Consider the following 101,052-nt stretch of genomic DNA (forward strand, 5'->3'; position numbering starts at 1 on the left):
AGCGGTTCATGGCTGGCTGCTGTAGCAAAGCCATTTTTCCTTCTAGGTCTCATCATGATAGCACTGCTCATATTAGTGTTGTGTGTGTTGCCAAATGATTTCACAGATGATAACAACTACAATGACTGCTTATGTTGCCGTGCCTGAAGAACAACAACATCCCGTTGCAATTCTGTTAGAGGACAACTTGTACTAGCTGCTAATAAATGACGTGGTGATTAAAAATGACTTGTCAAGTGATCATGCACTGATTAAAACATTAGTAGGTTATGCAAGTTTTCATGCTTTTATTTTTTTTGAAGTCTTCAGTTTTAAACATAAAGTTTCCATTTTAAATATGACGTTTTCATTATTTTACACATAAAGTTTTCAATTTAAGGTTTGCATCATTTTAAGTATACGGTTTCATGCTTGTATTTTTTGAAGTTTTCATTTTAAAATATAAGGTTTTCATCCTTGTATTTTTGGAAGTTTTCATTTTACATATTAGGTTTTCATCATTTTTAAATACAAAGTTTTCATTTTAGTTTTCATCCTTTTATTTTTTGTAGTTTTAGTTTTATTATTTTTTCTTGTTTATTCCACTTGTTATTTCATTTACTATGATTTTCATTTACTATGTTTTTCTTTGTATTATTTTCTTTTGTTTTATTCTTTAGACCAAATGACTTCCATTTCTGCTATGCTGACATTTTGAGAATTTAAAAATTGCTTAAGATACTTAATAAATAACCTTCACAGACAATTGTTGTATACATTTAAAATAAGTTAAAACAGGAGGGAATGTTACAGGAAAAATGTTTCTATGTTTCTTTACCTTCTTTTAAATGTGCAAGCATGCCCTTTTGTCTATGGTTAGATTAGTTTAGAATTATCTTTTTAGACTTTCTCAGCAAAGACATACTGTTTTGGGACATATTGTTTTAGATTGTTTTATCTCTCACAGCCTTCTCCCAGCTCTCTGCTGACGAGACTAGCGCCACATATGGAGTTGTTTATTTTATTTGTTTTGTATTTTCTTATCCTGTTCTCACTGTCTTTCCTATAAAAATTACCAAGCCACTGTGCATGGTGTGAGTTGTTCTTAGCAGCTCACCCGTGTACACGTTTGATAAAGAAAGTAACTTTGTCTCATTGTGTCTTTATTTCTCCTGGGTCTTTTACAGAGTTTTCCCCCAACACAAACTAACATAATTTAAAATCTAAGGATGTTTTTTGATACTTGGATACTTGAAAAAAGTCTTTTCCAGTCAATGACTGTCTGGAGTCTGCCAGACCTTTATGGAGCTGCGGTCAGTTGCGGCTGTTTGTGAGTCACTATGACGTCATTTTTGTTTTCAATAACTGAAAACATGCTCTGTTGGGTTGAGATCAGGTGACTGGCTGGCCTATTCAAAAGTAACCCAAGGGTTTCTTAAGGCAAAGAAATGGGAAAGTTTTTTAATAGGCCAGCCAGTCACCTGATCTCAACCCAACAGAGCATGTTTTCAGTTATTGAAAACAAAAATGACGCCATAGTGACTCACAAACAGCCGCAACTGACCGCAGCTCCATAAAGGTCTGGCAGACAGTATGCTTTGGGTCATTATCAATTTTCACTGTGAAGTGCTGTCTGATTTGATTTGGAGCATTTGGCTGAATCTGAGCAGAGAGTACAGCTCTGTACACTTCACAATTCATCCTGATGCTTCTATCAGCAATCACAGCATCGATAAACACCAGTGGCCCACTTCCACAGGAAGCCATACATGTCCATGCCATAAAACTGACTCCGGCATGATTGGCAGATAAGTATGAGCTGTTTCTTTTTCCCCATACTTTTCTCTTCTTACCATTTCCTAGAGTGTGTTCTTCACTTGGCTAGATGCAGTGAAGTTGTTTTTCTTAACCAGAGAAACAATTCTAGTATCATGCACTAGTTGTTTTGACATCCCTCTGGACTTGGCATTGATAGCATTGAGAGCTCCAGGAACAGCTACTAAAGGTAAGTTCACCACTTGGAATCTCCTCCAGATCTTTTATCTACTCAATTTATTCTGGAATAATGAGGTAACAAGCTTTGGCCAGCCAGGAAAATGCTTGTCAGTCAGTTGTCCAGTTACTTTTGAGTCTTTGAGGACTAAACATGAAAATGGGTGTAACTCCTAACCATTTAGGCAAAGCTTTTGTTAAACGCCTTGAAATAAAGCTAAAAGTTTGCACTCCCATTGCACATTTACCTCACTTTATGATTATATATGCATAATTATGCCAAGCTTCCCCTGCTTTACCAATTCTTTCTCAGCCCACTCTACTGTTCCCCTTTAAGTTTTATTGTTACATGTAGCGACACAGCACTCATCCACAGTGCTGAGGAAAGTACTTAAACTATAATGCAGGTCTCAAACAGAGAGAGTCCTATTGCAGCAGATCACAAGAGAAAAAAAAGTCAGTGGACATTAAAACCTCAGTGCCTGGTGTGCACTGGCCAGCAAGATGATAGTTGTAAAAAAACCTAAAAAAGAAACCTGTCTTTATAAGCCAAGCATCAACGCACACTAACACTCTTTCAGTAAGTTTTTATTACACTTACAGCAATGTCACAATTGATTGTCAAGTCGAGTTATATTCATTTTACCTGTCTCTTTTCTCCTACAGTCCACGTGTCTGCATCTGTTTTATTGTGACACATACTGAGTGGAGCAGAGAGTACACTGGGTACATCCACAAATATGACGCAAAATGCTGCTGACACTCTGGAAACATGTTTGCTTGCTGATTAGCTCTTATCAGTCAAAAAGACATTAGCCAAAACATTTAAGCTATAGATCCTATTTACCTGTTGTCCTTCTTTTATGGGTAATCTTTCCCCATCGCTATAGCTTCTTCTTTACATGAGGAGCGATGCTGCAGGTACTGCTCTAACATAACCCAGCTTAGCAGTTTTCTAAACAAAGAAAGAAAAACCTAACGGTTTCCATAAGCAACCAAACCTGTGGTTTCCTTTTAACCAAACAATGCGATCTGTTTACAGGTGTGCAAGCATGCATGGAAATTATTTTGAAAAAATCACTCATCTAGTGAGTTACATCTATTCTAATTTGGTTTCGTTTTAACCCTCTGAGGTCCACATGCCAATCCACTGCAATTGTTACACCCTTTTGCACTCGCCCAACAGTAAAATAACAAATGTTTCACAGGTTAGAGTTAAATGGCATATATATATATATTTCTCCTCTGTAATATTCTTGAGATTTATAATTAAGCAATTTGTATACATTACTGCTTTTTCTTACATTTGTAAACTTTGTAATATATTGTATTATTTAATTAGTTTAGTCTGTTACCGTTACTGTTTTGGAGCAACTGTAACCCACATAATTTCCTTAGGGATTATGAAAGTATTCTGGTTCTGATTCTGATGATTAATCCTAATCCTACTCCGCACTGTGGGGGACCTACACCAACCGTTGTCAGCAAATGGGGCTTTGCAATATCAAACTAAAATGAATACCTCAATCCTAAATATCTAGTGGCATGTTCTTTAATATGTACACACACAGAATGTGATTCTGAATATTTTTGCTTTTGTATAGATTATTTTATAGTTTAACAGTACCACCGTCACACAAAATATACATATATCAATGTCTATGCATATATCAATATGCATAGACATTGATATATTGTCATATGCTGTGGGAGTGTCTGGTTGGGCATGGTCCAGGTTCCTGTCATCCGTCCTTTGGGGTGGAGTTGGCCAGCTCATCACCTGTTTTCAATCTCCGGGGCTCCACCTAGAGGGTTTTTAAGCCAACACTGCCTGCCACTCCTCGCCAGTTCGTCCTGCTACCATCTGTGATTCATCACCCGTCGCACTCACCAGTAGTGCTGGTTCCGTCTCCATCCTGTTTTTCCGTCTGCTCGGAACCCAAGGACCACATACACAACTTCTTCTCAGCCTGCCCTTCAGTCCATACTCTCCACCTCCTTGGAATCTGGACCGGACTCTCCCCACTCTCGATCCTCTCTGGAATGCTCCCATGGCAGCCTTTTCCCCCGCTTAATAACCAGGGTCTCCAAGTAAGCCCAAGACTATCCACTGGCACTCCATACCTCTGTCCCTTACTCGTTTGTCACTCAGTAACACCTTTCTCCTGTGTTTACAGAAAGTTCCCGTTCGAGTTCTCCCTGTGCTCTACGCCTGTTTCCCCGCCCACGGATTTCCCTTAGTTTCTGCGAATGGTTTCTGTTAAACCCAGTTCTGTTCACGTTTTTGTTCCTTCTAATAAATTATACATAGTTCGAGCAATTGAGTCTGCTTTTGAGTCCACCGCATCCTTGTTTGTGACATATATAGTTTGAAGCCTACGCTTTCAACACGCTTGTCTTAAATCAGTGATGTGATTTGGATGCACTGGTGTGTTCGTTGAATCCAGAGGGTTAAAGCACCATTTAAATATTATTTCTAAATCATACTATAATGACTATAATATGTATATATATAGCTGCACATATGAAATGCACAGCTTTAAACAGTTCTCAAAATCAAATTTAGCAGTAATTTAGCGATGTAGGCTTATGATTTACAGCTAAATCAAGTTATAAATAACAGAAAGGATGTCTACAATGGTCAAGGTAAATCGCTGTACAACGGCTGATGGACTGTTACTGTTACATTTTACACTTTACACTTTACAAGTTAAAAATCCTACATTTTGAATGGTTCCAAATTATTAGCACTTACATGTTTTCTTTAGAATTCTCAACTGTAACGAATCTGATGCAAATCTGGCAAAAACTGCATGCAGGTCGAGCTTCCGCTAATAATAAAAATAATGGTATGACTTTATAATAATGTAACACTATTAAGAATTAGTGAGGTAGCGAGTGCTTAAATAATCCTTTATATATCATTAATCCTCCTTAGTAAGTCATTTATAAATACATATGGATTTATTCATCTATATACACCATGTACAGCTATCAATTCTGTATGTCACTGCTGGTAATAATCATATCATATCAATCACTTACACAGTCTCTTTGATATTTGATTTACTACTTTAATATGTCTAACCATCTTAGATCATTTTAAAATAGAGCGTCTTTGTAAAATAATAATTGTGCTTAAACTAAGTGGACTGATTGAAAAGACTGTGTCATAACTCATGTTACTCAGCAGAAACGTCCGTAATAGAATCCAGAATCTGGGATGAATGGCTGAAGTGATCCCCCCACTGTGCCTGTCACTTTGTGATTTAATATGAAGGGCAAAAGCTTGAAGACATTTTTCTTTCTGTTATGTTCAAGGACAGCATGGTCTACCCACCCCGCTTTATGCTACACGATCCATCATAACTCATGACTCTATTTTGTCAATTTCACATACGTATGTGATTCTGTCCCGCATGAGTCACGTGGGCTTTCTGAGCAGCGCTCAGTCTCAGCTCGATATCAGCGGTCTGGTAAGCTTAGAGCTAAGTTACAGCGTAAAATATTGAGATAATATGTAAATAACTTGTTTTTTTTGTTTTTTTTTACCGGTTTTCTTGCCTTGTTTTTAGCGGATCTCTCAGAGCTCTGTGCAACTGCACCAAGTGGAGCAAGGCATAAACTCAAATTCATCTGCTGACATGAAACAGCTGTTCATTTACTTACCTATTTTCTTCCCTCTTCAGTTTAACGTGCACATGAGAAGTGTTAAAGAAACAAATCGTTTGTGGGCGATTATTTCTACGGCAGCAGAACTCTGTCGCAAACACGGCTGACACAAAATGGATGAGCAATGAGGCATTATATGGCACAGCTCTTGCGTGACAGGATGGTTTTTTGGCCCGCTGGATGAAGCCGCACGTAACGTCGCTCTCTGCACAGAGGAATTTCTACAGGGCTTGCGCATCATTGCCTTTTACAGCGGGGGAGTCTCACTGTGGGCCTGCTGCTACAATGGCAATTCTCCTAATGCATTTGTCCATGGGGTTTAGCGCTGCCTGCCTTATCATGCATATGATGTGTTCCTACATATCCCAATGGGCTGTGGGTCACAGTAGTATCAGGAGGTTTTAGGTGTCGTACATCCAAAGAGGCCAACGAGAGCAAGAAATGGGGAAGATGACAATGATTTGATGTGACTTTATTTGTATCATACACTGTAAAAAAGGGCAGTGAAATTGACATAAAAACCATGTAAAACCCCTACAGAAATGTATAGTAAACCCCAAAACACAACTTTCCTGTTTCGATCACAGTGAATTATTGTAAACCTTTAAACAGAATGTTCCTGTTATATTTACAACATGAATGTGTGATTATAATCAAATTTATTGGTTAAAACTACAAATACTGTGAATAAAAACAGTGAAACACCGTAATACTCATAACCAAACAATCATGTTAATTTGACATGCAAATACTGTAAAAATCACAGTTTTAGTCAGTTTTTCTTAAAAACACATGACGTATATGTAAGTCACTTTACAACTGCATGGATGTACTGGGCCTACTTTTAACATGATTCATGAAATGATGCAAAGTCATGGATTGGACTAATAAAAATGTTTTCACAGAAGATGTCATTGTGAACCTGAGAGGTTGCCTCTCCATTTATAGGCTATATAAAAATATACAATTAAAATTGTTTACATCATGTTTTTTTCTTAAATCATTTGCAGCCTATTGTAGGGTAACCAATAAGAAATTATTATTTAACGACTAAGTAATGCTTCTGTCATAATGCTTGTATTCTTTATGTTTCTTTTAATTGCAATGTGATACTTAGACTAGAATACTTTTTTGGGTTAGGTCAGCAATGTCTCATTATTAAAGGCTAAACAAACTTACAGTGCCTCCCATAGGATCTCTATGGTGCCTCATCTCCACAGAGCTGTAAGCTACTTCAGGCCACTCACAGTTGCACTGAGCGCGCCTAATTTTGAATGTGCATCTGAAGCTCGTCTCTGATTGGATAATGACGTGAGGGCGGGAGGAGAAGAGCGCCTAGTTCACGACTATAGCTAACGAGCCAGCACGAGAGAGAAGACGGGAGAAGAAAACATCGAACTTTCAGCAACTACGTTGTTAGGACAAATTACAAACATACGATTTCAAGTGTTTTTTGAGGATCTGTGTTTGTTCGTCAGAAAGTCTGCACGGTAAGTTCAATATCTTGGCGACGTTTTTTCGAGATAAAAGCACCAGTTGATATTTAGACCAAGGCTCATAACCTAGCGCTAGCATGCTAGTTCAGCTGAAAAGCACAGGCAAACTTTAGAAATACTAAAAATGATCATCTGCGTCTTTTGTAAAAAGGTATTGGTCACATTAAGAGGCTATGTACTACATTGCAGAGTGCATAAGAATGAGCCTTGTTGTATTTTTAAATGTGTTGGCGCCAATTGCAGCCAAACATTCACCACGTACTCTGCTTTCAAGGGGCATTTTTATCGTGTGCACAATGCACCTGCACTTCAAGCTACTCCTAAAGCTCTTGTTGCAGATTTAAAATGTGCAGTTTCATTATGTGCCCGCCATTTTCAAACAGTGAAAGAGCTAGTGTCTCACTTAAATGATCATATTGCAGGGGGCAGGTCTGTGTCATGTCCAGTAAGTGGTTGTAAGCATATGTTTACAAAAAAGTCATCATTTACTTCTCACATGTGTAGGAAGCATAAAGCTTGTTCCCCAGATGGTATTGATGACATGTACAAGGAATCTCGTCCTCAGCCCCCAAATGACAGTACAGAATATTCAGAAAAAATACATGAAACTATGGCATCTGCTAGTTCAGCCAGTGATATGCCAGAGAAGGATAGTCATTCTTATCTCAGAAACATGTGTCTCTTTTACCTTAAACAGCTACTCAGCTACTTTGAAGAGAAGGAGGAGTCCATGCTTCTCTGTGTTGAAGATACATGTCTGGCAGATGAGGTACAACTGGAGCAAGTGCCTCTGACACCCACTATTATCATGTGTGGTAAGTCTGTTTCATAGCTCTCTCTCTCTCTTTTTTTTTTTTAAGTGCATTTTTTATAGAATGTCATGTGACTGCCGTGTTTATTGATATAACCTGTTAAATAATTTCTTCACAGGACAGTCCTGCTATTCCTCAAGAAGATACATGCTGAGTGTTGATCGGCACCTCGTCAGCACAAACATATCCTCCTTCATTTCTGCACTGTGCCTCATGTTCGGGAGCTACTACAATTTCAACATCCATTATCCATCTGAGCTGGCTTCCACTTTAGAGTTTCTTCAGAGGTGAACAAATATGGCTTTGTTATTTCTCATAACTGAGACTCTGGGATCTGGAGTCTGGCTTTGATGTGGTTCGAGTCCAGGTCTGGCTCTGAGTCTCGGTCGGCTTTGGAGCCGGTTTCAGTTGTTTTTTCTGTTTTTTGTTGTTGTTTTTTTTGTTTGTTTGTTTGGTTTTTTAAAATACATTAACAGTCTGAATCTGGGTCCAAGCCTGGCCGAGACTCAGGGCTAGACCAAGCGTCAACTGACGTCTGACTACCTATAACCTTTGCTTTGGATTTTAACAATGCTAAAGTGTGACATATCACTGCAGAAGACACTCGTGAAGGGTGCCAATACTTTTGACCATGCATTGTTCACTTCCCCACAGCATTTTGGTTATACTTTGTCTTGAACGTGGTCATGGCCATGACTGTATATATATGTATATACTTAATTTTTACTTACTTTGTATGTGTATTTTAACTGATCAATTATAAAAATGCTTAATAAACTTTTATATGATTGTTATTCTACAGGTGTTTCTTCTCCATAAACCCAGAAAAAGGAACCAAAGTAGAGAACAAAAACTCAAAGCGTCGTCTCAGTGTGAACCCTCGAGTCCTCACCCTGATTTAGGATCTCGCCGACCACGAGTGGCGCTAAGCCTAAATCTTGACTCTCTGTGGACTGTTAGTTTTACTTTGTTAATTTTGTTCCACAATGTGTACTGGAACCTTTTACTGGTCGAATGCATGAAGCCAATTCATGAAGATGTTCTTTCTTTGTAGGAATGTTCTTTATTTACATAAGAAAAGAAAAAAAACAACATGCTGCTACTGCAGTGTTTCTAGACCACATGTGTAGGTTTGTTTCACCACGTGGTTTTGCTGATGTTTTCTGACCAGGGCCATGGTTGTGGTGACAGCAGGGTGCGTGTTGCGTTGCACGGTGATTATGATCATTTTTGGCACAATATGTGTTTTTTGTTTTAAAGTCTTAACAGGTTATTTAACTTTTTCTGGTGGAGGGTCTAACAAATGCTTGTTTCATGAACATGGTTCTTGCTTTGCAGGAATGTTCCACAGCTTTTATAGCCTATATTTTGATTGAATTGTGTAGTTGCTGTGTGCCTTGCATATTGTGTTAGTTGGAAAAATGGATCCATTTGCTGTCATTTTGCTAATGTGGCTGCAAAATAAATTTCCCAAAAGTGATATTTTCCTCTCTTGTGTTTTCTCATGTGTATTTTTGCATGTTTGGGTGTAGGCGTAGCAGTAAGAAATTTGCTGGGTTATGGTTAAAATTTTACATTAAAACATATAATATTCAGCATAGATTTTATGTATAATTTACAGAGCAGCTCCATTTAATATGCACAGTTTCACCGTAGTTCTACCATTTTAAATTAGTTCTTTGTACGATATTTCCCTGTTAATTTTGCAGTTTATGGATCCACAAAAAGCATTTATTACTTGTAAAAGATACAGGAAATAGTGTATTTATATATCACATCTATGTGTGAAATTAACTTCTTTTTCCTGTAGATTTAACAGTTTTAATCTGAGATTCATTCACTGTAAATCAATTTACAAGTTGCATCTGTAAAGCGTTTTTACAGGAAGTCCCTGGTAACCCCAGCTGCCAGGGTTTTCCTGTAAAAACAGCACGTTTTTTTTTACAGTGTAGTCTACACTGGGGATTGGACTTAACTTAATTTAATTCAGTTATTTCTGGTTGAGAAAATGTTTCCATGCTCACTATTGACAGCAGGTCTATTGGACCATTGTGCCGAAAATATATGTAGCTCGTCATACTTAATATTTAATTAAATTACCAAAATTTAATACATTTTTAAAGTAGAAGATTACAACTTGATTGACATTTATGTCAATCATAAATGTCGTGTTTGGGAAGTACCCTACATGGTAAAAACTACTGAGCCACACCTTTTAATGACTGAATTCAATGACAGTAGTATATTGCTTTTTTGGGATTGACCTTAGTTCCGGTGAAAGGAAATCTTAATCCTTTGAGCTCTGTGGGAACAGTTTGGGAAAGGCCCTTTTCTTTCCAATCATGTGGTGACCAGATCCTAATAAAGTAAATGTGGTACAAACACAGCTTTTGACCAGGACAAAATCTTGGAACTTTTCCAACCATAATACAAAAAGGATAAAAGGAATGTTCTTATGGGCTTATGCAGTCTTTATATACTCCTTTATTTTCTGTTATTTAAGAGCTATTTTCTAGTTCAGTATTGATGCATCTATAGACTGGAATACCTTTTTCAACTACATCTGACAGCAGTGTTGGTCAAGTTACTTGAAAAAAGTAATCAGTAACTAATTACTGATTACTTCCCCAAAAAAGTAATCCCGTTACTTTACTGATTACTTATTTTCAAAAGTAATTAATTACTTAGTTACTTTTTAAAAACACAATTTACAACCTGAATAGGTGATAAACCGATAGATCTTTCAGCCCAATTCTACTTTTTCTGTATAATCCATCATACAAAATGTAATCAAATGGAAAAGTCTCTCTTTTTAAAACTTGTTTTATTAGTTTTAATCTTTTAACTTTATGCATCAAGCAAAAATATAATTATATGCAACATTCTCTGACTTGAAGAAATTTGCTTAACATTTAAACTTATTTTCTGCACATTCCAGCACATACAATTTTTTTTTGTGTGTTTCACTCAGTCTTTCAAATAGATGCAAGTAAAACACAGAAAATAAATAACATCAAAGACTAGCGGTCCTGTTGCTCTATTTTCACCTGTAAAGCAGGAGTAGCGTAGGCGGAGGTTTGCCCTGGTGTAGGTGTGCCGCGGCGGTCAGTTGAAGAATCCGCGAGTTTCTCAGCGCACTCGGTGCTTGCTTGGAAGTTTAGGGGTTTTTTTTCGCTGTAAAAAGAAGTTTTCTTCCCACGCACAACGGACACTAATGTTTTTGTCACTTTTTATGGAATTAAACTCAAAATAAGGTCAGTACTTCCACGCTTTAAACACTCTCTCCTGCATTCATATATGATCCACTGTTGATCTGCACACAGCTTTTGTCACGAACGTCGCACTTGCTTACGTCACTGTCATGAGACATTCTGGCAAAAAAATCACGGTTTTAGTAACGCAGTAACGCAGCGTTCCTACGGGAAAGTAACGGTAATCTAATTCCCGTTTTTGCAATAGTAATCCCTTACTTGACTCGTTACCTGAAAAAAGTAATCAGATTACAGTAACGCCCATCTCTGTCTGACAGTTTCACCAACTTTTAGCCAGTTATAACACTGACATACTGTTGACTCCCATGCAAAATTAAAACAAAAAAAGAGAATAGAGAAATAAAAACTGATTTCTCAGGGTTTTTTTGGCCACTTCACTTTTTTTTGGTAATTTTCATCATATTCAAAGCTTGTGACTTTTTGGTACCTTGTAGCTTTTGCTGATGGGAATTACGGTGTGTTCACACCGAACGCGATGGACGCGAATAGAGCGTCAGGTTTACATGTAAAGTCAATGGAAAGGCACGATGACTGCGGGTCCCGCGAAAATTCGGAAGCAGATTTGCGTCGCGAAAACTAGCGCGTCTGGCGCGTTTGACTCGCGAATAAAACCACGCGCGTGAGTTTTTGTGTTGCATTTTGTGCATACGCGCGTTTCGCGTCTACCGCTCGAGTTGGAAAAATCTGAACTCCAGCGTCAAATCGCGCCGCGACAACCAATCAGGAGCCTGGTGACGTGGCTGTTACCTAGGTCAAAGGGGCAGATCCAGCCAAAGCCTTTCATACTTCAATGGAGGGGAAGGCTAATCAATGCGGTAGCAAACAACTCGGAGCTGTACAACACCAGCTGCTTTCAGTACCGAGACAGGAATAAAAAGGACCGAGCTTGGAGGAAGATATGTGAAGAGATCGGGCAACCTGGTAAGTTCATTCATTTCTCTTTTGAAAGTTTTCACTGACCCGGGGAAGCCGCACAAAAGCTAGCAAGCCATCGCTATTTTCCCACTGACGTACAAATACCGTTCTGCTTTTATGCATGTTGTCATTTAGGAATATATTTTATTGTTTATTAATAAACAGCACACAGTGGTCCCGCTGTTCATCCGTCACTGCTTTGCTTTTTCGCTGATTTTTTATTGCACAGTACAGCATTGCATTCTGCAGCCTGATTGACAAATCTCCTGCGCTTGCCAAATTTATCACGTTTGGTTTTGATAACCATCGCGTCCAATAGAAAAAACAGCACAAAAACACCCATAACTATGAGCCTCATTCGGAAATAGACACCTGCACCGTGAGGGAAAAAGGCGCACGAAAGTGGCGGGCAGATGAAGACAAACCGCGGCATAATAATACTTTTACGTTTTGCAATCTACAAAGGTTTGCACTTTGAGAATCAATTGTGAGAACTGTGACCAGGGGCTAGTTATTCTGAGAACCCCTGCAATAAATGAGGGACCACTGTCTACTCTACGATTATTATATCCAACCTGTTAACATTTAATACTGTATTGATAGAACCAACTGATTCTGCAGCAGAGCATCCCCAGTCCCTGAGCTCCTGCTGCTGCACCCACAGATATGTACAGCAAGCACTGACTGATACCTTTTTAGTCGGTGGGATTCCCTTGTGATCACCTTTACTAAATATCTACAACCAATCTGATTATATCCTGTTATTGTTTTTTGGTTTTTTTCAATATTGAAATTAAAATCTAGTAGCAGCCTTCTCATTTCTTTGTGTTTTGTGCTGTTTTACAGGCCCACAGAGGAGGACGGCTCCGAGGCAGATGAGGGACGGGTCCCAGGACGGTCCATCGGCGGTGGAGCTGGCCATCCTGGAGTCCCTGAAGAGGCCACACCAGTCTCCAATGGAGCATTTCCTCCTCAGCCTTGTTCCTGCTCTGGAGAGCAGCTGGTCCTTTTTATTCCTGTCTCTCTGTAAATTCTTATATTTTATATATTTATGTTTAATGTTTTTCTGTTTGAGACTTTTAATATTATTTCAAATAAATGTTTATAATGACTAATGTCTCAGTTCTACTACACAGCAAATGTTGGCACATGACTTGACACATGTAGAATTTATTTCATATTATACTAATGACAAAATATACTGATACAGTGGGATGCAGAAGTTTGGGCAACCTTGTTAATAGACATTATTTTCCTGTATAAATCGTTGGTTGTTACAATAAAAAATGTCAGTTAAATATCATACAGGAGACACACACAGTGATATTTGAGAAGTGAAAAGAAGTTTACTGGATTTACAGAAAGTGTGCAATAATTGTTTAAACAAAATCAAGCAGGTGCATCAATTTGGGCACCACAAAAAAGAAATGAAATGAATATTTAGTGTATATCAATGTGTGTGTCTCCTATATGATATATGGGGTGCCTTTGTCTGGACGTGCTTCCCATCCAGAGCTGCACAGCACAGAGGAAAGTTCCAGCGCTCCTGGAATCCCTCTGTGATGGACCGCCAGTCTCCAGGTGAAGGCACAGCCATGAAGTCGTCCACTAGACAGTCCCAGATGGACGTCGCTGCCTGGGGGGTGATCTGGCTCACCGTGGACACACCGACTCTGAAACTGAACGCGATGGTCCTGAAGGAGTCCCCGGTGACAAGGAACCTGGACAAAATTGTTCAAAATCAGTATTATGTGTACTGCAGTTACAAAATACATTATTCAAATTCCAAAATACTTTTGTGATGTCAGATATAAATCACAAAACTTAAATCTTACATAAAACATTTTGTAATTATAAGGATAATTACAAAATGTATATTAGATAATATCTAAAACAGTTGTGTTTTGTTTTAACTTTAACATATCATAATTTGATTGGTAGCAACTTTCACAACTACAGTGAGCCAATCACTCATAATTCCTAAACATGTCAATCAGGTAGGAATGAAGTGAGACATTAATAGAAATAAAGAGTTGTGTGTTGACATGTAGCCCTTTCCTTGCTTAAATCATTAATATTTTTGAAAAATTAATCTGTGATAAGACAGCTTATCAAGATAGAACCATGTAACTAGAGATGAACCAAACTGTTCACAGTTTTATCTAACTCTGTTTTAATAAAGGCTGTGACCCCTGCTATAGAGTCTGACAGCTGCAGGGATTATATACAAATATTCAACTATCCCAGAATTAAACCAGGTCTAAATAAAAAGGAGTGAGTATCACTACAAAGGTTAACTCAGTGGTCCTAATGCTACAGTTTGATATCAGCAAACACCGAGCGCATACATTGATGTGACACCACAGCCATGCTATCATGCAAACACTGATAACAGCATAAATCGAATTAAATCGGGACTTGATGAAACCTTCTGAGTATCACTAGAAATATTATAAAGAGTCGTCTCTGTACCACAGTTTGCTTTCAGTAAACACCGACAGCATTCACTGTTAGCATAGCACATCCATGTTAGCAGTGTATAACTGGATGGATTAGCATATTAGCACAGATATCAATAAAGGACTACCGTATTAAATAGTTTTACTAACCTCAGGCAGACGCTGCTGCTCTGCTCTCCACAGTACATAGAGAAGGGAGTCTCCCGCTGCTGCTCTGCTCTCCACAGTACATAGAGAAGGGAGTCTCCCTTCTCTATGTACTGTGGAGAGCAGAGCAGCAGCGTAAAAGACGTCCTCGCCGTACCTGGGTCCATCAGGTCCTCCAGAGGCATGAGCAGTTTGGTGAGTTTCACCACTTGCTCCAGGAGCTGCGCCTGGATGACAGCGCTATCACCGTCGGCCAGTTTGAGGACCTGCTTTCCCTCGTCGGTCCCAGCATCGCCCGCCTAGACACCAACTACAGACGCTCAATCCCACCTGCAGAGCGCCTGTCCGTCTGCCTGAGGTTAGTAAAACTATTTAATACGGTAGTCCTTTATTGTGTGGATGCCCTCAATGGGCATCCACACTATTGAGTTCCTGTTTCTCTTTATTCTTTATTATTCCGGGTGTTTCCGTACACTTTTCGCCGTGGATCTACTTCCACAATTTTTGTGCTATTTTCACCGTTCAAACTCTATACTGTTCTGCTCTTTCTGCTAATGCTGGCTATGACTTTTGGTGTTTATTACTATTATACTTTTTAAAATATTACACTTTTTTCCTTTAATTTGTCCCATTGAAATGAATGGGAAACTTCCACAATTCTGCTAAAACTTTCTTGTCTTTGAAACTTAACTACTGCCTCATACTTTCACCTAGAAACTCCATTCAAACTTTAAAATGTTCTCAAATGATTTGGCTATTCCTGTATGATTCAGCTTTTTCAGATCTTCTACCGTTTTAATCTTATCCCTCTTTGAGTTTTCAGTTGCAAAATTGTGATTTTTCAGAAAATACATGCGTTGCTATGGTTGCTATGCAATTAACTCAGAGGGGACAGTGAAACTGTTTGAATTTTCTCTTCATGTCCAAACAACTTCTTGCTACTCGCTCAATTTCCACTCAAGCCCCACAAATTATACATCAAAACGCAGGTATTTTTGCTGGCTTTCAGAAAATGTCCCTATCATTGTTGTGGGACTCATAGATATTTTGCAAATCTCCTCAGAGTAACACAAAGTCAGAAAACTCTCCATATAAACTCAATGGAGAGTTTGTTCAAAATCACCGCTGGATTTCTCTAATGAGAGGCATTTTCAAATTGTCATATCTCCTTAACGAAGCAAAGTTAAGACATGAGGCTTGTCCCCGTATATGTTCAGACACTCCTGACGCTCACAATTCAAGAATTTCTTTCTCACCTATTACCGTTCTGAAATGAGTTGGACTTGTTTGAGGGTAGGAAATTTGTCCCTCGCTCAGATTTCATCAGATTTCAAACACTGGAAATGAGGCACTTTTTTCTCTCGTCATATCTTTTTGATGGATTTCCACAGAGCCCTGAAAATTTCCATAACTGTTCACCAAAGCCTGCTGTTTCTTACGGTGAAAGAATGATTTTGATGCTCCATATAGATTTAGAGTTTGAGCGCAAGTCAAGGCAGTTTTTGCTTCGCCTCTACTCAGTTACAGTGTATTACAAGTCATATATCTTTAATAATTTATGTTTTATCTCTGAATTATGAAGACCTGAAGATTCCCCCATCTCTTCTGAATAAAACGATGCCTGAATGACCGTTCTAGCCTCTACGGTTAGGAAATTATGGCCATTTGTTCGAGTGGAATCCTGAATGTCAGAAATACACTGAAGAAAACTCACACCTCTCTCTGTGTCTGTGTGTGTAAGGGCTGACTACAGCAGGTGCAGCTAATTTAACTGACCTACATATACCAAGCCCAGACTCTCCACAGCTCCTGTTCCCTTTACTGTCTGTGTATGTGTGTCTGTGTATCAATATTTCTCCTATGTTTAAGTATTACTCCTCAATCATAGTATTTCTGCTAAAACAAAGTACTTCTGCTACATCTCAGTACTTCTGCTAAATCATAGTATTTTTGCTAAATCATAGTATTTTTGCAGAATCATGGTATTTGTGCAAAATCATGGTTTTGAGGCCAAATCATAATATTTCTGTTATTTTATAATATATGTGCTGAATATATTATATGTGCCAAATCATAGTATTTATACCAAATCATAGTATTTATCCCAAATTATAGTATTTATGCCAAATTACAGTATTTCTGCTAAAAAGCAGAAATAGTCCTTTTTAGCAGGAATTTCTGCCAAAAGACAGTATTTATGTTAAAACATAGTATTTCTGCTAAATCAGAGTATTCCTGCCAAATCATAGTATTTGTACTGAAACATAGTACTTCTGCCCAATCATAGTATTTGTACTGAATGATAGTACTTGTGCCAAATCATAGTATTTGTTCCAAAGCATTGTATTTGTATGGAGTCATAGTATTCCTTCTAAAACATAGTATGTCTGCAAAACCATAGTATATCTCTTATGTTATAGTATTACTACTAAGGCATAGTATTTCTGCCAAATCATAGTATTTGTACTAAATCATAGTACTTGTGCCAAATCATAGTATTTGTTGCACATCATAGTATTGGAACCAAAACATAGTATTTCTCCCAAAGCATCGTATTTGTATGGAGTAATAGTATTTCTTCTAAATCATAGTATTTCAATCAAATCTCAGTAGTTGTGTTAAAATGCAGTATTATTGCCAAATCATAGTATTTGTACCCAATCATAGTATTTTTGCCAAATTGTGGTATTTGTGCCCAATTAATAATTCTGTTATGTTATAGTATTACTACTAAGTCGTAGAATATCTGTTATGTTATAGTGTATCTGCGGAATATAGTATGTGTGCCAAATCGTAGTATTTATACCAAATCACAGTATTTATGCTAAAACATAGTATTTCTGCCATATTGTGGTATTTGTGCAAGAACATTGAACTGTTATGTTATAGTATTACTACTAAGTCATAGTATTGCTGCCAAATCATAGTATTTGTGTGAATTTGTATACTGTAATATCACTGTAGTATGTAGTGGCTAAGTAGGGGGTGTTTACAGTGTAAATAGGTCATCTCTTGTGTTGGAGTGCCCTCTTGTGGCGCATTTTGGGTAGTGCCTTAGTAAACGTGAACCCTGTAAGAAGTGGTATCAGACTGATTTGTAGTGGAGGAATTTGTTGCCAGTTTTCTTAATCATAGAAACCACACCATATCACCTCTCCACATCCTCCTACTGTATGCCATGCCTCCCTGTACCATCCATCTGACCGCCAATAAACTCCACCTGTGGTAATCTAATCCCTGGATGTCAGCCTCTCCTTCTGACCGAGGATAGTTACTATTGCAGCACCACCCAGCATTAAACTGACGTACACCATTCTGTACAATAGTATTTGTGCTAAAAAGTAGTATTTCTGCCAAATCATAGTATTACTGCTATTTCATACTATTTAAGCGAAATTACAGTGTTTCTGCAAAAACATGTTTGAGGGGTGGAAATCTGTCCTCCTCTCATTTTTCAAACTCCGAAAATTAAGCCATTTCTTCTCTCGTCATGTCTCCGCCACGGAGATACAAAGAGCTATGTAAATCGCAGTCAAAGTACACCAAAGTCCGCTGATTCACCCAGTGCAAGAATTATGCTTCTATCCCACCTAGTTTTTGAGTACAAATTTATACACTATCACAGACCGGTAATTTATATTGATAATTTATTACAATTCTGCAAAGTTTAATGATTTTAGCAGCTTTTCTAATATGGACCTCAGATTCTTGTTAACAGTCTATGGCAGAAACACATACAAGTACACAGCCTGATGAAGCAGACAGAAGCAGTACCTCTGATTCGTTCAGCATTTTCACCTCTTATCAGCACAAATCTCAGCCTCTTCTGCTGTTTTCATTAGAATTGTAAGCTTTTCCACCTTTTTTCAGTTACGTGAGAACCAGTTTGGTTCAATGAGTAGCTGAAAAATATCAGCCTCTTCTGCTGTTTTAGCAGGATTTCAGAGTTCAGCTTTTTCACTTGTTTTAAGCACAAATTTCAGTTTCTTTACCTCATTTCACAACAAAGTTCTTCCTCTTCACCTCTTTTCTGCTAATTTGAGCTTCTGCTCCACAGTGCACATTGTCCCTCTCATCATATCTTTGCTTGTGACCAGAACTCATTTGGCTCAGAGGGTAGGGCATCTGCCGTGAGACCCGGTGGCAGAGGCTTGAATCCTACCTGTGACAGTTGCTACACATGTTCCCTGCTTGCATGCGCTCTGCTTTCTTGTGTGTCACTGCTCTCCAGTGTGTCATTACACATACAGCCATCTTCAGCAAGCACTTCTGCTTCTACACCTCTTTTCAGCTCATCTTTTTGCTTCTTTGCCTCTTTTCAGCAGAAATTCTTCTGATTCACCTCTTTTCTGCCAAATGTTTAGCTTTTTCACCTCTTATCAGCACAATTCTAAGCAGCTTCTGCTAATTTCACCACAATTGTCACTCTCTCCACCTGTTCTTTGTGTGAATGAGTTTGGTGCAGTGAGGCGAATCGCTGCCTTTAGACCAGAAGGGCCAGGTTCAAATCCTGCTCAGGGCAATGTTTTTTGTTTTGTTTTTCAACTTTTTCAGCTTTTTTCAGCAGACATCTTCAGCGTTAAGGCATCCACACAGCATTTTTGCAGGAAATGCAAATTTTTCTAGTTGATATCTGTGCTAATATGCCAATCCATCCAGTTATACACTGCTAACATGGATGTGCTATGCTAACAGTGAATGCTGTCGGTGTTTACTGAAAGCAAACTGTGGTACAGAGACGACTCTTTATAATATTTCTAGTGATACTCAGAAGGTCTCATCAAGTCCCGATTTAATTCGATTTATGCTGTTATCAGTGTTTGCATGATAGCATGGCTGTGGTGTCACATCAATGTATGCGCTCGGTGTTTGCTGATATCAAACTGTAGCATTAGGACCACTGAGTTAACCTTTGTAGTGATACTCACTCCTTTTTATTTAGACCTGGTTTAATTCTGGGATAGTTGAATATTTGTATATAATCCCTGCAGCTGTCAGACTCTATAGCAGGGGTCACAGCCTTTATTAAAACAGAGTTAGATAAAACTGTGAACAGTTTGGTTCATCTCTAGTTACATGGTTCTATCTTGATAAGCTGTCTTATCACAGATTAATTTTTCAAAAATATTAATGATTTAAGCAAGGAAAGGGCTACATGTCAACATACAACTCTTTATTTCTATCAATGTCTCACTTCATTCCTACCTGATTGACATGTTTAGGAATTATGAGTGATTGGCTCACTGTAGTTGTGAAAGTTGCTACCAATCAAATTATGATATGTTAAAGTTAAAACAAAACACAACTGTTTTAGATATTATCTAATATACATTTTGTAATTATCCTTATAATTACAAAATGTTTTATGTAAGATTTAAGTTTTGTGATTTATATCTGACATCACAAAAGTATTTTGGAATTTGAATAATGTATTTTGTAACTGCAGTACACATAATACTGATTTTGAACAATTTTGTCCAGGTTCCTTGTCACCGGGGACTCCTTCAGGACCATCGCGTTCAGTTTCAGAGTCGGTGTGTCCACGGTGAGCCAGATCACCCCCCAGGCAGCGACGTCCATCTGGGACTGTCTAGTGGACGACTTCATGGCTGTGCCTTCACCTGGAGACTGGCGGTCCATCACAGAGGGATTCCAGGAGCGCTGGAACTTTCCTCTGTGCTGTGCAGCTCTGGATGGGAAGCACGTCCAGACAAAGGCACCCCATATATCATATAGGAGACACACACATTGATATACACTAAATATTCATTTCATTTCTTTTTTGTGGTGCCCAAATTGATGCACCTGCTTGATTTTGTTTAAACAATTATTGCACACTTTCTGTAAATCCAGTAAACTTCTTTTCACTTCTCAAATATCACTGTGTGTGTCTCCTGTATGATATTTAACTGACATTTTTTATTGTAACAACCAACGATTTATACAGGAAAATAATGTCTATTAACAAGGTTGCCCAAACTTCTGCATCCCACTGTATCAGTATATTTTGTCATTAGTATAATATGAAATAAATTCTACATGTGTCAAGTCGTGTGCCAACATTTGCTGTGTAGTAGAACTGAGACATTAGTCATTATAAACATTTATTTGAAATAATATTAAAAGTCTCAAACAGAAAAACATTAAACATAAATATATAAAATATAAGAATTTACAGAGAGACAGGAATAAAAAGGACCAGCTGCTCTCCAGAGCAGGAACAAGGCTGAGGAGGAAATGCTCCATTGGAGACTGGTGTGGCCTCTTCAGGGACTCCAGGATGGCCAGCTCCACCGCCGATGGACCGTCCTGGGACCCGTCCCTCATCTGCCTCGGAGCCGTCCTCCTCTGTGGGCCTGTAAAACAGCACAAAACACAAAGAAATGAGAAGGCTGCTACTAGATTTTAATTTCAATATTGAAAAAAAACAAAAAAACAATAACAGGATATAATCAGATTGGTTGTAGATATTTAGTAAAGGTGATCACAAGGGAATCCCACCGACTAAAAAGGTATCAGTCAGTGCTTGCTGTACATATCTGTGGGTGCAGCAGCAGGAGCTCAGGGACTGGGGATGCTCTGCTGCAGAATCAGTTGGTTCTATCAATACAGTATTAAATGTTAACAGGTTGGATATAATAATCGTAGAGTAGACAGTGGTCCCTCATTTATTGCAGGGGTTCTCAGAATAACTAGCCCCTGGTCACAGTTCTCACAATTGATTCTCAAAGTGCAAACCTTTGTAGATTGCAAAACGTAAAAGTATTATTATGCCGCGGTTTGTCTTCATCTGCCCGCCACTTTCGTGCGCCTTTTTCCCTCACGGTGCAGGTGTCTATTTCCGAATGAGGCTCATAGTTATGGGTGTTTTTGTGCTGTTTTTTCTATTGGACACGATGGTTATCAAAACCAAACGTGATAAATTTGGCAAGCGCAGCAGATTTGTCAATCAGGCTGCAGAATGCAATGCTGTACTGTGCAATAAAAAATCAGCGAAAAAGCAAAGCAGTGACGGATGAACAGCGGGACCACTGTGTGCTGTTTATTAATAAACAATAAAATATATTCCTAAATGACAACATGCATAAAAGCAGAACGGTATTTGTACGTCAGTGGGAAAATAGCGATGGCTTGCTAGCTTTTGTGCGGCTTCCCCGGGTCAGTGAAAACTTTCAAAAGAGAAATGAATGAACTTACCAGGTTGCCCGATCTCTTCACATATCTTCCTCCAAGCTCGGTCCTTTTTATTCCTGTCTCGGTACTGAAAGCAGCTGGTGTTGTACAGCTCCGAGTTGTTTGCTACCACATTGATTAGCCTTCCCCTCCATTGAAGTATGAAAGGCTTTGGCTGGATCTGCCCCTTTGACCTAGGTAACAGCCACGTCACCAGGCTCCTGATTGGTTGTCGCGGCGCGATTTGACGCTGGAGTTCAGATTTTTCCAACTCGAGCGGTAGACGCGAAACGCGCGTATGCACAAAATGCAACACAAAAACTCACGCGCGTGGTTTTATTCGCGAGTCAAACGCGCCAGACGCGCTACACTGACGCGCGTTTCACGCGTTTTGGCGTTTTCGCGACGCAAATCTGCTTCCGAATTTTCGCGGGACCCGCAATCGCGCGTCATCGCGCCTTTCCATTGACTTTACATGTAAACCTGACGCTCTATTCGCGTCCATCGCGTTCGGTGTGAACCTTCATCTGAGCCATCCCTTCAGATGCACTGGGTAAAAACTGAGACTTTAGACATCATTTAGACATCATCTGCAGACTCCATGTTTATGCATATGGTTGAGGGATTGGACACCATAAAAGGTCCTGCAGGTGTAATGTGTAGGTGACCCAATACTTTTGTCCATATAGAGCAGATCTATATAGAGCTGAGTCTGGGTGAAACTGTTCTAAAAGTCTTTGTTTACATTTTCCTTTGTTTTAAAAGAGCCTGATCATTTCCTTTAAAGGTTATCTGTTTGTTTTTTAAGTGGTTCCAAGCCAGAAAAAAGAAGCTACTATATTTAATAAAACACACTGTCATTTATTTTTTATGTAAAATATTCAGTTATAAAGTAACCAGGATTCCACTGTTTGGCACATCATGTGAAATAATAAGTGAAATAAATTCCTAGTGCTTGCTGACATGACTGTGTTCCAACAACAATCCTAAACCACATCAGGAGCTGCACAAAACAGGAAAGCTGTTTCATTCTTACTTGTTGTTGAGGAGACTGAGTAGCTTGGTCTAAACAACAGGTGTGGAATTTACGGGACCTCATGTTTGGCATTGACTGTCGGTGAGATGTGAACTCCAAATAGCCTGGGGAGTCCAGACACAGGGGTCCATGAGAAATACTTCCAGAAGGTCGGAGGTCAAGATTCATTTGAAGGGCAACCTTCAAATGAACTTCCAATTAAAGACGCCTACAGACCAAATCTACAGGCTTGCATTCCACTGAGAACACGAGTTTTGTCAGACTTCTATTTTAGAGCTGGTTGTTTTATTAAAATTCGTAATCCCACCATGACGGGGTGAACATGTGCGTCTAGTGACTGTACTGACTCCGTCTTGTGTGGTTTATGGTCTATTCCCAAAGCTCACTGCAATAAACCATCTAATTAATTTCCAGTTTTTCATGTGCTTCCAGGGAAAATATAAGTCCAACATGTTTAGATGAAGGAATTTTGATGTGGATTATTGTTTATCAGAAGAGGTCACTGTTTATTTTATAGTTGGTCCTAACTGTAATGATTAGCATGTGATGTCCTGCCGTTCCATCAATACGGGATGTATCATCTCAGCTTCTCAGAATGTGTCATAATAAAAAGCACGAAAGTATAAAATTACAATGGAAAGAATAGAGAAAAAAAACTAAGGGCTTTTATTCTATTCTTTTTTAATCAGTTGCCTCATAACCCTTCAGATTTATCTTCTACCCCTTTGGAGTGGGCTCAGACTGTGGGTAAAAAATCCATCCATCCATCCACCACTCAGGGTCATCACAGCTGGACTTTACCCCAGCCATGATAGAGCAGACATGTCGCCAGTTTTTCACATTTAAAATAATTAATGAAAAACTGTAAATTAAAAAATAATAGAATAAATATTTGAATGACATGTGATTAAAATAATAATGGATTGCATTTATATAACGCTTTTCGAGGCCCTCAAAGTGCTTTACAATTCCACTATTCATTCACTCTCACACACTGGTGAAGGCAAGCTACAGTTGTAGCCACAGCTGCCCTGGGGCAGACTGACAGAAGCGAGGCTGCCATATCGCACCATCGGCCCCTCTGGCCAACACCAGTAGGCGGTAGGTGAAGTGTCTTGCCCAAGGACACAATGACCGAGACTGTCCGAGCTGGGGCTTGAACCGGCAACCTTCTGGTTACAAGACGAACTGCCAACTCTTTGAGCCACGACACCAGAGAAGCCCCTTTCAAATGCTTTTATTCAAACCCCTACATCAATAACGTGTACAAATACTGATACTGAATTTTTAATGCAATCATTCAATTTTTTATACAGTGCAAATTTGCAACAGCAACTGCTTTAAACAGGCACTTTTCTATCATAAGATAAATATCATAAAATATTACAGAGCAAACAGACACTTAGCAACAGTGGGAAGGAAAAACTCCCTTTTAACAGGAAGAAATCTCTGGGAAAACCAAGCTCAGGGACGGGCAGCCTTCTACCTCAAATGGTTGAAGGGAAGTAGAAGAGGAACCAAGAAAATACAGAGAGACAAGGACGAAACACACATTATGGAAGTGAAAAGTGAAGAAATTTAAACGTAAAAAAAGCACTCTTAAAAGATTGCAGAAAATGTGAAGTCTCTTGAAAATAAGCAACAGACTGAATCCATTTTGCTGAAAAAGGAAGAAAGGAAGAAAAGAAAAGCAGAATCTTTAGCAAGAGTTTATTATTTGTGAGGTGAAATTACATTTCAGGCTGAATGACATGAAAAACTGAATGAAAAAATATTAAGTGGCTGATTTGTAGTAGTTTTTTAGGTGAAGATAAAAACCGGATGTATGGTTAGACACACAATAAAGGCACAGGAGGTGAATGAACTACACTGACAGGTTTATTGCACGGTTCAACATTGGGGATGATGGCTGTTGATTGACAGCTTTTAAAATGAGAACGAAACCGAGCCACCTGATCCATGTGAGTCATCGCTACAATCACCAGAATCATAATTAAGCTCATCATATAAGATACTGAAGGAATAAGCAAGCGATGTATAAACTACACAGGACATTAACAGAGAGACAGCAGGAGATCATCATCCCACACAGGTGAGCAGTAATATTCATGCCACACAGGGAAAAGGGCCACACCTCAGTGCCATCTCATCAAACTGCTAATTCCTCCGCCCTCCTTCCTCCACATATAAAGGTCAAGGCTTACCCGTTCACCTCACGAGAAATACACTTGGTTTCACAAGTTTACACACAAGAACGCACGATCGATTCAGAAACCGCTCTCCTGTGCTTCCTCTCTGTCTCCCAAAGGGCAAAATCTAACAAAACAAAAGAGGCAGAAAACAGTTTTTAAAATTGCTCATGTTGGTTCATCTGCAAGAAGATTTGAAATTAATATGAATCACCACGACAATCGGCTGCATCTTCACACTCACTGACGTCTTTAGCGAGTTTTTTTTTCTTTTCTTTTTCCTCCCCTCGGATAACTACTTGAGAGTGAAATTGCCACTGAAAGCGAAACGATTATTTGGAACATGGGTCCCTAGATTCTTCTTAGAGCTTCTCTTTCGTCTCTTTTGAGTCTTTTCAAACTGAATGTGTTTTTCGGGAGCCTGCTGAGCGTGAAACTGGTAACAACAAAAGCCAACTGGAGCAGAAAGTGCCACTCCCTGAGACTCAGAGAGGAACGCTTTGACCAGAAACGTAGGTAATGCACCAATACTAAATCCACACAAATTGCTCATAATGGACTAAATGGCTTTCTGTTACATCAGCAATTAAACAGGAGATAACAGTGTAGCAGTGTTATTCAGGAGTGTGTGTACAAACACATGCCGACCATGTGAACTGTGCATGCACAGCCACTGAGGACACTGAGGCTATGTTATGTCATGTTATTTTTTTCCATTTAAGAATGAAGTAATGATAGTTGACGTATTAAAATCCACCCACTTTTATTTTCAGAGAATATCTTTGGGAATGGAAGGGCAGTGAAGTGCTGTTTATATGACTGTATTTATCTAGCTCCCTGCTAGGAAAACATTTATTTTTTAAAACTAATCCAATTGCAATAACCATTTTAATTAGCAATTTTAAGATTTCACATAACAGCTTGCAGAACCACTTTTATTGGCAATAACTTGAATGAATCATTTTCTGTATGACTATATAAGTCTCTCACATTATTGTGGAGGAATTTTGGCCCACTCTTCTATACATATGCACAGCTCTCTAAAGATGCTTCCACAGGATTATAGTTGGGTCTGGACTTTGAGTGGGCAACACCTTGATTCTTTTCAAGCCATGCAGCAGTAGATTCGATGCTGTGTTTTGGCTCATTGTTCTGCTGTATATTACAATTTTGACCAAGTTTTAGAAAGTGTACTTTATTGGTCCCCGTGGGGAAAATCCCTCTCTGCATTTAACCCATTCACTCAGTGAAGCAGTGGGCAGCCATTGGGCGCCCGGGGAGCAGTGTGTAGGGACGGTACCTTGCTCAGGGGTACCTCAGGGTAGCTGTTCAGAGGAATCGAACCCCCGACCTTCCGATCATGGGGCCACCACTCTACCTACTGAGCTATCCCTGCCCTCACATAGCTGTCCTCACATTAAACTGTAGAATACTTTGGTATACAGAGGAGTTCATGACTGGTGCCCAGGTCCTGTGGATGCAAAACAAGCTCAAATCATCACCTTCCACCACCACCAATAGTTCTGGGAAAAACAAGTCATACTTGTACTGTCATGAACTTGAATCTTTTAAGGCTTTCCCAAACAGAAAGTGGTGAATAGTCTACTTTTACCAACATCTGGGCTGCAAATTACCCTCATGATTCTACAGCAGTCAACAGTCCGATGCTTTATGTTGCTGAAAGATAAAGCCAGCCTTTATATCCTCAGATTACTCGGGCAAATACATTCTGTCATCGCGAGACTATCTGGCGTCTAATCTCATCATGTGACCAGTCTCGTGACCATCCCGGAAGAAGCGATTTTAGCGCTGTCAACACAACGCTTACAGAGAATAAACGCGAGAATATTCGCGCACAAGTTTCGTCGTTGTGTCGCTTCATTTACAGTACAGCAATGGACGGATCTATGAAAGCATCTCTGGACGCTTCCGCCCCACCGCCGCAGTATTTCAGAGGGTGAGAAAATAGTATAACGAACTAGCTAAGCTAACGGCTAGCTTGTATACCTAGTGACCTGAAAACCCGAGCTCTGCGGTGCCGTTCATTGCCATAGAGACATATCTTTTATGTGGCACAATCCGGGAACATAGATGTAATTTTCACCAGGGTACACATCCACATCCGTAGTCAGCGTGTCAGAGCCCCCGTCGCTGTGTGGTTTGATCCCGGCTGACTCATGAACTTGTGCTCCTTTGCAGAAATGAAAGCTCCCTGGTTTCAGCCCTCAAGACTCTGCTGTTCTTCACCATCCTCATGGTCACGGTGCCCATTGGACTGTATTTCGCATCAAAGGCGTACATCTTTGAAGGTGAAGTGTGTCCGGATGATTGTGGACTTACCTCCACTCTGTTCCTGCTTTCACATTTTCTTGGGGTTTTTACTTTATTTTGTAAACGTAGCACATCATCCAGATTTTAAAATCTATTGATCAGTGGTCATCTGCTGACAGGTTAATAGAGCAGTCAGTTTATCTTTAAGCTCTAATAGTAAGAGTCTTTTAGCATAGTATTTGTCATTCCATACCAACATTTCCATTTTAGATGATATAATAAAGCTAATCCAGATGAGAATGTGCATTTATTCTGGATCTAGGGATTTATCGGAACTCTTTCCCCCATAATTATCACATTTGACGACCTCCTCAGTACCCACAATGACAAATATACTGGTTTATATCACCCACAATAATCGAATACAACCAGAGATGCTGTAGGTTTATATGGAAAGACATAACAAGCCACTGCAGCTTTTATTTTTCTGGGTTTCATTCTGTGCCAGAGAAAGTTGTGTTTAGCACCTCAATATAAACCTGACTTGTGACACTTTAAACTCCGTGATGCAGCTGCTGGTCGTCGCCATTAACGCTCTGCTTCTGTTTCGTAGGTTCGATGAAGATGTCAAGCTCTGACAGTTATTTCTACGCAGCCATTGTTGCGGTGCTCGCTGTGCATGTGGTTCTGGCTTTGTTTGTTTATGTGGCCTGGAACGAAGGCGCGCCTAAAGGCAAGGGCAAACATGATTAAGGCATATCCTTATCAGCTTAGAAGACCAGAGGAGACAGACCGACCGACGTGGGGAGGGATCCAAGCCCACCCCCCTCCCCTCACACCCCCTCCCAGGTCATGGGCATTGTAAGACCATCTACAATGAGCTGCATTAGAGCTCCGAGGTTAAAGCCTGAAACTACTCTGTGTTCCCCGGCAATGGCGGGGGGGAGTGGAGCTTGCTGAGTGTGCTTGCTCACCAGCCTCAGCGGGCCCGCCTTCTTGACTTTCTTTTTTTCTCTGAAAATATTACTTTTGTCAACAGAGGACAGCCGTGGTTTTTAAGAGGCTTTGTCATAAGCTGCCATTTGGCTAAGTGCTCTAAGTCCCTTCTCAGCAAAGAGTTTGTCTTGTAGGAAAGCATCTTGGGTTTTGACTGATGTGTGCAGGTGTGCACGCACACACACTTTGCCTCATGTTTAATGCATATGAAAGATTTGCTTCCAAAATGCTTCAATTAGCTCGAAGTCATGTTATTTTAATCACATTTCAGTTGTTGTACATTTGAGGATGTCTCTCAGCATCATTATAAACCCATAATGTGCTTAAATCTCACGCAAACCATATCATTCGAGTCATCTGTTAACCCTTTTAAATAGTGTTTAAATTTGGTTTTCTTTCAGTTGATGTGCGTTTGTGTGCCGTAGCGTGGCGACATTATGAAACTTTGGTGTTGCAGTGAGTTCCTAATTCACACTGTATTTAAATTTGTGTGTTTTGTGTCGATGATGTAGCCAGTGACGTTGGTCGTCATGCAGATGTGAGTGCCGACTTGTTCAAATAAACTGGAAAGTGTACATTTTTGTTGTTTCTAGTGGTATTTTCTAAAAATACAAAGATGAAAGGAAACGATTTGTGCTTGGTTAAAGAATTAAACTGATTCTCTACAAAATCATCTTTTATTTTTAATAAAGTGCAGAGTTTTGTTTTCAGGTTTCTAGTGTGCGTCCTGTTTTTTTACATGGTCTAATACCAGAACAACAAACTGACTACTATAAATGTGATATTAAAAAACACATTTAAAGTATTATCTTTTGCAATCCTCTGATTAAATCTTGGATGAACTGTTTGTTTTTTGTTGTATTTTTATGAATAAGGCCTGCATGTGATGAGTGAGCCTTATCACACAAGAGGTCATGACTTCCCCTACTATTTGTTGCCATAACTAACCAAAAAATGTGCGCACAGAGATCAAACATCCTCGTAAACAAACTTGTTTTTAATAGTCCACCCCAGAAGCACATTTACACATTGTCACAACAGTTCCAATCCTAACATTCAGTGTGGAAAACTGTCAAAACTGATTATTTAATTCATAAAAATATCTTAATGAAATAAAGAAAACATTTGCAAACCTCATTAACATGACCCAGATTTTTCCCAGGCCTGATAAAGACTGTAGTGAAAACCATTAGAATTTGGTTGCCAAAATAAAACAAGCTTTGTCTCACATGTCTGGGAAGATACCTTATAGACCTCTGCAGGGAGTCTGAATTGTCACATGGTGGCAGTAAATGGTCAGCCAGTTCCCACAGACAGCGCGGTAAAAGAAGCAGGGATAAGACCCGGCAGCTGCCTGGCCGTAACAACGTTTTCTGCCTCGGAAACCATGTCAGCAGCTGATTTCTCTTCGTTTTTTCCCTTCACACTATGAGAGCCTCTTCTCACCAGCACCGCTTTATGTGTGTGTAGCTCCCACACTGTACTCCAGAGTCGGAGCTGTGCAGCCTGCCTGCAGTGAGTTTAACAGGCTGGTGTTGGTGATGAGGTGACAGGCCTGCGAGCAATCAGACTGATTCAGTCAGCAAACATCAGATGTCTCCCCCCCTTCCTTTGGCTGATATTTCATACGCTTACCCTTGCAACAACAGAAAGATGGGGCAAGGGCAGGCTTTGCTTTTGGCTCTTTGTCATTTAGCACACATTAGCAGGTTGAATGCATAGTGTCAGTGACATGAAAAGCAGGCCAGAGAGAGCTGAGCGTCTACCTAAATGAAGGGTTACAAGCGATACACGTCAGCACTCCTTGATGATTTTCTTTTGTATACTCTGTCCTGTAACAGAGTTCAGATAACTCATGTATAGCACAAATGTTCTTGGTGCACTTTACATCGGCTCATACTGCATGTAGTAGAACATACACTCACCAGCCTTCATTAAGCACGCCTGTTCAGCTGCTCATTAACACAAATGTTAGCCAAGCATAGGTTCAAACCGAGCATCAGGATGGGGAAAGAAAGCGATTTAGCTCATTTGACCCTTGCACAGTTGTGGGCATCAGATGGGCTGATCTGAATATTTTCCACACAACCATCTCTAGGGTTTACGGACAACAGTCTGAAAAAGAGAAAATGCCCAGTGAGCGGCAGCTCTGTTGTGGCCGGAGGTCAGAGGAGAATGGCCCCACTGTAGAGCGCCTTTGTGATGTGGTGGAGTGGGAGATTCACATCATGGACGCAGCTTGTCTGATGCTGTTGTGTCAATATGGACCACAATCTCTGAGGGCTGTTTCCAGCACCTTGTTGAATCTCTGTCACAAAGAATTAAGGCAGCTCTGAAGGCAAAAAGGGGAGTTCAGCCCAATACCAGGAACATGTACCTAATGAAGTGGCTGCTGAGTGTATCAGATGCCTCCCTCACTTAGATTTCCCTGCCCAGCAGATGGCGTGCCCAACAGATGCAAAGCTCAAACAAGCAGCTGTGTTGGTGTTTAAGTGAAAGTAAAGAAAGAGGGCAGTAGAGTACCACGCTACAGCTGGTGGAAAATAAAGTCCACCACACTGAAACCTCGGGGAGCAAACAGAGTAAGACAGGAGAATAACTCATCTGGACACTTGAGATCATATCCACCATTAAACACAACGAAGGAGGCACTTTATTGTGTTAGTCTGCGTTGTTATTTCCCATGAAATTCAGCTCAGGCGCTTTTGAGAAGACGCAGGATATGTTTCAACACTTTAGAAGGTTTTATTTCACAGTTTCATCTGTGTAGGTGTTTAAAACTTAGAATTCAAGACAATTTAATTCTCAGTACATAGAGCTACATGTTAGGTTTACCAGAAACAACTGATATGTCACATAGATTTCTACATCTATCATACTTTCAAATCACTGACTAAAGTTTCATCATCAGGCGCTTTTAGATTAGGTGCTAATGACCAGACGCTCATCAAGGAGTGAAAAACCTATCCTGTTTATGCTCTGGTGTCCTCTCTGATGTGACACGTGTTGTGACATCAGGGTAAGATCTAAAGACCTGCCTAAAGTCCTTCAGAACGAGTTTCTATTATTTATCATTATCATTATTATTTTAGATACCTTTAAGGTCAGAGAGAAACCACAAAGATCTTCAAATAAAATATTGCATAGTAAGGAAAATAACAACAATTGATTTTTCCACTAAATACACCCCAAGAAGACTCCATGAAGCCATAAAATTCATGTAGGTAACTCTTGCAAGCTGTAGTGTCATAGTGCATGTAGCTACAATCAGAAATAGATGACCAGAATATGAAGTCTTTCAGGAAAACTCAAACAGAGCCACTTTTACAGCTAACATAGAGGTATAATAACTATTATGCTCTCTAACTGTAACAGTATCCTTGACAAAGGCCAAAGTTGTCTTTGCAGTAGCGGAACTGCAAACCAGCTGTGAAAAATGGCGGTGAAAATGTGATTCAGGGTGGCTTTGCTAACTCAGGGACAGGACATAGAGCATTTACTGATTCACCTGTGTACATTCTGCATCACATTAAAGAGTGCTTGAATATAATGCAAAGCCATTTGTCCATGAGCCAAATCTTAACAGGAAGTGCACCTTTAAAAAGGATGATAATGCTAAGTGCACAAGGAAATCTATCAATGGATGTCTCTGAAACCTGGAACTGAGTCAAAAACAAGATCCTGCTGTAGTGTTTGGGGGATTTGAAAATGGCTAAACCTTCAAGTGAAATAAGTCAGTCAGTCAGTTGTCCATCCATCCATCCATCCATCCATCCATCCATCCATCTCTAATTCAGGGAAAGGAGTTGAGCTGGAGCCTATCCCAGCTGTCATATATAGCAATTCTTTCAATTTACAATCACAGCACACCTCTGTATACTTTTAGTCATTATTTTTTTTTTTTGTTATATTAAACAGAGATCATGTGAAGCAAAGAAAGTATTAATAACACACATATAATGACAGACATGAGGCATCAGTAGCATAATATTTTTGGTCCATCACCCCAATTAAAATAACAATATTTTTTGTCGTCCTTGGTGGTCATGCTACATTTATCAAAACCTCCCGGGACATTAGAAAAAACGCAGTTTTGTCCAAGAAATGTGTTTCATGGATGCTTTTATTTTTGTGAAGCAGGAAACAGATAAAAGCGCCACTCTTAGGTTATTTATGCTTTATGTAACAGACGGAACTTTTTATGGCTGTAGATAATTTATCAGAATGTGCTGAATATGTCCAAAAATGTGCTACGCTGGACATCTTCTATCACAGTCCAACAATCTGATGGTGAAAGTGAAGCCCTGCAGAAGGATTTCATTTCAAAGCGCACTCATTTCTCTTCATCTGTCATCTTTTTTCTTCTCTCTCAAATATGGTCACATTTTTATTTCAATATCGCCTCCATTTTTTATCTTCATTTCCAAAGATGGGTGGAATGTTTTTTAAAGACTGACTTATTGATTGATGAAGCTGACTCTTTAGTCTGTTGCGCTATTATGTGTTTTCACAAGTAACACACGAGGGATGTAAAGCATATTGTGCTTGGCACCACAACAGACGCAAGAATAGTCTAGTACGTCCAGTTTTTGCTCATTGCAGATAGAAACTGAGAAACTGTAGCCCTCTGATTGATATATATATATATATATATATATATATATATATATATATATATATATATATGATATAATGGCAGGTTATGTAGAGGAGAATAATATGTCATGACTCCATCATGAATCATCATTAATTTGCAAATTCGGAACATATTTTAATGATTTAATTTCCACAAAAGTTATTTGACACAACAAATCACACCTTTCAACTTTTATTTTATTTTGAAAAGATTTTTAATTTTTTCTATGGACACCTAAAATGTAAATGTGCCCTTTGGGTTGACTTTTGTTTAAACGTGGTGTAGGCTATAAATGAAACAGACGTGACAGTCAAGACAAAAAAGGTTCAGATATTTTTTATAGCGCATGTTTGAGGTATAAAAAAAGATAATTATTCAACACACTTTAGTGGGCTACATACTGAACTTTGAGGATAGAAACACAGTAAAGATCCTATCATGCTCGTATTGATCTCATACCGATATCAGTATTGGTATCAGTACTATCGATATTTAGATGAATCTAGAAAACACTACAATGACACCCGGATGGATAAGCTAAGAAAATGGATGGATGAACTCCTTGAGGCATCAAGCATAGAGTCACAAGGGTGCTTCCTCATGATGTACATGCTATGAGTTTCAAGGTTTCCATGCCAGCGATGTGTGCCTTCTTGGCACAGATGAGTATAAGATATGCATGCGAGGGACACGCAGACAGCAAAGACTTTCCACGTGTTTATTCTCGCTTCAACATGTCTGTTTTAAACACGTTAAAATGATGAGTCAAACATCACGTGGCATGTCCTCATTTCAGAGACCCCGTGTTCGTTAACAGTGTGATCGTTTTCAAAAGAGAAGCCTTCAGAGCTGCGCTGCATTTCAGCTTCTGTGTGGGCCAATATTACAGCTGGTTTTCATGTATTATCACCAGGGTTATGACATATGAATAGTTGCAGTGTGATAAAGACTCAAAATCACAAATTGAAGTGCAAATTTAAGACAATTTATTTCAAGCAGATTTGCAAACAAGGTTGTCATCAAGTGCTTCAAAGCAAACAAACGCCACAAATCCAGACATGAACAAGAATAAACCAATCGACATGCTTTTCATTACCTACTTTCTGGCTGCCTCAATAAAAAAAAAAGAAGGAAAGAGACAGTAAAAATGTGGGAACTCCTGAGACCCGTGCAATATCTGTTTTTGAGGCGCACTGTGGAATTAGTAACAGCAGTTCAAGCCTCCAGTAAATTGTCAGGTATTGCACAACTCTTTACTTCAAGTCTAAGCAAGTGAACTATGCTAGATGATGACCTCAAAACATTTAAAGGGAGTTAAATTTAACTTTTCTCCCTATCTGATTTCCACGAATGAGGTCAGGTCAGTGCTGTGCAAGTTCCAGCCCTGAATTCTAGATGTTTCACACATTGAGAAAAATAAAGACGAGCTCACTGTAAACCTGAGCAGACCCTCTCTGAATGGTGGAAAGATTCATACCAGTCAACACAACTTAGAAAACACAGATACAAATACTAGTCTGTTGCCGCAGCGACAGACTAGTATCTAACATTTAATGCTACAGTCTGAAGTGAGATCCAACTTTGTTTCTCCACATATAAAGAAGCAGAATTTCTTTTATTGTGAAAGTTTATCAGAAATGTTGTTGCTGTTTTTTTGTGGTTCCATTTCAGGCTTCTCTCTGTGCCCTGTAAATACTACTCCCCTCTAAGCTGGAATGAGTCAAAGCAGTGCCATCTTGAAGAGGGGAGTCAGTTTGGCATGTATGAACACTTCCAAGCAACATATGATCCCCTTGCACATTTTAAGACCCCTCAGAGAAACATAAACCTCCTCATATCTTCAGATCGTCTATTCTAGTCTTGTTGTTGCTGTGTTTGGCACTGTGGCCAGGCCTGGCCTGCGTAGGTGACCCAGGGGCAGATCCTGCTCCCTTCTTTCCTTTCAGGTCACATTCCTCTGGCTTGCTGGTGCTGCTCCTCTCCACCGCCAAGTTGTCCTTGTTCTGTTTGTAGGCTGCCTTGCTGTGGTAGGGGTGGAAGGACGAGTCTGTGGCCGCGGTGTAGCACGGCACTGGTGGGTAAGCTGGCTGGACTTGGCGGTGCTCGTGGAAGTAGTCATCGTAACTTGGGGCAAATGGCACTGCAGTCTCACCAGGCTCCTTGGAGATACTCCCATTGGACTGGTTGCGCCTCCTGAAGGTGATGCCCTGGCTGCACTTGGTGAAACCCAGATGGTAGATCTCTATGAGGTTGAGGAACAGAGACACAGAGGCCACTCCAAGCATAAAGATGATGAAGATGGTTTTCTCTGTGGGGCGGGATATGTAGCAGTTAACCACATTGGGGCAGGGGGGTCTGTCACATGTGTACATGGGTTTGAGCTCAAAGCCGTACAAAAAGTACTGGGCCACGATGAAGCCCACCTCAAACAGCGTCTTGAAGATCACATTGAAGACATATGTCCGCAAAAGCTCCCCCTGCAGGCGGACTCGTCCCTTATTGTCTCTTATCAGAGCCTTCTTGTGCTTCACATCCACAATGAGAGTCTGTTTGTCTGATTGATGACTGTGCTCCTTTTCTCTCTCCTTTTCTTTCTCCTTCTGCTTTTCCTCCATCCGGACTAGATGGAGAATGTGCCCCAGGTATATCAGAGTCGGTGTGGATACAAAGATTATCTGCAGCACCCAGAACCGGACGTGAGATATGGGGAAAGTGATGTCATAGCATACGTTCTCGCAACCGGGCTGCTTGGTGTCGCAGGTGAAGCCCGACTGCTCGTCGCCCCACACCTTCTCTGTCGCAGCACTCAGGATCAGGATGCGGAAGATGAACAGGACAGTGAGCCACACCTTCCCCACGACGGTGGAGTGCTCCTGGGCTTTTTCCAGGAGCTTTCCCAGCAGGTTCCAATCCCCCATGGCTGTGAGAGGTCAGATCTAGGACTACAGAGGATTTGAAAATAGAAAAAGTTATTTCATCTATAGACTGTTGTACACAGCAACAGAGATTAAATGACTACAGTAAAACTAATCCTGAGCGTACGCCTCATCCTTCCTGACGACTAAAAATTCTCTTACCAAGTTCAGCAGAGATCAGAACAACCAAGTCTTTTGGGAGCCAAGCTGCTAACTGAGCGTCCAACTGGGCGGCCGCCACTGAGCAGGTAGTGGTCTTATCCGCGTGGGTGCAAACAGGATTATATTTACTTTGGGAGGGTATATATTTGGCAAGTGTGGACAGGAGGAAAGCAGGTTTCAGACATGATTCTGCGGCTCCTGGCCTTCATGACCCACGCCATGGCAACACGAGCCACACGAAGTGAAATCAAACACTGGGCAGATGTGGTGGGAGTGTGAATTAGAAACAGTTGAGTAATGTTAGAGCTGTCAGCTCCTGTGACACATTAGGTTTTAAATAGATTCTGCTTCTGATGAATGGTCTATACAGTAGTAAGAGTGGAAGTAGAAGGTATGCTGCTCTGGAGGATGAATTCAAGTGTTGAAATGTGGCAGGTGGGCTGACGCTGAGGGAGCCAGCACCAGCTATCGCAGATTGGACAGCAATTTAAATATGGGACCCGCACTCCACGGTGTGAGATCCCACATTACAATGAAGAATAATGCCATCATTCGAGGAAAAAGAAGTGAAACAACTTCAACTTCTGTTCTCACATAAGACAGCTGTTAACCTGCACTTACAGCATTTGGCCACAGCATGAACCATTAATAAGTTAACTTTAGGTTTAGGACTATAATTTAAACTCCTGAAGAAACAAATATTTCAGTCTATAAAGCATAAAGTTAAAAAAAAAAATCACAGAAAACTTACATTTACTGGAGAAAGTCACCGTGTCAGCTCATACATCCTCTGTGGCAAAGCTTCCCACGTCTGGCAGGGTCCATGAGGCCTCACTGCTTTACCGACTGGCCTCAGTGCAACACTAATCTTAGGACCCCCAACAATGCCCTTGAATGGACAGGAAAAGCAGACTCTTGCGAGCCACAAACTTAGTTCCACGCCGACAAGCTCAGTGACTCAGTCTTCTGTCTTCAAATACAACTCTCGCAGAAATCAGAATCCAGGCCCAGGGGTCTTTAGCCGGCCACAGCACACATATGCACACACACTCAACCAAAGAACCAACCAACAAACCTGCTCTCCCTTGACCCTCCCTCCCCCCTCGGTTAAATTTGGCACGGTGTGCACTGTCCAGTGTAAACTATTAAACAAACCCCTGCTCGCATGCTACGGCGAGTGACAGGGCAGCTGGCCAATGATCTTGTCTGCTAAGTCTGTCTGGCCACAAGTGTTCCCGAGATCTAAATATATCACAAGGGTCTCTTTTCCTATCATGGGGGTGGAGATGGGATGGTGGTGGTGCAGGAATGATTTGGAGATGAACAACTACTGGCATCCTGAAGTTCCAAATCACAGTGACAGGAAAGGGGTAAATGTATTTATTAAAAAAGCTGAGTTTCAATGAGTTAAAATCCTAGCTACTAAACACAACAACTCACTTCAGACATATTTCATTATTTCATCAGGTACTCAAAGAAACAACACACTGCATGTTTGCTAAATAATTTCATATTATCTGCCAGTTTATTTCTTCATAATCCACAATGTACACTGTTTCAACCCATTGTATAGTTTATCAGGGTTGATTACCTGGATGTAAAATGCTACAGGTGCATTTAGAAAGGGTTTTTTGTATGTTACACGCACACATGGCAAACGATTTGTATAAACAGCTACTTTACATTTTATTTACATTTACAGGACAAGTGAGATGTTCACTAATATATCGTGATGGTTAATACTAGGGTCTGTTAAACAGTACGTCAGCTGCAAACATTTATTTAAGCCCACTGGAAGAAAATTTTACAAAGATGAAAAGTAAGGAAAGGTATTCTAACTCAAGGATATATCTGCAGTAATGAGACTGGACAAATTCTAAGCTGAGGTACCTCTGCAGACAAGCGGAAAGGACTAACACCGACATTTTTAACTTTTTGGGGATTATGAGCTGAAAATTGATGAAGGTTTACCGACAAGTCAAAGTGAACACACATGTAGAAGCCACAATATTAAAACCGCTGATGGTTGAACATCCTTACAAAACAGTGTTCTCTGTGGAAACTTCTTTCCATGCGTGAGAGTGCTACCATCTGAACACAACAGATCAAGGTAGTAACCTGGCCTCCAAACTCTCCAGACACACAACTTCAAAAAGTCGAAGTTTCATGCTTCAGTGCATTTGAGCTCTTTTGATGGCATGATATTAGGCAGCTGGTTTCAACACTGTGGCTTACAGGCACCGGTGATGACATGGCAATCATGTTTGGACAGTATTACATTGTTTTGTTTTGAATTGAAAATTTATTTTCTAGCACCAACTGTAGCAACAAGCGGTCTACATTAAGTTCAGAAAAAATCAGTGACCATCAAATAAAATCTAACCACCATACTGTTAACAGCTGTTCAAGTCATTTTACCCATTTATATGTGCTTTCCTATACATCCACTAGCTTCTAATGGTTTCATTTTTTGAATTTCTCATCCAGCATTTCAACTCCTTCAATAACCTCTGATTTTTAAAGGACCAAAGTGATGTTTCAGAGCATTTCGGTTGACTTTTACCATTACGTGTTTTCGTTTGTTTAGTTTGGAATCGTGGCGTCCACAATTTTCTTAAATTTCAGTATCGAATGATCTGCTATGGTGTGGACTTATGTACAGATTACAAACCCTTTTCCAAACAGCAATCTTTACAGACTTTTTGCACCAATTATAACTGGTATGTTTTAAATTGCTCATATTCAACAACAATTCTGTACACCTGTTTTATTCTTCTAAGAATACTGAGCTGCAACAACAATACGGCTGTTACAAAAACAAGGCATCACACTAATAGTCAGCCTAAGCTTGTCAACAACTTGACAAACTGCTATTTACACTAAAAAAATAATATAATGGAAGCCTTCAGAAGCATTGTGGAATCCAGAAAAAAGAAAAACAAAGAAAAAAAACCCTAAAGATCTAATCAAGGTAAGCTTGGTTTTACTGTAACAACAGCCACCTTGGATTTGAGTTAAAATGTTCTTAAGCACCAGTTTGGTCTTTAAACCTTCACTACAGACTCTAGTTTAGGCGAGAACGGCAGCCAATATTTGTGAGTAAAAATGAACAGATAAAAACAAGTATCTAAGATCCACTGACTGAATTATGTATAAATAAATAGCCAAAAAGCTGAAATTGACCTAATACACAGTATATATGTGACTTTAATGCATGAGATACTACGTGGTCAGGTGAGGTTACTGCTTATTAGTTCAAGAGAGTCTCAGAAAGCAGAACACCTCTCACCCCTCTCGGCTGGGCTCTTTTTGGTCACAGTGAACTTAGACTTGAGAGAATGATCTGCTATCAGCTGATTGATTTCATTTTGCTTGTAACTGGACAATCTTTGGCTTATCCATGGTAACTTTGACTCGTCTTCAGAGCTGCGGAAGGACCGTTTGCAGGCCCTGCCTATGAGGTACACCACCTCTGCCAGGTTGAGCAGCACACACACCGCAGACACTGCCAGCATGAACACAGTGAATATGGTCTTTTCTGTCGGTCTGGAGACAAAGCAGTCCACCGTATTGGGGCAAGGGAATGAGTCACATTTCACCAAACGCACCATCTTAAAGTCAGGATAGATCAAGTAAAAGATGTAGAGAAAAGCCACTTCGAAAATTATTCTAAAGATGATACTGATCATGTATGTCCACCACAGAGCGCCCGTGATCTGAAACTTCTGGTTCTTGATGTGTTCCAGCTCTTTGGGACTACTGCGGCCTGCCCTCTTCAGGATCTTCTTGTCGATGTGCCTTCGGTGGGCTACGTGCATGGCCACTAAGAGTGCAGGGGTGGAGACCAGGATGAGCTGGAGTGCCCACAGACGGATGTGTGAAATTGGGAAGAACTGGTCGTAGCAGACGCTATTGCAGCCGGGCTGCTGGGTGTTGCAGGTGAAGCCGGACTTTTCATCGCCCCAGACGCTCTCCGCAGCAACCACCAGGACCAGGATGCGGAAGATGAAGATGACAGACAGCCAGACGCGTCCGATGCCAGTAGAGTGCCTGTTTACACCGCTGATCACGGCATAAAAGGACCCCCAGTTCATTTTCGACTCCAGGTCTGGGGAAAAGGGGATTAATATAAGTTTTTACAGGTGTAGGCAGTTACATGTGTGGGATGCTTTGCATCTAAAAATCACCCAAAATTCTAATTACTAAGAAAATTTACTCCCTTTTTTATTACTGGCATGAAGTCACAATGGCTTGCCAGTTAAATAAGGTCTTTAGACTATAACTGCACACAAAACTTAGCATTTCAGAAAAAATCGAACCGGTGTAACATGAGTAGAGGTTTACCAGGCTCAGCCGGCGGTGCAAGCGGCGTAAGCAGCACCGGGTCCAAAGATGACCATCTTGAAGTATGACCTGAGCATCAAGCCAGATTTGGCAGTCAGGAACAACAGACAAGAATTGCCAAGTAGCCTGCCGGCTGTATAAAAACAGGGGCGATGGCCTGCCATCATGCACCGTCAGAAGACGCAACAGGTTGAAACCAATTGCAAAACATTTGCAGAACCACGTGATATGCTCATCCCGTATTAATACTCTACTCCCAGGCTGGCTTACAGCCCAACTGCAGACAGACTGACAACAAATTTCTCCAAGGGAGCAGCAAGACATGCATCTCATTGAGGCTTTCCTTTTTTTTTTTTCCCCTTGAGAGATCTCTATTGTTTGAGAATAGCTATGTTCTTTAAGGTTTTCCTTTAACAGATCTTAAAATTATGTGACTTTTAAAGCATATTCAGTAAAACATTGCTACCATAAAGGGAATGATGATGAGACCGTAAGCATGCCAAGTATTTGCCAAGTCAAGTCACTGGGGCATGTCAGTCATCACTCACCCCAAATCCAACCTCTCACTGAATGTTAGTATAAAACAATTAGAAAGGAGATAACATGAATTTTTACCTTCAGCTGCTGGTGGTACACAAAAATGTGTACAAAATGGGAAGAAATAAATTCAAATTTGTGTTTTTTAGCGAGCCAAAAGGCTGGATTGAGAACACCATGCGTTTGGAAAATGCTAATCATTCCTCCGCCACTAGCCACTGCCCTGCACCGTAGCGGTCATATGCTCTTATATAAACTATTTACATACAATGGCACCCTTTATGGGGCTGCAACAAGACTCTTTCAGAATTCAGATCAAACGCCTCGATTTCCGCCTACCCCGGGGCAAAAGAAAGAATCTGTGTGGACACAAAAGGCCTCAGCCTGCCACATTATTTATTGTGCTTGGCAGGGCAGGGAAGTGAAGGACGCTGTTGACCCGAGTCACTGCTGCTGCGACATTAACAGGTTTACGAATTCACACAGATTATATATGAACTAGGGAACTACTGCATAGTCTAATGGAGTGGCTAATTTGAATGCTACAGCACTTTAAAAGATTGATTTGATTAAATTGTCATTTGCACTTTAAAAATAAAATACAGCTTTAATTTTTGATGTTACCTAGACTTTTTAATTCCAACAATACTAGCACAAGAATATATTAACCCAGTCACACAGGTTAGTCCAGTTAGGTCCAATATAACATGTTACCAAATGGTTCATATTAAAAGTTATTATTTACATAGCACCGTCAACAGGTTAGTTGTGGTCACACCCCCTTCCACGTAACAGTAGAAACCATGATTTACGGCAACACAACGTGGTCGTTTGTCATGTACAATCAGATGACACACAGTGGCTCACTGTGCCATGGGTTTTCCTGCATCACTCGCAGGCCGTAGTGGGAGGGTTTGGGTGGCCTGCTAATAATCTGAATGAACTGCACCTCATTTACATTCTCTCTACACAAGGAAGAGACACAAATGTGCAATTGTAGCAAACACATCTTTATTTCAAAGGCAAATCTGCACAAATAATGATAGGTTTGCCATTGCATAAGAACAATATTATTAAGTCAGCAAAGCTTTTCTGTGATCAAAGAAAAATTATACATTTAAAAAACAAAACCAAAAAAGACCTGTTGTACCATGCAGATAAGGTAATAATATAGATATGAATACAACTTAATAGAAAGCGGGTAATCAGACTGAGCAGGCACTGTCTAGTGGCTAAAAATAATCAGGACTTGAAATACAGTTCTGTTCTTAAACACAGCAAAATGGAACAGGTTAACCAATATCTTTAAATTATACAGTCAAAATAAAACAAGCAAAACTAGCTTTGTATGCTTTCCCTGTACATAAAGAATAAAAGCTCGAGATACAAAAGAAAAACATGACTTAATGTGTACTAGTCCAGTTAATCCTTTATAAATCTACTTTTAATTTCTTTCTCTCTCACACACACACACACACACACACACACACACACACACACACACACACACACACACACACCTGAACTACTTCCTTTGAGTGTAGCATGATATGAGATACTTCTCCCAGTCAGAGTCCTGTTTCTGGGCTTTAAGCTGAACACTGTCTACAAAACAAAACGGAAAATTGTGAATATCAACATAGAGCGGTGACAATGAGGAATAAACACATCGCATTGAAGTATATTAGTGTAGTGTGGACTCTTAGAGAAAATGCATTTTTAAAATATAATGTAACTTACTTCTTTTGATGAGACTGGTCTTCTTAAGTTTGCTGTGGATGGCGTGTCCATTCTGGGCCAGTCTCAAAGACAATGAAGCACCCCTCCTGAAATGATGTGTTAAGTGTGTTCATTACTTATTGGTCCTTTTTGAATGTAGAGTAGATGATTGTATTTTGCCTATTTGTGGCACAAACAGAAACAGTGCTGTGCAAAAGTCTTTCTGAAAGCCTGGACAACAAAGTGTTTCTTTGAACCCTTGCTGCTTTTTTGCTCATTTTAAGAGGAACATTTGTTAAGCCACCCAACACTGTGGCCTTTAAATGATTTGAGCATTAAGAAAAGAAAAAAGAAAAAGTAAACTACAGCCTGTTGCCTGTTTATGTTTTCCCATTTCTTTTGCTGAATCTATGAAAAATGCCAAAGATAACAGTTTAACAGGCATAATAATATTTTTGCATCAACAAGGTGATTCCTAAAGAGCTATGAACTTAACACTTAGCATATTTCAGCATGGAGTGCAGTGTGTCCTCAAAAGACTTTGGGCAAACTGGACAAGAAGAGTACAAAAGAAGTAGCAGGCAAAATCTGTGGCGACAAGGTCTTATGAGGATGAAACTTCTGGTGCCGTCATGGTTTGAGGTTCCATTTCAAGCCAAGCCAACTTATATTAAAAATAAATAAATAAATAAATGAATAAACAAAGCTTAACAGAGGAAATGGAAAAATGAGTTTCAGCCAGAGGTACTGGGGATCTTGTCATGACTGATGAGTACTGTTAAGATTTTGATCCACCACCATGCAATGCCATCTGCAAGGCATCCAACTGAAGATGGCCAATCAGCATGACAATAATCCCAATGTCACTGCTAATACAGTAAAAGGATACCTGGATAGAAAACCGCAGTCAGTAATGAACTGGCTGCCTCAAAGCAGATTACTGAAGCAGTGTGGGATCATCTCGACAGAACAAAAGGACAGCAAACTTCCCAAGAAGAGTGCTGAATAACCTTCAAGAAGCCCGGAGAACTATTCCTGAAGACCATTTAAAGAAGTGACAAGGAAGCTGCCTAAGAGTTCACGCTGCATTCAAAATGATAAGTGGTCATTCCAAATATTGATTATGAAATTTGTAAGAATGGTGCAAACTCTGTTTTTGCCTTATTTCCTGCATTTCCAGGTATGTTTGCATATGTTTCAACAAACTGCTGCACTTGTTTTCCTAGCAAAATACATGAAAGGAAAGGAAAAAGAAATGGGTTGTGGCTCAAGACTTTTTCACATTACTATACAGTCACCATGCTACTTCTTAATTTAACAATTTACATTGTTTAATGGTGACGTAATAATTTTTTTACAGTTAAAATTCTGTCCACTGAAACTTTTTACGCCACAATTAATTGACTGTGTTTTATGTTTCGATACCTCATGGCTCCGAGCTTTCCCTTCTCCATGAACAGCTCGACTGTAACTTTGCCTTCCTGTGGGTACAGCCTAGCATAGAGGGTCCTGTTGTGTACAGTCGCTTTGAACCAGCCGACTGCCTCCTCAGACCAATCTCTCCCATTCAGAGGCATCACCTAAGGGGTAGGAAATACACACAAAATACCATGAACTGAGATAATTAATTTCCTTTTCTCACCAAGTAACAGATAACGCTGTGACTAATAGTGGACAAATGCAAATAATTAAGCCCACACTCTCACAGCACAGCTTTTTAACATTTCCATGTATGCAAACTCTGGCAGGGACAGTCCGTATGACTCTCTCTGAATATTTTTACATGTCCATGCAGGTGTACTGTAAATCCACTTACATTAGTCAGTGAAACCTGCACAGCCTGAAGTGGTATAGTAGCCATTTCAGGGGTCAGCTCCTTTATATTTGACAGTGACAGACAGGCAGTGTCACCATAGTCCAACCTTTTCACTTCCACCTTGATGGATGTCTCTGTCCCAGCACCATCTTACATCCAAAAGACAGAGAGCATACAAAGCAAGACTAAAAATCCAGTGTGATATTCCCAAGTGGCTACCAGGAAAACAAAGTGACACTGCTACCATCTAGAGGCATACATCTGCAAAAACATTTCAACACAAGGACAGAACCCACCTCTGCTCACGCCACATATCTTTATCACCTGGCTCCTGCACCATTGTTCTCGCTCGGCGACCCAACCCATTACTACGGTTCCAATATCTGGAATGCAGTTCTGCACAGCATTTGAACTACTGGCTTTCCAGCTGTGCCAAATGAAAATAATAATGATGATGACCAGAAACATGTGGGTTATTAAAAAAGAAAAAAAAATCTACAAAGAAAACGGTTATGAATAAAAGGCATAAATGGCTCTTTAAGTTCTGAAAATGTCATCAGTGAATCAGCGGGAAAATCTGAGAAAAAGCAGACTTAAGTTTAGCCTCAGCAATGAATGACTTACTCTGTGGCAAAGGCCTGTAGCTTCTCATGGGAGTCTGCCTGCTGGATGTAGAAGTTGCTCGGACTCACAATGTGAGACACCACAACCTCAGTCTCTTCAAATCTTCGGATTTGGAAATCGGGAATCTTTAAACTGTTGGTTGTTGCCATTTTCGCACCATCAGAACTGTTATCACGTTCAGGCTCTGCGCACTTGGGACTTTTGGGTTTCCAGTGGATATTCACACCCACGATCTCTGGCTGAGTAGTTATATTTTGGCAGTCTTCACTTCCCAAGGGACCAGGATCAGAGACCCTCTCCACTACCTCTGCGAAGATGTCTCCAATATCCCAGAGTTCAGTTTGTGTTGCAATCACGCAACTATAGATGAGAGAGCCACTTGACTCGGCTTTTTTCACTCTGAAGACTGGGGCTCGGGTTTCAAACTTTGCATTCAAAGTTTTTGGAGCAAGAACTTCTACCAGATCGGTGACAACGTGACTGAACTGGTCTTTTTGTGGTGTAATGGTAGGTGACACAGGCTGCTGTAAATCTGAACTGTATGCACGTTTAGCCCACTCCATGGCCGTGACCTCCAGTGAACCCATGTTTTTAACTTTTGCTCTGAGGAAGTGCAGCAGCTGGGAGGATGTTTGTTTTTGGTGTTGCACCTTGACATCATCTTCACATCCCCAGTGTAATAGTGGTGTGGTGTTCATGGGTTTTGGGTTACTGAGCTCGGGGAAAACAGCTTTTAAGGGAGGTAAAAGTATTTGAGGCCTCTCTGCACTTCTGTCACGGCTCTCATCAGTGACAGGTGGAAAAATCCCAGCATCCACTTGGCTCTTCTCCTCAAAATCAACCTGCTTTTCTTCAACCTTAAAATCACAACTTGAAGTCAAAACAGTGCTGGTGAGGCTTGAAGAACGCCTGCATATCATGTTGTCCTGATAGCCTGCCGCAGGCTTCGAGGTGAGGAAGCGTTGTAGCTGCTGAAGAGACACCGTGGCTCCCAGTACCTGGATTGCTTTTGCTATTGAGCTCGCCATCAGCGAGTTCTTTAACATGGGCCCAAACTTAAAAACATCTGTAATCTGAATCTCTTTGATGCCAAGCTGCTGTATCTGATTTCCGCTGACTCCATTTTTAACCTTAGGAAGAAGACAAACCTGCGGGTCTGACAGGGAAAGCAGGCAGCAGAGGTTTATTAATACAGTTACTTATCCATCTGTAGCTATACGATTAATTTATAACTTACCAGCTGTGAGGTCCTTTAATGAAGCTGAAAGCTTTGCGACTGTTTGACATTTCACATCTAAAGCTTTTGAGAGATCGCTGAACAAGTTCCTGGGACAAGATGAATTCAGGTAACCTTGGACATCTTTATAGGCCTGGTTGTAAAAAAAATTTGTGTGGTTTATTTAAAAATACACATACATTGTGTTTATTAGTTCAGAGGAAACCAATTTTGGCAGTCAGCTGATATTTCACGTTTTTGTAATGACGAACACACTGTACCTTTTTCCATTGGTCTTAGCAATATCAGCTAATGTAAATAAATGCATTAATTAGTCGCTCGCTTGCCAGCTAGCTTTACCTTGATGGTGAAGTTGCGAAGGTCTTGTTCAAGTTTATTCCGGGCATTTTCCAGCAAGAACAGCTGGTAAGTTAACTGCACTTTCTGGGAAATCATGGAGGGCGCCGACTGGAGGGTGACAGCCAGCTGGTGAGGAGCCATGGCGTGCGTGACCCCTGCCAGTATGACTGGTGGCTAGTTAGCGGCTAGTTAGCTAGCCAATTAGCGTTATTATTCCTGACTTTGACGGTCCTTTTCTTTTCATAGATTTTCTTGGGGGTTCCGCAAATTACCATAGTGGAACGATTCCTTTTAGTCTACTTTTTGACTTCGGTTTCTTCTTTAAAAACCCGGTTGTCATAAAAATGTATCCCACTCCTTTTTCCACCAATGCCAGGCCGCCATCTTGAGAAGAGGCCCCAGCCAGTAGAGGTGGGCGGAATGGATCGAAAAATAAACCTCAAATATGCACTATGAAGAAAGTCCAAACCTTTTTGTGTGGTTTAGAGACAGAAAAACTTGCATTCCAGGTCTCCAAAGACTCCGTTTCAAAAGACCTGAAAAGCTGAAAGTGGTGTTTTGTTGCGTTAACTGATTATTGTGGAAAGTAATCATTGATATAGTAGTGATTAAAACGATAATTCATGGCATACTACTCTCCCCCAATTAGCTACCCGAATAACAAATAGTAACCAATCCTGGCCCTGCATTTACTTGGTATTGGATCGATACCAATATTTGTAGTATGGAACAGCATTACTGTGAATGAGGGAAATGTGAATGTTGATTTTTTTTTTTTTTTGCTAAATGTGCCTGTCTCTAAAGTACTTTGCGTCTACATCTGTTTTTAAAATGATTAAAAAAAAAAATAGATTTCAGACATCTTTCATAGTGCATGTTTGATTTTTATTTTCATTTCCAATTAAATTAACAATTAAAAGAATTTAGAACTTCTTTTTTTTTTTATCAGACAGCATTTGACAGTCTAGAGCAAGGATGTCAAGCTCATTTGACATAGTGGGCTGCATAGAGCCCACTTTGATCCATAAGAAGTTTAACCATCCATTGAATTTCTCAGATATCTTCATATAACAAAAAATAAGTACATTTTAAGCAGAATGTCTCAGTTTTTCTACACGATAAAGAAATGCTGCTGTATTAAATGGAAGAAATCTGTCCATATTGTAAGTACTGGATGTAACAGACTATGACTTTCTAACTGTGGACCCTCTTTAAAAAGATAGAAGTTTCAGTTGTAGATATTGCATTTAACTGTTTATCTATTATTTAGTTACTTTGGTGTGTTATGAATGGTTACGAAGGAGGTCCTTATCAGTAGAAAAAGCTGTCAACCTTATAGAAAATACAGTTAAAAGTCCCAAATTTATGCCCTTTTTCTCAATTTTTTTCCAAGTCTGTCTAGTTGGACAGAATGGAGTCTTTGGCGGTCTGATTCTGGCCCAGGGGCCATGTGTTTGGCACCCCTGGTGTAGAGGTAGAAACAGAAAGTCGTGCAACTTTGCATGCAAGCTGTTGCTAATGTCTAAATGCCAGTAACTATCAACACCAAGAAGAAGAATGAATACAATTTACTTGTTGCATTCCTATGGTTTGACACCTAATGCTATCCACACAGTGTTCTTTTCTTCAAGTGCTCTTTGCTTGAACTTGTCAAGCTGCTACTTGATCTAGAAGCTGAAACGTGTGGGTGGGGCAATACAGACATTTTACTAAAGTTAATATTGCTCAAGAGTTAGATTGATAGGCAGTTTTGCTGTACCCGTGATAATGCTGACATCACATATACTGGTTCCAGTTGCAAAACGGCACTTTGCATCAGTTTCAAGAAGAGGGATTTGCCAATAGGAAGACAGCAAGAAAGATTGCTCAATGGCATATCTTTTTTTTCTTTTGGTGTACATCCAGAGGTACTTGCTTACAATTTCAAATATCTTTTCATGCCATTGCCAGTGGATCAGTATTGTAGGATGCAAGTCAAAGTTTAATGTTGTGTTGCTTAGTTTCACAATCTTAATGGATGACCTTCTCTGATCATGACCTTACAGTTAGGATTCTATGACTTGGTGGCATTTCAACTATAATTGTTCACCTTCCCACCTCATTGATTTATTTTGTAGATACTGAAATGCGGGAAATGGTATTCTTAAATAAAGAACTGCACGATATCGTGGTTATTCAGTGCGACATGTTTATTATGTAAACCATACACCGTTGCAACATCTGACCACAGTCTCCAGGGTCAGAGCCACACATTATATATTACAGAACAGGCTGGTATAATGACATTTCTTGTATAAAGACAAAATAAGCCATTCTTATTTAAAAATATATACAAATCAATATGTTTAAACAAAAGCTCTCTTACAAGGGTCTATATGGCAATTGTGTTGAATTATTCAGGAGTCCAGTCGTGACTCTTGGAATGTTCTGCAAGGCTTCATAGACGTCATAAAAATGTAATCCATTGGCTAAAGCTTTTAGTTTCAAAACAAACATTCACGATGAAGAATGGATACGAACTCTTGTGATTCTTGATTTGACGTGCACTGTAACCAAACCACTTGGGAATCAGTAATGCCAATTTCCAGTTTAAGATTTTAGCTTCAGAGGTCACGAAAAGTTTGCAGGTATGTCCTGTAAGACTGTAATGTGCAATAACCACAATCTTCACTTTTCCACCAAGTTTATGGTATGCTTACTTTACATAGCCCATGTGCATGTCTAAAATTATCTAAAAAAAAACTGTAAAAGACTGATTTGAGACTTCACACCATAACAGATCTCTGTGTGCAGCACAGCTTCCTGCTGAACATGATGAAAACTGCTAACAAAACAATTGCAAATAAGACAATTATCATCATTTGTCCAAAATGAACTTCCTGTGCCTTTGTGCGCAATGAACAGTACAATGAAGGGTTCATCAGATATTCTGTCACCGTAAGGTTTCTAACTCTCGTAAAGCATTCTGCCTCACTGATATCGGGCACTGTAATCTCCGTCTCATTTAAGACCATCAACCATCTGTTGTCACAGCAGTTGAAAGGATTCCCGCTTATATGCATGACGGTAAGGTTTGTGGATAAAGCACGAATCAACGAAGGGTTTAAAGTTATAAAAACATTATGTCTTATGTCAATTTCTCTCAGGGGAGAACAACTTAAACTTCTGGGAATTGTATCCAGCAGGTTGTTCGATACGTTCAGGTGGGTTAATGCCGGCATGCACGGTAGAGACAACAGACGAGAGCTGTTTAAGTTGATCTCACTGATAATTAAGGACTGAAGAGTTGTTTGCACACCTTCTAGCGCCCCCTCTTGCATGACCAGTGATGGATTTTTTGCAAGGCTGAGGGAAACCAAAGAAGTCCCCTGAAATGTGTTAGGCTGAAGCATTTTTATGCCATTTCCTTTAAGATTGAGGTGTTTTAGAGTCCCTAAGTAGGCGAATTCAACACAAAGGTCATCAAGATTTGTTTGCTGTGTTGAGTTAATGCTTCCTAAGTGATCAGCAGAAGTGCAAGGTTGGACTGAGTTGTCTTGCAGATTTAGTCTTTCTATTTGTGCGAGTGCACTGAGAAAAGGTGGGGAAATATATACCAGCCTGTTGCTTTGCAGGTCAAGGTGCTTTAGGGAGCGGAAGAAAAGCTGGCGAAGGGGTCCTGAGTCAGAGTCATTTCTCACATCCCAGATGATGCTTTGTAGACAGTTATAGCTGAGATTCAGAGTTTCTAAAGACAGCAATAGGCTTAAAGTCTCGATTGGGAAAGACCTGAAGTGGTTGTAGCTCAGGTCAATATAAATCAGTGGCATGGGCCTCCAGTTTGAGTGTAGGTTGTTTTTTATTGCAATTTTTTCACCTACAATCTCACTATAAAGAGAATTTGTCTCTGACACCAAAGCAGCCTCTGAATAGGAACCGATCATGTTATTCTGTAAATAAAGATACCGCAAACGGTTCGTTTTCGGAACGATTGGAAAATAAAGAAGTTTGTTGTGGCTGAGATCAAGAACTTCAAGCCTGTACAGCCTGCTGTCCTCATGTGTGACAAAAAACTCTACAGAGTTTCTGCTCAGATTTAGAAATTTCACTTGACGCAATTTAAAATCACAAATGTGCGCAAGATTGTTTTTAGCCAAGTTTAACACCTCTAATTGGATCAGTGATTCGAACGTCCCTTCTTCGATCTCAGATATCAGATTGTCGTCAATAGCAATGGCCCTCAGGCTTTTACTCTCTGTGAATAATTTGTGTGAAAGTCTTGTTAAAGCATTACCGGTCATCTTGAGCTGATCGAGGGCGGATTTGTTTCTAAGGTAGTGCTCGGCTGCAAAGTCACTCAGGCCGTTCATTGATATGTCCAAATCCTTCAGCCCGCTGAGGGATTGGAGGGCTTTGCTGTTATTGCCAAGGTTGTTGTTTAGTTCGTTTCTGGACAAATTCAGCTGCTCAAGTCGAACCAGGTTTTCAAACAGCCCCTCGGAGATGAGATCCAGCTGGTTGTTGCTCAAGTCCAGCTGCTCCAAGCAAGGCAGCTCAAGCTTGTGCAGCTGTCTGATGAAGTTATTGGACAGGTCCAGTCTTCTGATCCTTATATCCAAATCCACAGGGATAGAAGAGAGATTCCGATTGTTCCAGGACTGCTCCTTGAAATTAAAGGAACACAGTGTGAGCCTCAGAGATGGGGCACTTTTAAAAAATATCAAAACCAGCAATTCTGTAGGCTTAAGAAATAAATAAATAGTGCAAATTTAAAAACATTTAGCATTTATATTGATCATGTTGAACCTACCCTCGAAGCATAATACGTCAGTCCTGTTACGCAAAGGTCATGGCTGAGTGACCAGAGTAGTAGGAAGTTGGAGAACATATGTCTGACCATTCTCCCTCTGCTGCTGCTGCTAAACTGTACCACTGCTGTTGTCAGAGCTCGTATGCACTCACACACACACACACACCAACACCCTCTTATAGCCATGCTTCATCAAAAAAAAGGGAGAGAGAAAACAGCTGTGGCCACCAGATAGGGAAGGTGGATACTATATTTAGACAATAAAGACATGACCACGTAGACCGCCTCTTTCTGTCAAGCTTAGGTCACATGTAAGCGAAAACCTTATAATTTGTAAAAAAAACAAACAAAAAAAAGGTTTGTAGACAAACATATTGTGTTTTTAGTGCTAAGTGAAGCCACTTTTAGAGATAAATGCATTTAGAATTTGCTAGCACTTTAAATACAAGTTGAGAAATAATTTGCACCGACACATTATCCCATTTATAACAACTTTAATTAGATGATGATACATTATTTATTGTCGTATTCAAGAAACTTCCTGGGAGATAAATTTATACATTTGTTTGTTCCTGACAAAGTCTCTGGAAACGGAAAGCGTTTTAAAATAGACAAGAGGAACAAATAAGCAGACAGCGCGTAGGTGGAACAGGAGGGAAGCCCCCAGCAAGGTATAAAGGAACATGCCTAAAATAGACTGATGAAAGGAGGTGCTGGCACATGAGTACAAACTTTTGGGAGTCAGCCCAGGACATGCACCCAAATTCTACATTTTAAAGCTAATATATATTTGAAAAAAATGTATTTGCCTGGCAGGAAAAATAGTTTTCCTGCTGCTGCCACTCTGCTTTATATCTGCACAGCCCTCACGCTGCTCAGTGTCAGTTTCCCACTTCCAGCAACAGTCAGCTGCATCCTTATCATCCTCCTACTGTCTTGTCTCAGTTCAGCTGTATGACACCAAAGAAGGTTGAGTCTTCATCTGTAGATATCAGGGCTGTGGGCCTGTCTGGGATCACCAGTTCTAGCTCGTCATCCTGAAGCAACTGCACTGTGCCTGCAACAGAGGACAAACGCTGTCAGAAAGTGTAAATGTATTTAAACGTACAGTACATGTTTGCTATACACAAAAGCCTTTTTACTATTGGTGCTACTTTTGGATTGTTTTTTCTGCTAATGGACTTGTATGTTGTCGGATATCCTGGATATTATGGCCATCTCATGGTTTTTATGAGGGGTGGCCCCCCCACTAGGAAGTTGGCTTGATGGGTTTGTTTCAGATGAGGGGCACTGCCCAGGGCAGAAAAATGGAGCCAGTGCAGAAATACCAAAAACTGCAGTTTGTCTAATGGATGCTTGAGGCTGGCACCAAAACCAGGTCAAATACTCTATAGTACAGTATAGTACTACAGTTAAAAGGCCTGTGCAGCATTAACAAGCATGTTTATAGCCTGGCACAAAAGAAAGATTTGGGAATTTATCGATAAGCTAGTGCATGGTAGCTGAATTTTCTTTTTTAAATGGAGGCTGGTGATATTTAAAACTCAGGGTGTGCCCAGCTTGACAGGTGTCCCAACACAGGAAGTTACAGTTGACTGCACTTGCGGTGTTAGGGCCTTTTGGAGCGTTTATAAACTGAATTATATGAAAAAGTATAATTTGCTGACTTGTTTGAATTACTACAGTTCCTGAGATTCATTAGCCTCTTATTTACCACCAGTAAGTAGATACCCTTTGCAGAAAGCTAAGCAAGCTCCAGTTATGGTTATGTCTGGTTCCAAAAGTGCAAAATAGCAGCTCTCAAAATGCTTCAAACTATTGGCCGACACAGGCTTAAAACCTGGAATAAACTGTGTAGCTGCACAAAGGCCCCGATATAAGATGAACAGGGATTATTTTGAACTGTAAATTATTGCAAAGCTACTTTAGTATAGTGTCTAAGAATAAAAATGTGGAACTAGAAATCAGCACGAGAGATCCACTTTCAAGGAACAGTGTAACATTTTCAAAAATATGCCTATTTGACCTCGATAAGTAGAGGAAGGAACAGCGCTGTGTATTACAGAGAGCACCTGTATCCAAAAGCAAAAAAACCTCCACAGCAGCAGTCTCTCACTGACCTGCAGTGTAGCATGTGTTGGCAGGATATCTATCGGGCATCGCTTGCAGGCAGCGCAACAGCTCGGCTTCAGCTGAGGCCCTACTTCGAACGACATGACCCATAACTATGCTTGGGCTTTCAAACAAAACCTGCAAATTAAGCAGAACATTACCTAACTGGTTGGAACAAATCATATGCATGATCAATTTAGTTCTGCTCGAGTTAGAGTGACACAATACTTGTCCAAACACCAAGTAATAACCGTCTTCTTGGACAACAATTCTGTTTTCCTTTTGTGAAATTGCATTTCCTCGCTGTGCAGAAACAATCCAAGAGATCACAGTTATATTTCCTGTGAGAAAAAGGCAAGATACGCTTCATCAAAATAATGGCAGACGGTACAGCCAACGACTTGGATTTAGTTTTACCTCTTATGTCTGGCCGTTTGTTAGTGTCAGCCCTTAACTGCAGAAATGCTGTTGAAGCTGGCAAGAGAAGGAAATAAACACTTGACTTTCATTTTTTTATTAACTTAGCATATACTGTTTGTGCTGTCATTACCAGATTAGACTGGAACTAACAAGATATTTTCAGTTCTCAGCTCTGACCCACCTCTAGAACTGCCTGGGTCCCTTTTGACTCTCCTAGAAGATATCTTCAGAGAACTGTGAGCTTCCTGGAAGACTCTTGACTTAATGTCCTATGAGAAAAACAAAGCCTTGCGATAAAATTTATTATTGCAGCGCTATCTGAACAACTCACTAATGGTATAAATCTCAGTAGTACAATGTCCAAGATGACTCCATCCTGTATAATCAGTGACATACCTCGCTTGTTTTAAGCATCTTGGCCAATTTCCCATCGACTCCCTCAGAACATGGTTGATTTAATTGTAGAATTATGTCTCCTTGGAGTTTGCGAAAATCATTTTCTAAAACCCTGGCTCTGTGCACCAGGAAAAGACTGAGACAAAACATGAACGCTGTGAGTGATAATAACGCATTATAGAGCATTTTGAGACTAACAAGCTGTCCCCCCCCCAGTCCCCAAGTTACTCAAACGAGTGAAGTCACACATCAGTACACTCCGGAAACCTAAACGTTCAGTTTCAAAATTAGTTTTTAAAATGAGGAACTATCTTTGCCCTGCCTCTCAAGATGGAACTCATTTGGACTGCATGAAAATTACAGCCAAACTCTGAGATGTATTGTGAAACTCGCAGTTGAAGTAAAAAGCCACATTTTAATAAAGACAAAGGCCTCGCTCGCAGAGCATCATTTGTTCTTGTCAGTACTCGTGCCAGCTCAGTCCGATATGAAAGAGAAGTTGTAACCTTTTAAATTAATACCACTGGCTGCACAAACACAAGAGACGAATGGTTTAGACAGAAAATGAAACATTTTAATCCATCAATCAACTCCATTTACAAAAGTATATCCCATTTTATATACAGTATGTACAGACATGTATTAACAACTATCATTTCTCTACATGGATTCATTCATAAGGTAACTAAACAATAGCACTGTAACAAAACATATCACTGATATTCTGCAGGGATGTTGTAGTGCAAATGCGCGCAAAATATATAGTGCTGTTGCTCTGTGAACACCTTATAACTCCAGTTTTAGTGGATTTTCTTTACTTTGCATAGATACTTTTATACTTGTGTTGAACATTTGCATCATCTTTCATTTTCTTAAAAATGTTAATATATTCAAATGAATTAAAAAAGGCCAACAAAGCCCCAGAACAAAACATTTCAAATAGCTATTTTAGCTATTTTTAGCGTTTTTTGTTTTTTTGGAGATACAAGATTATCATTCAACAGCACTTAGTATACATCAACACAGTGTCCTTCCTCACTTTAAAGAGAGATCCCGTCTTTGCCGGTACAAAATGGCGACTACAAATAGAAACTTCTCTCTGATGAGAACATTTGGTTCATCGATCTCTGCGCAAAATTAAAGTAAAGGGCAGCAGAAGTTGTCTTATTTGGTTCATTTGAATACAGACATCTGTGAAAGTGAACAAAAGTCACTAAAGGGGCGTCCTCAATTTTTACCAGCCCTCTAAACAGAGGCAAAACATAGGCTTTTAAATTACTGTGTCAATCCCACGTCAGGCAGGATGAACAGGCAGTGTGATTCTGGGCTAACGTGACTGCTGCTTTTTGGTTACGCATCGGGGGGGGGTTGGGGGTGGGTGCTGGTGACTGTGCAGTTATCCGTTCTGTCCAGCAGATGGAGCCTCTCCAAGTCTGACACTTCCCAGGAAAGTGGTGTGGTTGGTCATATTGATGAGTGTGTACTCATGAGCTATGCGTATATAGATCTTTTGGCCAGCGCGGAGTGGGCTCACACCAGCCGTGTAGCAGGTGTTGAATTTGCGCTGGCCCGTCTCAATGCTGCAAGTACAGCGGAGGAATGGGCTGGAGTCCACCATCACATCATAGCTGGCAATGTCAGTGAAGTTGAGGTAGTACACCTGGTAAATGGGGCGGGGAGGGGGCGGAGGAGGAGGGCATACAAATCACAAGACTTTAAAGTGTGTACGACTCCACATGATAATTTCAGGGGTTATTTAAAGCTGAAACAGCTGCAATATTAAAGAAGCCAGCATGAATATGAGTTATGAAGCTTCACATTTAGCCACAGGGAAAGGGCAAAAGAAATACATCTTACATTAAAAAGGTAACATGTATATGCTTAAACAAAGCAGACAGGTCAACTCTGTCATTCTTGAGCTTAGCTTTAGAACGACTGCCAGCTCTTTTGACTATCAACTGTAAATTTAAAGAGTTACGTCAAGGACCGTACTCACTTCTACCTGACTATATATGAAGTAGACACCGTCCAACAGCACCTCTAGCTGCCCAGTGCGAGAGTGCATTTTAAACACGCGGTGATGGATGGACACCATCTTCCAATTCTTAAGGATGCCTTGAGACAGATCTAAACATGTCACAACAAACACACAAAGAGGGTCAACATAAACAGCTTTCAGCAGAGCTTAACTGCAACCAGAGCTCAGCATTGACACACAGTATAAACCTGCTAATGATGCTTACCTGTGATGTGATGAAGGATAATCAGAATCAGTTAGCATGCAACATGAGTATGAGTTACCATTCCAGATTGTAAAACGGCTATAGGATAACTTTAGGATGTCTATAATCCTACACAGTGCTATGGGTAAAAACTGGCAGTAACATTTACCCTGGATAGAAAATCCTTGGTGAGCACAGAAATACTTAAAAATGACCAAATCTGGCATGCTGGATCTCAAGTATAAACATTCACTGCATGTCAACAATCTACTGTGTTTATATTTTTTCTCTTGTAATTCTGAGGTTTAGCACACATCCAGAACTCTGTGTTTAACCAATGGCAGGGATTATGCATGCTTTTTTGTTCTTTGTGACTAAATGAGCGTAGACTGAGCACCCACCTTCTCTGACTTGGATCGTAGTTTCCTGCCCCTGCAAGTGAACCACTGCTGGCTGGAAGACAAAAGATCTCTGGTGACTAATCCAAATTCACGTAAAACAGGAGAACAGCTGTTTCACCAGAAGCTGCGACTGGGAGAAAATTGTATGCAAAATTTTAAAACGGTGACATACTCTTACCTGGAATTCCTTTGTTTTGCCCTTGTCAGGAACCCCTGCAAGAGCAAGAGGGAGACGTGTTCAAATTCTGGCCTCTGCACTGCCGAGGTGAGAGGATGATTAAAAGAAAACAAACTCTGGCATAGTTTAAAGATAGATCATTTCTGCTCCACACAATGTTTGACATCCTGCACCAGAAACTCTCACAGTGCGAGCAATGAGTGAATCAATTTTGACAACTTGAGCCCCATTCTGCTGTGGGAAAGTGTCTGGATACAGGAAATAACTGTAATCTAAGAAAAGGATCTCTCTGCTCGTTTTCAAGCTCTCTGGCTCGAGTATTGCTTATTGAGGAGGATTCGATGCAAGTTATATACCTGCTGGACCTTGAGCGCCTGGTGGTCCTTGTGGCCCAGGAGGTCCTGGAGGCCCTGCAGGTCCCACAACATTGCTTCCTGGAATACCTGGGATTCCAGGGATACCCGGTGGCCCCTGTGGACCTGGGGGACCAGGAGGGCCAGGTGGTCCTGGCACAGGCCTTTTTTTCACTGTGGAGAAAGATGGAATAAACGGTTAGCACTCAAGTTAGTTTTAATTATAAATCACCACAAATCACTAATTTGCCGGCAAGTATTACATTTACATAGATACTGAAAGCTTGTCGCCCACTTTGAGTTAAGGCGGTTTTTGGATGACTTCTCAAGTGCATTTGTAGAAACGTGCAGCAGATAACAGTCAAATGAATGACCATAATAACAGAAACGTATGCCGGATTTTGTCATACCTCTTTTTTTCTCTTTCCTTTTTTCCTTTCCAGTTGATTCTGAAAGAAACCGAAGCAGCGTGATTAAGCTTCAAATGCCCTCTTCAACAATTATCATCTCAAATGACACATCGAGCATCCAGATCATTCCATGTAGGTATCCTAAATAGGCTGAAATAACAGATTGAGATGGTGTGCACTGAACACTAGAGTGGAGGTATGTCAGTCTGTGGTATCTTGTAGTGTAGTAATTTGTAAGTGTGGTTTCACCTCCTCTGTATGAACAAGTGCCTTAAGCATTCACAGGCAGTGGAACTGGAGAAGATCATTAGAGAGATACTTTATCCTGCCAAAATCCTTTTCTTTGAATTAAGCCCAGATGGAGAATGCAGATGAAAGTGTGTGTGTGTGCATGTGTGTTTGTGTGTGTGCGTGTCTCCTCCTTTACAACCATGTGTATGGATGTGCATGCACGGATGTTGGTGGGGCATCTATGTCAGTGCTTGAAAGCACTCTGTGTTTGCATCTGCAAGAGGGTGTGTGCGCGCGCACGTATATGTGCCGCGCACAGCTGAAGAATCCTTTTCAAAAAGCTGTCTCGGTTGCTCTTGTGTTTACCATGTCATTATAACTACAAAGGCCATTTAACCTTAAACCCTCACAGTTTGAGTCCCCCCTCAAACATATGGCCAGTGTTTCTCCTCTGGCTAAATGACTGGATGCATCCGCATAGATTTCTCTTAACGAGCAGCCCTATCTGGAATCTGGTGCCCGTTAGGAGTGCCGAGGACGCACACACGTGCGCACATGTGCAAACACAGGACACACACACACACACACACACACACATCTAAGGCTGAGATTACAAAAGCCTTTGTCTGTGCGCTAAGAGCAGAGGAGAGACCTGGGAATGATTAGTGTTTAGAGGCTCGGGACTTTACTGATTTATGTATAAAGTCTCGAAGGTGAGTTTTTTTCTTCTAATTTAAACACAATCACTAAACTTGCCCCCAAGTATTCAGTGTCACGAGACAGACATTGGAATGCCTTGTGATCGTGCTGCACTTGTTGCACTCAGACGTGAAACTTCAAAGGCTTCCCTCCCTTTTCTTTCTCCTTTTTTTTTTATTTGCATAGTGCAGATTCTAAACAAAAAGAAAAAAAAACAAACTACAAAAGCAAATTCAGACATACCGGCCACATGGTTTACCACGGAGCTATTGATTAGCATAAATCAATTCAGCAGAATTAATGAAAGCTATGCTCACGCATGGTTGCCGGGTTCTCGAAAATGACTCACAAAGTCAGTATACTTTTTGTCATCTGCTGCGATATTAATGTCACTGATAACACAGCTGGACTCCAAAGTACATAACTGCTTTGCTGACAGCTTCAAACAATAAGAAAAATAAAAAATAATTACTTTAAATTAAAAAAAAAAAAAAATTGGTGGACGTAATGTTATTTTTAGTGGAGGGGCAGGGGATTGGGGGGGACCCGGGCTTCGTTGTCTGTTTCAAATTGGTGCAGCCCTCCCAAACTCCTTGTTGTCCTTGTTTGCCATCCAAGTAATAATCAATCCCATTCCATTGAATCTCTCGCTCTATAAACACGGCAACATTATGCGGTGGCGCTGCTTTGTTAAGTAAGCACAAATCAATAAAACATCAATTCCACACACACACACAAAGAAAGAAAGTGAGAAACCATCAGCAAACAGTTTGCAAAATTTAAGACCTCTAAGCCTACCATAAGCCAGTTAATTACACTTAATTGAGTCCTGTTCAAGCAAATGCGTGTTACAGAAAACATTGCTCAACAGTTGACTCGCTAGTTGCCAAGTACATATCCAGAAAACAAACTGATGCAGGTGCAACCAGAGAGCTAAAGTTAGTTTCTTTTTTTAATGATTAATGGAAAATAGATGATGTGCTTGAAAACCCCCCCAACAAAAACAAAAAACAAAACAGAAGACCAACTTAGGAGGCAAAAAACAGTCTTGTGTATCAAGGCGTAAAGATCAAAGAGACAATAGTATTAAAGGATGTCAAATGCTCATAACACACGCAAAAAAAGGGCTGCACCTGTTTCTGGCTCCTTGCCGGGGCTTCTTTTCGCTCGCTGAGTTATGCCCCTGTTATCCTCTGTGCCGTGGAAGTCAGCTTTTCTGTACAGTAACTTCTCCTGGTGGGACACAAAGGAAAATATCATTAAAGACGGAAAATTACGCATGGAAAAAGGTGCCACATCTTTTGAGCACGCTGCGCCTATTGTTACCAGCTGCTGCCACCTTAGATGAATTCGGTGAACCCAACACAAAAGGGCTGAATGCTACAAAGTTTTTGAGAGCGAAACTCTTGCTACAAGTGGCCTTTTCTATTCTTGGGGGGTATAATGTTTGCACAGACACAACTTGGGGCAGTTGAAAAGATGCGAGACTGTCAGCCAGCACATTCACATGCGGCCAAGTCATTGTCTCTCCCATTTGGGCTGTAACGCATCCTGTAACCCAAGTCACTTTTGTCTGAGTTTCTGATGTTTGAGACAGTCACCTGGACACGACTGCTTCTAAAATTCACCTTTTTATACAAAAGGAGGACATGAACTGCGGTTAATCTGAGAGCAATACCCATTCATATGGCACCTGGTCCCAGCCCCATTCAGTGTTGGCATGAATAAGCTACAAAATAAATTGTCAAAGGAAAAGGATCTGATGTAGCTGGTCTGAGCTCATCCCTAAAAACAGGGGAAGTTGCACTACAGCGGCGGATTGTTCCCATGGGCAAGTGAGCGGCGGGACAAACCGCACGTTTGTTCATCTGGGACTGGTTCTGGTCGACCTACATTCACATGAACTCGGTAGGACGCACTGACCCGACTGTAAGACATTCGAGACGTGTCTGGTGCTGACAAGGCAATGTTTCGTGCTAAGGATTTAGAGTTTAAAATATGGATTGCTCCAAGTCGCTTTCTGTTTGAACAGCCAGTTTGTGATCACATCTTTGGAGGATTCCCAGAAAACAAAAAACAACAACAAAAAAACCAAAAAAAAAACAAAACTCAAAAACTGGCACTGAAAACACAAACGAGACCACCCAAAGCCAACTCTTTTCATCAGGCCTCGCAGTAAACGAGACAGCTTTTTGGTCACACTTTGGGGTGTCAGCATAAATAAAAAGTAATAGCCCGAGACATTAAGGCCCTCCATTGCTGACAACCAGACAGCTTGTAGAGAGCTGGACATCTGCTCGGTGTTTGGATAACTGACATCTACCAAAGCAGTGACGCATGCGGCACCTTAGCACGGATCAAAAGATAATAAATAACCACGTATCGGCTCGCCTTACTGCTTAGAAACAAAGCAGACAAGCTTACCGACAGACACTTTGGCCTTCCTTGGGGGGCCTACCCCAGTAGTGCCCAGGATGATATATTCCCTGTTTCCATCTGTGACACTCGAGTAAACATCGTTATTAAGTCGCGATGACAAGTAAGCTCCTTCTCCTGAAAGCAGCGTGAACTCCCAGGGTCTTTTTGTGGGCCTTTACAAGGCGGAGCCGCTGCAAAACACGAAAAGAAGTTATGGTTCGAATTTCTTCTATACCTCGTCTCAGATGTGGGAACCCTCCTTTTTTCCCCCCCTCTGGATGGGGGATGAGATGTATCATGTCAAACACCTGACACCGACTGTGTTAGGCAAGTTCGACGCAGTTAGCGTCTACATCCCTGACCAGCTGCCAGCTGTGTCTGACCTTACGAGCACGGGAATTCCAGCTTGATGGAGGACTGTGTGTTGGAACAGATTATCGGCGCGCAGACCTCCAGATGTTCCTGCGAGCGGCAACGTTTGCTGTTCATTTGGTGCGCAGGTGCCTCCACATCTCCTCTCCAGCTGTTGGCATACCGGGGGGGGGGGGGGGGGGCTAGCTTTTACCTCTCAAAGGATTTGTGGTGTATATTCAGCCATATGGCGTTACACTTTCTTCTGTTCTGACAGCCAAACACGATTCAACAGCCAATTTCTGGCCCGAGATTAAGCCCCTGCAGAACGACAGAAGACAAACAAGCAGTCTACGGGGCTACTACCAGACTGGTGCGCATCGTACTTTAGATGAAGGCAACAAAGTGATTTTTTTTTCTTCTTCTCCTTCCATTATATGACTATGAGAAATGGTTTTTCGCCCTTTTTTGCTTCATTTCACTTCATTACAACATTTACAGCCTTCGTACCCTTCAAAGGCACGCAGAGTTACAGTAAATCAGGATGACAATGTGTTGGTATGTATGCCAAGTGCCAACTATTGAGTAAACCATTCTTTTTCAGCGCATGGGGAGAAAAAAATGCTATTAATTAGAGGGCTTTCAAATCTTCAAAGAGTGGGGGTTGCTGTTGCGCGCAGATTCCCTGTTGCTTCGTGAGGATATGACTAAAATTCAATCACCCCAGGGATGTGTAATTTTGGGATAACAAGACTCCTTTTTTTGCCTTATTAACACTTACTATTACAAACTGCATATATTCTTACCAGTTAGCCTCAAAAGGTCCTTGATATTTGCAGCATTTCAAGTGTAATGCAAGAAATAAAATGCTGCAGGTCTCCAGTAGCATTTTTTACTCACAGTTTTCCACAAATACAGACTTTCTGGCTGCAGCGTTGTCTGTAAATCTTGCAAAGTCAATAACAGTTAGTGGCCGCTAAGTTGTAGTTGAAAATTTGATGTTGCAAAGCTTGAGACGGTGAAACTGAGGGCTGTTTGGGTGTGGTTGCGATTTACATGCCCATCACTGGCTGAATGGGCATTACCAAGTTCAGTGGCATGCATACTCCTGAGAGCTGATTACACCTAATATTCCTGTGATGTGCACTCCTGGGTCCGACAGCGACTTTGCGTTTTCTTCTTAAATATCACTTAAAGAAAAGGATCCTCCCCATAGCCCGTATCAGAGCCCGCTCTTTGAAAGGCCATGTGTTTTTAACCATAACTTGGGTAATTTAATAACGCTATGCATAGATTGTCATCTGAAAATCTGTGGAGCTCAACCTAAGGGAAATGTAGCCTGTCAGCAGCCAATCACTTTTCAAATTGTTGCAACACTCGCTGGCAAACCTACTCCTTGTTGAGTGCTAAGAAGGCCTTGAGAATTTATTATTATCGTGGATGTTTGCAACTCTGGACTCAATCTTTACTGGGCGTCTACGCCATCTGTCTGTCAAGACGATTCAAGCTTATACGGAGCAAACGCTCGCAGCCTCGCCATTTCTGATGTTTCTGCTCTCACGACTTGTGCTTTTATGTCTGCGCTGATTGATCCCTGATATGTCGACCTGCTCTCAGCGCATGTACGATACTGCTGTTTTAACCAATTATGCAGCGGTCACAATTAAAGTAGATGTGGGTGACAGCCCACCCGGGCGCCCCAGAGCTTGTACGCTGCTGAGGACTTTGCGTCCCATCAAACTGACTTTTTTAATAGCCGTTAACTAGACTCCAGATGTTTTAGCATCTGTTCTTCGGGGGGACTTTAAAGGCATACATCAGAGAGGAAAATTATTTCATATAATAGCTATAAGAAAAGTGTTAGGCTCAAGAGTAAAACGCTCTCTGAGCTTACATTTTGAAATGTTTCTGTGGACGTTTATTACATTTCACTCGCTGCTGTAAGGTGAACGAGGGTCAGGCTGACTGAGGGAGACACTTGCTCTCGCTCGCCTTACATCACATTTGTGGCACAGATTTTAGCGCCCCCCCCCACACACACACACACACACCTGGGAAGGGGATTTTTTACTGTTGGGAACTATGCGGGGTCTGCTGGACAGCTGGGATTTACTGCCTTGCTCACGGGCATACCCACTGCGACTGGTGAGGTGACGACTGTTTGTTCACTTTGTGGGCCCAGATCATAAATGAACAGATCATCGACTCATTAAGAAGCAGCTAGAAAGATCTGAAAAAAGTGAGAGCTTTTAAATTAGTGCTCAAAATTTAACTGTTTCCAAAGAAACTAAATGAATTTCTGTTACCAAACATTTCATATTTCCACTTGTGGTTTGACTGCATAGTTTAGATCTCTTAAGACCTATAAACAGTGCCAGCTTTGTCTGCAAAACAATATTGTTTCCAATACTGTGCTTACATCTGAGAAAATGAAGATTATAAAATGTTTTTTTTTGTAAAACATCCAAGGAGACACAAATGGTCCCACACAGAGTCTGAACTCAGTTTGATAGCTTTTGGTTATTTTCTTTTTTCGCCTCGCATCACCTCACGGGCCTTTCCTCCCCTGTTCAGGGAGAGATTCTGGAAACCGATTACACACTTGTAGTATCACGGCTTGTACAGCCAAGATTCTTATCTGGAAGTTTTAGCCACGATCATGACCTTCAGATCAGGTGTGCATCTGCAAAAAGAAACTGCAAAGAGAAGGCCAAGCCTCAGTAATAACTCTACTTGTGTTTTCTTTCAGTGGAAAAAATGACAAGTGTTGGCAAGATTAAACATTCAAGAAAAAAAAAAACTAACTTAAGAGTAGAAGGAAAAAGAAAAGAATAAATATATTTATATCATTTAAAACTAGTTTAGTGCTAAGACAGCTGATTTTCACTTCAAACAACTTTATTCTTCCTTGATATCATGACTTCAACTAACCAAAAAAAATTTAAAAAAATAAAATCATCTTTTCATTAATTCATTGTGGCAAAATTTGCTCCTGACACAACAACTGCAGTGGGACCTATCAGAAAGACTCTCTGTCGCTATCCCACAGGTGTGTAGCTGACATCAACATTAAGGCTGACTTCAAAGACAGGTGTGGTTATGCTCATATGTATGAAGTATTACGTACTAACGCCGCAACCACTCTGTACCTGGGCGTCACGGTTGGTGTGATGCCAATGCGTTGGCGCTCTCTAGTTTTGTTTGACACTGACCAGCCCTGCTGAATGGCCGGATGTTAAGGTTGCTTTTACATGCCGACAGACCACACCGCTTGGGTTTTTCAAGACACAATTCGACCACAAAACAGGTCCATCTGAACGGAGGCTGCAGCACTGCACTTACGTGACAACAGAGCCTCGCTGTATCATATATGCTGTTGGAAAGCTGGCCTGTGTTGGTATGGACCTGACGTTACTGTACTTTGCTTTAGCTTTCTCAAGGCATCTCATGTTTTTGGTTATACTTGTCTGTATATACCTGGCCATCACGTGAAATTTCCCCAATGCTCCTGAAGTGCCTTTGATGAAGAGCTGTGTGAAAAATCCAATAAACAATTTTAACCCCCCCCCCCCCCCCCCCCAAAAAAAGAAGAAGAAAGATCCTTCAAAGGAAATGCCAGAAAAGCTAACAAGTGTGGCTGCTGCGTCTAAATGCCACATGCTCCTGTTTCTCCAACTATGTAAACTGTGGGATGTGTAATCAGAGTTGTTTAATGCAGACATCTGGCAAGGACAGCATCACAGCACTGTTAAATATTTACAGCTGGGCCACAGTCTTTCACCTCATGAAGCGTCACCATCTGGGCCAAATACCAGGCCCATCTCACTCGGCTTTAACTGGAGGAAACCACTACTATCTAAAATAAGCTTAGCAAAGAGGACACACAGAGGACTAAATTAATAGGCTGAGCTCATGAAAGGAAAATGTTAACGGAGCAAATCCAAATATGAGCAATGGATCTCATTAATCTTTCCTACTGAGGAATAAATGCGCCCATCCTGGATAACTTGAATTCCTCTGGTTGGTTATCCAGCTGACAGCTCTGCACAACTAAATGTCCAGCCAATGCCCCCCCACACACAGAATATAATTTTCTCTGTTAAAAGGTTACACAACTGCTGACATATGAGCTAATTGAGCAAGCAATGCAAAGTTGAGAGGTGCACTCGGGCCTTTTGTGCTGATGAAATTAGGGAGGTAGTGTGTGTGTGTGTGTGTGGTGGTGTTGTGGTGGTCTTAGTGGTTAGTGGGTTGTTGCCAAAAGCCACAGACAACACAAATGACCGTTCAGTCAGCCCTGCTGCCAAGGAAGAAAACACACAAGAAGTGGGGCTGGCTTTGCTCCAAGTACCAAGTACCCTCATCTAAAGTCCTGATGAATTTACATCAGCCCTTGGGCTTTGCACCTGCTGGTGATCCAGTTAATTTTCTGTCCACCTGCTCCAGCACATAGCCTGACCTGCCTCTGCGATTCCAGCTGGGCAGGTTGCCTAAGTTCTGAGTACTGGACTTCTGTCTGCTCTGGGACCGAGTCAAATTGGGTTAAAATGTGGTTTTACTTAATAAATAATTCGCCCATTATATTAATCAATGAGTTTACTGAAAGTTATTTTCCCCCCACAAAAAATAAATAAATGAAAGAAAGGATTTTCTTTACTCAACAAAGGCAAAAATCGGAACCACAACTGCCCTAATTCTTGTTCAACTTATGCCCACCCTGGATGTGTTTACCTGAACCAGAGACACTGGCTAGGTGACAAGATTTAAAGCCTACACCTTTTAGCGCGTCTCAGTCCAGAAAGGCGGAATGACGCACACGGGGGCGCAAATCCATCCTTTCAAAAACAAAAACCCCAAAAAACATACTTGTCTGGAAACTGAGCTGATAAAACGCCGTGACAGGCTACTGTAAAAGAAGTTGCCCAGAAACATGCCGTAACAGCGCAGACACAAAACCTGACACCGTGATACCGGGAACAGGAGGACCGAGCGGAGGTGAATGAACACGAACAGCCTCCGCGTGAGGAATGACAACAATGTCGCCTTAAAGAAGCTCCGGTGTCTCTTCATTAAGTCTTTGTTTTTTTTTTACCTCACGACTCTCTCCTCCGCGGCTGCTGCCGGAGTCCAGTCGGACTGGGTGGCTGAGCGAGAGCACCTCCGCCGGGTCAGCCAGGTCACTCCCCGCCAGTGTCATCACTGAGTCCCGCTTCTGGTGAATAATTTCCCTTTTGACCTGGGACCGAAGGTCCAAATAGCAGACGAGGGTGACAGCGTGAAGGGTCAGCGACAGCAGGAATAATCCCAGGAACACAACGCTGCTGCTCCGACTCCTGCACTTCTTGCTGCACGTGCACGGAGCCGCTATGGGCATCACTTTGTCCGGGAAATCCTCCGCGGATGAACCATCGCGTGCCATTATCGGACGGAGGGGCGAGTCATATGCTCCTTATCTCGGCATAATCGGCTCGTCTGTCTCGCGCGGGCCGCGGCTATTCATTTACATGGAGACTCATAGGTGCAGCTACAGCAGGTCGGTGCAAACTTCTCGGAGTATCTGTAGTAACAATGGAAACCCGCCCACCTCTCCTGTGATTGGTCCGGCGCAATTAGCAGCCCAGAGGTTGGGGGGGGTGGATGCAGTAGGTGCAGTGGTTGAGCGACACCCGATGGAGAGAAGGAGCTACTGCAACGCCTCTGAGACAAAGATGTGAGAATTTCTTCCCCCGCTCTTTTCTTATGTTTGTTGTTCAGTGTTGTGTGATTATTTCATGGACTTCTTTCAGTGATTTATTATATCTTACCCGAGTGTGAATAGGAAAAGGGGGGTTGTCACCGGTGTAATGTATAATGTTTATATGTGTGCTTTTTTAAAAATGTGTTTTAGGGGTTTGGACATGCAATTTTTCACTGGCCTGCTTTGTTTGGCACTTGGTTTTGTTATGTGGGTGGCACATGAAGTGGTGGTCCTGTGTGAAGAACTGATTCAGAAAATACTGCCCGGTATTGTTATTGAAAGAGAACAAGCGGTTGATGGTTACACTGCAATCATCAAAGAGTGGAAAAGTAGTACAAATTATGTTCTTAAACATTCTACAAATTATCTGATTATAGGTTAGTGCATCTGAACTCTGTCAGGCTCAACATTATGATAGTGGGCCTGGAAGGGAGTCGGTGTCACGGTGAGGTCAGCGTCACTTTGTGTACAACACCATCAAATAATCTAAACATGTGTCATTCGGCTGGATCCAGGGAACGGTTTGACATTTGTGTTACAAAAATGCCCGCTGAGAACAATGCTTTAACTAGGCTGAATGTGGGCTTTGTGGTTTGCACATTTTCAAAATCCAAACTCGACACTTTGATCTCCAAGAACCAGAGGTAGCCTGTGAATCTGGCCGTCTTCGGGCCCCAGGATGATGAAACCTAAGCAGGGCAGAGACTCGGAGGGCTGATAGATCACCTCGTTAGATTAGTTTTCCGGGCAACTGCTGCCAAACATCTGTCTTTATTTCACTGGGGCAAACCCTGACATTTGTGTGCACTTGACCTATATGGAGGTAAACATTTTCAGGCTGGGAGACTCATACTAGGTCTCACTCGATATTACAGGCTAAATAATGATGAAAAGTGGCTTTTGGAATTTCAATGAATGGTATTTCATCACTGTGTACTCTCTCTATATATATTACTGTGAAGTTTACCACTGTACAAATATAAGAATCTGTTATTGTATTTCTTTTGGTTCAGCCAATTCCCACTGCCACTATATCATCACGTTTCCCCCCCCCCCATGCACAATTAGTTTCCTTTCACCAGCTCATCTAGAGGAGAAAAAAAAGTGATTCTAGTCAGCTGCCACTGAAGGGCAGCATTGCCAAGCCATAAATCAATAACGCTGCATTCCAGTGCCCTCATAAAGTTGAACTAAAAAAAACAAAACAAGAAACAAACAAACAAAAAAAACCCAGCGCCATGCAAGTTGCATATTAACATGTAAATACATCTTGCATAACCTCATATAGCATCTCTGAGATTGTGTCCTCAGCATCATCCCCTTTCTCTCCTGAGAAGTCATTTCCTCATTGTTAGCATACGATAGTGAAATTGAAGAGAGAAAGATTTTCAAAGTAACCCTCATAGGAGCTGTGACTGAGGGCTCAGCCTAAGCACGTTTGCCACGCTTCTCATCCAAGCAGCACGCACAATGACTTTTAGAAGCAGATGATTTAGGACTGGAATAGTTAAGGGCACGCACTTCCTGTATTTTCAGACAAATGGTCACATTTTAAAATGTTTTTTTATTCTATATAAATGTATATGAAGGATTCCCCTAGGTTATTTATTGCATTATTTAAAAACTAAACAAAAAAACTTATTTGCTTTTGAGGAGGCCTTAGCTAAAGGTCAAACTCAACTCAATGCGCCTATCTTCTATCCCCTGCCTTGTTTCAGACAACACAACTCAACATTAAAGCCTGTGACAAATGAAACCAGTTTTATCGTGATTGGGTTTTTTGGCATTGAAAAGAGCAGGAGTAATTCGTATAACGTCCCCCGGGCTTCAATGCGGCATTCATAAATGGTGTGCCACTCTATCCTCTCTGAGCTTATAACAAGATTTAGAGGCTTTCCCTGCCAGATGATAGAGTTTTACAGAAGGAATAGGCGCTCTTATATTTTGCCACGGAGAGTTGAGCAGTTGGGCTGTGGCTCTGGGAGGCTGCTGGAAGATGCTCTTGGCTGAAGAGTTCCTCTCTAGTCCTCTGATAAGAACGCAAATTCAAATCAACTTTCATTTGCTATTAGGAGGACTCAAATTTGAGCTAAAACGATTCAAACCCAGCAGTATAATGCCACTACACGCGTAAATTGTTTTGGACCTCTGCACCACGTACATTAGGGCTGAACGATTATGGAAAATAATCTAATTGCGATTTTTTGCCCCAATATTGCGATTGCGATGCGATATGCGATTATTTTTTAAGGTATTTGTCTTCTGTATTATTAAACAAAGACAAGCAATACATCATATAGTATGGCCAATACTATATTACATTAATTTTAAACTGTTCTTTCCTGGAAGACAGACCTCTGTTATGATGACATGAGGTGATGCATGAATTGATGACTGACATTTTTATTTAACTTCTTCAATCACAACAGTATATTTGAACATACACAATAGTTTATTTTTAGCTTACAAACATCTGAGCATAAAGTGCTGACAAGGAACCCTGGTGTAAACATTAAAATGAAAGTCAGTACAATGTGCAGATTGCAGAAATATACATAAAAAAAATCAGTGGCTTTACCACACTCAGTTTTTCGACATCTGTGAACTACTAGACAGTCATTCAATTAAAAAATAATATTAAATAAATAAAACTAATAAATAAAAAATACACACATCTTACTGATCTCTGCAGTCAGTAACATTACACATAAAGTGCAAACATAATAGCAATTGTATAAACACACACACAAACACGCCTTTAAAGTTTAAAGGCGTGAAATTGGACGGTCTAGTTCTGATTAGCGTCACCGCTGTCTCGGTGGAGTTTAATAAACTCGGCCGTCTGCTTCTTGCTATCTAAAATATAACCAGACACTGGTGTAAATTCTCGACTGTCTCATACTTCTGTTTAATAAGTTTTCTGTTTGACGTTTAGTCAGCTGTGTGAAAACCAAGGAGGAACCCACCCGGGGGATTAATAAAGTTTTATTTTATCTAATCTAATAACTTTAATCTCAGCCAAACCGATTTACTCACGAACAAACAAAACACTGAAAAAAGCCCAACAATAACATTTTTAGGTTGTCTAAGTGACTTATATATTACGTTTAACCCGAGCAGCGAAACTCCGCGGTGATCTGAAAATGATGTGCCGGGAGTTGTGCCGTTCTCGGCCGCATCAGTAACCCTCGAGCTCCCGGCTAGCTGTCGAGCTGGTGGGTAGCAGACGCCTCTGAAAACGTCGAAGCACTTTTGCAAATATGGGATATCTTGATAAACCGAGCAGATATTTGATGTTTACACAACTACTTTCTCGCCTGAAAATATGTTAAAAGTTTATTTTGTGACCCAGAAAGATTAGTATGAGTAATTTTAAAACTTAGTAGCGGCCGCCATTGCTGGAAACTGGAGTTTGGCTGGGCCAAACTATGAATTCTGGGATATGGTAGTAATTTGGACAGCCTTCGGCGCGTCGCTGTGACGTAATCGGTCTACAAATGCGGCCTCAGGAGGATGCAGCCCATGAATTGTATAATATAATCGCAGTATAATCGCAGCCTTTGCGGTTAGAAAATTGCACTTGATCATGTCGCGATATTATCGCAAATGCGATATATCGTTCAGCCCTAACGTACATCACCTTCTCAGGAAGGACTTGCTGTTTCTGCACATTGAATTGGAGAGGTGTAACCTTGACTAATTGATATACTGTCACATTTGATTTCCTACCTATAAATCTCCAGTAAATTGGACCATCTCTGCCATTTCCCCGGACAATGATTCATCCACTCGCATTGTGGGTGTCTATCTTAAGAGTCCTTATCAAGATTGGAGCTCTCTCTCTCTCTCCTGCTCTCTGGTCTTTTTGTACTGTGCTGCTTTTGTTCCTTTACCTTTCTCTCTTTTTCCTTTTCTTTCTGTTTGCTGACTGCTGTGTGCAGTTCAGTACCAATCCGGTGTGAGTAACTTAATTGATTTTTTTTTTATTCCACAAAGAATCGCTTGAGTTTAGTGGCCTTTTTAGCATGCAAAATGCTGTTTTGTGTCTTTTCTGAAGGCAATGGTGTTCAGGGGAAACAATGCTATTTGGACTTATTCATTAACAGGACTTGTTTTTTTATTGTTTCGTAGCATTTCACCTTTATTAAATGTGGACAGAGTAGATAAAGACAGGAAACACAGACTGAGAAAGGAGAGTATGGCATGCAACAAAGGACATATACAGCAAAGTAGTAGTATTAACAGAAATTCACTAACTCTTTTAATAGATATTTATTACATATGAAGTAATCCAGACAACAACAACAACAACAAAAAAACCCATAAACTGTACAGTAAAAGCTATCACATTAAAATCTAAAAACATTCTAAAAATGCTGCACTCTCCCTAAAAATAGACTTTTACAAATAAAAAATGAAGATTAGGATATGCAATCCAACTCTCCTAGAATATTAAATTATTAGAAATTCTTATACATTAACCAATCATCATTGGTTGATTAGTCTTTTTATAGCAATTCATGATGTAGTTTTATATGCTGTTTGATATCAAACATGATCTTAAACAGTATTTTTGAAAAAGAAGATGAGAACAGCATAAAAAGAAACTATTTAAAAAATACTTCATATAATCTATGTACACTACTGTGCAAAAGTATTGAGTCACCCCCCGTTTCTTTATATTTTGCTTCAGAGGATTTTTAATCTTTAGTGGTATTGAGGAATAGTTCAGTGGCAAAAGTTTGTTTTGTCTTTTTTTGACATTTCCACTCATTTTTAGTCCAGTCCTTGTATCTGACCATTTTCAGATAAATGTTTTTTAAACTACATAACACAGAATCATGAATCATTAAGCATAAAAGAGGCACATAACATAAGGAATGAGCCAGTGGTGTGTCTAACCTTGCCAGAAAACTTATCAAATAACCAATTTTAACCTCCTAGGACCTGACGTCCACATATGTGGACATCACATTTTGGGTTATTTAGACTAAAATACTCAATTTTGTTCTACATGGGCCTGATATCCACTTACGAGGACATTATACTGCCACTGTTCTATCAAAATTTCAAACGAATATCCTCATATGTGGCTCTTATTTTTCTTAAAAACAAAATAAGGTAAAAAAAAAAAAATCAGGTAATTCTTTGTTTTTACATTCATCGGGCCCCAATATGCCCAAATATAAAGAGAAATTAAAAATGCATGTCGTGGAAGAGTTTGGGTCTTAGGAGGTTAAATGGTATCTTTAGATACTTTCTAACTAGCAGCCTTTCTCAAAATATTATTGTTTTTGTACAAATTTCTTTAGTTGAATCCATGAAAAATACCAGTTTCACAGGTATAAAATAGTATTTTTGCACCAACAAGGTGATGCTCGAAGAACTAAAAACTATCTTTAAAAAGGAAACTGGACCAATGGACTGGACCAAATGAAGAATTATCAGCACTATAAAACTATATAAATGATCTATAAAACATATATTTAAGAAAAGGAAAAATCCAGCAAAACCCTGACACAAGACTAAGAATGCCTCTGACCATTAAGGTGATCCAACTGCTGTTCACCAAAATCTCATCAGAATTGGTCTCAGTGGAAGGGTGGCTGTCAAGAAGCCATTCATAATGAAGGAAAGCAAGGAGAAAAGGTTGAGGTATGCCAAATTACACAAGAACTGGACTGGGAAAATCAGTATCAACGAGTCTTATGGAATCCAAAGGAGGTCAGAAAAGAGACACAACATGAGGGTCTAGATTCATCTGTAAAACACGTTGGAGGCTCATGGTCATGGTTTCCAAATCGATTGAATTATGAGCACAATAATATTTTGATCCACCATTCAGTACCATCTGGAAAGTGTCTTATAGGCAGTGGCTTCATTTTCCAGCATGACAACGATCCCTAATACATTACCAGTGCAATGAAAGCATACTTGGATAGAAAAATGTTTAGTGCATTACTAGGGATACATGGATTGGCCTCCCCAGAGGTTGCACCTCAACATTAATGAAGCAGTGTGGGATCATCTTGAGAGAAAACTGACCAGAAGTCAAAGAAGAGCTTTGAATGTCCTTCAAGAAGCCTGGAAAACTATTCCTGAAGATTACTTAAGAAAGTTCAGCCTGTGTTGAAGAATAAACACAGTCATATCAAATTATTGACTTTTAAGCTTGTTAGAATTCTACAAACTCTTTCCTAGCAAAAGACAAAGAAATGAGTGGTGGCTCAAGACTTGCACAATACTGTAGTTTATAGCTCTCATTTATTTCTTTGGACACTTAAAGGGAAGTAGAGCAAGCTGTGAACACAAGGCTGACACATTAAAAAGTTCACCATTCGAATTCATTAGGAATCCTGTTTCTTTCCAGCTTAGCTCAAGTTTTCATCTCTCCCAATGGAATTATCTGGCTCTTTCGCCCCTCAGTGCTCCACTATGTTCACTCACTAACTTTATTTCTCTGCCATTTGGAAAGTGTCACAGAGTGTGTTTCTCAGAGTTTTTTCACACAGACACACACACAGACACACACACAGACACACTGCTGCAAGAAACAACTCAACATTAAAGTTGCGTCCAATAACACTAAAGCATTTTGTTGAAAGGTACTAAGTATGCCTTATTGTTGACCCATATACATAATAAAGGAAATAAACACAAATGTAAAGCTCTATGCTCTTTCTCTGCATTTCTAAAGATTACATGATCACAAAGTGGAAGTTTAAATCACATTGGAATTTTGTCACCTGAAATGTATGTACATTTTTGATGGAATTTGTGTGCTTAAAAGCAACTTTTGGCTATAAGTGTTGTTGTTTAAGGAGTAACTGCTCAAAAAATGAAAGGAACACTTTGAAAACACATCAGATTTCAGTGGGGAAAAATCATGCTGGATATCTATAATGATAAGGACTGGGTAATGTGCTAGTAATGACATGATGCCACATCATTTGATGGAAATGAAAATGATCAACCTACAAGGGGCTGAATTCAAAAACACCCTAGAAATCAAAGTGGGGCATTTGATCAGTGAGAAAATGAATGGTGTCTTGGGGCATCTGCTTGCAGATCTGAACCAGGGCATCACTGAACTCCTGGACAGTCTGAGGTGCAACCTGGCAGCGCTGGACTGACTGAAGAATAATGCCCCAGAGGTGTTTTATTAGATTTAGGTCAGGCGAACCGGGGGGACAGTCAGTGGCACCGATTTCTTTATCCTCCAGGAACTGCCTGCATACTCTCATCACATGAAACCGGACATTGTCGTGCACCAGGAGTGACTCAGGACCCACCGCACCAGCGTAGGGTCTGACAATGCATCCCAGGATTTCATGTGCAACCTCTGTATGCTTGTTTCACTAAACACTAAAGCAGTTAAAACTTTTTAACATTTCAATATCCCAGAATAGTAATTGACTTGATGTACTCTGATCAGAAAGAGCTCTTGTAATTTTTTGAACAGCATATTAAAATGTGATGTTTTGATAAAAAAAGATGAAAAGGTCAGCCCTCTTTGAGTATCCTGTTGTGTTAGTATAGTGTTAGAATATTGTTATTATTAAAAAAACTGAAGATCAGCATAACATGCAGCATGCTCATGTCACATTAAGTGCAGAGTGGAAGATGCTCCGGTGTTTATTTATAACTATTTTATGGACATGAAAATAGAGTGTACGATTTAACACAACTGTTCACTTTTTAATGTAATCAATAATTAACAAGGCAACATGTTTAACATGTTTGTTAGTTATTAGGAGTGTATGGCTAATACTGTCATCTACAGTCGCCTCTAAATATCAATAAAGTTCACCAAGTGGTAGTTAGTTTTTACCTGTTTTTTTTCCTGTAGGTATTGTGGTAAGTTTATCAGAGCCCTTTTATCCCTAAACAGTCATACATTTGATAGTTGTAGACCTGAAAAAAAAGCAAAAGTTACTGTTTTCTCTGTGACTTTTCTTTGTCAGTCTCTCGCACTCTTTTTTCATTCTTGCTTCAGTTCATTGGGGTCTGTGGGTATTCATTTATGCGCAGCTTTGTTAAGATTCTCTCACAGCCTGTCAGTGGGGTTGGAATCTGGACTTTGCCTGGGCCATTGCAGCACCGTGATTATTTCCTATTTCAGTTATTCTGTCGTAGTTTTACTGCTGTGCTTGAGATAACTGGCCTCACATTTGACTCTAGAATACTTTGATATACAGAGGAGTTCATGGTCAACTCAATGTTTGCAAAGTGCCCAGGTCCTGTGGCTGCAAAACAAGCTCACATAATTGCTACTCCACCACCGTGCTTGGCAGTTAGTATGCGGTGTTTGCTCTGATATGCAGTGTTTGGCATTGTGGATTATGGCCAAACAAACCTAAGTGTGCTGCCATATTCTGTTAGAGAGCAGAGCTGAATGTTTTTGGATTTTCAAACTTTAACACTTCACATGCTAACCGAAGCCTGTAGAGTTAAAAATATACCTTTTGTTTTTTGTTTTTTTGTCTTTTTCTGACCTTGAGCGGAATTTGCCAGGACGCCCACTCCTGCGATGATTGGCAGCTGCGCTGAATGTTTCTTCTTGTGCATAATTTTTCTCACTATAGAATGATGGACTTCAAATCATTTAGAAACAGCCTTATAACCTTTCCTAGATTGATGGGTAGCAACAATTGCTTAGCATCATTGCTGATGTCTTTCTCCCTTGGCATTGTTCCTTGGCAACACACGCTGAACACGCTAAACCAGCAAACTTTGATTTGATTAGCAGCACCTGGCTGCTACTTACCCTCGTAACTCCTATGAAAGCGGTATGGATGCATTTTTTCACACATCCCTTCTGCATTCTGGCCTAATTTTTGTGAAATCAATCAATGACACTGTAATATGTTTTGTTATTTATCTGAGGTTGTGTTTACCTAATTTTAAGACCTGCTAAGTACTAGATAATGTTTTCTTATGTCCTGATACATAGAACCTTAAAATGTAAAAAGGGTCTACTTTCTTTCAATTCTAAGCTTTTTGAAGTATACTGAATGCATTACATATAGGAAGATTGGAATGAATATTATAAATAGAAAGGTGCACATCTATATTTGTAAAAACGTACATACAGCTTTAATATATATCAAAAAAACGAAGTTTCTCAGTGCCCTTTTTTTATTGTGTTTTTATGTTACGACAGTGAAAAGTATGCCACCGGAAAGAATTCATGAGATATGAATCACAAAACTGTGAGCTAATATCCCACTCAGATTCTTCATGCTTTGCTGCCAGCTCCATTATCAGAGGAGTGTTTACGTTTTGGGGTTTTAGGCATCAGATTGCTCAGTAACCCACAGCAGGTACAGCGATAGAGATATAATTTAGACTATCTTCTTGTAGACACTTGTGTATCTTGGATATGCTGGGAAGCCGAGTCCAATAAAGGGGTGAAATATGAGTGGGGTACATGTTTATATGAGCTTTTATACGTGCCAGGATGATGGTTTACTGCCTCTCTGTTCCCTGGATGTTTTCCGCGCTGTTTGTTTCTGAGGCTCGTGTGAGGCTGCCACCTTCAATAAACATTCACTACCCTTATCAAAACCTCTAAGCCAGACCAACAGCATGATCAAGAGGCACACCTGGGGTGACCCCAGAGGTAATCTACATTCCCGCCTCTCTTTCTGTGCCACCCTCTTCATTCATTTCTCCCTGTCTTATGTGTTTTACTTGCTTGGATTTCCTTTCAGTTTGGAATGGAAATAATATTTTGTAGAGGACACCAGTTTCGTTCCCTTGATTCGACTTCAGTGAATCCTCTGTGATATCATGTCATGACAGTTTACAACTCTTTTATGTGAGGCATTCCATTTCCTGAGACCGAGTGACCTTAGTCCTCTTCATCAACCACGGGCACTTTTGTTTATCTCCTTAAATTTCACTCCTATTCTCAACACAGCATTCTTTCTTAGCTGCACACTGATTGCTGGGAAGAAAAATACCAGTTTACTCAGGTCAGTGTTCACATTTTTTCCCACACAGGGTGAGTTTACCTGCACTCTACAAGATAAATAACTTTAATGCTTTCACTTGAAAACGGCTCTTGTTAAACAATACAACTGCATTCCTCCATTCATACAGCTGAATGGTCAGGCTCAAAAAAAGAAAGAAAATAATACAAATGGAAGCTCTGAAAAGGCCATCCACCAGAGAAAAACACACAAAGAAGTTATTTTCAGCACACTGTAAGAGCAAGAGTTTAAAATGCCCCGGCAGAAACTGCAAAGGTTTGATTGCTTGAAATGAACAAATTACTTTTTGAAGTGTTATTTTGACTCTCTTTCTAACCAACATAGATACAATGAGCAATGATAGTGATGCTGCTCGTGACACTTTGAACTGTAAATTTGATAGAGTCTCTTAACTGCTCAAATCCCTTTGTTCAGGGCTGAATATCATACAGGGACCACTTTAGTATCATCCTGTTATGATAACAACTCCTCAGAGAACTATGCTGAAAACGTCATTCACATTAGTATGATTCACATATAATCTGATTTTAGATTTTACAGTCATTAGCCATAAAGTGAAGAATTAAAGTGGACATTTTAAGCACTTTTATTTCAACAGATACTAGGATGGATGGATGGTTGATCTGCAGCAGTGCAGATCTGTGTGATTTGAGGGGTATTCTGAGGTGAGTGGACTGATCCAAACATCCATTGTACCAACACTGGTACTGGTATCGAATTGATACTAGCATGATAGGATCAATACTTTGTTTTTCTCCGGTAAGTTCAGTATGTTGCCCACTGACTGGTGTTAAACAATAATTTTTTGGAAATGAAAAAAATATACCTCAAACATGCACTATGAAAAATGTCTGATGCATTTTGTGTTAACGGTCACACCTCTTTAATTTATAGCCTATATAACGTTTAAACATCAGGACTTGACCCAATGTGCATTTGAAACAAGCTCATTTACATTTTGGGTCTCCACAAAAACCTAGTTTTAAAGTACATGAAAAGCTGAAAGGTTGGTTTTATTGTGTGTTATTATTGTGGCAAAGAAAAATTATTGTGATTTAGTGGTGGAAATGTGCTCAGAATCTGGCTAATTGATGATGATTCATAAATCATGACACACATGCTGCCTTTTGAAGTCTAAAGCATTGGTATTAATATTGGTATCAGCAGTAATGGCTGTATATTTTCTTGCTATTGGATCAATATCAAAATCTGCAGTATCGCATAGAAGTAATACTTTGCACAAGGTTCTACACAAACATGAGTGCGACATTGGAGAGCAATGACCATCGTTCAGCTGTCCCACAACACAGACATGAATGGCCTCCTTCATGCTGTCCGGGACAAACAGAACTACGATGCTACGATATCGCTGCGTCTAGGCAGGATTCAGACTTACAGGTGTTCAGTCATAATCCTGCAGATAGTAGCTTTGGACTATTGGCTCCTCAGCTAAGCACCAAATGTCTCAGCCTGGTTGCAATAAAAGACAAGTCATTAGATCTTGGAATCCTGAATACCTGTACTGGATTTTGTTCCAAACATCTCGCAGAGATGGACTGGGAAACAGCAAAGTCAGTAGTATAACTGTTGTTTGATAAACTCTGAAGATACTTAAATTTGTAACAACTTTGAGGACTGACCAGTGTATTGCTAAGAAACTCATTATTCCAGTATTTGAGAAGAAATATGTGTGTCCAGCTAGTGGATGGATGACTTACAGTTAATAGTGTGAAGAAGTAAGGTGCTTGGTATGAGCATGACAGCATGAGATTAAGGCTCAGGAAATCTAAGCAACCAGTACAACAATGAAATACGAGTTAACCTTTATCAGCATATTTGGGTAAATTGAGGTAAGTTGAGGTTACCTTCACTAATGACAGACACCTCTAACTGAGGCACGTTCAAATATTAGAACTACCTAGTGATGACTACAATACCTCTGCAGTCCAGTTGCTTGAATTTCTGTTCAAGTTCTACTTGGGTAACTTGTAGCACTGTTGAGTGTCAGACAGTCCCTAGAAGCATGTAGCAAAATCAGCTTTGTGGGGCATGCTTTTTGCTGCAGGTAGGGCAGATACGGTTGTAACATTGAGGTTTTTATGTTTGCAAATCTATGAGCAGCAGCAGTCTTTCTAAAGTATACTCTGCTCTTTTATCAGTCCTTTTCAACTAGCTGCATGTACTGTCCACAGCAAGACATAATGTAAAAAAAACTGCATGAATGTACTTGTTTGATATTCATCGCAGGTTAAGCTTGATAGGGAAGGCTAAATCACTGGACAAGATTAACATGATGACATTTCTTCAGCAAACATCTGAAGGTGGCATGTTAACATGAATCCCTGAACTCAGTGATTCCTTCTGATTTTTAACATGAAAGTCAGCGGACTGAATGTAACATTAACTTTACACCCATATCCGCTGCACTTGGTAATCCTTTTTCGAAATGTCAGCGTACTGCCTGAGTTTTTCTTTCTTTTTTTCCAGCTGTATTTCTGCAGCTTCTCGTCAATGACCCATTTCCTTTGAAGAATCACAACAGTATCAAACATTGCTAACAGAGACATAACAACATGCACTGTACACAGTAGTACAATGGGACACACGTGTCTCTGGTTAACTTGCCCACTTCCGAGAAATTGCAATGCATGATTCTTCCCTGGGAACTGCAAAGGCTAATTTGGCTTGTTTCTATTTTTCTCTCTGAGACAGACTGGATTCGTTCTGAGTTTAAGTGCATTCCTCATTATTATGTGTTTTTAAAGCCAGGCCACTTCTACACTATATTGGTAATATGTTGTCTAAACCAGCAAAGATTGTTAGCGTTTCCAGAAGACATTAGCCTGAGGATGTATTACCAGTAACCCTTTTCCTGATTTATTGCAGTTGTCACGAAACATAAGCCTAAATGATGTAGTTTTCAAACTATCAAGATTTAATGCCACCAAGCCCCCAGAGCCTGTTAGTGAACTGCAATGACCATAATTCAATGCACCTACATGACAGAGTGCATCTGTGCTTCAGAGCATCAGGGTTCCTCTGATTTCTAACGTGTCAACTCAGGCTGAAGTGGAAGCCAGCTTGAAATGTTGCCCTGACACGCAGGTAGAAGAACCAGCAGTCACACTGCTGTGTTGCAGTTTCATTAGCTCATACAAGTGGCTTTGGCTGGTGCACTATGCTGAAAAACGATGTCATCTAGCTGCTGCAATCCGCACATTTCTCACTGTGACTGAGCAGAAGTCCAACTTTATAGGGGGAGGTATTTGGCCAAGTTTTATTTTGTTAAGGTCAAGTCCCGTGTAAATACTAGATGGAAAAGGCAAAGGAACTATTGCTTTCTACACCTTGAAGTAAATATTTCCAGATAAAAATAAAGTCTTGACAATGTGCTTGAATTTTTACCTCCAGTATATTTATTTGCTCAAACGTAGCAAAAACTGTAAAAGGGTGAAAGTTTTTGGTCTGCATAAATGAGTTTGACCTTGGAAACCTCGAGCTGTCACTTTGCATTACGACTTTTGTGCTGATGATCTCAGCTCCTTCACGCCCTCTGTCTCCTTCCCTCCATTTCATTATCTCTCCAAATATCATAACTTATTCAGAAGCCCTTAAAAGGGAGACTATACCCTGACACAGCAATATCCACCTAGAGTCTGCCAGTTCATTAAAAAACTTCATCAAACATGCACAACACAAACATGCAGAGAGGAGCACACTAAGACACATGCACACACAAGCTAATTCAGCTTTCTGGGAAGCCTTGCCTTGTGGTGCTAACAAGTTTCCCCTTAGTTCTCATATAAGTGTCTTACCAGGGTGCAAAGGGTCCACTTTAAAAGGCCTTTGTTGAAACTCATGGCTGATAGGTTGGCTTGGCTTTAGGCTGAAAAAAGTGAAATGCACGGGACTTTTGGAGAGAGCGTGCTTGCCGCAAACCTGTGCACAACCTTTGTAGCTTTCTTTGTCACAAGCGAAAAAAGGCTCAACTGAAATTTTTATACATTATGTTGTCAACTGTCACACGCTCTGATCATTTTCCCTCCTGGCATCCAACATTTAAATTACCCGCACCTGGTTGCCATGTTGGTTGCATGTTTTTGATGAAAATCACTTGCCAACAAGGAATGCTTTTCAATAGTCTCTGAGTAGCATAGCTTAGGGCTTTATTAGGGACCATACGCCTGTCTGACAACATACTCCCGATGTTGTGTTAAATCCCATATGCAGCTGTGCGTTACTCAGAGCGTCTTGCAGTACTCGTGTGTGTGTGCGCGCACGGCTGGGTAAACGGCCCTCTTCAGCTTTATTACCTGGCCATGAATCATGAGCCTTCATTACAGCCTGCTCATTGTGCTCTGAAGGTTAAGCAAACCAATTAGAGTTCCCCACACGCCGTTGGGGTTCTCGGCAACAACTGCATCCCTACGTCTTGCATTTTAAACAGGCAGATGAGAGCTGGGATTAAAGAAAGAAAGAAAGAAAGCAAAAGAAGTGAGAACTGGGAAGGAGGAGGCTGGTAAGAGTTAATGATTGGCAGAACAAAGGAAGAGAAAGAAAATATAAGATGGGGGAGAAAAAAAGAAAGAGGGTGGGAAACAAGAGGAGAGGAAGAAAACGAGGAAAAGAAAAAGCTGCCCTATTAAAAGAAATGACACCGTCATGGTTCACTGAGCACCTGCACTGGGCAGCGGTACCCCTGTGCTTAATGCTCTCTGGCTGTCAGCGCCACAGTCAGCAGCACTGCCTGGATGCTCCCAGGGGGAAGCTGTGTTGGTCTATGCTCTCGATTAACTCGGCCGCTTATTAGAATAGATACCAGGCAAGGACTCAGCCAACCAAAGAGCAGGTCCAATAGAAGGAGGACGTGGCGCTCTGCAGTCATAATGTGAAGTATAATTTCCGAGAACTCCTAAGCAAGTCAGACGCAAGGTTTTACATACAGGCGAGATGCCGTCAGATTCTTTTGTTATACTCAAATTCAAACTCCTTACTGCGCTGGTTTTGACTGATACACAGAGGCATTTTAATTGCCATCGCATTTATATTTCTTGGATGAATAAGTAAACGTGTCTGTCAGGAGGACGTAAAAGCTGGCATGCATCTGCATCCGGAAGAATTTGACACCTTGTGCTGAGACTGTGAAAGCACTCGTGTCTCTCTCATATTCTAGCGGGCACCCTGGGGATTCAGGTACACTGAAAGAACTGTCAAAAGATGTTTGGAGAAACGGCTGAAATTATAGCTTTCATCCACACGCAAAGCAGATAAAGGTTCCAGAAATTGGCTCTTTTCAGTTCAGCACAAAGAAAGGTCACTGCGTTGGCGAATTGTGACAAGATGTAGTGTTCAATAGCATGCAGCTGGATGTTTTTGTTTGTTTTTTTTGTCATGGAAGATGCAAAATTTTACACAATCGCTGACCTTCTCCTACGTTTGTAGATATTCTAAATAAGTCGGAATTTAAACTCTGCTTTTGTGTGTGCACTTTTAGAAGAGGAGACATAGGGACGAAAAATGGGCGAGCGAGCGCAATCTCGTCCCTGAGATATAAAGATGTGAGGCTGGGAAAGGCTGACGATGGCACACTAAGTTGCCATATTAGCATTTCAGAAGGAATAGTAGAGGAATCAGCTAAGAAACTAAAAGGCTGCTTCAGCACTGACTGACACAACCAAAGACTGTTCAGCAGGAGGAGAAAAAAAAAGAAAACTCATCCTCCTTTCTTTCTTTCTGCCTTTCCTTCCAACTCCACTCAGCCAGAACACCACTTAAAGACGAATGACTGTCAGGCTTTCATTGTGGCTGATCCTTTTTAAGCTAGAATCATTGTTGGGGCGAAGACTTATTCATATTTCCACACAATCACCACCATTATTTTTCTTATAGGAAAAGGATGTTGTCTGTCTCCAGTGGTCAAGAAAAGGTCAAGACCAATTATAAGCAGTGAAAAGTAAAAGAATTTACTGCTGTGCTGCACTGGAGTCGAGGCATTATCAATTTTGTTACTGTACACCTTTACTACAATTAAAACTCCTCCACATTTCACAGATTATGACTTTGCACTCCAACCATACGACCATTTTTAATAAATACAGAACTAAAGCTAAGCCAACATATATTACCTGCTGTTTTTATCGTCCGCACCAACAATACTTATACTTTTGACACACTTTGCAGTTTTTATACACGGCATTACTTTCCATACTAAAGATTTCTAGGAGATTTTTCTGATTTCATGGAAAGTTTGCCATTTTTCTCAATCCAAACAGACAGTGTGACCATCTGTATTTGTATGCACAGCTATTTACTGTATGTTTGCAGATGTATCACTGGCTGAACATGCTGTTCTGTTCCCTGATGTGTGTAATGCAGTTCCAGGAGCTGGCCTCGAAGTTAGGCAGTCTACTTGTCCCCCCTCATTCAGGCAAATTTCCTTGAAGTCGATTGGGGCTCAGAGGTCCCGGGTGCTGCCCCGTTAGCTTGACCTGCTTTAAAACGCTACCATCATCGGAGGAAAAGAGCCTTGAAATGCCTGTTAGTGCTGAGTTCCAGCTTCCCATTCACAGCCCTCTCAAAGCACCACTCACCGCAACCTGATAACAGCTCCAGGTGTCTGGGTGGCGTCCAAATAGCCGCCTATAGTCTTCACTCAGTTAGAAAGGCTCAGTCCTAGGGCCCATGCTTTCAATCTCTCCCCCCTGCTCTCCCCTTATTATTCTCTCTCCTACTCCTCCTTTCACACATCCACTCATCTTCCCTTTGCCTCTTTCCTCTGCCTGGGAAGCCTTGGTTAAAGGCTTTTTAAAATGATGATTGTGCATCGATAAACACGGTTACCAAGTTTCTTGTCAAAGTCACTCCAGTCTGTACAGTCTTCAGTTCAATGCCTTTCACCACCGGTTAAACTGCAGGCTGAGATGGGAGTCATATTTACTGCTGTCAGCAACTTTATTATAGCTTATATTGCTCTGGAAGCTGCAGTTTTCATATAATTTTTTTTTGTAATGTCACCTCTCTTGGGACAGTTTGTATAAGGCGAGGTAAAACCATTAAAGTACTTTTTTCTTTTTTCTGCTATTGTATGGCTTTTGTGCATTATTCATGTGCTAGGCCGTTTTGGGTAAATTACTTTGGGGCATCCCTGTTCTCATATTAAACCCTTAGGAAGTGTATATTTCTCTTATTTTTGTTCCATGTTGAGAATACCACCCCATTTTTGTTGCAATTGGGAGATTTTGGTTTTGATAACCTTGAGTCAGTGAGTTCTTCTTAGAGGTAATCCTTTCACCTTTTCCACCCTTTTCTTTTTCCACGCTGCAGTTAAGTGCTCTGACTAACTCTTTCCATATTCTGCTTAAAAACAGCAGTCACCAAGGTTCACTTGCTGAATTAGATTTAGCTGTTTTAGTTTCCACTATAAAGAAGAGAGCTGTAATATTATAACACCATAAAAACACTACACTGCAATTTAGTGGAATCCGCTAATCTTCTTAGACTTAACGTAGGTTTTATTGTTTGGAAGTTAATTTAACAGTGATTTGTATCTCACTCAAATAGTCATGAACATTAAACAAAAAATACATGCATTTGGAAAATATATTTAAATAAAAGTATTCTTTATGCAAATCAGCCTTCTCAGTGTTATATTTTAAAATAACGAGTACATGCCCATGCTCCAGTATTGTTTGGTTTGTTTGTATCTCCAAAACTGATCTTCTTCACCATACACAGGAAAGTCATAGAATTGGGGTAGCAGGTCTTGTTTAGGCCTGCTACCCCAGAGACTGGTCAGTGGCCCTTGGGTGGTTGGTGAGTTGTTGCTTTAGGGTGGCTGGTAGCTGACTGCCAACTTGGAAGATGCCAATTTATCTGCAAATTTTCACCATTTACTTACTTTACTGTTAAAAGGGGCAATGCAAACTGTAAATGGATGACATTTGCCTTCAAAGTAAAAATTGTGACTTATTGTTTCAAACAATGCATTTCAAAAGGGCAGCTTTTGAGGCAAATGGCCTCTGTTTCTGCTTTGGATTGGACTTACAGTTTTACTGTCTCTTGGCAAATAGTTTACAAGTGTTTGTGGCATCTATCACTGAACAACTGGGGGAACGTGGCAAACTGCTCACTACCAAAGCATTCACAAGGTTTTCAGAGTAGCATTGCACACCTCAACCACAACCACAACCATTTCCATTATAGTGACTGCCAGCTATATCCAGAACCACTGACTGGTTTCTGGGGCTGGGTGACTTGGGTCTTGTGTAAATAAATAGAAGATAAATACTGGACTGAAAAAGTAGGCCATTTTTGTAGGCCTCTGTAATGGTGCAGTTTTGCTTCGCTATATAAATGTCACATATAAATTTATGTTTAGCTTTTAGGTGGTTGTCAGTCAGTGTGATGGCTATTTTACCCCACTGGTAGCGTAGCGTAGGTATATGACAAAGTCATAATATCTGATATAGGTAAGACCCTTCAGGTTGTTGAATTGATTGTGTAGGAGGGGTTCAAGGGAAGAGAGATGGGCATAGATTTGGTGTATCATAGTAAAATATTGGATTATTATCACTGATGCCTTACCACATAAGCAGACTTCCTGCAGACTTAGCCTCTGTAGGCGGATATCAATTCTTTTGAACTTCCAGTGTAACCAAGAGATATCTAGCCCAAGGCGTCCTGTTTCATCCACCAGTCATTTACAATTAAATTTACATTTTCTAAAAAAAACTATTAAGTAGATTAATAGTTCTCGATAATAACCAGTGATTTCAAGAGCACTTTAGAACTTATAAACATGAACGACCATTTCTTGGCAAACTTTAAATTGAAATAATTAGTTAAATGAAGAGTGCAGTGAGAGTTCACTCAACTCATTAAACTTAACAAAGACACGAACAGCATATAAAAAGACAGGGTTTTGTTTCTATTTTAAAATTCTCCAGATTTTATTTTTTTCACTTTAAAGAAAGATTCGACTTTACTTACTTAAATTACTCTTAAATTGTTTATGTCTGCTCAAGATGGCAGAGATAAAAAAATTTTAGGGATTAGGAGTTGTTATTGTTTAATAAAGAACTGTCGCTTCAAACTGAAAAAAGTGAGTGGAAAGCAAATCTGACTGTAATGCTTGTGCGTGCGAGTCAAAAGCTGGTGATTAATCTGGAGTTTATTTCTTTCTACTTAATTCAGCTTAGCCGGTTTAAAATTTTTCAAATTAATTAGGAGACTAATTGTTCCACCTTCAAGTTGAGTTCACTCATATTCTCAAGGCGGTAGGGCAAACTTAGGGTTTTTTGAACTTATGCCGACTTATTTATAGTAAATGCAAATGCTCAGAAGTTCTCCTTCCACTAAAATCATGAGACTGGAATATGAGAGTGGTAGTTTGACCCAGTTTCTCTATTATCGCAAAATGTTGAACATGCAAAAAAAGGGGAAGATGAGCCTTAAAATGAGAAGACCCAGTATATCCCTGAGGCATATGGCTGGAATTAAATCTACCCAACCCAGGCAATGTGTTTGCCAAGGAAGGAGACATTCAAGTCGTTTTGATATATTCATGTTTCATTCGTCCACCTAGCACCTGTCTTCATTCCCTCCTTGCCTTCACTTGCTTCTTGGCTTCCTGTGTAGATGGCACTTGTCCCATGGGCCCTCTGGCACTCTAGGTAATGGAAGCACGGGGCAAGTGTCGGGTAGACGTAGATCATGTGAGAATTCTCAGCCTCCTGTCGTGGGATAATCGAGGTGTCATTTTCCTTGACCAAGAGGACACCTTCAGATGGCTGATAAGCTGATAAGGGGTGTCATTACCTATTGGATAATGTCCTGACAGAAATGATACATTTTACATATTTAACACTGCTCCAAGATTTTTAATTTTGGACTGTCAGTGCTGACTGCAGTGCGATTAGGAAATGATTTAATAGTCCCATTAAAATGCTGTCATTAATTTTCAGTTTTGATTCTATTTGAATTGCAGAATTGGCAGCCAAAAGACACTCTGGACTATTTTGAGATGAGATTCTGCTTTCACGCAGCTCAGCAAAACTGTGGTCAGTCAAAATGTGATTAACTATTTGCTAAACCCCTCCCATAAATAATGATGCCCTCATTAAGCATAGCACATATAAATGGGTACAACTTTGAATTACTTTTTTATGTAGATGTGAAATGTGGTATGATATTATTTTTAGCTTCCAAAAACAAAAACACTACGAGTACTGTAAGCTAATTAGATCATGTTATCAGTATCAGCTACCTACAGCAGCTTCCTGCTGAGCATTTCAGTAGCTAACTTCAGTACATTATGAGAGACTAGAGAAAAAAACTGTTTATGCTATTTACCATGCAGTAAACCATCTCTTTAGCAGGAACAGGAGCTGAGCCAGGCTACTATGTGAGAGTAGCCTGCAACTTTAGCCTGTCTACTGAGTTGTTATTGGATTAAGCCATAGTAGGAGTACATTTGAAAGCATGCTAGCTAGTCCTCATGCCTAAAACATACATGCAGTTAAAAATATTTAATAGATTAATTTTAAATTAATCAGCTGTAAACTGCAGTGTTCTGAAGTCTCAACAACAATATTTTGCCAAAAGGGCAAAGTGCTATGCTATCGGCTAAGGTTAGCAAGTTGTAAGGCACAGACACAGGTACCTGCTAGTTAATGTTAAATAACAGACCATAGGCGGTATTAAAAAATGGACGCAGCCACTGATTTCTAAAGTCCAATATTGTCTCCTCGAGATGATTGTTTCTGCCATTGCCTTTTTGGCAACTGATGATTGGCTAGTGACGTGTAATCAGCAAGATGTTAGCCAAAGAACTTGTAGTTTCATAGCACGGATAAACCTCCATTTTGAAAATGACCAAAATTTACAAAATAGACTTAATATTTTATTCAGTGTGAGGCCAGATGAGTGACTGAGTCCATAAATTTATAAGAAAGTGTTTACAGAGGTCAAGAAAGAAAGCTGTTTTCCCATAGTTTTCTACAGGATGGAAGTCTTTTTGCAAGTACGGTTAACACCATCCGGTGGCTTTCAGATAGAGTGAAGTTTTGAGACACTTCTGCACTGGCTTCTTTTTTCTGATGCAGAAGTTATACCCATGTTTTATACTATGTAACAAACCAATCAAATACACTGACTAAAACTGAAGCGCACACATCTTGTAAACACCTCGCCATACAGGAAGTCATCTTATTTGTCAGTAAATGTCCATTTAAATGTCCATAAAAAATCCACCGGCATCCTGTGCAATGAGAGGATGCCCGAACACCTTAAAGCTAAGATCTACAAGACAGGCATATGGCCAGTGCCCCTTTATGGAGCAGAATGCTCCCCGGCCACCAAGAAACACGAGCAGATCCTCAACGCCGAAATGAAGATGCTCAGGTGGATGGTGGCCTTGATTGTGTGACGAATGAAGATCAAAAACAACTCGGAGTTGCCCCAATTGAAAAGAAGATGCAGGAAACGCGAAGTCAAGAACAGCCCTCTGACTTGAACCTGGGGGCCGCTGACCCAGAGGATGACCGAAGAACGAAGAAGCGGTGGATGGACGCAATCACTGAAGATATGTGTGTGGATCTTGCCCCGGAGGACACCCGGGAACAATCCAAAAGGTGAAGACAGAGCCATGCATCGGACCCCGTGCTGGGAACACGCTAGGAAAGAGAGAGACTGAAATGATCAGTGTTAGGGTTTATGAAATAATATATTGCTAGGTCAACTAACACATTATTATTGAAAAGCAGTCCTTACAAAAACACATTTTAGCATAGCCACATTAGAACCACAGTTGTAGTAATTCATGGACCAGTCTTTAAAGAAGAAGAAATGTCAAATACTCTCCAGATATATATTCTTCTCTGCATGGAAACTTTTACAGAAAACAGCAAAGGGGGCAGCCAGTTCATCCAGCAATAGTGAGAGCATTATGTGCCAAACACATATTAAAAGTGACAAACTTTTACACATAGCAAGTTCCTCCTTAGAAATATGTACTTTGGTAGAACTTCCTGTTATTAGCTCAGAATCCAACATTTATGCTGAAGTAATGGAAAGGGTTTAAGTTGTCTGGAAGAGATGGAAAATCAATGCTGGCTAATATGTGCAAAAAAAGAAAATCTAATAACACCAAGTCTCACCCTGAAAAATTCAGTGCATGTGCGCATACAAACCCATAAACCTTAAGCTTCCTGTGACGCCAGCTGTAGTGTGTATTTCTGCTCCTGTTTATTCCCCCATCCCTCTCACTTATCTATGCCTTTCACTGCAGATGGTGCAACAAACAAACTGCAACCATTTGAGTCATGTTTCATAAAGGCAAGCCAATTACTGAAAACATATTCTTTCAGCCATTTTCTATGAATGACTTAAATTAAAGCGTTTTGGAGCCCAGTCCTATTTCCATCATAGAAATTTCTGTCTCAGGGTCCAATTTGCGACAGGGTGTGCCGATGGAAGCATTAGGCTTCCTTGCCGCAGTAGGAGGGTGGTATCATGATTAATTTAGGCTTGTTTTGTCAGCGCAGGAAGCCACAAAAAAAGCTCATTACAATCAGCTGGGTTTTGTCACAGTCCGGGCTCCCTCTTATCCCCCATAGCGAAGCAGAGCGATGCAGCCTCCGTGAATATGCATTGATGATGATTGCATGATTTATGCATGAGCGTCATGGAACCTTAAGACTATCCCACCCAATAGAAGTCCTTGAAATCATGAAATTAGAGCTTTTGTCTCTGTTCTTAAAGTGTTTGTGTAAGCCACTCAGCTACATCACTCACAGTCCATTCTCAAATGTGTGGGAACACAACTGAATAAGTGGAACTATAAGATAACAGTGACTTGTTTGTTTTAATATTTACTAAGTGCTTGTACAGAGCTATTAGGAGACATGTTGTAAGCTGTCATGTTTCCAAGCAGACTGCATTCAGTATTCAGTTTGTTGCATGTCTCTGTTTGACTTTGGGCTTTCACTGACATTACCTGCAATTAGGCTGTCATAATTGCCTAATTGGCTGATATAATTGACTTGCTGGCAATAGTCTTGAATCAGGATGGTGATTTATGGGTATATGAGCGTTATGTGAGTGATGTGTGCACTGACCTTCCTGGGAGCTCAGCTGATGTGGGTGCTGACCCTTCGATAAACACAGACAAGACCTCCCAGCCAGCCAGTGTGTATGTGACTGTTTCAACATGCCCTAGAGTTTTCCTGTTGCCTCTGATAGATGATGATGCGCTCCCCTGCTTACCAAGTTTCTGCACAGTTCCTGCCTCTTACACACAATACCTGACTGTAATATAAGTGGCTTGTGTGATGGAAACTTTAGAATTCTAAAGACAACTCCTATATATAAAAATTAAAAGTTTTTGGTAAGTTAGTGAAAAATGAAGGAAAATATGTCTAAATGGAACAGCAATTCTACGCATCTCAAGTCAAGTCAAGAGTCGTGCATTGGTGTTCTGTCAGGGCAAGCACTGCTTCTCTGCTGAATTTTAAAATTAGGCATCAATTAAAAGCTGCCAAAGAGAGAGATCGATCTCCTTGAATCTCAAACAGTGTTCTGTTGTTAAGCTTTTGCCTGTTTACATCAACTAAATTACTGCTATCATCTGGCTGCAGTTGGCTATTGTCTCTGGAAGCAGGCTTGAAATCTACAGTGTGCTGCTTCTGACTGCCATGTCTGTGTCCCGTTAACAAAGCGTTGAGCTTGTGATCATGAGAGACCAGCAGCTTTTTTTGTTTATTTTGTCCATGAGAAACGTGGATCAACCTCTGGTCTTTTCATCAGAAACTGTCACGGCTGCCGAGGCGAGCCGTGTGGTGTTGGAGGAAAGGAGGACCCAAAATGCAGGCGATGACTGATGATTCGAGTGATGTTTATTTACAGGGTGGTGTAGTGGCAAACAGGCAGTGAGGGATGACAGGGAACTAAAGAAACCTAAACTGGAAAAACTAAATAACAAACCTGAGAACATACAAAACGGGGAGCGAGGCAGAGAGCCGCAGATGGCGAACAGGACACCGTGGAACACAGACAAACCAGCAACAGGCAGGAGGGCTTAAATACACACAGCAGTAATCAGGGGATAAGAGACAGGAGGGCAACACACCTGGAAGAAGTCAGAGCTGACGGGACAGGGGAAACGTAAACTGAACACACTCACATGAGACGAGGACCTTCAGAATAAAACAGGAAACTCAGACACAGAGAACCAGACAAGACACTGAACTAACTGAACAGACAGATTCACAAACAGACAATGTGACACCATAGACAGACAGAACACAGAAGTGGGACCAGGGTAAGCACAGAACAGAAACCTAACAAATGGCAAATCATAACAGAATACATACTCAGGATAAACAAAAGCATAAAGAAACACAAAACACTGAGTCGGCAGACTCAGGACCATGACAGAAACTGACGTGAGACCAGCATGCTAGACAAGCTGCTGCTGGCTTTGCTCGCCCCGCCCTGAGATCAGTTATGGGAAACAGAGCTTTTTATCATTATAACTTACCATCTATCACCAGATAGGTTTCCTCTTGTTAACCACCTTGGAAGAATTTGAGTGCAGTGTGATAATATTTTTAATAATTACTTTAGCACACTAGCAAATAAAGGCTCGATGGTGGAGAGGGGATGCCAAATCATACTATGTCTGGTTTAATAACAGAGGCAAGTCTAACAGGTATAGGCTCTATTAGCACTTTCAGAATTAGCACCCATGACATGTCACTTGATTGACGAAAATGCACTGAAGTTAATCAGTTGTTTTGCCAACACGATCTCAATTTTTCATCGATGCTTTTACTGATATAGATATAGACATTTAAGACACTCATACCTTTTAAGTTAGCTATAATTCATTGAATTCTATATTTTAATATACTTTTTAAATCAAGGTGTAAGCCTGCTTTTCTGAGCTCTTTAAATGTGTTCCCTACAGAGCAGCCACAGTGCAAATGGAATATAATGACTCGTTGTCTCTGAGTTAGAGTATAAAGAAATGAATGGCAAGTCAAATTCTTTATTTTAGACTGAAATCCACAGCTCTATGGATAGTATTCGCTTCCTTTTCCTGTCCACTCTGTGCACTGTATCATTAAACAAGCAGACACATCAGTCACTGACAGATTGACCACCATTGTAACTGACCTCTCCCTTCTAGTTCAGAATGAATGATGGAGGGAGGCTATCCTAACATGTTTTAAAAAAATTGTCTATTGCCTCCATCTGAAGAGTTGGCTGCACGTGTCGGTTATATTATTAACAGCAGCACTAAAAAGTACAAACCAATCTTGAGCCTCTGATGTCTGTTTTCATAGAAACTTTCTCACCTCTCACTGCAGACTCCAAATTTCCCTTCCACACATTTATCCCCTCCCACTCTCACTTTCCACTCCAACTTTCTTCTCTCCCTGCTCTCTCATCTCCCTGCGCTGAGCCAGATCTCTTCCATATTCCTTTTGCTCAGGTCCGCAGGCTGAGACAGACTTATTTAACAAGCGCCTGGCAGGCTGGGTGGTGGATGTGGCAGCTGTGGAACAGAGGTTGATGTGGCCCTTTGTACCACAGGAGAGTGAATCCCAGGGAGGGAGTCTCCAGATGGGCTCGGATTGCAGCAGTTCACCCCGGATCTCTCTAAATGAATGCCGTATGGAATAACGCTGCATATTTGAATGCTAAAAAGCAGATTGAGTGTGATTAATTACCTGACTGTATTTTAGTCTGCATTTACACACAGAATCGAGAGAATTTCCACTTTAGAATATGCAATAATAAAGCTAATTTCATATCTACAGGTAACAGGTTGGCATATATTTCCAATTAAGTGGGGTTTTTTCATATTCAAGCAAATAAAGAAGCTGACCTCTGACACCACGCATCTACAATGTGTGAGAGATGCTTTGATCTATAGCTATTTATTCTCTATTCTAACTTCTCCAAGCTCCTGGTATTCTCCCTGCGTGCTGCTGTGCTGACACTGCTTTCCTCTGCATCCCATTGATTCAGGAGCCCTGAGTGATAGATGGGTTTAATAAAGCAAGGTGCAGTCTCCCCAAATAAATGAGCAAACGCAGGATTTATTACCAACATCTGCATTTTAAGGGGAGTAAACAGGCCCTAAGCTGGGAAACAGTTTCATGATACTCGTTCAGCCCAAAGTCTGTGCCAGAAAAAGTATGCACACAGTTGTGCACGTAGACACTCAGACACTAACATGCCTGTTACACACTCTGGCTCATGCACATACTTCCACTCACTGCCTTTTCCCATCCACTCTGTTTCATCCTATCCTTCACTTAATTCTCACATCTTCTGCCATTCGTCTTTCCCTTCAATAAAAACAGAACCTTGGCTCTTCTGGGCATCTCTCTTCCTTCTTCTTCTTCTTCTCAGTTCTACACGTACTTCAGTCTTTTCTTTTTTCTTTTGTCTTTCCACTCTTATTCTGACAGACTTTCCCTCCCTTTGAAGCTGCAGAGTGATTTCTCTTTGAACCAAAGTGCTCATCACTAGTTTGTCATCATATATAATGGTCTTTTTTGTCATAAACAGCAGCACATTTTATTTTATTTTATTTTTGCCATGGCAGTGCTACAGGCTGCTTAGTGGTGGTGATTTATCCATGCACAGCGCCAGTGGAGCTAAATCTCTACTCCCCTTGGCACCAAAGCAGTGGTGTGCATGGTTTAATTTCAGCTTTGAAAGACTGTCGTGCTGCAGTGATAATGCGGGCCTGTTTGCCAGTGATTGGACTAATTAACAGGCTCACAGATGATCCGTGACCGTCATAACCAGTCACAGCGGAGGAAGGTGAGAAGAGAGAAAGAGAGAGAGAAGGAAGGAGACTGGAAAAGTATCTTGACCTGCGAAGCTCCTTTGAAAAACGTCACCTCCCTCGTCCATATCCATGTGCGCTAAATGAGCTATAGGATGTACAATGCCAAAAAATATTTTACTAGCAGAAAACAGAGTTTTTCCCCAAGCGTGTTTTTTTTGTTGTTGTTATTAATGACAACAGAGCTAATAATTATAAACACATTTTCATGGGGTTCACACACTTCTTTCCCCCTTGTGCGCTTACGGCTGTTCCTTTCAAATCTGATACCCTGAAAGCTTTCCCGGGGACTTTATCCCTCCCTCCCCTTTCAGTCTCACTGCAGACGACCTACTAAAGCTTTATACATTGAGTGTTAGCCTGATAGCTATCCCTCTGTGTAATTACTGACTGAGCTGTAACTAAGTGGAAGAAATGCTATGTTTACCACACATTCATTAGTCAGCTATATGTTTCACAGTGGGGGAGTGCAATGTGTGTGCACACTCCTGACATTGATGCATGGCTATAGGGTAGAACAACTGGGCAATTTGTTCCCGAACCTTAGCCTACGCTCTAGAATTTCAGCCTAAAGTGTACACTTTGCAACATTTTACAAACTAATAAGATGTGAACTTATTTGTCACAGGTGTCATATGACCCTGGTCTGTTTTAAAATGTGAAGCTCTGTAGCACAATATACGCACTTCAAAGAACAGTTATTAAAACAAAGGCAGCGTGACGGTGATGGTGTCTTTATAGGGGGCGCCATACTGCAACAAGCCACGAATGTTTTGCTGCAGTGCTTCATACTCATCTGATTAACCCAGTTTATCCAGTGTAAAGGCGCAGCATGGGCGCAATGTGCAACAAGTACAGATGTTTTTAGTTTAACCTTTCCTGTGAGACACTTGCATGTCTGTGTAGCTCCTGGTGATATCAGAACAGTTGTGTGGATGTTTTTTTATTTATTTACATACGGCTGTGATCACCTGATGCATTACACTAATTTAAGGACATACCCAGCCCATATCTCCAGAGCTGATAAACTATTAATGAAGTCGATTGCATAAATCATTACCGACCCCGCTGCTTCATTTTCATGTTTTACTGCCAGGCTATCTGTATTACAGAAAGCCATCAATGTTTTAAATGCAGTCTTCTTCATTCTGTCCTGTCAAGCAACCTTTTTCATGTTCACAGCTTCCATAAATGTAAATCTACCTGATCTAGTAAAGATTGTCTTCTTTTTATCAAGATGATCATTAGATTTAAAAAAAAGAAGTCCAAAATCAAATATGAATTGCTTATTTATACGTCGCACACATCAGTTTAACTTGCCAGTTGACAAGTCACACAATCGGAGGTCAGATCAAAGTTATTGGATTTCTGTTATTTCAGTTGTAGTACATTAAGGAAACGTTATGATGCTAGTGAATTTAATGCTAGTTAGTCATAATTGGGGACCATCTTATGAATGGATCACACAATTCACGCTGCTATTGACTTCCCACATAACACCCATTATCAACAGATTTACTTTAAAGTTAGCCACTTATCTCTGAGAGCTGATTTCGTATGGACAAAGCTGACAGACAAGGTAAAAATGATCCCAGAATTATTATGTTCTTAATGTAACAATAATTTTTTTGTCCATTGTCTGCAATATCATCTCAATCATACACAAAACTTACTGCCTCCCTGTAACCTCAAAGCATATGCCTAAAATAACTGTGGTAATAACAACATTTGCTCCTATTATCAGGCACTTATTAAAAAAATAGCTAAAGAGTTAGTCGTGAGTACTAGATGCTAAATTTCACACTATATTTTAGCTCTTACTACAGATGTCCTGCTGTGTCAAAATAAGCTATTTACAAGATACCATATTTGAAGGGCATAGGCATCTTATCAGTCATTTTAAATGATGCAAATGATGTTTCATAGTCAATATCTTAAAGAGAGCTGATGATAAAGTTAAAGTTTAGTCACTTCACCTTTAGGGAAATTACTATTTTGCAGTTCGCTTTCTATAACCTGCCTACTCTAATGCATGACAGACAACATATAAATATAGTTCACAACTGTAAGGGCCAAACTCTGTTATATAACTGTATAAATATGCCACGAAAATTGGAAGAATTTCCCCTCCTAGCTTTTCTTTTTAAGAAAGATTACAGTTGGTAGAAGTAGCCTGAGAGCAAGAGAGTCCTTGGTTCTTGTCTGCTTGTGTGCCCCCCACAAGCTTACATCTTTCAAGGATCAATAAAGGATAGCTGATATCTGAGATACTATTAGCATTCCATTTTCTGTATAAAAACAAAAATAAACAGATTTTAGTAGCTGTGACTCTTTAAAGGTCTTATTTCCTAGGACCACAAAGCAGCAGACAACCAAAGAACTTGCTGCAAAGCTCAGTCCTAACTAGCCAACCTTAAACCAGATACAAAGCATCATCGGGATAGGAAGAGTGAAGTCAGGCACAACCACTCGGTAAGCCCTCCCTGTGGGGTTAAAAGTGTGCAACCCTGCCTTAACTACATAACTTTGCTTTCCTGCATGGACATATGGGGTCAACATTATTGTGTATTCCTGAGCTACTGGTTTAGGGTTGCTTGGGGAGAGTGAGAAAGCACAGCAGCATGTTAGCAAGCTGTTAGAGCACGGCTGTAAATGATTCATAATGTACAGGGAGGCACGTTCATACTAGTACTGATTTTAAAGCAGCAGCTGAATGATGTCCTCTAACTCAAGGTCTGGGGTCCCTGAGCAGATATTTTGCCTCAGGTTAGTCCTATTAATGAGGAAGAAATGATTTCCCCCTTTCCCTGCAATGTTGTTCACATATGTTTCAGTAGTCTTTTGATGAAATGTGGCATTGGAGGACCATTAGTCCGGGCATGCTCAAGTCACTGCAAAGCTGATGGTAATCTGCTCTGGGACAATCTGGCACCATTCCTCCCAGTGGGAATGTGTCAGTCTACTGGTGGTAAAATGAACACCTCTCTCATACTTAATATTCTTCTCTTCTCTTCCTCATCTCCTGCTCTATCTTACGCATGCATGCTACCTCAGTCATCCTCAAGAAGATGGAGTAGCAGGATAAGGTTGCAGCATCTGTAAAGGCTCTCGTTGGGGCTTAATGAATACTATTAATTCAATCAGGGGAGTTGTTGGGATGGCCATGGCCTTTGTCCAGTCATGATTAAGCGATGCTATCAGTTATCAATCGTAATGAGCTCTTGTAGCTGTGGGAGACGAGAGCTGACTGGTGAAATAATAACATCTTGCTCTGATGATAGCAAGTAAGGCCAGATACCAACCTAACGATGTCGATCTGTGTTTGCGGGCTTGGTATATCTATTAGCATAGCACAAGTCAGATGGAAACATTAGCACTTTGATGCATTAATGAGATCGCAATGATAAGATTCCATGTGACAGTCTTACTTGTCAAAAACATGAGAGTTAATTTCCTTAAGGCAGCTATAATCAATGCTTTTGCTATGAACAACGGATCCAGCGGCTGCATGAAAGGCATGGCTCATAATGACAAGCACATAGAGATTTATTAACTGAACCTAACACTTCCCTGGGCTTTATGGAGCTTTTATCAAGCTTTAGCCCACCGCTGTCTTTTCTAAAATGATGCTGTTTTTGCTTTCTCTTGCTACTTTAATTGCCTTGTTTTTAGCCACAGCAGGCAGCTCTATTCAGCAACAAGCCACTAGCTGTGGAGCATTTGGTTCCTATAGGGTTTGGTATTTCCCTCTGGAGCTGGGGTCCAAAAGAAAGCTAGAAGAGAATTAATATTGAGCTTACATTTACCAGGTGCCAGCATGATTATAAATAAATGATGTTGCTTTGTTACTGCTACTGCTCATGTGGTTTTTCTTGAGCAGCTTCCCAGTAAGAATAGATTTCAAGTTTTTCAGTTCAAGTTACATAAAAGAAAATTATGTCAAAAATCAAATCAAATATTTTTTGATAGATATACTATTAGGGAATATGCTTAGTTGCTATCATGTGTTTGTGCAGTGAATGTAAAGCTGTAGCCACACACTGCTCACCTAAAATCATGGTAAAAAGAAAGTACAAGGTTTCACTTGTTGTTTCCTCTGTTTCCATAAGATTTAAGAGAGTAAGTAGCAGCCAGGTTCTGATCATCAAATGCCCTTTGTTAACTGATCACCAGCATGTGTGATCACCTCTATAAGGGGAGATGTTTTGTAAGTTTGCTGGTTATGGTGCTATGCTGCTAACACAATGCCAAGGAGAATTAGCAATGATCCTAAAGAAGCAACTGTTGCTGCCCATCAGTCTCAGAACAGTTGTGATGCCTTTTCCAAACAAGTTGAAATCCATCATTCAACTGTGACAAAGATTATTCAGTGGAAAAAGTTAAATACAGCCATCAGTCTGCCTGTTAGTGGACGTTCCACAAAAGTCACCCCAAGATCAGACCATGTGACGCTCAGAGAAACTTCAACAAAAAAATCTAAGACTCTTAAGGCCTCAGTTAGCATGATAAATGTTAAAGTTCATGACAAAATTAGAAAAACACTGAGCACTGATATGCCAGGAGATAGCCTCTTCTCTCTAAAAAGGACATGGCAGCTGGATCTGAACAAACTGGATTGAACAATGCTCTTTAGACAAGAAAGACCTGACCTGTATGGCCATCATTTACAGCACCAAACACATGTCAGCAAAAAGACTTCATACCAACTCTTACACATAACCTGGGCGCCTTGCAGTCATTGACTTTAAAAACAAAATACTACATGTGCGTCACCTACAGTGGGGAACAGACTTGCTGGATATTCCATTGTGGTTAACCACAAACACAATAAAAAATCTCCAAAGGGACCAAACATCAAAAACATGGCTGAGAGATCCAGTTTGGTGGCTGAGGTTATGTGAAGTGATTAGTTGGAGACAGTAAGTGTATATACCTGCCTCTGTAACTATTTTCAGACACTGTTCAGTTTCAGTTTTCAGCCCTGGAGGCTGCTTAGTGCATCTGCTAGTTTTAGCAAAATCTATCTGGAGTACATAATAGGTTTTAAAAGCTAGACAGAGCCACGCCAGCTGTAACCTGTGTATCCAGTCTTCCTGCTAAGCTTGTTCGCTTCATATTAATTTTAGAGACTTCAAATCACCATTAATCTCTTCCAAGATTAAAATCCACCTTCTTGCACACAACATGATTTCAGGGCTTACAAACTTGTCCTAACCCTGAAGACTGGCATTTACATACTAAGTTTTGTGTGTGTGTGTGTGTGTTTGTAAGCACATGTTCGACCACAAAATCCGATACTGAGCAAACATTTTACGTATACGTTAAGGTTGAGCTTTTTTTACCCACAGTGAAAACAAAGCTGGTATACATTTTCATTTGTGAACCTGTCTGTGTTTTTATGCGTAGCTCATCTGTCATCATGTCGAATTGTAGTCTCGGAGACACTTAGTTAGGTGTTTATATATCTGTCTGTTACGTCCACATGAAAGCAACCCTCAAAGATGCAGTTCACCAGACCAATCTAAACATCAGTAATTAAAACACATTTTTTTCCCAACCATATCAAACCCTGTTGCAGTTGTGCACTGAACTTCAGTAATCTTGTTAACCACCCTCTGGCATTTGGTTCATATTTACCAGGGAGATACTGGAGTGGGAGTTAATTTTCTCTCCTGGCAAGGAAGCAAATATGTCAAAAACATTTACTGCTGTTTTAAATGGCTGTATAGTATAGCTGCGTGTGTATACAAAAGCGTGGTTGGTCATATACGTAGAAAAAACAAACCAAGTCCATCTCAGTTTTATGTCAGCGTCTAATTTCTAATTCCAGTTTACTTGTCTAAATGAAGACGATGCCCATCCCTCCCGTGCTCTTTAAGAATGCAGCGTGTGTATGGTTTTTGTCCACCAGATTTAAATAATTCACATAAAGCAGTCTCCATTCAGTTTTTATGAGCCCCCAGTGGCAGTTCAAGACAGTTCAGCCTGTTTATATCACAACCTCCCTCTTGTGCCCTCATCTCAGCCTTTCTTAATTTTGTATTTGGTTGCAGCCTCACCTAGCCTGTAACCTTCATGTTCTTTTATGATTTTTAATAACAACCTCTGCATTTATCATACAGATCCCGTAGCCTTTTACAAAAGAGCTGCTGTCTTTGTAAACACTAGGCATCGCTATGACTCATGGCACAAGGTATTTAAGAGCACAAATGACTTTGAAGATACATCCCAAGGTTGCTTTCCTTGACGACTTATAGAAGAATCAAAAACAAACAGTCCATCTCGCAGAGGCACCAACAACTACAGGAAGAGCCAATTGTAGGGAGCGGCTGAGCAGAGCTAGCTGCACCAGGCCCGGGAGTGATGCACTACTCTCATCTCTCGCTTAACGTTATTAAAAGTTTGAGCCCGGAGGCCATGAAGGTTTAGCAGAGGATTATTATTTCAAGCTCCCTGAAAAATAAATCAATCCTTTATCAAAGTCCGCAGTCCCCATGAACTGCGTAATCAAATTGAACACTGTTCTAGGCTAGTATCCTGTTACTGTTCTATTAAACTGAGCTATTGCTGTGGGACATTGCTCAAAAATAGCCATCCTCATAAGACATGGGTGTTATGTGCAGACAATTGAAAAATCCCATAAATTTGTCACTGTAAAGCATTTTTCCTAAAGGATCCTTTCTTTTGAAGTTTTTCCTCTCTTCATTACCTTCTGAGTGTGAAAGATTCTTTGTGTTAAGG

The 101,052-nt window shown here is 40.4% G+C and overlaps 7 protein-coding genes and 4 long non-coding RNA genes across 15 annotated transcripts; 4 read left to right on the top strand and 7 right to left on the bottom strand.

Moving 5' to 3' along the window:
* The first annotated feature begins 1,645 nt into the window (after positions 1-1,645).
* On the top strand, positions 1,646-4,287 carry LOC309713742. The gene is made up of 2 exons (XR_014278662.1): positions 1,646-4,062; positions 4,149-4,287. It is a non-coding gene; the product is annotated as an uncharacterized lncRNA (long non-coding RNA).
* Positions 4,288-6,108: 1,821 nt separating this feature from the next.
* LOC309691435 lies at positions 6,109-9,431 on the top strand. Its single transcript, XR_014271999.1, has 4 exons — positions 6,109-7,133; positions 7,837-7,954; positions 8,070-8,238; positions 8,754-9,431. It is a non-coding gene; the product is annotated as an uncharacterized lncRNA (long non-coding RNA).
* A 2,378-nt stretch (positions 9,432-11,809) lies between these two features.
* Positions 11,810-13,249, top strand: LOC309686984. Its single transcript, XR_014270601.1, has 2 exons — positions 11,810-12,144; positions 12,985-13,249. It is a non-coding gene; the product is annotated as an uncharacterized lncRNA (long non-coding RNA).
* A 6,906-nt stretch (positions 13,250-20,155) lies between these two features.
* LOC309692236 lies at positions 20,156-22,431 on the bottom strand. The gene is made up of 2 exons (XR_014272257.1): positions 21,942-22,431; positions 20,156-21,100 (listed from the first exon to the last, which is right to left on the bottom strand). It is a non-coding gene; the product is annotated as an uncharacterized lncRNA (long non-coding RNA).
* Positions 22,432-26,900: 4,469 nt separating this feature from the next.
* On the top strand, positions 26,901-28,984 carry vma21 (vacuolar ATPase assembly factor VMA21). Its single transcript, XM_082557432.1, has 3 exons — positions 26,901-27,099; positions 27,342-27,451; positions 28,027-28,984. Exons 1-3 carry the CDS (start codon positions 27,038-27,040, stop codon positions 28,164-28,166), a joined length of 312 nt encoding a protein of 103 aa, XP_082413558.1. The 5' UTR covers positions 26,901-27,037; the 3' UTR covers positions 28,167-28,984.
* Positions 28,985-34,066: 5,082 nt separating this feature from the next.
* On the bottom strand, positions 34,067-37,183 carry LOC309720457 (gap junction alpha-3 protein-like). The gene is made up of 2 exons (XM_082557423.1): positions 36,874-37,183; positions 34,067-35,987 (listed from the first exon to the last, which is right to left on the bottom strand). Exon 2 carries the CDS (start codon positions 35,961-35,963, stop codon positions 34,878-34,880), a length of 1,086 nt encoding a protein of 361 aa, XP_082413549.1. The 5' UTR covers positions 35,964-35,987; positions 36,874-37,183; the 3' UTR covers positions 34,067-34,877.
* Positions 37,184-37,647: 464 nt separating this feature from the next.
* LOC309714824 (gap junction beta-1 protein-like) lies at positions 37,648-41,543 on the bottom strand. 3 transcript variants are annotated; one of them, XM_082547546.1, is made up of 2 exons: positions 41,082-41,543; positions 37,648-40,230 (listed from the first exon to the last, which is right to left on the bottom strand). In XM_082547546.1, the coding sequence occupies exon 2, from the start codon at positions 40,214-40,216 to the stop codon at positions 39,389-39,391; it is 828 nt and encodes a 275-aa protein (XP_082403672.1). In that variant the 5' UTR covers positions 40,217-40,230; positions 41,082-41,543; the 3' UTR covers positions 37,648-39,388. The 3 variants fall into 3 exon arrangements, with proteins under 3 accessions (XP_082403672.1, XP_082403671.1, XP_082403670.1); XM_082547545.1 differs by having other exon boundaries at positions 37,648-40,623; XM_082547544.1 differs by having other exon boundaries at positions 40,467-41,543.
* A 941-nt stretch (positions 41,544-42,484) lies between these two features.
* Positions 42,485-47,429, bottom strand: LOC309714818 (uncharacterized protein). Its single transcript, XM_082547525.1, has 8 exons — positions 46,739-47,429; positions 46,400-46,532; positions 45,163-46,318; positions 44,835-44,965; positions 44,539-44,687; positions 44,148-44,302; positions 42,744-42,829; positions 42,485-42,608 (listed from the first exon to the last, which is right to left on the bottom strand). Exons 1-8 carry the CDS (start codon positions 46,877-46,879, stop codon positions 42,529-42,531), a joined length of 2,031 nt encoding a protein of 676 aa, XP_082403651.1. The 5' UTR covers positions 46,880-47,429; the 3' UTR covers positions 42,485-42,528.
* Positions 47,430-48,906: 1,477 nt separating this feature from the next.
* On the bottom strand, positions 48,907-51,904 carry LOC309721103 (transforming growth factor beta activator LRRC32-like). Its single transcript, XM_082558455.1, has 2 exons — positions 51,528-51,904; positions 48,907-51,381 (listed from the first exon to the last, which is right to left on the bottom strand). Exons 1-2 carry the CDS (start codon positions 51,711-51,713, stop codon positions 49,504-49,506), a joined length of 2,064 nt encoding a protein of 687 aa, XP_082414581.1. The 5' UTR covers positions 51,714-51,904; the 3' UTR covers positions 48,907-49,503.
* Positions 51,905-52,001: 97 nt separating this feature from the next.
* Positions 52,002-54,725, bottom strand: LOC309721114 (tumor necrosis factor ligand superfamily member 13B-like). Of its 2 annotated transcripts, XM_082558466.1 has the most exons (6): positions 54,456-54,724; positions 54,241-54,328; positions 54,057-54,113; positions 53,868-53,980; positions 53,648-53,777; positions 52,002-52,584 (listed from the first exon to the last, which is right to left on the bottom strand). In XM_082558466.1, the coding sequence occupies exons 1-6, from the start codon at positions 54,639-54,641 to the stop codon at positions 52,469-52,471; spliced, it is 690 nt and encodes a 229-aa protein (XP_082414592.1). In that variant the 5' UTR covers positions 54,642-54,724; the 3' UTR covers positions 52,002-52,468. The 2 variants fall into 2 exon arrangements, with proteins under 2 accessions (XP_082414592.1, XP_082414591.1); XM_082558465.1 differs by having other exon boundaries at positions 53,648-53,980; positions 54,456-54,725.
* A 282-nt stretch (positions 54,726-55,007) lies between these two features.
* Positions 55,008-67,328, bottom strand: eda (ectodysplasin A). Of its 2 annotated transcripts, none has more exons than XM_082502703.1 (8): positions 66,811-67,328; positions 60,083-60,182; positions 58,020-58,058; positions 57,613-57,783; positions 57,257-57,291; positions 57,079-57,130; positions 56,458-56,582; positions 55,008-56,115 (listed from the first exon to the last, which is right to left on the bottom strand). In XM_082502703.1, exons 1-8 carry the CDS (start codon positions 67,135-67,137, stop codon positions 55,852-55,854), a joined length of 1,113 nt encoding a protein of 370 aa, XP_082358829.1. In that variant the 5' UTR covers positions 67,138-67,328; the 3' UTR covers positions 55,008-55,851. The 2 variants fall into 2 exon arrangements, with proteins under 2 accessions (XP_082358829.1, XP_082358828.1); XM_082502702.1 differs by having other exon boundaries at positions 56,452-56,582.
* Positions 67,329-101,052: the final 33,724 nt, after the last annotated feature.

Source organism: Aulonocara stuartgranti (assembly GCF_965226115.1).
Source record: "Aulonocara stuartgranti genome assembly, chromosome: 2".
Lineage (NCBI taxonomy): Eukaryota > Metazoa > Chordata > Actinopteri > Cichliformes > Cichlidae > Aulonocara > Aulonocara stuartgranti.

Coding starts and splice junctions, on each gene's coding strand:
- vma21 (XM_082557432.1), top strand. CDS start 27,038: ATGGACGGATCTATGAAAGCATCTCTGGACGCTTCCGCCCCACCGCCG. Junction 27,100..27,341: donor CCGCCGCAGTATTTCAGAGG/GTGAGAAAATAG, acceptor GCTCCTTTGCAG/AAATGAAAGCTCCCTGGTTT. Junction 27,452..28,026: donor AAAGGCGTACATCTTTGAAG/GTGAAGTGTGTC, acceptor TCTGTTTCGTAG/GTTCGATGAAGATGTCAAGC.
- LOC309714824 (XM_082547546.1), bottom strand. CDS start 40,216: ATGAACTGGGGGTCCTTTTATGCCGTGATCAGCGGTGTAAACAGGCAC.
- LOC309714818 (XM_082547525.1), bottom strand. CDS start 46,879: ATGGCTCCTCACCAGCTGGCTGTCACCCTCCAGTCGGCGCCCTCCATG. Junction 46,533..46,738: donor TTCGCAACTTCACCATCAAG/GTAAAGCTAGCT, acceptor TTTTACAACCAG/GCCTATAAAGATGTCCAAGG. Junction 46,319..46,399: donor ATTAAAGGACCTCACAGCTG/GTAAGTTATAAA, acceptor TTTCCCTGTCAG/ACCCGCAGGTTTGTCTTCTT.
- eda (XM_082502702.1), bottom strand. CDS start 67,137: ATGGCACGCGATGGTTCATCCGCGGAGGATTTCCCGGACAAAGTGATG. Junction 60,183..66,810: donor GCGGAGGAGAGAGTCGTGAG/GTAAAAAAAAAA, acceptor GTGTCCCACCAG/GAGAAGTTACTGTACAGAAA. Junction 57,131..57,256: donor GCAAAACAAAGGAATTCCAG/GTAAGAGTATGT, acceptor TTTGTCTTCCAG/CCAGCAGTGGTTCACTTGCA.
- LOC309721114 (XM_082558465.1), bottom strand. CDS start 54,641: ATGCTCTATAATGCGTTATTATCACTCACAGCGTTCATGTTTTGTCTC. Junction 53,981..54,056: donor CAAACGGCCAGACATAAGAG/GTAAAACTAAAT, acceptor TTTTTCTCACAG/GAAATATAACTGTGATCTCT. Junction 52,585..53,647: donor CAACACATGCTACACTGCAG/GTCAGTGAGAGA, acceptor CCTCTGTTGCAG/GCACAGTGCAGTTGCTTCAG.
- LOC309720457 (XM_082557423.1), bottom strand. CDS start 35,963: ATGGGGGATTGGAACCTGCTGGGAAAGCTCCTGGAAAAAGCCCAGGAG.
- LOC309721103 (XM_082558455.1), bottom strand. CDS start 51,713: ATGGCTATAAGAGGGTGTTGGTGTGTGTGTGTGTGTGAGTGCATACGA. Junction 51,382..51,527: donor TGACGTATTATGCTTCGAGG/GTAGGTTCAACA, acceptor TTTAATTTCAAG/GAGCAGTCCTGGAACAATCG.